The 144,179-nt window shown below is 33.8% G+C and overlaps 9 protein-coding genes across 24 annotated transcripts in view; 4 read left to right on the forward strand and 5 right to left on the reverse strand.

The window, feature by feature from the left end:
* Positions 1 to 5,027: 5,027 nt before the first annotated feature.
* LOC135128677 (beta-1,4-glucuronyltransferase 1-like) lies at positions 5,028 to 47,685 on the reverse strand. Of its 4 annotated transcripts, none has more exons than XM_064055697.1 (6): positions 47,626 to 47,685; positions 6,856 to 7,040; positions 6,344 to 6,798; positions 5,713 to 6,292; positions 5,539 to 5,664; positions 5,028 to 5,492 (listed from the first exon to the last, which is right to left on the reverse strand). In XM_064055697.1, the coding sequence occupies exons 3-6, from the start codon at positions 6,733 to 6,735 to the stop codon at positions 5,280 to 5,282; spliced, it is 1,311 nt and encodes a 436-aa protein (XP_063911767.1). In that variant the 5' UTR covers positions 6,736 to 6,798; positions 6,856 to 7,040; positions 47,626 to 47,685; the 3' UTR covers positions 5,028 to 5,279. The 4 variants fall into 4 exon arrangements, with proteins under 4 accessions (XP_063911767.1, XP_063911759.1, XP_063911775.1 ...); XM_064055689.1 differs by lacking the exon at positions 47,626 to 47,685 and adding an exon at positions 29,090 to 29,198; XM_064055705.1 differs by lacking the exon at positions 47,626 to 47,685 and adding an exon at positions 29,090 to 29,198 and having other exon boundaries at positions 6,344 to 6,810.
* LOC135128699 (uncharacterized) lies at positions 17,199 to 58,909 on the forward strand. Of its 2 annotated transcripts, XM_064055727.1 has the most exons (6): positions 17,199 to 17,685; positions 28,210 to 28,300; positions 28,352 to 28,531; positions 34,418 to 34,747; positions 44,441 to 44,689; positions 55,457 to 58,909. In XM_064055727.1, exons 3-6 carry the CDS (start codon positions 28,366 to 28,368, stop codon positions 55,924 to 55,926), a joined length of 1,215 nt encoding a protein of 404 aa, XP_063911797.1. In that variant the 5' UTR covers positions 17,199 to 17,685; positions 28,210 to 28,300; positions 28,352 to 28,365; the 3' UTR covers positions 55,927 to 58,909. The 2 variants fall into 2 exon arrangements, with proteins under 2 accessions (XP_063911797.1, XP_063911802.1); XM_064055732.1 differs by lacking the exons at positions 17,199 to 17,685; positions 28,210 to 28,300 and adding an exon at positions 34,120 to 34,331 and having other exon boundaries at positions 28,468 to 28,531.
* On the reverse strand, positions 58,521 to 60,884 carry LOC135128668 (protein tumorous imaginal discs, mitochondrial-like). Of its 3 annotated transcripts, none has more exons than XM_064055670.1 (7): positions 60,660 to 60,884; positions 60,290 to 60,495; positions 59,680 to 60,235; positions 59,437 to 59,630; positions 59,169 to 59,382; positions 58,731 to 58,796; positions 58,521 to 58,670 (listed from the first exon to the last, which is right to left on the reverse strand). In XM_064055670.1, the coding sequence occupies exons 1-7, from the start codon at positions 60,820 to 60,822 to the stop codon at positions 58,591 to 58,593; spliced, it is 1,479 nt and encodes a 492-aa protein (XP_063911740.1). In that variant the 5' UTR covers positions 60,823 to 60,884; the 3' UTR covers positions 58,521 to 58,590. The 3 variants fall into 3 exon arrangements, 2 of the variants coding, with proteins under 2 accessions (XP_063911740.1, XP_063911730.1); XR_010280453.1 differs by lacking the exon at positions 58,521 to 58,670 and adding an exon at positions 58,877 to 59,033 and having other exon boundaries at positions 58,727 to 58,796; XM_064055660.1 differs by having other exon boundaries at positions 58,521 to 58,796.
* Positions 60,885 to 61,142: 258 nt separating this feature from the next.
* On the forward strand, positions 61,143 to 61,790 carry LOC135128734 (H/ACA ribonucleoprotein complex subunit 3-like). The gene is made up of 3 exons (XM_064055789.1): positions 61,143 to 61,383; positions 61,442 to 61,484; positions 61,612 to 61,790. The coding sequence occupies exons 1-3, from the start codon at positions 61,330 to 61,332 to the stop codon at positions 61,707 to 61,709; spliced, it is 195 nt and encodes a 64-aa protein (XP_063911859.1). The 5' UTR covers positions 61,143 to 61,329; the 3' UTR covers positions 61,710 to 61,790.
* Positions 61,791 to 61,875: 85 nt separating this feature from the next.
* On the forward strand, positions 61,876 to 63,667 carry LOC135128709 (ubiquitin-fold modifier 1). Of its 2 annotated transcripts, none has more exons than XM_064055745.1 (3): positions 61,876 to 62,061; positions 62,119 to 62,175; positions 62,274 to 63,359. In XM_064055745.1, the coding sequence occupies exon 3, from the start codon at positions 62,313 to 62,315 to the stop codon at positions 63,318 to 63,320; it is 1,008 nt and encodes a 335-aa protein (XP_063911815.1). In that variant the 5' UTR covers positions 61,876 to 62,061; positions 62,119 to 62,175; positions 62,274 to 62,312; the 3' UTR covers positions 63,321 to 63,359. The 2 variants fall into 2 exon arrangements, with proteins under 2 accessions (XP_063911815.1, XP_063911824.1); XM_064055754.1 differs by lacking the exon at positions 62,274 to 63,359 and adding an exon at positions 63,366 to 63,667 and having other exon boundaries at positions 61,878 to 62,061.
* Positions 63,659 to 93,689, reverse strand: LOC135128658 (coronin-7). Of its 2 annotated transcripts, XM_064055638.1 has the most exons (11): positions 93,420 to 93,689; positions 92,469 to 93,363; positions 92,208 to 92,415; positions 91,843 to 91,987; positions 86,450 to 86,881; positions 85,590 to 86,268; positions 74,496 to 74,609; positions 73,509 to 74,446; positions 73,325 to 73,460; positions 64,406 to 64,545; positions 63,659 to 64,345 (listed from the first exon to the last, which is right to left on the reverse strand). In XM_064055638.1, exons 2-11 carry the CDS (start codon positions 93,316 to 93,318, stop codon positions 64,253 to 64,255), a joined length of 3,735 nt encoding a protein of 1,244 aa, XP_063911708.1. In that variant the 5' UTR covers positions 93,319 to 93,363; positions 93,420 to 93,689; the 3' UTR covers positions 63,659 to 64,252. The 2 variants fall into 2 exon arrangements, with proteins under 2 accessions (XP_063911708.1, XP_063911716.1); XM_064055646.1 differs by lacking the exon at positions 86,450 to 86,881 and having other exon boundaries at positions 93,420 to 93,680.
* Positions 93,690 to 98,090: 4,401 nt separating this feature from the next.
* On the reverse strand, positions 98,091 to 104,984 carry LOC135128722 (nuclear transcription factor Y subunit alpha-like). Of its 2 annotated transcripts, none has more exons than XM_064055777.1 (6): positions 104,648 to 104,984; positions 99,397 to 99,797; positions 99,176 to 99,348; positions 98,685 to 98,858; positions 98,432 to 98,635; positions 98,091 to 98,381 (listed from the first exon to the last, which is right to left on the reverse strand). In XM_064055777.1, exons 2-6 carry the CDS (start codon positions 99,755 to 99,757, stop codon positions 98,328 to 98,330), a joined length of 966 nt encoding a protein of 321 aa, XP_063911847.1. In that variant the 5' UTR covers positions 99,758 to 99,797; positions 104,648 to 104,984; the 3' UTR covers positions 98,091 to 98,327. The 2 variants fall into 2 exon arrangements, with proteins under 2 accessions (XP_063911847.1, XP_063911838.1); XM_064055768.1 differs by having other exon boundaries at positions 99,158 to 99,348; positions 104,648 to 104,981.
* Positions 104,985 to 108,571: 3,587 nt separating this feature from the next.
* On the forward strand, positions 108,572 to 109,293 carry LOC135126811 (uncharacterized). Its single transcript, XM_064053004.1, has 2 exons — positions 108,572 to 108,685; positions 108,733 to 109,293. Exons 1-2 carry the CDS (start codon positions 108,572 to 108,574, stop codon positions 109,291 to 109,293), a joined length of 675 nt encoding a protein of 224 aa, XP_063909074.1.
* A 23,181-nt stretch (positions 109,294 to 132,474) lies between these two features.
* LOC135128749 (homeodomain-interacting protein kinase 2) overlaps positions 132,475 to 144,179 on the reverse strand; it is a 23,007-nt gene continuing 11,302 nt past the window's right edge. For 2 of the 7 annotated variants that reach the window (XM_064055848.1, XM_064055814.1), the window contains exons 5-13: positions 143,660 to 143,890; positions 142,778 to 143,368; positions 142,361 to 142,663; positions 142,018 to 142,275; positions 141,404 to 141,895; positions 141,104 to 141,352; positions 138,217 to 138,773; positions 137,592 to 137,774; positions 132,475 to 137,094 (exon numbers count right to left, since the gene is read on the reverse strand). In XM_064055848.1, the coding sequence (XP_063911918.1) occupies positions 136,905 to 137,094; positions 137,592 to 137,774; positions 138,217 to 138,773; positions 141,104 to 141,352; positions 141,404 to 141,895; positions 142,018 to 142,275; positions 142,361 to 142,663; positions 142,778 to 143,368; positions 143,660 to 143,890 (3,054 nt within the window). In that variant the 3' untranslated portion in view covers positions 132,475 to 136,904. The remainder of the gene's footprint in view (positions 137,095 to 137,591; positions 137,775 to 138,216; positions 138,774 to 141,103; positions 141,353 to 141,403; positions 141,896 to 142,017; positions 142,276 to 142,360; positions 142,664 to 142,777; positions 143,369 to 143,659; positions 143,891 to 144,179) is intronic. The other 5 variants (XM_064055855.1, XM_064055852.1, XM_064055840.1 and 2 more) reach the window with 5 other exon arrangements.

A 144,179-nucleotide genomic window follows, 5' to 3' on the forward strand; every position in this document is an offset into this window, starting at 1 on the left:
GGAATTTCAAAAATTAACTGTGGTTATAAAGGTTACTGAGAGACTAATAAGAATATATACAAATATATAAGGTATTCTGTCTTAAATAAACTGAGTTGTATGGCTCGAGAACAAAACACTCTATATAGTCGAAGAGCCACACAACTTTAGCCTCTACCTTGTAAAGTTGTATTTAATTGCATGGAAATTTGATTATTCTTGCATGATATAGTGGAAGAAAAATACGCACTTTAGTAGAGTTTTCTTAATTACCTATTTGCTGATTACAAATGTAGCTTATTTTGAATTTTTATCGCAGAGATTTAGAAAATTCGGTCATCATATTTTGGGCAATAATAGATATTTGACCTGTTTCAATTAAAGGTATCATGTCATAATAAGGAATAGGCATCAGCTAGTAAAAATATTAAAGTATATAAGAAATGAAAACTGAAAGGGACGAAAATCAAAAAGATGAGGATTTTAATTTTCTGAGAAATATGAAAAATGCGATAATCAACAAAAAAGAAATTACAAAAAGTTGTACAGAAATTTCGATAAAAGAAAATACTTCGAATTTAAACTTTAAAAAACTGAACATTTTCGCCAAATCAGAAAATTATCTGAAAATTGAAAATTGAAACCGGAAATATAATGATATTTTAACAGAGTGATTATTTATACAACAAAATGAAAACATATGTCAAGAAATCCTTCTGATTGAAGAACTCGAAAAAATGGTTCAAAAAATACCTGAACCAAACTTTTGAAAATATTAAATTTCAAATTTGAAGAATTAACTTCGTAATTCGGATATGTTTTAATGCAAATTTAAGTCACATCTGACAGTAGCAAAAATGTATCCGTGCATGGTAATCCAGCAAATTATTATTAAATTATTAATAATAAATATTTATTTGTGTATTTAGACAGGCAGTACATTAAAACAAATAAGAATTACGAAGTTAATTCTTCAACTCTGAACTTTAATATTTTTGAATTCAGGGATTTTCTTACCAAATTTCTTTGAGTTGTCCAGTGGGTTCATATTGTAATCGAGTTTATCTGACAAATGACCACTGTTATGTTTTCTCGACGTTTCATATCCCCTACAGTAAAAAAAATGTAGTCTCCCGTTTCCGTCGCCTGTTTGTGTGTCTGTCTGTCTATATCCATTTTTATTATATACTATCCTCAAAGATATTTGGCGTTTATGGCTTTGACGTTTAAAGTACTTTACAGCCGACCCTTCATAAAACTTAGTAAATGTAAACCATGCCACGTGCCAGGGACGGTCGAGACGCGAAGGAACGGACTCAGAGTAATTTTGTTTGTTAAAATTTTTAAAAATTATTGTCTTACATTAAATAGTGACAAATAAATAAAAAAAAATAATAACAGGCCATTTAATTAGTATTTTTGTAACAATTTATTTTTAAATACTTTTCGAAATATTGTAGCAAAAAATTTTGCCGGTGATCCCAAAAACATATATTTGTAAGTAGAAATGCGGTTTGTAGCAGAAGCTACAAAACACAGTGCCTTCTTGAAGAATAAATTCAGGAAAAGATTTAATCTATAAATTAATTTGAGTTATCTTCGACATATTGACACACGTGTACTGTTTTAAATGCTTTCAAAGCAAACTCAAGTTGAAAAGTAACAGGATAACGTCTCAAACATACTTTTAATACACTTAAATAACGGAATTTACCGAAAATAATAAGGGACCGGATTTAAGTCGTTAACCACTTCCAAGAAATACTTCTCAAACAATATAATCCTTAATGCTTGTACCTACCTGGCTTCGGAGCGAATTTGACACAATTATTAGAAATGTTACACACTAGAAAATTTGAGAAACAATATAAAATAGATGCTATGGCGCGAGATCGTGGATTTAGGGTGATTAGACTTCCGCCGTACCATTGTATATTTAACCCCATCGAACTAATCTGGTCGCAAATGAAAAATAATATAAGAAGGAATAATACGGCACCAAAATTTAGTAGTGCAACAATTGACATTATTAGGGAAGAAGTTTCCAAAATAACTGCCGAAATGTGGGCCAATTGTGTACGACATTCCACAAAAGAAGAAGACCAGTACAGGGCACGGTTGATAACACCGTTAATTATTAATTTAGAAGAGTCGAGTGATGATGACAGTGACTATTTCGATCAATAAATAAGCAGTAGTAGTTAATAAGTAAATAGTTGTGATTGAGTACAAAGTTACTTTGTTTTTACTTAAAATAAAAAACTCGAAAGGCGCAGTTGTCGGTAAATGCAAAACTCAGTCCTGCCCTGTGCTTTTACCAGAAAAGGTCTTTTCAGGTAGGTATCAGTGAGCGGGTTTAAGACATCCGGTTGTGACGGCCTATTGAATTATAATGGGAGTCAAATTGGTGTGAAGTCATAAACGCCAAATACGTTTGAGGATAGTATACACGTAATCTCCGAAACTGCTGGAGCGATTGTTGTCAAATTTGGTATGTATATTATAAATATCATGTAGGTAGATGGTTAAATGCTTTAATGTATTTTAAAATGATTTGAATGTTACACCAAAATATACTCATATACTTGTAGTGTACGAATCGACTTTCAGTTTTTTCGCTAAACGTTCAAGTTTTCGCAAAAACATTTGCAAGGTATAATAACGTTTCATTCCCAACACAGTTTGAACGTCTCCGTGGCGCAGATATATACTTTTAACAGTCCAATACAAGTTATTTATGCCGCTGGTTTTTACTTTACAGCGGTTATCGTTATCACAAAACGAAAATCGTAAAATCAAATTTTGTATTTTTTTTAAGAGCTGGATTTGAGGAATTGTACTTGTAGCCTTCTACCAATTTTTTTAATGATCAAATTAAAATCTCAGTTTCTAGAAAATGTGAGAATACCCAGGTCTTTATTTAACCATGATCAAATAAGAATAATAACCATATCCAAACATTTTGTTCCATTATTTTGAGGAGACAACTCATTCAAATTAAACAAATTTCTACGAGACATTATTTCGATGTATAAACATAAACAATCGACGTTAAGCCTGTACACTGATAAAATAATAGACTCTTTTCCGTTGGTTATTTGCTTTGAATAAATTTCCTATTGTCTGAATGTCTGCAGCCGGCACCCCATTGGAATTTGCGCCCCTGCGGCGCAGGGGTTTCGAGATTTTTATATAAGCATAAAGGTTATCAGAAAACAAAAAGGTTTTATATTTTTCAAAGAAACGGAATGTGTTGGACTGTACTTCAAAAGCGAGGGAAGTTGTGTCGAAGTAACCTTGGACCATTTTTTTATGAAACCTTGCATTAGAGAAAATATTTAAAATTTGTAATTCAAATAACGTGACAACGCGTATCGGAATTTCAAAAATAAACTGTAATTATAAAGCTTAAGAAGAGACTAAAATATTAAATTAAATGAGTTGTATGGCTCGAAAACCAAACACTCTGTATAGTCGAAAATAATTTTAATGTATGGTACTCAAAGAGCCACACAACTTTAGCCTCTACCATTTTTTTTGCATATCTAATAATAATATCGAAAAAAGCACACTTAGTGACTCACCCTGTAAATTATGGCGGTCAGTTTAAAAATTGTGTTTAATTTAATCGAAATTTGATTATTCTTGCATTACATAGTGGAAGAAAAATACGCATTTTAGTAGGATTTTCTTAATTAATTTCTGAATACAAAAGAAGCTTATTTTCAATTTTTATTTCAGAGATTTAGAAAATTCTAGATTTAAAATATCACGTTATAATAAGGAATAAGCATCAGCTAGTAAAAATATAAAAGAAATTGGAAACTGAAAGCGGGAAAAAACAGGAACATAAGGATTTTAATTTTCTGAGAAATACGAAAAATGCGATAATCAACAAAAAAGAAAATACCAAGAGGTTGTACAGAAATTTCGATGAAAGAAAGAAGTTCGAATTTAAACTTTAAAGAACTGAACATTTTCCCCAAACCAGAAAATCATCTCAAAACTGAAGGTTGAAATCGGAAATATAATGATCTTTTTAACAGAGAGATTATTTACACAATAAAATGAAAATAATATTTCAAGAAATCCTTCATGTACGGGGTGATCGAAAAGTGACGAATAAGCTCGATGGTACATTGAAGAATTCGAAAAAAATCTGTGAACCAAACTTTTAAAAACATTAAATTTCAAATCTTCCTAATTCTGATGTGTTCTTCGAGGTCTTCAGTGGTTTCGCATTTTTTTATCATTTGTAAAGCCATTCAAAAACTATTTAAAGTTATATTTCATGAATTGTTAATATTTGTAACCCCAAAACAAAACTTCTCAAAAAAAAAACGAATATATAAAAAAAATCATCCAATTTTTTTAATGTTGTATGACCACTAAAGAAATTCGCATTTAATTATGGAAGATCTTTATACAATGTGTTTATGAGGGTAGATAGAAGGTTTCCTGCTCTACAAAATTTAATTTAAGTAGTAAAGTCATTAATCATAACGATACAATCAGATATAAAAGCAGGAGAAAAAATATGTCAAGATAAAATACATTACGTTTTTTAAGTTTATATTCTTTCAAACAATGAATTCACTTTTTCCTATAGTGCATAAAAAATTAATTTACCTCGAATCAATGAAATGATTGTCCCCAAAATTTCATTGTCTGGTCAACAATGCCCACGTAACGTAAAAACTCTCTGGAATGCAAATGCATAAGCATTTTCGGGTTTTCTCTTTTAATTTTAAGGAAGATTCACTCAAATTAGAGATATGTGTAGTTTTTTCAACTTTAAATTAGAGCCGTTGATTTTCATTTTAAACAAAATAGCTACCCAGAACTTAATTAAAAATAAAGTTTTGACACACTAACACTGAATCGTATTCATTTTGTACATGGAAAGTGGCATTACGCTACGGCAGTAGAAAACGTTGTACTATTAATTGAACACCAATGTTAAAATAGGTAGATTTCTCATTTTTTACAATATAGAGTCAATATAATAAAACACTGAAGAGCTTTGACGTATTAAATTTGACGTAAAATTGTTTAACTGAGTTAAATTTATTTGTCAAAGTAATAAGCAATCATCACAGGTTTGTTTCAATTTAACAAACGTTTCATAACCAACTTACAAGACTTACAATTGTCTGTAAGAGACATCTATTGTTTCAGTTGGAAAATTCCCCAACCGCCACATAACAACTTCTACAAATAACTAGACTAACTTAACTACGGTTTACTAAAAAAGTAACTTCAAGTAAGGAATCATCAAATTCAGTCTGATAACAATTTGATTACTGCAGTTTGCATTTAGGATTATCTTCATACTTGTTGCGTAACTCTTTCACAATTTTCGAATAGTGTTTGGAATTCTGCTGTTGAAAAGATGACCTCCACGTATCCTTTAAAAGAAACTTGTGCTTCTCTTTTTTTATTCCGGGCCAGTGAACGAGAAATGCACCATCCAAAATAATGAACTGGTATCCTATAAGGCACATCTCCAACATCTAAAAAACTGTAATATTATTATCGTATGAAAATTAAATGTCCAACCTGAGTCATCTTATCTTGCAACCCTTCCCACGATAGTGCCTCGCTATAAAGAGGATCATTTTTGCTACCTATATAAACGGGTTCCCATCTATGAAAGGGATATTCTCTTTTGACGGACACAAAAGGCTACGATCGATAGACTTTTAAAAGATAGTTTAACAGGGGTCGACTCACCTTAATATTGGCACTGCCAGTATCACGTTCTAACCAACTTTTAATGCCTGGGAACTTTTGGCAATGTGAGCAAATATGTCTATGAAAATAAACCGCTCTTTCTTCTTTCACCATCATCACCAATTCGTCTTTTGTTCTTGGAATAACATCGTAAGCTTCTACTTCAAAAACAGGCACTACAAAAACGCGGGACGGAGGATTTGGCTTCTTTATATGCAACGTTTGCGTCATTTTAATAAATCTAGAAGCTAATTCTTCGCTAGGAATCAACTGAATGTCAGACACCATAACAAAATCAGTTTGGGCGAAATTGCGTGCAATGTTTCGGCATATGTTTATGGGGTACATAATTTCGTTACTCATTCTGTAAGTGGACAGTTTTGACGAATCGGGGAGCTGACAGGTTAATTTTTCTAGATGGTTCTGCAAATAAGGAGGAGCACTGAGCGGAAAAACTAGATGGACTGACACTCGCCCCATCTCTGGAGCACAAAAACATAACTGTGTAAGCTGCCTTATGGTCAGATCAGCGTCTGAATCCGGGACGAAGGCAGCAATACTGATAGGACCTTCCCAAAATCTGTAAAAATTAATTTATAAATATAGAATGACATGAAATGGAATCACTCGCCTAATGATTTCAGCAATGTAGTTCATGAAATCGGCAGTAACGTGTGTTGCGTAAGTTACTTCAGGTACTGTTTTATCCCATTTGGCCTCTATAACATTCTTCATAATACGATAACGACTATCCAAGTTTTCTTCAAAAGGGAAGCTCAAATCGCTTTCTTCGTACAGAAGTTCTTCGGGTAAGCCATACCTGAAGTTACAAAAACTCTCATTTGGCGATCTCGTAGATAAATAATTGCCCGGTACACCATGAAAATTTATCTGATAGTTGTAAAAGACGTTGCGTAGTAGTGCCCCATTGTTATTGATTATGATAACAGTGAGCGTTATCAAAATGCCTATTAGGATAGGCGGAAGAAGTGCCCTCCTTACTCTGTATCTGATTCTGAACATGGCATTTTTTGTGAAGTAAGATGTTTTATTGTGAGATCACATCTCGACCTATTTCTTGAAAAGCTACAACATTTACTAACCTACATCAATATATACAGTGTGTGTAAATAATTTACTTACATGGTAAATGATACACCTATTGAAAGAAAGAAGTATTTCGTGTAATCCACATGGTGTGGATAAGAATACAACAATACGGTGGCACACCCTAGCGGTGGAAATGCGTAAGGAAAAGTTGCAGAATGCGGGAAAATGGCTGCAGTGACAAATCAATAATCGCGCGGAATTTTCCCTGTTTCCCCAACCTGTAAAGATTTAAAGGATTAGCCTTTGATTTTGAGTTATGAATGAAACATATCGCTCAGATTTCTTTCAGAAACTCATCTCCGATAAAACGTTATGTAATATTTAACAAACTGAACTAAAAAAATTACAATCAAAATAATGAACATTAAAAAAGAATTAAACTTTTTTTCAGTGTGTTTGTTTTAGTAAAGTGTGTTTTCTCTTCGGATTTTGTTAGTATTATGCACGCAAAAGATGAACGTACTATCGATTCTCAAAAATTAAGTTGAATGACTTAAAAGTCGCACTGACATACATTGTTACAATTGAAGCTATCGATCCAATCATAGAGAGAATTATACCTTTTTGCAAACTTATAACTAGATATAACGACTAGCTATAAGTTTAAAATATCAATATTTTATATTGTCACTAAAACAGAATTTTAACTAGTATAAAAGAGTTAAATTGATTACTTATCTATGATTATTCAAAGAATCTATTCTTCTATATATTTTATTGGCACAATGTATGTACTGTACAGCCTGTTTGCATATTATGGAACAAATTACATAAAACAATTGAAATCAATTTAACGGGCTTGAGGACTATGTTCTAAAATTAGTTTTAACTATACAGAGTGTTCCGTTTTTAACATGTAATACACAACTAAATTTTTTTAAATGAGACACCTTACATGTTTTACAAGTTGCAAAATTTTCAAATATGGATATTTCAGTTCACATCGACATATTGTTCTATTTGAATAAACTGAAGTATCGATATTTGAAAATTATACAGTTTTAGAATTTTTTAGAAACACTCTGTATAATAAAATTCTCTTTAATTGGTACTACACCAAAGCACGAAATATTGACAGATTTTTAAATTAACCCATTTAACGATTTTTTTTGTGAACACTTCCATTGCCAATTTGAAGAAAATTGGAATAACTTGGCAACATTCCACTGGAATTTCAAAAATAAATCGTGATTGTAAATCCCAAGGAAGCGGCTAATAAGAATATGTAAAAATATACCCTGTATATTCTATTAAAAAAAGTTTTGCCTCAAGAACAAAACATTCTGTATAGTTCAAAATAATTTTGTGTATGCTACTCTAAGAACCGTACAACTTTAATCGGTAATTTTGTTTTCCATTTCTAATAATTAAGAAGGTATCGAGAAAAATTCAGAACATTACAGTTTTCAAATATCGATAATTTAGTTTTTTTCAAATAGAGCACCCTATATTTTATTACTGCATCTTACTCCAAAGAATACAAAATAGAGCAAGAAACAGTAATAAAATAGAGGGTGTTCTATCTGAAAAAACTGAAATATCAATCTTGTAATGTTTTATATATATATATTTTTTTTATAGAAACACTTTATATATCAGTGTACTCAGTTTAATTTAGATCACAGCAAAGCCCATTTCCTTAGTTATCTCTCCATAAAACCTTATTTTATTATTATTTTATTTTTTATTTTTATATCTTTATTTTTCCATAGAATTAACAGTTATAGGACAAAATTATTAACGATATTAATAAGTGTGTTTAAATAAGAGAAAAATTAATATTAAAAAGTCAAAATATAACAAATTTATATAACTTGTGAGAAGACTTTAAAAATAACCCTATTGCTTTTTTTGTGAACTTTGCATTGAAAATTGAAATAACTTGGCAACATCGCATCATAATTTCAGAAATAAACTACTTTAATTAAAGTCTAGAAAAAAGCTAAAATGTTCTATTTACAAATATGTATTGATAAGTTGTGTGTGATGTTGCAAAAATCGGACACTCTGTATATTTGAAAATAATTGGCATGCATGCTACTCAAAAAACCCTACAACTTTAGTCCCTGACTATTTTAATTTTCAATAATTAATGAAATATTGAGAAACACGCGCTTAGTAAGTCACTCTGTATATAACACTTTACGAAATTTTGGATACTAACTTGTTAATGTCGACACAATTGGGAAAAAACTACTGGTGTTAATAATTATTAGAAAATTGATAAAAGGGAAATACCTTCTAAAACATCATAATTATGTAATAGTTAATGACGACAGTGATGGTGATGATGATAATGATGAAGAAGAAAAAGAAGAAGAAGAAGAAGAAAGTCAACATTTTTGCATAAAACTGATTATTATCAAGTCAATTTCTCAGATATTTTTCTTATCATTTAATTTAGTGACGTCAGAATTATAAAATGGTTGTTATTAAAAATACTCAAAACAATTGTGAACACACAGTTTTGCTAAATTTTTACTATACTTTTATATGATGTGTATATTTTAGTACTGTAATCGAGTCCGTCGGCCGACTCTCTACTTTTACGTTTTCTCGACCTTTCATGACCCCTACAGTACGAAGAAATAGGTCCGTTTGTCTGTCTGTTTGTCTGTCCCTCTGTCTGTTTGTCTCACGTCACGGATTTTTAATAGACAGACAATATCAAAAAGTACACAGTTCAAAATTGTAAAGTAAATGGGTTTTAAATTGTATAAAGTAACATCTACAAAACCGAATGGTTTGAAATCTTGCAAATGTTTTAAGATTATGATAGGCATGAATGTTTTTAATCAAAATATATTTACTTATCCCCCTTATACAAGGTGTCTTAAAAAAATAATGACTGAGTCAGTTTATTTTATTGTTTAAATCAAAAATTGCAAAACTGAATATTTTGAAATCTTGCAGACGTTTTGAAATTATTGTAAGCGTGGTAACTTTTTAAGTAAAATATGTCTGTTCATCAACCCCAAAAAATTAATTACGTCATCTCAAAATTTTGCCGAATAAATCCTATCTAAAAAATTTGCAAAATGATGAGTTTTTATTTGTGGTTCATATTTTTTATTGATCAAATTAAAAACGAGTCACCCCATTTTCCCGAAAATGTGAAAATACAAAGGTCCTTATTTAATAAGACTTATAATAATGATATTCAAAATTTTGTCGATTGTAGCTTACTACTTAATGTTTTGACGGGACGAACTCATTCAAATCAAACTGATTTCTACGTGACATTCTTCCGATGTATAAACTTAAACACTTTCAAGTTGTTTTTCTTATCGAGGATAACCAATGGATGTACTGTAATGGAGTCCGTCGGGCAATTTGATCCTTTCATATTTGTGTGGATGACATCAACAAAAAATTTTGTAATAGAAAAAACTCACTTGTAACAAACAGTTAGCACGTTCCTTTACCTTTATTCAAACATTAGATACATATTTTTATTTTATCTTATAATGGTTTCCATAAAAAACAATAAAATTGGGAAAATCAAATATTTTAATTTTTCGGAAAAGCTGAATTTATCAAGCTCAAAATTAATAGATTACCTATAAACAATTTCAAAAAAATCCGCTAGGTAATCTATAAGACAAAGGAAAATTGAATAATGCTATATTTATTTTTTTTAAAACAACAACATATTAAAAAGACTGTGAATCACAAAAACAAAAATTTTTAAGTAATCGGTTCGATAGTTGTGGAAGTTTTATGTCTGATGTAATTACCTACAAATTCCAAACACCAAACGATGAACGACAGTTAACAAAGAAACCAAAATGGAAAGCATAAAACAATCCATTATGAAACTTCTCTTTTACATTTAAGTACACTGTTAGTTCAAAATAAAAGATTCATTCATTTCGTATTTTCACTCTAGAAAAATAAATTTTCCTTGAATTCTTCACATTGCATTATATACATTTTCAAAATGAATAATATTTATTAAGCCAAAAAACCCATATTTATTACATACAAAAAGATATCTTCTACGATACGATCGAAAATGAATTAGAATCAGCGGTGCCTATCAACCTTTGGGTGGTACAACTGCTCTCAGTTTGACGTAACTCAATGTCAACATAACCCACCTGTAACCACTTTGTGTCACTGGGTGGTAACGTTATTTCCAATTACTCCAAAAATGGATGAGAAAATAGCATAATTAGTGATTGAAAATAAAATGTAACTAAAATTTGTATTCATGGAGAAATGTATCCAAAATTTTGTTTACAAAAAAACAACCATTTTTACTCATCTGATAAAGCAATTAATAAAAACTACTAAACTAAGAAAATGTGATATTTCATAATAATTAATAATTAAATATGCGATGGTCCCATTATCAAACACTTGAGAGAGGAACCTATTGTGATAGATAACAAACATAAAACTTTATTATTAATTATTATAAAAAACCCTTTCATTGTGTATAGCGAATGTGAACTTCTCAATCATTTAGATCCCACTTCGACCCCTACATTTTTTTTACAATGTGGTGTATTTGTTCACATTCAAAGAAGACATAAAAAAGTAATAACAAACTTTTGATTGCTTTATGAAACTTCTAAAATGTGTTTTCACATCTTCTAACATATATATCACTACAAATGTGCCACAAATTATAACAGTCATTTATCGTTTTCAAGAAGAAAATATCTAACTGTGCTATCAGATATTTGAAGTTGCAGATTAATAAAAAAAGTCATTTCTTTAAGTAATTATTATAACTTCAATGCAGAGTGAAAAATTGTTTCAAAAATTGAAATAAAAAATTAATGGTGTAGAATTTGTATTTTATTGATATTTAGGACAGCATTTAATTTCGTTGGTAGCCATTAGTAATAAATCTATAAAAACATGCAACCTTACTAATTCACTAAATGTAAACTTGTGTCCAGCAACCCACGCTTAGGTATCATTACAAACATTTTATGGACATAAATCAAAAACTCACGTGATAAAATATGAATGCAGAGAACAGAACATCATAAGGACTGTGTAAACAGATTTTTATCGGAAAATATTTTACACGTTTATTTGTAACATATGATTGCGATTTTATCGTGACAAAACCTTGCGATTATACAGAGCAGTAAATTACGAGTGATAGTTTCATCAGTTTATTAATGTTGTGGTTTACACCATTACACAGCGCAAGGAAATTCATTTAATGGTATTTTTACTATAGATTTTATTACATTTAGCTTTCTATTGAATACTCCACAATTCATTTTTCAAAAGCAGCATCTGATAGCATCATAAAAATTTTAGGCTGTTCAGGGTCTGTTCTTAAATTATATTGATTTGGAATGGCGTTTACGTACATACATACTAACATGACAAGAAATAATTTCGTAACATGTCGCGTGCATTTTCCTTTCCGTTGTCTATTAGAATCCTTTTAAACCTACAAATGTATTGATTTTCTGTATTTTTTGACATCTAATTTGTCATCTTAATAACGCAAACCTTCACAATATGTTGATCTAGTCATCGATAAACATAACATTTTTTATTGTTTCTCGGTATTCGTGTTCTTTTTTTTAATAACAAAAAAAATGTATTATGTACAATGCAACACTAAACATAACGCTAGTGTAATTTCAAACATTTATGGAGATTAAACGATAAAACAGAGAGAATTCTAATTGGGACGTATTTTATCATTTTTCGAGCTGACGTCGTCAACCTGATATCGGCAAACCTTTTGACTGTGATACGCATCATATAGCACTATAATCATATTTTCTGTTTTCCCAGAATTGCAGGAAAATTAGATAAGCCATTTCCTTGATAATCGATAAAATATATCCTGCCCAGAATTATCCTGGTGTGGTACATCCTGTCTAATCAATGGACCGAAAATAATTTCTGATACAGAAGCTTTATCCCTCCTAATGCACTAATAACTTTGCCATTTAAAGGCTCTATTTTTGTTACAGCAAATACATCAAACTGTTTGTTCTTCTCATTTGTCCCTTCCTTCCTGCTGAACTCCTTCCTGAATTAATTTGTTTTGTTTTCTATGTTGTATGCGGTTTTTTATCTCTCGTGACTGATAACTGGGGGAAGTGTTGCAACAGAAACATTTTTAAGGTGGGGTTTTATTATTTGTTGGCGAAAATATCGGTTTCCCATTTCCGACTGTCAGCCGTTAACAATATCCAAATAAATATTTTATCGTAAAAGTGCACATAGTGGTTTAACGAGCATGTTTGTTTTTAACTTATACTAATTCCTATAAACTAAGTTATTTCCACCATTAATGTTCAAGATGACAATAAACATTACAAAATATTAACTAATTTTTTTTTCATTCTCTGGGGAAAACTGGTGACGTCATCCGAAAAAATATAAAATAAACATATACTGAAAATGCGCCTGGAAATGCTATTTTGATTGTGCCTCAGTTAAATGTTTAAATATTTAACCTAAAAATTTCAGATGTAAGCCTTAAAATATATTGTTATTTTCCCAAATGGATTACCTTGTATGTTTTTTACCAATATCTACTGTACCTAGACAGATTTGTTATTTTCCAAGCGTAAGATAAGAAAGTATTTTAACAGGTTCTCTCCAGTGAATGGCTATTTTCATGTTTCCTCAACATTTCGTCTGTCTCGATTTTTGTCAAATTTTATAAGTATGTTAGAAATATCATATGGATGGTAAAAAAATAACCAAATTTGTCTAATTATCCCCACCAACAACTTAATGACATCACCTCACAATTTTGAATGGTAAATGGTATTTTGTTCTCATCTAATTTTGCAGCGCAGAATTCATTTCTACCATCATTAATTCGCTGTCAAGAAATCGTCTTTCAATCTGCATCTCAAACAATATATTTCAAGTTTACAAGCTGATCATTGCAAAACGATGGTAGATCTCGATTTGAGAATTGTACCATTCGTCAAAATCAGAAAACTTCAGGAAGGTAGGTCAATTCTGGACACGGATTTGTATTCAGGAGGTTCGAGTTACTAAGCAGACCGATTTTCAGAAAGCTGAGAGCTTAAATAACCGAGTAGTTTGAAATGCTCAAAATCCTAAATTTTTGAGATTGACTGGAAAATGGTTGGATTGATTGGAAAATAAGGTGAAAAAATAAAGTAAATTCACTGTACAGAATTCATTCCTACCGTCAGTTGTTAAAAATTAATCCTATTTCAACAAATCGCTTTTCAATCTACATCTCAAAAAATATTTTTTGGATACAAGTTCACCATTTCAACACGCTAGTACGTTTCGGTGTGGGGTTCGTACCGTCCGATTCCTTGGGGTTTTTCAGTAACAATGGATGGTTTTTGGCCCAGATAATTCAGCCATTCGGGTCTGAGAGATCGACAAAGCGAACGAAGTCATTTTTCCATGGGTAGAATCTTATAAAAATCTAAAAACTTCAGATAGCTCCATACGTCAATTTTGAACTTGGATTTGTGTTCAGAAGGTTCGAATTAGTAAGAACACTGATTTTTAGAAAGCTGGGACTCTAATTAACCGACATAGTTTGAAGTGATCAAAATCCAAAATTTTTGCGGTTGATGTATGGAAAAATAAGGTGAAAAATTTAAACCCTCCAGATCTACCTAAAATTGAATTTCTAAAATAATTTTACAGTGCAGAATTCATTTCTACCATCAGTTGTTAAAAATGAATTTGATTTCAACAAATCGCCTTTCAATCTGTATCTCAAAAAATATTGTTTAAGTTTTGAAAACGCTAATAGATTTCGAATTGGAGTTTATACTATTCGACTCCTTGGGGCCTTTCAGTAGCAGTGAATCATTTTTTAAGTCGGATAAGTCAACCCCTTAGGCCTGAGACAGCAATAAATCGAACGATGTCATTTTTGCCAAGGTAACATAAAAATCTCAAAAAACTTCAAAACGGTGCGTGCGTCAATTTTGAACCCGGATTTGAATTCAAGAAGTTCGAATTAGAAAGGAAACCAATTTTCAGAAAACTGAAAACCTAATTAACCGACATAGTTTGAAATGATCAAAATCCAAAATTTTTGCAACTGATGTATGGTGGAAAATAAAGCGAAAAAATTGAACCATTTCGATTTACCTGAAATTGAGTTTCTAAACTAATTTTACAGTGCAGAATTAATTTCTACCATCAGCTGTTAAAAATTCATTCTATTTCAACAAATTGTTTTTCAATCTGCATCTAAAAAATATTTTTCAGGTTTACAGGTTCACCATTTCAAAACGATTGTAGATTTCGATTTGGGGTTTACCATTCGATTCCTTGGGGTTTTTCAGTAGCAACAAATGGTTTTTTTTGGACCGGATAGTTCGGCCACTCGGGCCTGGGGGAACGACAAAACGTGCGATGTCATTTTTCCAAAGGTAGAATCTTATAAAAATGAAAAAATTTTTGGTCAATTTTGAATTCTCCTATCTACCTGAAATTGAGTTCCTAAAATAATTTTGCTGTGCAAAATTCGTTTCTATAATAAGTTGTTTAAAAATAATTCGATTCAACAAATCGCTTTTCAATCTACATCTCAAAAAATATTTTTCAAGTTTACAAGATCACGATTTCAAAAGGATAGTAGATATCGATTTGCGGTCTGTCCCATTAGGTTTCTTGGGGTTTTTCGGTAAAAAATAAAATCAGGAAGCTCTGTAAGTGAATTCTAAACCCGGATTTGAATTCAAGAGGTTCGAATTAGTAAAGAGACCAATTTTCAGAAAGCTGAGTACCTAATTAATCGAGATAGTTTGAATGGTCAAAATTCCAAATTTTTATGGTGGAAAATAAGGTGAAAAAAAGAAACCCTTCCGATTTACCTAAAATGGAGTTTCTAAAGTAATTGTCTAGTGCAGAATTCATTTTTACCATCAGCTATTAAAAATTAATTCGATTTTAACAAATCGCTTTTCAATCTATCTAAAAAAATATTTTTCAAGTTTCACCATTTCAAAACGGTTATAGATATCTAGATTTGGGGTTTGCACCATTCGATTCCTTGGGGTTTTTCCGTAGCAACGAATGGTTTTTTGGGCCGGAGAGTTTGGCAATTTGGGCCTGAGAGATCGACAAAGCGAACAATATCATTTTCCATAGGTAGAATCATATAAAAAGTCATGAAGCTCCGTTATAAAATTATATACACCTGTACATGAATCTGCCCTGATTGCCTTTTATTTTCTTACATTGTGACTAGTATTATATATATTTTTATTTAACTTGTGGGGTTATATTAAAATAAATACAATTTCGCAAAATTAAATTTTATAATTTTTCGAAGAATCTGGATTTGTTGGACTGTATTTCTGTCTAAGTTCTATCTAAATAGCTTTAGTTCAATTTTTTCATCGAGTGTAAGATTGTGTGTACCGATAACATTGAAAACTGGAAGTACAGCTTTGAAATTTAAAACTTGTGGAAGAGTAATCAATTGATGCTGATTGACATCAAAGCAACGTACTGTGGCCTTAAAATGTCAAAATTACAACATATACGTAAGCAGAAAATTATAAATGTCATTATTAAGAGTCGAGTGCTCTTTTGAAAGTTTACTTATTATACACATGATTCCAAAGTTTAAAAAAAAATCATCGATGCCCAAGAAAAGAAAACATATTTATTGATTACTGAAAAAATATCTATGTTATCTTAATAATAATAATATATTAAACATATTCACATATTATGTCAGAGTTTTGACATTGCAAGCTCACGGGACTTTATTATGACGTCAGTCGGCATCATTTCATTACTCCTCCATATGTTTTAAATTTCAAAGCTGTACACCAGCGGTTCCAAAATTGTAGGGGGGTTAGCTTTACAGCCGTATTCTATATTATTTCAGTTATTATAGAATGTGTAAAAAATCACAAAATACGTACAAAGTAACCGCTTAGCTTACTTTTACATTACCTTACTTCATGTAGATACTAACCTATTACGAAGCACTGCAAAAAGCAAGCACACTATTTTTGTATACTAATAAAATTGTATGACCCATTAGAGAGCAACCTCCTTTTCAAAGACCCTCATCACTTTGTTTCAGCTGCGACGTGCATCTTTGAAATTTACATAAATCTCAGGGTTGTATTCAGGACACTGTTGTACGCCAGTAAAAATCCGTCAAGCCCCAGATTACAACCTTAATACGCAAGCGCAGTAAAAGAATACTTTCTATATTTTTCAGTGTTTATATGGTGGTTCGTAAATTCTCATCAAAAATGGCATCATCTAAGTTTCCTAACATTAAAAAAACACACAATTAATGCTTTGTTTTGTGTGTACATAATTACATTAATAAGTTAATCCCCACCAAAACATTTATGACGTCAGTTCAAGTATTTAGCTCATAGTACAGTGTGCAGCACAACTGACGTCCCAAAGTGAAGTAACTTCGCTGTTTACAACTTTACAAGCTGTTGTCTGTAACTGTTAAACAATCTTCCAAATGTAATTTCTCGCTGGCTAACAAGCTCCGATCTCATTAATTACAGGCATGTCACCACACCGAAGGAAGGAGAACCACATACCATTGTAGGAACCATGCCACAAAGCATCGGTCCTGATAAGCCATGGGGGTGTCAGCGACGTCGACACGCTATGGCAAGGCGCGCCTGCCGCTCCCAGCCTTGGTGCGGCAGATTAAAACAGTGCAAAGAGAAGCGTCGCGGTGCCGACACGCTGTCTACGCGATGGTGCGCGACGTTACCACGAACGTGCTCATAAAAAGCTGCCGCAGCCACCAACGACCATGAAAGTTGGCTTGCTGTAAAATCCCCAAAGGCTCCGTGCAAGAATCAAATTTGTCACCACCGAAAAAAATGGAGTGACTTAAGTCAGAAAAGTAATTACATCTAAATTGTGTGACAGGTAATAAATTTCCTTCCCGGTTCACTCGTCTACTGACCAACAAAGAAATCAATTTCTAGGCAATGTTTTTCCTGTGACGTCATAAGCACGTTCATTCATGACTACCACGTTCTAATGATTTTACGTAATTATATCGATTCAATTATCAATAAATAGCATCAGTGGCGTAGCTTTTTATTTTAGGGTATAGTAGTATTTTTCATTCGGTAGAAATGCGAGGCTCTAAACATAAATTAATAATTAAATTATAAATTAAATTAATAAATCGTAGGTGGGATGTATATTCGTGAGATGAATTAACGTAGCTAAAATTATTTAATTTACGTGTGTATGTATTTGATTTCTGATATTGTTAAATCAAGTATGTAAACAGCCTGATAATCGAGTGCTTCAATGTTTGTTTGACGTCATCGGTGCATAATGCAGTTTTGGAATTAATGTTGTTGATTTACTTACAATACAGTAGTGCCTCTTTGTCTTTCTCTTTGTGTTTCTGTCTATCTCTTTATCTTCTTGTCTACACCTCGAGACTATATTGGTATTGATAGTCATATTTACAATTGCAAAAAAAGTCCGGAGACTTGCGGTTCAAAACCACAGACACCAATATTCCACTCTAATTAGTCTTGAATTCTTTCTCTTTCACAACGCCTCGAAACAGTTTTAGAGTTTTTATAAAATTATCTAGTACAAGCTAGCGTTAGACTGACGCAGCGTTTTTTCAACATTCACAAAATGGTCAAATTATCACTTAAACAACAACGATATAATGGCAAAAATGAATAACATGTCAAACTGGGGATGTATCAAGGTCGAAAATTGCAGGTACTGATCAGTGTAATTAGTTATATAAAGGTAGTCAACAAAAAGGATGTATCTGGACGTTTGTTTATTATAATCCAATCTGTAATTTGAAATCGTTTTTTATATGGAAATTCCACATATTCTTGTCTAGGAGTGTCATTTTCTGTTGTCAATCGCATTAGAGAAAAGGCTGAAGGTGAAATATATATTTACAGGTGTTCCAAATAAAACTCTCTGACCTTGAGAACGGATAGAAATTTTGAAATTCTGTAAACAACATTGCTTTTAGCTTGAAAGATGAAGCTTAATTTAGTACACTGTAAATATGATGCGTATATATTTTTAGCGGATTTTGGCAGTACCTTAAATTACGATTACAATGATACTTACAAAACACTCAGATAAAAAAATAAACGACTACCACTTTATTTTACAACGAATTCGTAAGATCTCTTTTATATTCGCAATGTCGTCCTTCACACTATGAACAAAACTTCTTATCAGTTCTCAACTTATTGCAGTTAATAAAAAATCACGCATATTCCTAATTCAATTTTTAAATCTTCTAAATCACGCAAGGGTCGAAACTTAACAAAAAATCCAAGGACATTAAATCTGGACTGTGAGCTTGTCCAGTTTTCATAATAAATGTTTTCCAGATTTCAAAAATCGAACCGTTTTCGGCACACAGCAAAAAAAAAAGTTGTAGTCCAAGGTTTCTGTAGTTAAAAGTTGCTAGTATTAGTGTAATTGTATTTTATCTATGACAATATGCCAACTAGATGTATCTTTTCATTTAGATTACTTATAGAGGGTGAGTCACTCAACGCGCGGTTTTCGTTATCTCATTAATTATTATAAATACAGGAAAAAGTTACCAAAGTTGAACGATTCTTTGAGGACTATACTTTAAAATTATTTTCAACTATGCAGACTCTTCTGTTTTTAAGGTACAACACAAAACTTGTTTTTTTTTAATGAATCACTCAATTTTTGTATATTTTGACTGTCCTCTTCTTAGGCTTTACAACCACAATTTACTTTTGAAATTCAGATGAAACGTTGCCACGTTATTCCAATTTTCTTCAAATTTTATGACAATGGAAAGGTGAACTAAAAAAATACCAACAAGATTAATTTTAATGCCTGTTTTACAATTAGAGAGCGGAAAATATGCAGCAAAATTTTGGGAAATATGATCATATGATATGCACCAAATTTATGCAAATATGCAGTAACTTTCTTAAGATATGCAGCTGCATATGCTCCAAAAACTAAAAAAAAGCGTAATAACCGAACCAAATTTATTTACAAATTACAAAATTAGTAGTAATCGACTATTTAATTACTATTTTGGTAACAATTTATTTTTAAATATTTTTCGAAATATTCTAACCAAAAGTTTTCCGATGATTCTAAAGTATATTTGGTATAGAAAAACTGTGTACTACGTCCACAGATATAAAAATCCCTACCGGTTTAGAGCAGACGCGACAAAACAGTTCCTTCTTGAAGAATAAGTTCAGGAAAAGGTTTAATCCATAAATTAATTTGAGTTATCTTCGACATATTAACACACATGTATCGCTTTAAATGCTTTCAGTGCAAACTCACGATGAAAAATAATAGGGTAACGTCCCTTCAACCACCATAACACATACCATTAATACACTTAAGTAACGAACAAAAATATTGGGAATGAACGGTATTTCCAAAAGTAATTAGGGCCCAAATTTACCTGGAAGAATGGCTTAACACCCAATGGATTCTCCAAACTACCACAAAACCCAAACCTTTACTAGTTATTTGAAGATCAGGACAATATTTGCAATATGATTAATGAAATTTCGTCTTTCTAGATACATGCCGATAGAATAACAATCATTTTTTTTTTTTCAAATTGGCACAAAAATTGATAAAAATGCAAAATATGCACCCGTTACGTGAAATATGCAGCAGAAGGCAAATATATGCAAATATACAATTTTTTTATAGCTGTATTCGTTTTTAATTAGCATGATTCGTTCACATATTAAATATCAAGACTTATATGCAAAAAAATACGGATATGCAAATTTCATAAAATCCGCTCTCTATTTACAATATTTTGTAAAAGCATAAATAAAGGTACGCGCTTTGTTGTGGTATCAACTAAATCCAATTTTGATATACAGAGAGTTTGCAAAAAATTCTAAAACTTTGTTAAATGTTATCAACTTTATATATAGAAAATACTCAGCAAATAAGAAATAAAACAAAAAATAGAATAAGATGCATTCATCCTCTACATATATTACTTACAGTTAAAACTAATACAGACATGTAAGTGTTGGATATCTTTGTAGTAATAATTTAATAGCCTATCAATCAATATCTGCTAAAAAGGTAGACGTTTCAGTGTAAAAAAATGTATTAAACAAAGCTTCCCCCTTCATGCTAAAAACAATGGCCTTTAGAGAATGTCAATCTTTTTATATGTTATTAACATATAAGATCACGGAATTTTATCCGTGTATATAGGGACACCTATACAATAGTGTTCTCTAATTAAACCTAACCAATTTTTATAATACAAAAAAAAATGTCGTTATAAATTTATGCTTTCAGAGTTAACACAAGCTGAAATTTGCGTATGCACACTGCGTAAAATGCTCGCCACCCAGAATAATCAGACACATGCGGTGAAAATGTCATCAGTTTTTTTTGTTTACTTGCTGAGCTATAGCGACGAGAAATGAAAAAATAGGACAGATTTGACTAACGCCCAATTATTCAAAACACGAGTGACACACTTGGCTCAGAGTCAAACTGCTATACCGTGGACCTGTGATTCGACCCTGGCACGGCGAAGCTTCTTTCCCCTGGGCGTTTGTACCTTTCCTGAGTGTTTGGGAAGGTAGTGGGTGTGCGGCCCTTAAGGACTAGCACACAATAGGCCTCCATATGCGTACACTTACACACTCCCCCCACAAAAACGAAAAAGTGTCTGTGTTGTTTTCTTGTCGTTATTCGGTTTGCGGAGCACAAAAGCACAGTTTCCCTTTTTAAACGTATGCTGAAAAATTTTTGAACGGGTAATTTAACCAAAAGTTAATTATTGTTTATACCTCTTAAACAAATAGTGACATTATTTTAATTTTGTAATTAAATATCTCTCATTAATTCGATGGAATGAAAGGTTACTTAAAATTTAGTTTAAACATTAATATCCCAGAAATACCTTGCCTAGAATGAAATTTACCGAAAAAGCTTAGACTTGTTAATTAAATCCAACGTCTCATGCTGAAGCTGCCAACGTTGTGGTTATTGATATTGCTGTATTTTTATAATAGTAAGAAAATAAAACTAAATATTTTAGCAAAAAATGTAATATTCTGAATGAGTATATGATGGAATAATTTTCCACATGCCTTAAATTATGGAAAAGCAGCTTACTCGTTTCATTCTATTTTCGTCCGTGATCGACGATATGGCATGTGTTGGAAATTTTGTTAGGCAAATAATCTCCAAAACTAACGAACCGGTTACTTTAAAAAAGGTAGAATACTGATCAGAATTTACCAGTTTAGTCTCAAAAAGTAAAATAACGCTCAGTCCAGCACTGTATTCTAATTTACCATCAATTTTTGTAGATTATTTTGGGGATTACGTAACAAACTGGTTCAATTTTTTGAACTCTGTTGAGCAGCCACCGAAATTAAATAACAATTTTTTTTTCGAGGGAGGTAATAACGTCATCTCAAAAAATTATTAAGTAAAACTTCGTTATGTACATTTAATGCTTTAAAAAAATTGTTGGTGAATTTGTACAACTAATCTTGAATCAAATTTCTGTTCAGTAATCAAACTGGGTTTTGGGAAATAAGGTTTTGGGATTGTGGGAAATTACATACCCCCTAAAAAATAGAGGGCAGGTGGGTGGAGCTAGTATTTGTTAAAATAAGATTGATTTTGGTCAATGACTGAACAATATTAAGACTAATCACTGAAATGAAGAGGGGGTGGGTGGGTGGGGCTATTGCTTGCTTAAAACGTTTCTCTAGGAAAAAGTTAAAAATAGCTTCGCCCACCCACCCGTATTATAACAAAAAAAAATACAATTAACGCTTTTTTTACTGCCTAAGTTCAATTAGTTCCCATTCTCACTTTACAAAAGAAAATATAATTCACAACGCTTCCATTTCAGTGATTCATTTTGTCTAGTCCGAATGAAAGGTGGATCTCTATTAAAGAGAAATAAAATCGTCGAATGAGATCAGCGTGTCTGGGCGGGGCTAGTATCCGCTAAGATAAGATTGATTTTGGTAAATGACATACCCTCTACGGAAATAAAGGATGAGGGGGAGGGGCTACTACTTGCTAACATAAGATTGATTGTGACAAAAGACATACCCTCTAAGAAAACGGAGGGCAGGTAGGCGAGGCTAGTACTTGTTAAGATAAGATTGAATTTGGTAAATGATATAACCTCTAAGAAAAAACGGGGGGTGGGCGGGGCTAAAACTTGATAAGATAGGACAGAACAATATTAAGAGTAGTCACTGGAACGAAGAAGTGGTGGGTGGGCGGGGTTACTGCTTGCTTATAAAACTAGAAAAATCTAAATTTAGCCCCACCCACATCCTTTCGCCATTTCACTGACTTATTTTATTTAGAGTGAAATGAAAATAGGAAAATAACAGCAAGTATTCCCAAAGTTTTTGGGGAAAATGGAGTGAGCCGTTCGTGATTTAATCAATAAAATAAATTGCACATTTTGGGTAGAATTTATTCGGCAAAATTTTGGGACGACTTCATCATTTTTTGGGAGTTGATAAACAGACATATTTTATCATATTTAATTTCTTCGTGCTCTAGGGGTCACGAAAAGTCGAGTAAACGTAAAAGTAAAGAGTCGGCCGATGGATTATTTAACACCAAACCAGAAAGTACGTCAAGTCACTTGCCTATACAAGGTCGCTAGAATGTATGGAAACTGTTAAATTGAGAACCAATTGTATAATTAAGTGAAACTAGGTTTAGTGATACAAGAAGTTGTGCTTTAACTATTCGTCAAAAATTTTTTTTTGATTCATTTGTTTTCGAGATGCAAGGCCAACTTGATTTTTCTTTAATGGGACTACCATATAATTAATGCATTTTTGAATAAAGCTGCTTTTTCTGAATTCATTGATGTAGCACAATCATACTTTCTTTCTGATTGAAATGGCAAAATAAATTATGAAACAATAATTAAATAAATTAACCAACAACAACCGAAACCAAAATTAAACTTCTGTTTTCTACAAAAGATGCTCAAAATGCTCTCCATTTACTTTCTGGCAGTAAAAAAGACCCTGAATAAAATTTCGTAGTGAGTTAATGAGAATTTCTGGACGAATGCTAGCAATTCGTTACGTATGCGTTCCTGAAAGTCTACAGTATAAATCGGTCGACTGATATAAACGCGATTCTTGAAATAGCCCCACAAAAAAAAGTCAAGTGGTGTCAAGTCCGGTGACCTAGCAGGACACTCAATTTTCGCCTTGTCCATCTGCCAGGAAGAGTTTCATTTAAGTACTGTCGCACTTGACGTTCAAAATGGGATAGAGCACCGTCTTGTTGAAACCAAATGTGTAGTTTCTGCTGGTAACTCCGGATTTTGGTAATTGAAAAAAAATTCTTTAAGTCTAGGCACTATACGTTCGCAACAACCTTAAGTACCTCTCAGAATTTAAATTTCCATTAATAAAAAAAAAACAATTACATGGTAATCAGTAATACTGCATCACACATTCAGTTTTTCTGGACGCTCCATCCACTATAGATTTGTGTCAAATTAGTACCTGCATGACCATTTAAACAAAACGTAGATTAATCAGAAAACAAAATCTTGTCGATAAAATTTCTGTTCAAAATAATTTCGGTAAATTCAACTCTACGATCAAAATCATTTTCCTTTAGCTCTTGTACCAAATGGATTTTGTATGGATGAAACTTTTCCTTTTTCATTAGTAGAGAGCGGATTTCTAGGTTTAATGCTTCTTGTGGAAAATGTAAGCACTTCAAAACTTTTTTATATCTGTAACTATGATACAATTTGGAGTCATTTGACACATTTTTTTATGCTTATTTGCTTTTTTTTCAATTTTATGCATAGTAAAACTTATATGCTTATTTAATGCTTTTTTCGACGAATATGAGTTTTAATGCATATTTTGTTCAAATGCCGGCCTTGTCGGGATGACAAATACTTGTTAGTTAGCCGTATCGTATCGTATGCATTTTACCTGGACTTGACCATTGAAGTACACTTACTCAAGACCCTTTCTGTGAATAGGTTCCGGTCGTTTGGGTAATAAAATTTTATTATAGGATTGGAAAAATACTCCATACATTTTATGACTTTAAATCCTTACTTCCGTTGATAATGAATTAAAGCTTCTAACCAGATGTTCTTTTTCGGCATTTTGCGGCAAGACCGTTGAAGATTTTCTAGAAAAAAGGATTATTGTACCCAACTACCTACTTTAAAATTTTTCTAATGGAAACTTTTAAGTAAATGAACCGTTTATTTCACAACCATCAGTCTATCGCATCTGTCGTAGTACAGTGTTATACGTGGTTCTCCCTTGTTACATGTTGAGTTCTTTTTGGTAATATTACTAATATTTTAAAAGAATGCCGAAAATAAAATCGACGCCGGATGAGTGGATACGGGATTTTCCAGAATTAACATTAGAAAACAACAAAATATTCTGCAGAGCTTGTGTGAAAACCATAAGCCCACTAATTTTTTTTTTATCTATTTTCCTTTGTTAATCCTGTATATGTACGTTGTTTTAGATTCAAAGTGATAAAAAATATAACGTGACGCAACATGTCAGAACGACTCTTCATGTAGAAAGGAAGAAAATGTTTGAAGTTTCTAAAATTAAACAGCAGACCATACATGAATCTGTTGCATCTACTTCCACAAACGATGAGCAGTTTCAGTTTAATTTCGATTTATGTAAAATGATGATCCAGTCCAATTTACCTTTAAAAAAATTGGAGAAAGGCCCTCTTCGAGAATTCCGTGAAAAACACTGAAAACGACATATTCCGGTTGAAAGTACTCTCCGAAAAAAATTATGTAGGCCCAGTGTTTCAGCAAGTTTACAACGAAATTAAACATCGCATTGGAGACAATTATTTATGGTTCAGTGTCGATAAAACAACCGATAGTTGTGGAAGATACGTGGCAAGTTTAATTGTTGGAATCTTAAATGAAAATTTCCCTAGTCGAGGGTATGTAGTAAGTTTGAAAATGTTAGATAAAACAAATGGCAATACGATTACCAGATTTGTAAATGACAGTCTTACGTCACTATTTTTGCCAAATGCCGTACCGGCGAATAAAATTTTATTGATGATCTCGGATGCAGCCCGTTATATGTTGAAAGCAGGGAATAATCTAAAAATATTGTACCCCAATTTAATTCACTCTACTTGCATTGCCGACGGTTTAAACAGAGTGGCTGAAGGAATACGTTTGCAGTTTCCTACTGTTAATAAATTAGTGGCAAATGGTAAAAAGATTTTTGTTAAAGCCCCATTAAGTGTGCAACATTTTAAGGAAAAATTTCTAAACATACCATTACCCCCAGAGCCGATTATAACGAGCTGGGGAACATGGTTACAGGCCACATTTTATTATGACAAATAAATATATCAAAGAATTTGAGGAAGTAGTTACGGAGTTTAGCGCAGATTCTTCTCAATCGATTAAAGATTGCATAAATATTTTGGAAAACAAAGATTTGCGACAAGATCTAGCTTTTCTAAGAAGCAATTATCAATTCGTATGGGAGGTAATAGAAAAGTTAGAAAAACCCAACATGTTGTTGGTAGATGCCATAAACTTAGTGAAAGAATTTAAACAACAAGCAAACGCAGTAAGGGGTGATATTGGTACTAGAGTATCTCAAAAACTTGACGAAGTGTTAAATAAAAATGCAGGTTTCGGTGTTCTTTCCGACGTTGCTCGTGTTTTACAAGGCCAGAAGGTGGAAAATTTGTAGTTAGATTCAACATTAGTTACAAAATTCAAATTTGCGCCAACAACGAGTGTGGATGTTGAACGCACATTCTTCAATTTTAAACACATTTTAAATGATCGGCGAAAAAATTTTACAGTGGACAACTTGGAACATATTACAATCATAAATTGCTTTAAAGAAAACTGAAATACGTGTGTAAAATATAAAGTCTAGGATAATATTTTATCCAAAGTTCTAAGAAGTGTTGATAACTTTGATTTGTAATATGATTATGTTTTTAATGCTTTTTTGCTTAAAATAAAACTTTTTTAATGAAAGTGTTATGCTTATTTAATGCTTTTTTGCTTAAAATAAAACTTTTTTATTGAAAATGTTGTGCTTATTTAAGCGCTTATTCTTAATTTTTTTGTGATTATAAATCCGCTCTCTATTCCTTAGTGTTTCAATTGATTTTCTACTAACATTGTGATTCAGCGCTAATTGTTGCACTGACGTTTTGGGTTTTTCTGTTGCATCTAAGACAACATTAAGGGCATTTTCATCATTTGTAGCAGTTTTTGGCCTGCCAGGTTTAGACATTCTTTCACATTTCCAGTTTCATTAAATCTTCGTAGGGTTTTTGAAACCGTCGACTTAGAAATGGGTTCTCGCTCAGGATGAATTTCATTAAAAAATGTTACTACTTGAGAAAAACTTCAAAATGTCAAATTGAAATTATTTTCAAAGACAACGATGACATACTTCTTTCTTATTACTTATTCTTATTTAAAATAATTTATTTTGCCATTTCAGTCAGAAAGAAAGTATGATTGTGCTACATCAATGAATTCAGAAAAAAAGCCGTATACAAAACTGTATTAATTATATAGTACTGCTATTTAAAAAAAAGTCAGTTTGGCCTTGCATCTCGAAAACAAATGAAGCAAAAAAAAATTTTTTTCAAGAATAATTAGAGCGCAACTTCTTGTACCCCTTGGCCTAATTTCAGTTGATTTGTACAATTGGTTCTCAAGATATTCTCTACCGTTTCCATACATTCTAGCGACCCTGCATGAATGCGATAAGGCAGGTTATCTAAAGTGTTAAAAACAACATCTACTTATGTTTAAAAAATAAGTAAAATTCATTAAAAATTCAAGTTAAATTTGCAAATGTCTTTGGCGCAATGTAGATTTTAAAAACATTTAGAATGGTTTATAGAAACAAGAAAGGTTACGTTACGTAATAATCAAGTACTGTTAACATCATAGTTAGTTGCCTACATTAACCGCATTTACTGGCAGGACTTACTCGATTTAAACCCTGTTCACTTGTTTGCGCCATTTTATTATACCATTTATTTCAATTAATTTAACAGTGACTGGAAATTTAGATAATTCTTTCTTTAAATTATTGTACAATCTGAAATAATAAAAAACATTTTGATAAAAAAAGTATTGGGCTGGGTTGTTGAAAAATATCAACTTGTCACACTTAATAAAGTATTAATTACTTTGAAACCGAAAATTAAAAAATAAAAAGAAAATACGTAGACGCCACTGACTAAGACCTAAAGCTCCCAAAGTTTGGCTATTACAACCTAAATGGAAACAATTATTAAAACTTTCCTCCGTGTTGTCTGAAAATTAAGATTTTCATTTGGCAAACTTCCAGATTCTCTTTAAAAGCTCCCTTTGTTTACGAAAATCTTCTTTTGCAGATCAATCCAATATAGCTGCTCCTCCATCGTCTCCTGTCACGTCTTTCACCTCCGCCCAAAATCCGCCTTTAATTACCGCAGTGCTCTCAAGGTTCGCAATTCAATTACATTTCTGTGCGCCACTTATAATGAGCCCTTTTAGGTAATTCGATCGAAATGTACGAGCCCGTGACTGACCGCTGTGTTACCACAATCATTAGTCCAAAATACGCAAACCACCACTCTTTCGATGAAGACTTCAAAAGCAATGACTTGGTGCCGCCGGAGAAACCACCGAGGAAAAATAAAATGAACAAGCAATGCAAGCAAGAGTCCAATGAGGGTGAGTTTTTTACATTGACCTTAAAACGCAGGTGCGTTACCATAAAAACGATGATGTTATAAATTTTTCGCCGGTCAATAATTTTTTTCGGTCATTGTTTTCTTCATGAATTATTCAGGAAGCACGATATCTTGTTATCTACTATTGTTTTTGTCGGTTCAGCTTTAGGACGCGTATTTTCGATCGGTTGTTTGGTTCCGGGGAACGGTATCTGTTTACTCAGAAAATTAATATTTATTTTTTGCATCGAGTTGTTCAGTCGTAAATCGTGTTTCTGCGCAAAATTTAAGTCAACATAACATTGCTCCAAAAGTTGAAAGTAAAAATATAAATTCTTTACGTAAAATATACGTCAAAATGAAACTAGTGTTTCTGAATGTTAATAAAAAATTTAGTTGTCAAGTATTTATATACAATTAGGAGTATTAAATATAAATCATTCGGATTTTACCTACTTTGTTACAAGTTTAATCCTATTTTTGACGTCTGTCGTACAAATCTTGCGATTAAAATTTGTTCGAATTACGCAAACCCATTTATTAGTGCCGTCTGACTTACCAGTTTTCCCCAAACAGTAACAGAGGACGAAACTTTATAAAATACGAGTCCCTGTTCACACTTCTAATTTATAATTAAACTTTAGTACTACAATTATATCAAGTCACGTCGTAAATATTTTTTTTGTGACCTAGTCGTCTGATACACTTAAAGCAGTATCTCTGCTTGCGACATTGTGATAAAGTTAACCCAAACATTAAAATACTTAATTATAATAAATGTGCCTAAGATGTTTTCATTATTATTGTAGACTGTAATCTATTATACTTCCTGGTTTCTGTAAGTTCTTTTTAATTTTTCACCACATACATAAATATATATTTTCAACAAATATGTTAAATAAATCGTTATTGAAGAATACACTCTAACATGCAAGAGGTATTGATTGTACTTTCGAAGTGAGGGCGTTTCTGTGTAGGTAACTGCATTTCTTTTAATCCACAAAATACTTTTTTAAACAACAAAACATTGGTCGAATCAAATAAATTCACTTTTTGTAAAAAAAAATTGAAATAAAGAGGGGATCGATGTAATTTTATAAAATTTAAACAGCATTTACAACACAAAATTTGGCGATAACGTCATCATCGTGGGAATGATTAGACAAATTCTGGTTAACGTTTTACCATCTACACGACCTACAAGATTTGCGAAAAATCAGTCTACTAATTTCGGAGATTATTTATTTAAGACACACAAATGGAAACAGAAGACCTATTGTTTCATTCTGTAGAGGTTATGAAACGTCAAGAAAACATGAAAATAGCTGTTCGAAGTGTAGACTTTATTACCCCATTTAGTTTGAATGTACTGAAAGAAGTCTTATCACTAACACGCAATTTTTAGTTTATAATTACCAATTAGCGGTCAGTAAGCGTCGGTTTTGTAATTTTAGTTATCATACAAAATGTTATACAAACGTTATTCATAATATTTTTGGAATTAATAACTTGTAATGTGCATTGATAAAATTAGTGAATTGTATTTCCACGAAAATAACTGTGTAGTAATAATCATTATTAAAAATTTATTATTATTATTTATTCAACGAATTTAGAATCTAGTTTGTTATCTAATATTTTACTAAAACAGTTGGTCTAAGGTGGTTGTTCAATTTGTATTTTTTGCTTGTTCTATGAAACTTAAATATCATTTACCATGCAAAATTTTGAAGCGACGTCGGCAAATTACTGATGGTGATGATCAGAAAAATGTTGATTAGGGTTTTGCCATCAACATGCCTATTCAAAAAATGCATGTGAAATTTTAGAACGATTAGTAGTAATTTTGAAGTATATTTGTATAATATTTAATATCGACACAGACCACAGGACAGACAGACAAAAACGGGATCTAGGAGCCGCGAAACGTTGAGAAATCCGGAATGTAGTTCGACGAACGAACCCTATTACAGCTTACGCTCGGAAGGAAAAATAATTTTATCTTTTCAGCTTCATACAACTGTATAAAAAACCTTGGCTACTGTTCACAGAAATTTGAGAATTCGAATTTAAGTTTTTGTCGACTAATATTCAATAAAAACCATTTCTGATTCGAGCAACATATATAGGAACATTTTGACAATTGAATAATTGAATTGAAATAATTTAGCTGACTTTTTTCGATTCGATTAACTTAATTTTTTTTTAACAAACAAAAAAGCAATCTCTTATTTTAGAAACTATTAGACATAAATTCCTTCGCCCCTGAAGCACAATCAAACAAATTTAATAATAAAAAAATAGAAAATAAGAAAAAAGTGTCCCATGAGAGAATCCAACCCACGACATTCCTCCTATATTACCATAAAACGTTATTACACAATTTTGATTTTTTTGCAAACATTTGCATCAATAAAATAAAATCTCAAAACGAATTCATAAACCACAAGTTCAAGAATATGATATTTTATAAAATTTAAATAGCCTTTACTATGCCAAATTTTGAGATGACGTCTTTAATTTTGGGGGGGGGGGGGATGATCAGACCAGTTTTGTTCGCGTTTTACCTTCAACAATCTTGTTTTATTATTCTTAAAATATGCATAAAAATTGACCTAACTCCAGTAGTTTTGGAGGTTCTTTGTCTCATAAATATCGACACAAACAACAGACCACATTGTCCAGGGGTTATGAAACGTTGAAAAAACCTGAAAGTAGACGTCCAACAAATGAACCCTATTCTATCTTACGCTGTGAAAGTAAAAATAATTTATCTTTTCAGCTTTATTCTTCAAAAGCTGAATGTAATTTTCATGAGAAAATATTTTATAACATAATTTTATGTATCTTGTAAGAGCACATTTTCAGACAAAAATTCTATAAAAAGAATATTTTTACAGAACATCAAAACCGACGGATCATGTGAACGGAATGCACACTTCAAATGGTTAAGATTTTCAACAACAAAAATAATATCATAACATGTCAGTATGTCGTAGAATAATTCTTTGTCAATAAATGTACCAGTGATTTGAAACCAAATCAGAGGCTTCTTCTTTTTTACATTTAAATGTAACACACGAATAACATAATTCGTGTTAGTAGTTATCTGTGTTTCAAAAACGTATGTCGGTACTTTTTGAATTCTTAATCTGTTTCTCTCTAACTGTCAAAAATTTGGGTTTAAACGTCAAGACATTTTATTGATTTTTCACAATCGTATCGATCAAGTGTAGACTCAAAATTTTGTTTTCAGAACCTTCTACGATCACCAGTTATGTTCCTCACCCTCTATACAGGGTTATTCACGAGAAATCTCACCTAAAAAATCCAAGACACAATCAACAATACAATTGCATAGCAGTTTTGGATATTTACTAAATTATATATTTTAAGTAAAACATAGGTAGGTCAAAAATGAAGCAAAGTTGTATTTTTCATCATATCAGTCTTTTCATCGTTTGAATACTTGTCGAAATGTCAATTTTACGATTGTAGTGTTACGCCAATGTTTTTACAACAAAACAGATCTTTTACTTTTTTTAAAATGGTATGAAATATCAAAGATAGTTTTGAAATTGTATTTCTGGTTGCATCTTGAATTTTGTAGGTGCGAAGCTTCTTGTGAATAACCTGTATAAGTATGATCATATGTTTACAGAGTGGGTTCTAAGCGCAAGGTCCTCGATATCTCATTATGTTATTATTATTTATTAGAGATGGAAAAAATCAGAGAGTGGAATTATACCGTTCTTTTAATAGCATACACTAAAATTATTTTCGACTATACAGAGTGTTTTGTTTTCAAGGCCTGGCACACAACTTAGTTGTTTTAAACAGAGTACACGTTTTATATAGTCTTATTAGCTTCTACAACCATAATTTATTAAAAAAAAAATAACTTTTCCATTTTCAAATTCAATACCCTGTATTTTATTACTGCATCTTACACTATGTTTTGTTGCCTTTCTTTCAATATGTCAATGTGTCTTACTTTAAATATAGAAAATAAACAGCACAAAGCTCAGAACAGAGGGTGTTCTATTTAAAAAAACTGAAATATCGATTGTTGAAAATTATTATAATAAATTAATATCATTAATTAATTTTTTATAAACAATCTGCATATTAATATTCAGTTTTATTTATACCACAATAAAGCGTATATCTTTAATTATATATCACAATATATTGAATTCCAAATTTTAGAAGTAACCTTATTGTCATTTTTTGGTGAACCCTAAGAAGACGTCAGCAGTCCATTTGAAAAAACTAAACTGTGTTGTGTCATAAAAACACATAAAAACAAACTACTCTGTATAGTTGAAAACAATTTTGGTGTATGGTACTCAAACAACTGTACAACTTTCATCTTAAACTCACCCTGTATATTACCGAAAGAGTAATAAAAAAACACGGTTAAAGATTTGTCTTTAATAGAATTTTCGTCTTGTCAGAATGGCGTCGATTTGAAACTTTGACATAAAAATGCAACAATCAAAGATAAATCTTCAAAAATCGGTAATAAGATATTGTCTAATTCATTTAGGCTAGAGAAATGCAATGGGTCCATTTAACAAGCGACAATTTATTTTTTTCTGAACATTTTCTAGCTCCTAGAATATAAAAAAGTAAGCCTCCCGTTTCCGTCTGTCTGTCGACCATCTGTCGTCTGATTGTTGTGAAATTTAAAAGGTATGGTAGTCCAGAAGCTATAAGGTTATATGGCCGTTATAAACTTATCCCATTGTGTGGAATTTAAGTTGTTTACAATAGAAAAGGTTTTGGGGTAGTAAATAACGTGTCCACTACAACTCGACCGGCTATTGGTGTTTCGTTCAGGGGCGGCTCTCACTAAATATCTAAATTACTATCTACTTTATTTTAGGAATATAGATATGCAGAAAGCAAAACGGCCACCAACATTTGTGTGTTCATCTCCACCAAAAATATGATGATGTCATCACAGAAATATTCAAAATAATATGTTTTATGTTTGTGGTTTATTAATCCAGAATTTCACATTTGTCTTAAAAACCACAAAAGCGATTGCTTTGAAATTTTGTGGCCACACAAGGTTATCGTGTTCATCCCTTCTAAAATCCTAATGACGTCATCACAAAATATTGTTAAAAAAAATCTCACTTGTAGGAATAGCTACAAAAACTGAAAGTATAAAACAGAATCAAATTTTATAGTAGTTTATCTAAGATTACCAATTTTACACTAATTTTATGAAGTATATCCCAACAATCTCTAATTAAATAAGCAATAAGAAGATAAACAGAATAAAAATAATTTCAAAGCAGGATTATTTGGACTACAAGGCTAGCTTCCACGGATATAAAATAGTGACGTTAAACTAAAAATTAATTTTTTGATATTTTTAAAAATCCATAAATTGTGAAATTTATATTACCGACAAAATTAAATCATTTTATGCGATGATGTAAACGCTATACAATACACAAACATAATCATATCGACACAAAAAAGAAATATCAGATGGTCAATTAAAACAACATTGTGACGCAAAATCATCAAAAGAATTATGATCGATAATAAACCAGTGTATTGTTTTCATTTTAGTTATATACCTCGGTATCACTAAACAAGTATCAAGTTAATTCACACAGTGTGTACTGTACGCAAGCGTGTTAAAATTAATTTATGGTCCGCTTTCGCAATAAGCTCACGTTAAAAATGATGATGGTTGGTGAAAATTCAGTGGACGCGAAAGAATCATTTCCCACGCACACGCAACCGAAACGATGCTCCTAGCAAAGTCAGTCCTAAAAAAGGTAACAATCGCGACAAAACGGTCACATTAGAGCCACAGAATTACAACCCTGACCTTCACCCAACCCACTAACGCATTCTGTTCCAGAAACAAAAAGTTGTAATAATAAGATGAAAACCGGAAATGGCGACACATGCATCGACATAGACCACGTCAATCTGGAAGCTAACAATTACAAGAACAAATATACCAACGCCTCCGTCCAGACTTCCCCCCTCATTCCGTATAGACTCAGGTTTTGGCCCAGGAGCACATGTGACCTCAAGTGTGACCCGAATGAAAGCAGTTGCTGCACGAAGGTGCGACTCACGTGCTGCTGCAGGATCCTCAGCCAGTGGGTTTTGTCCCAGGTTGGGCTCACCATGGTTGTGATCTCCTGGGCCTTATTGGGAGCCTACGCATTCTACAAAACCGAAGGTGAGTTTTCGCCAAATTATTTAAATTAGGTTATTGTTACTTTTTTTTTCGGTGCTTGTTGACAGTTATTACGGAACTGTCAACGTTTCGGCTATTTATTTCAGGCTTCATCAAGTCTGTATTTACGTTTTCCAAAGTACTTTTTTACTTCTGGGTAAAAACTATTTCGTAGAAAACGAAAATGTAAGGGTCCTGTTTCCGTCCGATCGTATTTGGTAATTTAATTAATGAGGTGTACACGGGAATTAACTTAAGTGTATTTTATGATTATCGTGAAAATGGTAATAACTTAACCAAAACTTATCTATTAGCTGTTAATTATATTTAACGTTCTTATTTGATGTCACTTGAAGTGTGAAAACTGACGTGCTCCTATATTTGTGGTTGAATAAATCTGTCCCTATCATATAATTTGCGAACACAGTTTATCCTAAAAAATGGATAGTGTTTTAATTATTAAGTAAGTATGCAAGATATTTTGAACTAAGTCTTGAAAATGAGACCAACTGAATCAAAAAGACTAAGAAGTTCGTTTATAAAAATAATAAAATACAACAGACCCAGAGTCGATCCTTGTAGGACCCAAACTTCCAATCTGAAAAGTTTATGACCGATTACTACGAGTTGTAATGTGCCAATTAATTTATTTTTAGGGAATTATTATCCCTTACTTTATTTCGTATATGCTCCAATTTTTCCTTTTTGCTTATAAGACACCACAAAAATGATAAAACCCTAGACGAAAATTTTTAATATTCAAATCAAAACTTAGACACAAAGGATCAGAACTTGTTGATTCATTTCTAGCAAAGCTGTGTTGTGATTGATATTTTAACGACGTAAAAGGTTTAATAATAGGTCGTACAAAAAATGGCTTCAAATTTATTTCAGTCTAACATTGAATCAGTATCGAGCTGTAATTATTACATTAATACTAATGTATTAATTACCAGGGTTTTGCTTTGAAACTTTGTGAGAGTCGACGGACTAGACTTCATTGGAACTTCTAGTTAACCGAGAATTATGTTTGTTCTATGTATTGTTTAGGATCGTGCTGTTAAAAAAGTGATTTGGAGAGACTATGATCACAGTTAAGTGGAATTTATAAACTTGCTGTTCCCGCTGACGTTGCTTTTAGAGCTGAAAATTGTCATTTATAAACTCCGTTGCCAAGTTGCCGTTGATAATAACTTTAATGTTCAACTTTGGCCGTATTTAAAGAGGTTGTAGAAGAAAAGTGGAGGATTTCAGTTGATTACTACAAAAATTTACCATTTTAGACATGTTTTAAGTTTCTTGTTGTCGAAATAAGTCCACACATATTAAAAAAAATAGGCAAAATGTAGCCCCGCCCACCCGCCCTATCTCAATTGTAATGATTTTTTTATTCATCGTGAGCCAAGAAGGCGGAGCTTAACTGCAAAATCCTTATTTCCCTACGAGAAATTAAAAACATGTTTTTGACTAACGTATTGTTCAAAGAATACTATGTATAATAAAAAATAAAGCCAAAGATTAAGCCCCACCCATACCCGCCCCGATCTCAATTGTGATAAATTTTTCAATTTTTCATTCGTTGTCAGATCGAGGGGCGGGGCTTAATTCCACGATCCATTTTTGTCTACAAGAATTTACCATTTTAAATATGTTTTAAGTTTCTTGTTCTGAAAAGACGACTACGTATAATAAGAAAACAAGCAAAATATAAGCCCCGCCCACCCACCCTATCTCAAATGTGATGATTTTTTTTAATCGTCGAGAGCCAAAGGAGCAGAATTTAACTGCAAAATCCTTATTATTTTTAACTACACGAAATTACCATACATATAAGACATGCTTTTGAGTATCGTGTTATTAAAAAAATACTAAATATGTTAAGAAAAAATTAAAGCCAAAGATTAAGCCCCAGCCATTTTGCCCTTGATCTAAATAGTAGGTAATGAAGTTTTTATTCCTTTGCAGACCTAGGGGCGGAGCCTAATTGCAAAATCCATATTTCCTTGCAAAAATTTACCACTCTTAACGTGTTTTGAGTTTCTGAGAATAAAAAAAATCATCACAATTGAGATAGGGTGGGTGGACGGGGTTAATATTTTGCCTTTTTTTCTTAATATACATAGTATTCTTTGAACAACACGATACTCAAAAACATGTTGTTCATTTCTTGTAAAGAAATAAGTGTTTTGCAGTTAAGCTCCGCCTCCTTGATTCACGGCGAATAAAAAAGACCATCACAATTAAGACAGGGCGGGTGGGCGGGCTTACATTTTGCCGTCATCTCGAACGTCATCCCAACGGCGTGCCAACTTCCAATGGCAACGTCAACGGCGAACAGCAACGTCAACGGCAAGTTGATAAATCGACCTTTATACTAACACTAACGTATATGTCATGTAGATATATCAAATTTCGCCAGTATGACATCAAAAAACCAGAAATACCAACTGAAATTTTCCAAATATAGCTATCTCAATATCTTTTTTTTTTACAGTTCCTGAAAAATTAAGAAATTCCGTTTAATGCTGATATAAAAAATTAGTTTTATGATCCCTTTGAACTTTATATAATATCTACCTATAAAATGTTAAATTTCTATGCATATGAAGGTATGTTGGCGAAGAATCAAATAAATACTCAGTAAAACCTTGAAACGAAACCTCTCGACCAAACTTATACATATTGTTGTATAAGATTCGTATTGATTCGTATCTCTTTGTAATTTTATTCCGTTTTATACCACAAGACTTCATGGACTTTTAGGTGTACTTTCAGATAAATGATGAAGTGTAGGCACGTGAGACCAAACATCGATTTAGCGGAATCGCCTGAAGTGCTGTAGTGCGGTTGGATTCTTGGCAGAATTTCTGCATTGCGAAATCGGAGATTAACCATTAAACCATGTCACTGCATTTCGTGAGAACCCGTAACATCCAACTCCGCCGAATATCCACCACTTCATATTTGACTAAAGCTTTTTTAGGCTCCAAATTTAAAATAGAACGTATCAAGAAACCAATCTGATCAAGAATTTACCGTGCTTCGACGAAATTGTAATCGATTTGTTATTCTAAATAGTTACGCAAACAGTGTGGTTTTATACCATATGTAAACCTATCGGGAATTCTGATTCGATAGGCTAAGTAAAACACTACCACTCGATCATTTTTAGCTCTGATAGTTATAATCGTATAGGTTCATTTTTGTCATAATTTATTCCGGTCTCGCACTGCATAACATACAAGGGTACAGGATTGTAATCAAAACACTGTAATTAAAATTATTAATGACTCGTAAAGTTCGATTCGTGTAATCACGCATATCTATTCTCAGCTCTGAGTCTTGCCTATATTTAACAATTTCCTTGCTAATATCCGACCCGGTGTGTAAGTACCTTCAAAATTAAAATATTTAACTCGTAACATTAACAACGGTTATTACACGAACTGAAATTTTCTGCTTCGCAGTTCATTATTACCGTGTGCTCCATGGTCTGTCTCCCTAAACCAACTAAAATAAAATTACTGACGTGACAACTTGCAAATATTCCCTCATTTTAATTAAAATAGTGATGACGGAGAGATATTTTGAAAATGAGGATATTCATTTAATGGTAAATAGAAAAGGAAGAACAAGAAGATAAGTGTATTCTGTTTGTTTTACGTATATCCTTAATCCCATAGTTGCTCTAAGTAGGTTGAAATAGTCCAGCATGTTCGTGTTACTCTCCATTGACCCCAGGATGAATGGATAATAATGGTAAATTGTAAACCCGGCAGGAATCACGTGTGTCATTTGTTAATTACTAACTGCAAACACCACAAATTATATTGCTGAAACTAGAATACAAAAGTCTGAAAACTTCTGTTCAAACGAAAAATTAACGACCTAAAATAGACGGGGTAAAATATTTAATACAAATTTTAATATACCTACTATGTAATGAATTTTAGTATCACGTTAATTATAATAAAAAGTAAACTAAAACTTTTTTAATTTTAATAATTCAGGATAAACTAATTCGAAACTTTGCAAGAGGAAAAGGCTGAGTATTATGGTTCGTTCCATCAACTTTTGCTCTCGTAACCATGGATCAAAACTGCGTAAACACATTATACATGTTATTAATCACATCTGTGTGGTCGCCTTTTCAATTTTCAGCGAAAACTTTCCAATTATACATTAAAACCGAAAATCGAGCGAATAAACTTTTTGTTCATTCAACAAACTTGGCTTATGAACACACAATTTAATTAAACATTTCGCTGGGAGCAAATTACGTATTTAGTTGCAGCTTCCATTAGCCTCTTTAAAGGAGATGGAGTCCTAATAGTAATACTTAGAAAATGTCGAACTATAAAAGTTTTGTTTTCACAATGAAGCCACACAGATGGGTTGGTTACATCTTAGGAACTAACGACATTCATCATTTATTGAAAACTCAACTCTGATTGGCCAATTAGGTGTTAGCCGCCATTTAAAAGTTGCAGCAATTAAATATCGGGCCAATAGCATAAATTAATTGTAATCGAGTCATCCTTGGAAAAGATTTAGCATATCAGTGATTAAACCACACTCACTATGTCAAAAATTGACAAACATAAAAGCAAAAATGTCGTACGAGATTATTAATAAAATTAGTGTGAACTTGCTAAGAAAAATGGCATAGGAGTGAGATCACTAGATCGCTTCTCGGCCTTATGGCTAAGATCAAAGTGTAGATCTCAAGGGCCAGATATTCTCTGTATTTCGACTAATAATCCGGTTGTTATGGATGTTATAGGGGTCTGCTCGATTATCTACCTAACATTTCCAATATTTTCTGAGATACTCTTAACATTCAACCTGCCACTTCCCTGTTGTCGTTGTAGAGACGAGGCAAAAATGAGTATTATGGACAATGTTGTAGGGAAATTCTTCTGGAATTCATCCCAAGCCGTTTGAATCAAATATTCCCACACACCGTTTACTTTCTGATGTAAAAATTATTTCTAGAGGAAACAACAACAACCAAAAAAAACAAGAAAGGTAGGCTTGGAAGAGACATTAGATGTGACAGTCACAGCCAAATTGGTTAATAAATTGCCATAAAATTAAAACAAAGTTAAAAATTGGTCGAAAATTATTTCGACAGAACTTCGCTAGCCCCCAAAATATAGTACAACAAATTCCGCTACTTTGAAAAATTATAAAATTCGATTTTATGAAATTTTACTTCTTGGTCGACGTTGCTGGTAAAAAGTTATTATCTTTGTAATTTTTTTGGGAAAATTCGAATGCCTAGGGGAAAAACTCAAAGTGGATACATATACCACAAGTGTACGGTATATTACTATATAATATTTAAACTATTTTAATGTAGACGCTTTTGAGATGGCATTATGAAATTATTGGTTGAAATAGTTAGCCAAATTTTGGTTAGAGATTTACCATCTACATTCCTAATATACCTACAAAATTTGATAACAATCAATCCAGTAGTTTCAGAAATTATTTGTTTACTAAACATCGCCACAGACCACAGACGAAAACCGGAAACCACTTTTTTGGAACTCTAGGATCATGAAAAATCAAGAAAACATTAAAGTAGCGAGTCGTACGATGGATCCTAATACAATACTTCAGATTAATTTAAAACGATGTTATAGTTTTTGCTTTTTTGGATGTTTAGATTAATTTTAATAAATAATAGTGTTAAAACGAAGTGTTATAACTTAAGACATAATCGAGAGAAAAACAAATTTCTAGATTTTTAATGTTATGACAATCCTTTAACTGATAAACTGGTGACTAGATTGTACAAGAAACAAAGAAAAATGTTCACACAACATTTTTTCTTCACAAAAAAAATACAGTATTATGGCTGTTGGAACTATTTGATGAAGCGCTGAATTACATATTTAGTTATAACTATACAGCGGACGAAAAATAACGAATATGCAAATGGAAAAATAGCTACAAGCAGTTATCAAAGTTAGTTTCAAGTAAAAGGAAACTTAATGATAAGTACTTAGTGGCCACAATATAGTTAATATTAGTTAAAACGAACACACACACCCTGTTTTGTCTAAAAACTGTTACATTTCTGGTTCTTTTCAGTGGTTTAATATAATTAGCAGTTATAGTTAACCGAAAATATGAAAATGTCAAATATAAGGAAATTATAGATGGTCGAATATTCAAAATATACTACATAATCTCCCATTCTCTTTAAATTATAATTAACATATTCAGTAATTTGACATTTTTGAGTTAACTATCAAATTCAGCTTAACTGTTTTTTAGCAGCTAAGTGTAACTGATACTTATACTTCCAGTCTTTAACTACCTACTAAATCAATAACTAAATGCTCGACGAGAAATTGAGTTCATACTATTCATACTATTATAATTTTGTTATTGATTTTATCATGCATTAATTTAAAGTTATAACTATAATTGATAAATGAGCCATTAAAATCTATACAGAAGTTTAAACACGTCGAAATTTCTAAATTTCTAAACAGTGTCAATGCAATTTAATGAGAATAAAAAAAACAAAAAAATAGGACTTCAGCTTTGCAAAAGTGACATTTTTGGTACAAAGAGAAAGAATATCGGACAATTTAACTGCATACGCAAAAGCTCCAAGCAAAGTAGAATGTTAACTAATATTATTATTAGCTATAATAATGTTCAGTGGTAGTTACAATCAACTAAAAATAATAATGTTGATCATAGAAATATTTCCGAGTTAACCATCTAATTTAACATAATCGTTTTTGGCTGTAACTGTAATTATTATCATTGTTAGTAAATATACTTCAAGTTTTTAGCTACCTACTAAAGCAAAGTTACTATAATTTTGATGTTGATTTTATCACGTATTAATTACGATTTAGATAACTATAATTGATAAATGAGCAATAATTAAAGTCAGCACAAAAAATAATAAACACTTCGATAGATAAACATTAACGGCGAATTCTTAGATTTCTAAACAACGCCAATTCAATTTTATGAGAATACTTTCAACGTTTAGCTATAACTGATAAATTGGTAACTAGATTATACAGGACACGACAAAATCGTAAATATAACAATAACCATCAGCGATTTTTACCCAACATGTTCACAATAAATCAGTTGCAAAGTTAGTTGTCATTACTATCATTTTCACATTTTTGTCCAAAAAACAGAAGAATATCGGACCATTTTACTCATGTAGGTACTAATACAGAACAGTTCTAAGCAAACTAGGTTGTTAACCATTAATTAACTTTATTATTAGCTATAATAATGTTCAGTGATAGTTACAATCAGCCAAAAATAAATTAAAAAAGTTTAATTAATTAATTGGTAATGTTAGGTTTGGGAATTTTTGCTCGAGATAGTTGGCGTTCTGTCATTTTGTCATTTGAGTTATTTGACGTTTAAAAAAAGTTCAGAAATTTTTTAAAAGAAACATTTATCACTGAAAAACTGATAGAAAAGGAAAGCCACTGATCACTTGAAATTCGAGAAATTTGTCTTAGGGCTATAGATAAGTTATTGCCCCCAAAGTCCAAAGATACCGGGTGACTAAATTGAAACAAATTTTTGTGTTGGCAATTCTGAATTATTGGCATTCTTGCTAATACGTCAGTTCGCAATTGTCAGTTTTGATATAAACGTGTTGATTGGTTGAGTCGATGGCAGCTGCCATAAATGTCACTTTGACAATCAGATATGCCATCATAAAAATCAAACATTTCATTTTACATGCCCGACGAGTGGCGGCAACCAACAACATAAAAAAATAGTTAGCAAAAACAGTTTAATAATCCGACTTTTAATGAAACTACCAGTGACTATTAATGATTGAAGCATTTTTTTTTTTTTTGTATTGGTAATTCTAAATTATTGACAGCAATGTTAACGTTTCGGTTCACAGTTTTCAACGTTGAGCGCGCTTAACAAACGTGATGAGAAGATAACTCCTTGAGATAAATCTCATTTTGACAATCAGGTATGCCATCATAAAATTTTAAATATGTTGCCAATCTGACAAAAAAATCACAATCATTAATATAATAAAAATGCTCACTTTTCGGATCAAATTTTGTATAAGTTTCAAGGAAAATTTGAAACAACGGAAAATAACTGAATTGTTAATTTAATTATTTGCCAGAAGAATATATCAAAGAAAGACATACCATGTTTTTTGTTTGTGAAGATGGTAATTGCCGCAGATTTTGTTGACTGTTTATAATAAAAGTAATATATTTGTTGTATCTCAAAACAAAATGTGTACCAATATTTGACATAGAACCAGAAATGTACATAAAATTTAACAAATACATCTGTGCTAAATGCAAGAGATATCAAAAACTTTTACTAGGTTTGGTGACGATGACGAAATCACAAAAAAATGTATATTTACACTCCCATTAAATTATGCTGAGCGTGTTAAGGTACGAACAAAAAAGTGTAATAAATTAACCACTTTCATGTTTCCAGTCATCATCGTTTTTATAATAGAGTAATGTATTTGTATACATATTCTTATCGCCATAGTGGGAAAATTCCCAACAATGGAAACATTATACTCATAAGTGCATACCAAAGTGTAGAGAAAAGTTGGTAATTACTGGGGAGACGTATATTTTGCACTTTTCAGCGTAGTGTTTATTATTAGTGTATGCACAATATAAATATAAATAAATTCTGGAAAAATTATAATTTAAGTTAAAAATTTGCGTTCAAATGGTTTGTCTAAACTTAATGCACATCTAAATTATATTACAAAAATATGATACGTAAATTTTTAATAATAATATGTAATCTGATAAACCAATACAACTCCAAAATTACTCAAAATTTTAATTATTTTTGACATGTTATTGTTGGTTTTCTAGAAATCCTTGCAGCCGAGGCAATCAACATGACAGTCATTCCTAGAAATCACATGTGAAATTGCGTGTCTACGTGCCAGGTTCATATAATTACAGGCGTATAAAAAATGTTCATATTTTTAAATGTCATTTGTGCTCACATAAAATGGTTTTTGTATCTGAAACTAGTATGACTTATTTATTTATCAACAGTCTTTAAAATTAGCAAAAAAGCGTGTACAGGTAAAAATGATAAATGTTCATGTTTCATGTCAAGCCAAAACGATCAATTTTTATTCGGTTTCTAGAAAATATGTTTATTTTTTTCAATAAAATGTTTTTATACAGTTAGTAATTTTTAAGTAATTTGCATTAATTTGAATTGAGTCTACCTTTATTAAATAAAATTGTTGTGTTTTACAATATCCTGAGATACAAGAATATTATTATAAGTGTTTCACAATGGATGAAATAACCAGTCTATAAGCTTCAAATCACGTTTTATAACCAATAGGAACGATAGGTTTTTATTACCAATTTCACGATAATTTCAAAGCTTGCAATTTCCGAATATTCGCTTCCACGGGTTCCAGCAATTATCTGTTTAATAAAATCCCCAAAAGATCACAGAGGGATTTTATTACACGGAAACTGTAGCGTCATTACGTGCTTCACCCATTCTGTATACTCATACGAGGAACACTAATTTCGCCAAATCGGTATAAAAATAAACAACAATAATCGCGTCAATTGTCCTATGAAACTCTCATCAGACTTTACAAATGACGTGAACAATCAAAGGGTAAATTCGCGACCCATAAATTTTCAACAATTTGTTTTTCAGGACCGAGAGAACTCGCACAATCGGAGAATCTAGCCAAATTACAAAATAATCTTTCCATAAGTTTAGCCAATGAGTTACGTCGCACGGAAGGAGAACAAGAGTGGAAAAGCACAATCGACAAGTATCTTGAGCAGCACGAAATTAATCTTCTGGATGCGGTGAGCGCGGGATTTGGGGAGGGTGGAGGCGGCAGCATCTGGACCTACCCAGGGTGCATCCTTTTTGCCGTTTCCCTGTTAACGACACTAGGTGAGTTCAATTATGTATATTACACTGATTTAGAACTAGTGAAACTGCGTCCACAGGTACTAAAATATGAACCAAGGTCTGAAATATGGCTATTGCACAATTTATCTTTATTAAACTTGAAAAACTAGCTTCAATAAATAGGAAATTACTGACGTACAAAGTTTTGCAAATTAATGCAGGCAAAATACATGCCGGTATTATTCATAACCTTCTTGGAATAATAAAGTTTTAGCGTGATAAGTACCACTATTTTTGAATTCTGATCAAAGAACGAACACTGTACAAGTTTGTTTCGAATTATGTAGATTCAACCTCAACACTAAATTGTAGTTGAAATAATGTGTTTTCCCTTGAAGTTATGAATTGTGTGTTATATTCCTGTAGGTACTGAAATAGTCGAACGATGTTAACAAGGCTTCTCAAGGCAAAATTAAGAAAAAGGGATCGATCAAATACAAATAATAACAAGGACGCAAAGAAATAACAAAATAAAATAAATGATGACGAAAATCTAAACGACTTTAAACTTTTAGATACATTTCCAACTAACTAGATTCCATAATTCGACAGTAGCTAGGGGTTACATCGATGCAACACAGTACAATGATCCCTCTCCTTCATAAAAAAGAAATGGAAAATTAATATTTTAGCAAGCGAGGTGTTGGGTGGAGTTTTAAAACCGTGTTTAGACTGTGTCAGTTTTAAAAGAATTATAAATTGCAGAAGTAAATATGAAAGATAAGATAAAAATTGCTCCACTTTCAGGCGCACTGATTTGGTTAACCATGTTTTTACTGTTTAAATGAGGTCTTGCCACGCCCTTGTTATTGGATTTCTTTGTCAACTGCCAATCATTAAAAATATTTAAGCGAAATTGAAAATCAGGCTAATGTTCTTTTGTTTTATTTGATACGACTGCACTTGATTGAGATAAGGACTGATAAAAACTGCCGTATGTTTGCTCTGAATTATTGCAAACAAATTTCTCAGGATCTTTTCCAGTTTTTCAGTTTTAACTTTTTGTGAGAAATGTCTTACAGAAAATCGTTGTTCCTTAAACACATAAACCAAAAGCTTGTGTTTAAGTAATAATTCCCGTTTCCTATAAAACATAGATACACACAACATAAGCAAAACTAGAAATAACAAGTTTCTAATTATATTCTTCAAAAAATATACCACAACGTTCTCTGTTTTAAAATTTTAACATTGCGTGCTGACATCAGTAGCCACTCAAGAAATAGAGGACAAATTGTGAACTGAAATATTTACTATTCCGCATTGGTATTGACCACTGTAAAGACATTGCCCTCGGTAAACAAGCAACTTCTTATTACTGAGTCAAAACATCTCTCGGGATCGTTGCATAAGTGCATAAAAATAGCTAAAAATACTAAAATAGATTTCTGCAACGTGTACTCACTGCATAAAGTGTAAAACTCAAACCAATCGACTGTGAATTATGAAATTCTACTTGATTATTATATCGTATTATTAAAAATTCAGCACAGGTTTAAAAAATGCACGCTTTTGCAGATAACATATCTACAGATAAAAACTTGCACGACAAAAGCTGCCAGCTGTTACGTACTTCAGACACGTTCTTCAACAAACTAACAAAAATTTCATTAATTATGTCAAAACAAAAATTGTACATTTTTAAAAACAGAGATAAAGTACAATCATGTTTGAAATACGCAGTTCTCGCTACACAATTATGTAAATTTTCTTTGTGTGGATAAGTGTGTGCTGTGGCTGATAAAATTAAGTTTCAAATGAGACTCCCACAATAAGGGTCACTCTGATCGCTCGAATGATTTCAAGTTTTAACTTTATTTATATTTCAAACTAAATGATATGAGTTCAACAGCACTTTTTTAAGTCATGACCTGCCAGATTTAAAGATTCGGCACCTTATAAAAAAAAATTAAACAAGCTTTCTATTTAATATTATTCCTGTTATACAATTGTTTTATGAAAATTTATCATAAACAAACCCACCACAATACAGATATAAACTGTTATCTGTTCTGATATTGTCTACCAACAAAAAATTCAATTACTTTTACTGCACTGACATTCTACATTCTTCATATTCTTATCATAAATCAAAATTGTATAACGTCAACAACACAATAATTTTCTATAGAAGTGAAACAACTACAAATAAATCAATTGTAAACGTTAATCAACCTAGTTAACAATTACTTTTCCACGATAATATTTTTTGTTATATATAATAAAAAATGTCCGGAACAAATACAGGCATGTAACAATAGGTTAAGCCATTGTTCTCACTAATGAACGAACACATTTTTAGTACACATACATTGTACTCGCAAGATTAACTGCACTGGTTAATTATTGTCGTCCTATACCAAAGTTCATAACAGAAACACGCTAACTCAGTATTATGCAAATTTAGTAACTGCGTCTACGATTAGAAAGTTGAATTTTCGCGTGTGAAACCAAAAAGATTGTTGTTTTAAAATCGTTTGACGTCAAAGCACCGTTCCAACAGTACGGGATAAAGAAATCGTGAATCTTATGGTCGTCATTTTTTAGTTGAGGACAAATTCTGCAGGCAAATCATTTATCTTCAAGCTATTGATTAAATGATAACCTAACCCAGGGAAAGGTGGAACCAAGTGGACTACAGAAAGCGATATATAATTTTTTGCCGTTTGATCGAAAAATTCCCAGAGCGAGAAGAAAACAACGGAAAACTCTCATTTACAGACGCTTGTAATTAGAAATAATAATAGTACGTTAGAATTCGATACATCCGGGAAAGACTTCGCTATATAACTGCGAGTTCCACCACTACTGAACAGAACACGAGGAACTGCCAAGGACTACGAGTATAAGAACGAAAAACAACAAGCCTGAAAACGTTACACCAAGATGTTACTACATAATTATATGTATGTACTTACGTGAATCGTTCAGTAATTAATAAACGAGGTGTTCATGTTATTGAATATGCTGTAAAAATACAAAATATGTTACTAAACTGTCACATTGCTTATTAATGTTACGATAGATAAGCAGATCCAGGATTACCTAAAAGACTCGACGTTTTTCACAGTCGCAGTTATACGAAAATTTACAACACAGCGTCACAGAGATGTTTATCGCAGATTCCCAAGAGGGTTTATCACAGCGCCTCCGAGGTGTTTATCACAGCGTCCTGGACGTGTTTACCGCAGTGTATCGGTAACCAGCCAGAGGTGTTCATAATCTTAAATCCCTAGGGATTTACCAGTTTGTTGATAATCAGAGCTCTCTGGGGACCTAACCTCTAATAAATTTAGATTATGGTCTGTTCACTCAGCAAAACGCACGGTTCTTGTTGCGTTAAGCAATAAAACGGTGAGATGTATTCTGGTGGATGAAACTACAAGTAAGAACACACAACGCAGTCAAAGTAATCCACAAATCTGTTAACAGGAGAATGTTCTATTTATTTATTAAAATTTTTGCAGCTACGTGATTACAGTTCTTATCTTTTTTATTGATCCAATTTCAATACGGGTTTTTTTTTGTTTGAAATCTGGTTTATTAATCGGGATTCGGGACAGTTGTTAGTAATATTTGATAATAATCACTTCAGCTATTTAAAGATGATTAGCTCATAACACAGTTATTTATTAATGAAGGAATCAGATAGGTAAGACAGCGCGCCGACCGTCGCAGCGAATCTTAACCAATTTCAGACTTTTTAAGGGTTATGTCGGGGGTTTTTAAGTACTAACACCTGTATTACAAGATCTCGTTGTAAAGACAGTTATTAGTTTATTAAGTATTTAGGTATTGTTAACCTGATCTATTATTAACACAGTCATTTACTGATATTAATTATCGCTTAGTTATTAATTAATATTGGTCAATTGTGTAAACAAATACTGCGCTTTCAAGGTTCCCAAACAAATATTCTTACTCGTTTGTTTTGCGTTTTCTGTGTACTTTTTCACATTACAGTGAAAATAAACATCTGACTCTTCTGCAAAAACGTCATTAATGTCCAGATAGTAATAATGAAAATGTAATTACTCATCTGCAAAAAACTTATTCCGAAATTTCGTACTTTAACTGGAAAATATACTGCATTCCACAACAGACAAGAACGAGAACTTCTGGAGGCAAGAGTCGCACTTGAAGATGCACCTCACGAAAGTGGGCGAAACGTCAAAACTCTTTTCAAATGTGGCACATGTGAGGTTAGCTGCAAAAACCATCTCCAGGTTCCAAAAATAAGATCAAATGTTACAAATCGATATAAATATTTGATTACCATAAATTTAAAAACACAAAAAAAGAAATCGTCCTTAAAGTAACTGGATACAAATACAGAAATTATTACGTGTCACAGTAAATTTAAATATGAACAAAACCAAAGACTGCCGGGAGTCCAAATCATAGATCATGGTTACGGGATCAATGGCTCTGGTCTAATTTTCAGCTTTGTGTTGCGAAATTTACAGGTATACATACTGATCCTCGTTGTGTAGGGTCTGTTACAAAATTTACTGCATCATTAGACAATCTGCGTTAAAATCCTCCCTTCTGACATTAACGCTTTTGACCAATGAAATTCAACTCGTTCATTTGTTATTGCTACTTTAATCTGAAACTGATACGCCCGAAGTTATACTGATGATTAAATAAATTACTGAACCTGCAAAGCTAACGAATTTCCGTTACGCCACCCTTTATTAACAATTTCAAACAACAAGAATTTACATGATAAAATCAAAATAATAATTCGAGAATAAATGTTCAAATTCAAGCTGTGAGAAAATAGTTCGGGTGTAAGAAAACATAAAATGCACCCATTTCGAGTCCTTGACGATATTAATTTTACTGATGATAATTTCTAGTGTCCTTTCTCTCAAAATGGATTAACGTTTAAGATTAGTTTAAATGTCAGAAATGAACTATAATCAATCTTTATTGAAAAGTTATGAAGTGTGAATAATGCTATAACTTTAAATAAAAACATCCAGAACGTTTAGATATAGTTAGTAAACTAAATTGAGCTTTAATAAGTGAATTTCCTGCCACGTGTTGTTAAATATATGAACATTTACATTGTTGTTAAATTGCATTGAACTAGGTATTTGCAAACAATAGACAAAAACTACACGTGTTTATGGAATATGTAGTCAAAATTTTACACATTTCAGATTAGAAAATCGTTAATTAACTGGTCCCGCACTAGTTACACTCGTTGGAAGGAGACTGGGGTCGAATGCGATTAATTTTTGTTTAAGTCACTGCCCTTTTATGAAATAACAAACAATAGTCTACATACCAAATTTTTAACACATGTTTCAACTAGCACAGCTACACAAGAAGTAACTCGGTCAAAAAATTATACAGGGTGACTGCGAAATATGTGCAAATATTTTAACCACGGCATCCCCCACCCTAGTAGAGCCGAAATATAGAAAAAATAAATTAAAAATCGAATGGGGCAAAACCCCCTTGAACCACCCTCGATACGAAGGCACTGAGCCACCTTGTAAACAGAGTTGGAAAAACGTTCGAATAAAAACGACCTAAACACTTTCAGTTTCGATTAAAAGTAAAACCGACTTTTTGCTGCTTATCATTCGTTCATTCATTTACTCATTCATCGTTAAAGGTCAGTGTGAAAGTTTTTTGGTAATTGTGATTCTGACGGATGTTTAGTCCCTGTCACAACGATTTTACATTGTTTATTGGAACAGAAATAAGAGCAACTTAGAATGCTACTACCTTTTTACAAGAAATGTTGAAAATGTTGTCCTTGACTAGCAATACAAGCGTCAGAGCGTCGCAAGAGGTTTGTTGATAGGTAAAAAAACACCGGAGTAGCGGCTGCCACTTTCACTTGTTGAAGCTCTTCGATAATTTCTGAACACTGTTGATTTCCACAAACGTATTGTTTCATCCAACCAATACACGTTTCTCGAAAACCGTCTCTTGAAATCGTACTTGTTGACGACTATGTGGAGTTCCATCGGACAAAAAGTGAGTTACACAACGTGGACAATCAGCGGGCTCCAAACCGTGCACTTTGTCAACATGGTATGGATGTGACCGTGTTTTTTTAATGTAGGATGCACTACAAGCTGCGAAAATCCAAATTCTCCTTTCTGCCCCATCACGACCACGATCGTGAGTTTGAGGTTGAAGGTACCATGATCTCGGAGATGCTGTACCACCATATCGACACACTCTGCATTGGAAAACTGGACCATACACCGATTTCAACGACCGCTCGATAATGACTGGCCCTTTTTGTGTTTTTCACGTTGCGATTAAAAAAGTGCCTGATAAAGTTACTTTTTTGGTTCTTACTCCGAGTCCCCTACCCATTCATTGCAGTAATTATGTAGGTCACGAAACATTACCAGCGGCGCGTATAACAATTTACATTTAATTTCAAATAATTTTTTCTAGACACTGCTACCACCTAGGACCGTGAATTTTTGCCAGTGACATAATCATATTGTGACCTATTCCCCATTTTTTTTTGCATGTATTTCGCAGTCAGCCTGTATTGTCGTGCTTACGTGTTTAGTTAATACGGAATTTTTTTTGGAAAAAATTAAATTTTAGAAACATTAAGCACGTCAAAAATGTGTAATTTTTCGAAGCCAGAAAGTCTAATTCGTATTTGATTAATTTTAATATCAAGAATTTCGGAAAAAAATTGCCTTAAATTCTGTTTATCATTCATTTCACTTCGTTTATAACATTTCAACGTTAAAATGTCAATATCAAGTTTTCCATAAATTTTGTTTGTGATTTACCTAAAGTGGTTTCCAACAAATTCCTGGCTCTGGGAATATCTGTGAACGAATTTACTTTGCAAAACATAAAAGACAGTATCAATATACTGAAAAATTAATGCGAAAGTTTTTAGAAAAAATACACTTTGTTACAGATTTTTTTCTATTCTTTCAAATTCTCTCAATGTCCCTCAAGATTCCTTCAGATTTCCTCAGAATTTTTCCGATCTTTATCAATCGTTTCAGATCCTCTCAAATTTTCCAAGATCGCTTGCAGACTATTCCAGATTGTTCCATTTTTCTAGATTCTCTCAAATTCCCTCAGATTCTTCCAGGTTTAGCTAGATTCGTCTAGATTCTTCCCGATTCCCCCTGATTCTTTCTAATGCTTTCCAATTCCTAGTTTCATATTCCCTCAGATTCTGCCAGCTTCTTTCAGATATTTTCAGATTCTCTCTTTTTTTTAAGATTCTTTCTTTTGGATTCTTTCAGATTATTCCGGATGCTTTTGGATGGTTCGGATTGTTTCACATTCGTTCGAATTTTCAAGATTCTTTCAAATTTTCCAAATCCTCTCAAATTTTTCAATATCCCTTGCAGACTGTTCCAGATTCTTCCAGTTTTTTCTACATTTTTTCTAGATTCTCTCAAATTCTCTCAGATTCTTCTAGGTTTAGCTCCATTTGTCTAGATTTCATGAGATTTTTTCCGATCCCTTCTGATTTTTTCTAATTCCTTCCGTTTCTTAGTTTAATATTCCCTGAGATTTTCTTCGATTCCGTCAGACTCTTCCAGATTCTTTAGGATATTTTCAGATTCTTTCTTTTTTTAAGATTCTCTCTTTTGGATTCTTTCGGATTATTCCGGATGCTTTTGCATCGTTTCGGATTGTTTTACATTCTTTCAAATTTTTTCAGATTCTTTCACAGACACTGTCAGGAATCCTCAAGATTCTTTCAAATTTTCCAGATCCTCTCAAATTTTTGCAAGATCCCTTGCAGACTGCTCCAGATCAGATGTTTCCAGTTTTTTCTACATTTTTCTAGATTCTCTCAAATTCTCTCAGATTTTTCTAAGTTCGACTAGATTCCATGACTTTCTTTTCCATCCCTTCTGATTCTTTCTAATTCTTTCCGATTCTTAGTTTAATATTTCCTCAGAATTTCTTCGATTCCCTCACATTCTTTCAGATTCTTTCAGATATTTTCAGATTCTTTCTTTTGGATTCGTTCGAATTATTCCAGATGCTTTTGGATGCTTTCGCATTGTTTCACATTCTTTCAAAGACACCATCAGGAATCCTCAAGATTCTTTCAAATTTTCCAGTTCTAGTCAGATCGTTTCAGAACCTTACAGATACTTTCAGATCCCTGCAGAATCTTCTAAATTCTTCCACATTTTTCTAGATTCTTTGAGATTCTCTCAGGTTTTCACAGGTTCTTCAGATTTCTTCAGATTCTTCCGAATTCTTTCCGAATCTCTCAGACTCTTCCCGAATTTCACAATTTCTCTCAGATTCCCTAAGATTCTCTCATATTCCTTTAGATTCCTTCAGATTCTTTTCGAATCTCCCAATTTCTCTCAGATTCCTTCACATTCCTCCAGATTCTTTCATTTTCGATTTTTTTTTTATTCTTTCGGATTATTCCGGTTAAGCTTCCAGATTATTTTAGATTCTTTCAAAGGCACCGGCAGGAATCTTCAAGATTGTTTCAAATTTTTTACTTCTATTCAGGTCATTTTACAACGGTACAGATACTTTCAGATTCCTGTGGACTTTTCCAAATTCTTCCAGATTTTTATAGATTCTTCGAAATTCTATCAGATTCCTTCAAATACTTGCCGAATCTCTCAGATTCTTTCCGATCTCGCAATTTCTCTCAGATTCCCTCAAATTCCTCCAGGTTCTTTCAAATGCTTTCAGATTCTTTCATTTTCTTTCTGATTCTCTCTTTGAGATTTTTTTCGATTTTTTTTTTTATTCTTTCTGATTATTCCGGATGCTTTCCAATGTTTCCGGATTGTTTCCGATTCTTTCAGATTTTTTTAAGATTCTTTAAAATTTTTCAGTTCTGTTCAGATCGTTTCAGATCCTTTCAGATTCCTGCAGATTCTTCCAAATTCGTCGAAATTCTTAAAAATTCTCTCAGATTGTCACGGTTCCCTCAGATTCTTTCAGATTCCTTCAAATTCCTTTCTTTATGAATCTCTCAAAAATCCTCCAGGGAATGTGATCTCTCACTCGAAGAGTCTCAGGAATCTGAATGGATTTGTAAAGATCTGAAACAATCTGAATAGAACTGAATTTTTTTTTTTTAATCTTGAGTATTTCTAATGGTGTCTTTGAAAGAATTTAAAAAGTTCGAAAGAATCCGAAAGATTCAAAAAAGAAAATCAGAAAGAATCCAAAGAATTCGAAAAGAAGAGTCGTAAAGAAAATGAAGGAATTTGAAAAAAGCTCAAATTCTCTCAGATTCTTTCAGATTTTTTCGATACTCTCAGATTCTCTTAGAATTTTTCACCTTTCATATCGTTTCACATTCTTTCAAATTTGTCGAGATCATTTCAGATCCCTGCAGACTCTTTCAGATTCTTCTAGTCTCTTCTAGATTCTTCTGAATTCTTCGAAACAGCTAAGATTCATCTACCAAGAGAAGAATAACAATCATTTTTCACGTTTATTTTTAAAATAATAGAAAAAAAAACATTTTGTTGGCCAGAAATGTATCCGTCAGAAATAGTAAAAATAATAATATGAGTTAAGCCACCTTCAAATTTTATCAACCCAAAGGGTAACGTCCAATAATTCCATAACGCTAAACATGGATGAATGCCTGCGTTACTTTTCAATATATTTTTTTCTTCTTATTTTTTAATTTTCAAATGGAGTTGTTTTTTTTTTCAACGCGAAATTTGAATTTCAAATTCAGAACACCACTACACTTCCGATAACCTTAAAACGATTGCCTCAGGGCATTCGGTTTTGCAATTTCATACTTAAATTTTAAATATCTTTATACAAGTTTGTGTTATTTTTAATCTGGATGCCTGGGATAAAACTCAACACGAATTCATAAACTACAAGTGGAGAAATTTACGATTAGACAAATTTTGGTCAGCGTTTTACCATCTACACGGTATTCCTAATATACCTTAGAAGATTATCCGCCTAATAAAAAATGACACAGACGCAGACAGACGGCAGACGGCAGACGACAGACAGACAGACGGAAAGGGGAGAACTATTTTTTCGTACTCTAGATGTCATGAAACGTCGAGAAAACGTGAAGGTAGCCAGTCGTCCGATGGACTCAATGACAATACCTCCTTAGCTAACGCTCGAAAAGTGAGATGGTATATTTCGTCCAAATTATTGATAATTTTGTTTATTTTTCATTTTTTGGTTAATACAGATACTTTCAAACTAAAAACTTAACATCACTCCTTTTATTTAAATAGCACTCCATAGAGTAGAACTGAAGCTACAATTCGTGTTGAACACGCGATTTTCGCGGGAGTAAAACCTATTTCGTTAGTACGGGTTTTTTTGTACCCTTTTTTTCCCGTACGGTGAAAGTAGCAGCTGATTATGGTTTCAAGTAATTTCTTTCACTCCCTGGAATCGAGTTTTAATACTTTTCTTGGGAGAAAAACGTAACTCACCAAATGCAACTTCTGAGAATATTGTATTAATTTGTTACTTAATTTATTCGTGTCGTCCGATAGCTACAGGCAACCTGGTTGGTGTTGCTATAATGTGAATAAATCAGTGTTCAGTTTACCTGACCCGATCGACATCAAAACAAGCAAAGACGTCGAATGAAAAAGTCTCCGGAACTTCAAATTCTAGCACGTAGTATCGTTGTAATTAGTGTTGTAGATATCAAAATCAATTTTTCACGCACAGATTTCTTTGACAGAAAATCTTTACAAAAAATACACCACTATATCTTAGCGATAAATATATCCCGGTTATTGTTTTTTTCAGGTTTCGGCGCTCCAGTCCCCAGAACCCCGCTCGGTCGCGGCGCAGCGGTCCTCTTCTCCGCCATCGGCATTCCGCTGCACTTCCTCCTCATCCTCAACATGGGCAATCTAGGCGCAGTCAGACTCCAACAACTCGCCTTCGGAAGTTCCTCCACAGACATACCTACCTCGCCGCGCCCCAAATGGCTAAAATGGTTTCCTTTCGCTTCGATCGCTTTTTATTACCTGATGGGTGTCATCCTATTCGGTTTCGTGAGGCAAAGGTGTGCCGTGGACAGTTTCATGTTTCCATTAGATTTCACCGCGGCCGGTGGCGTGGCCACCACCTACGGCCACGTTCGAATACTGTACGCTCTGTACCTAGAATGCGCCGTGACGCTGGCGGCGCTGGTACTCTCGTTAACACAGGCTTCCGCGACCAGGGGTATCGTAGACATAGGGCTGAGACTAGGCCTGCTGACGAACACTTGAGCTGTGTAGGAAGTGCCTTAGTTATTTGCGCTGCACATTTGGTTTGCTGAAGTCAATCGATTATACATATCACGGCGCCGTAATTCGACAGCTATTTGATTCCCCACCAAAGACAATAAAAAAAGAATTCGTTGGCCCAACCGGCCGAGGCTTTAACCATAACACACAAAGTTTATGGCGAGCATAAGAATTTATAAGGGTGCGTCAGAGCGATAGACATGAGGAAACGAATGGTATTCTGGGTTAATTGGCTATACATTTATTTGTTTTATTGGGGCATACTTCACAAAGATACCAACACATAGACGGTTCAATGCAATCAATTAAGTATCACATAATTTTAAAAAAATACAAGGTATATTGTTACCGGTATGGCTCGGCTAGCCTTAGGAGAAGCAACTAGGCAGAGTCTACCCAAGTGATTCTAGATACTTCACAAAGTCAATTAAGTATGTCCCATTTTATCACTAAAGTGCTTTTAAATGATCAAAAAATACACGCAATATCATTTATATAAGGGTAAAAAAGGTCTAAAATGAGATCCCTGGAAGTTCATCAACATCGCAAACGCTTTAATGGGTATACTAGCCGTGTTAAAATTATAACATTTAATAATAATAATAATAAAAAGAAGAACCTAAAATCACTTGCCTACCCCAAGACAAAACACGACCAATCGCCACTAACGAAACGGATCACCCAGCAATCGACTTTTACAAAAAAAATAATGTCGTTAATCATTTTACTTCAATTTATACGTATTTTTGAAAAACTTGGATTAAAAAATCCACTCTTTATTTCATTATATATACTTAACTGAAGTCTACTTGAAATGAAACAAAGATGCGTTTACAAAATAAATAAAAAACAATCATACACATGCGCAAATTTTGGAAACATTTTTAATGAAGACGATATACATCCACTATCACTTCCATCGACCCAATCATCTCCGAAAGAACACATCCTTGAGGAGAAGCTTTCTATACTAGAACTGCCGAACAGATGCGCTAACATAAAGAACGAACCTAGTATTGCTATTGGTTAGACGAAGCCTCATAGATTCAACTCGACGATTCTAGTATAGTAAACTAGTAGTGGTGGTATTAATAAATCTTTATACAATGTAAATATAAATGTATGTATGTACACAGGTTAATGCCTCTATCTTTTTTCACCACTATGCTCTATAGAAAACCATTAGTACAGAGAGTTTTAAAGTTACACATTGTGTAAAATTTTAGACCTAATTTTCGTGCATGTCATAATTAAGAGATATTACATAAGGGCCTACAAAACAATATTTCAAATACTACATGTAAAAATGTTTCCATGAAAACCTATTTGTAATCGACATGAGGTAACTGAATTAAATTTTGCTAATGTAGTATTACAAAAAAAAAAAATACTGATAAATTTTAGCGGCGTAAAACCGGCTTGAAACGGCTGATGCTAGATGCGCGCGCAGCCCACAATGCCGCGTAATTTTAAATATCTTGCTTAAATATTTTGCATTTCTAGAATAACAGTTGTGAATAAAGATAGTTGCATCATCCTGTACTACACTAAAAAATTATGATTAAGTACATGACAATGACTACCACTCCACTACGTAAGTTTTACAATAACAACGTGAATATATGTAATTTTCGAATGAGGAAAGAACTTTTAAGTCTCTCAGAACATGGATAAATGTTACATTTCAGTCATATTATCGTATTTCATTAATTTAAACATACATATGTACATACATATACCAGCTTTACTGCAATAACTTACCTTGAAAGCCTATTTAGTATCACATTTAGGCTCAAAATTAAGAGAAACAATAGTTTGAAGTTAAATTTAATAGCAATGTTGTGACACATTTCATTAAATCGAACAGAAAACTTACCAAGATAGCACTCAATCACTGTTAACGTGTGTTTACAAAAATAATTTTAAAATTCGCACGAATGAAATATTAAAAACTAGTAACGTGTTCATTGGCTTAAATCAAAAATGTCATTTGCAGAACAAAAACTATTTATTCTCCTTTAATTAGTAATGCCGTAAAGTGTATATTACAAGCTACACTTTGAACAATCAAGGTTCTTCTGGACCTCAGTAGCGTGAACGTTTTATTCACAAAATCAAAGATAATCGAAAAAATCGATACAAGATTTTATTCTAGACACTTGCAAGCGTTAATTTTACTATCGCATAGACTTCGTAATTACTGCCACAATGTGTCATCTACGTGCTGAGCACGTACTCGGTATCTTAAATATTTCAACTTCCACAGCGCATTGAATAGGTAGAAAGCCCTGTGCAGATTCCTTTAAAACACCGAATTTTTAGTCTTCCGAGTTATAATTCCAATAGAAAACAATGCAGTGTGCTCACCTTCCGTTTTTCCTAGTTTAGGGCTTGCGAGAAATCTTAGTTCACATTTCAGACAACTTAACACCGCTAATCCGAAAAACTACTTTATAATTTGGGGAATATTTAAAAAACCGCTGATAAAACCCAACTGTGATTCTCAGATAGCATCGCGCTGATGCAGCCTTAAAACGCAGGACTGCCTTATATGCGATAGTTACTGAAAAGCGAAATAGAATCTAGTCATTTTATTGTTTTTAAACAGTACATATTAACAACTTTAAAAAAACTAGTTCACAAAAATTACGGCATTTTATTTCGTTTCGCTTCTTCATTGTCACTATGATCTTCATTTTCATTTTTTACTTTAACGTTTCTATTATCTACAACTTCCCTAGTAGTATTTTGTGAGTCAGGTTCTGTGGCGGTTTCTACGTTCTTACCTTGTAGCACTAACCTAAGGGCTTCTAAAAGTTCTTGTTTGTCTTTGGACACGAAAATTTTGCTACCTATAAAGATAAAAGAAATTATTAATGTTAAATGAAAGATAAATTATTTATTGTATAGTCTATTTATTTAGTAACTTAACTGTTATATACATAAAATAAAAAATTCAACTATTTCTCCCTGTATTATTTAAAATCAACCAAATAACGCAGTTTTAATTTTTGAAAGCAGACTCGGCTTTTCTCCCTCTTGAGATTTAGCTTCAGAGCCTGCCAGAGGCATCTCGTCCTTGTCTTTGCCTGTTAAAAAAAATTCATAAGTAACTTTGCGGACAAAAACAAGGAACACGTTGCTAAATTTCAAGCCAAATTATACTCCCCCAATCCATTCCTTCTCATAATGCACTCAAAAATATAGTGTAAAAAAAGACTCACCGTCAGTTTTTAAAGTGACACCTAAAATCTGACCAGGGGTGTCAGTTTCAAGCTCAGCGTAAGCTTGCGCTACTGCCAACTGTTTTTCCGATAAATTCTTGGGGACCGCAACCTTAAAAACAACGTAATGATCACCGTGCCCATATCCATCCACTTTCTTCATTCCTTTCCCACTTAAACGTATTCGAGTATGTGACGACGTTCCCGGCAAAACCTATTTTTAGGACTGTATGTTAAGCAGTTTATGTGACTATCTATAATAAAATACCTGAATTGTGTGATCCTCATACAATCCTTCAATCCTAATTGTGCCCCCAAGTAGCGCCTGCGCTACAGAAATTTCTGCCTCAGTATGAACATCAGCGCCATCTCTTTTAAAATATCTAGACTTCTCAACTTGAAAAGTGATAAATAATTCCTTGTTTCCTACAGACATTCTCACTGTTTGTCCATCTTCAATACCTATAACCCCATTTTAAGCCCAAATAACACTAAAATAAAATCTATTCACCTGCTGGCACAGGAACAGTAACCTTTTTCCTCTGCACAGTAGAACCCTTTCCTTCACACTCTGAACATTTATGTTTAATAAACATCCTACTACCCTGACAATACCGACAAGTAGACCTCATAATGAAAGGCCCCCTGGTAACACTCTCCATCCCTGTACCATCACAATGGGTGCACCTAGTGGCTTTTGTGCCTGGTTCACAACGACTTCCTTGACACTTGGGACAAGTATCCACCACATTTACTGTGATATCTTTGTTAATTCCACGCGCTGCTTGTTGAAAAGTAAGTTTTACTACAACTTCTTGCGCTTGCCCAAAACCAAATGCCGATTCAGCGAAATCGTCAAAACTTGTACTTTTTCCAAAACCAGCTTGGCCAAAAATTTTCCTAAATAATTCTTCTGGATCTATAGTTGAACGATATTGCCACTGTTCCGCAAAACCTTGGTGGCCATGAGGTCCACTCTGCCCGCCCATACCACCCATGCCACCCATTTGTTCGGAAGTGGCCCCCCATGTGTCAAACTGTTTACGTTTTGTTTCATCACCCAAGATCTACGAAACCACGAATATTAAAACAATTTAGACAAAAAACGGAGATAAACGTACTTCATAAGCTTCTGATACTTCTTGGAACTTTTTAGCTGCATTTGGGTCATTCTTGTTAACATCAGGATGATACTTCTTGGCTAATTTATAGTAAGCTTTTTTAATTTCTGCCCCTGAAGAGTTTCTACTAACTCCCAATATTTGGTAATAGTCTTTGGCATTTAACACGGAATTTAAATGGATGTTTCTGGAACTTATCTGGAGGACTAAAAAGTAAGGTTATGTTACAAGGTAATCGATAAAATCACACGACAAGTCTTAATTTATGTTAAAATAACTACTTTTTGTACTTATAAACGCTACAGGTACAAAGTCAAGACTTTTTAGTTCATCAAATGATGTAATCAATAAATGCATGGTGTTAACTTACGGCTTTTGAAACTTTTAGAAAACGTTAAATTTATTACTCCGGTATTGTTAGAATGGAGACAGTGATGTAGAAATCTTGCTGAAATTTTGTTTACGGGAGGTGTCACAAGGGTATTTAACTGTTTTGTACACAAAATGCCAATAAGACCTCTAACATTCGCCATTTTTTGACAAAAAGGCACAACACCTGTGATGTGGATTGGCAGGACTGATAATATCCGGCAATGCGACGTTTATTTGATACCAACTGTGAAACATGACATTACTAAACTCATGCTAAACTCTAACACAATTTAAATTCATCTAAAACATTAATGGGGAGCAAAGATTTGTTCTTTCTCTAGTTAAATCTCTGAGTTATAGTTATAACATAACGTAATAACACTTATATGACAATTTGAGGATCTAAAATTATCAATAATACAAATGAAAGGTCTATCTTTTTGAATTACGCGCTAATTCAAGACGCATGAAATGTCACTAACAATGTCAAAATAACACAAATTGAACGACTCCTCTGACGACTCGTTCATTATATTTGCCAATTTAGGCACGTGTTGGTGTTGTTTTCATTCTCTCGTCTTTTTTCCATTGCTGCTCGAAAACTAGGTTTGGAAAAGGTGAAGAAATACTGTTTCTCAAAAATATTACAGCTTCTGTCCAAACACAAGATGTATTTAATGTATCACCTGGATCAGGACGGTAACAGAGTCTACACCTTAGATGTATGTCGTACTGCCTTACTTGAATTCATTAATCCCTTCACATGAACTTTATTTGCAGAAAAATGACCCCGCGGGAAAACCGACTGTTTCGGCTCACCCAGGTAACCTAATTTTTATATTTTTTCAGTTAGTACCGTAGTACTATTCACGTTAACTCATTATTTGTGAGACATAAATAATACGACTCTTTTTGAAATACTTCTCTAAAGTACTGTCATTTTGTTGCAGCACGTTTTTCGCCCGAGGACAAATATTCAAGACAGAGGATCACGATCAAAAAACGGTTTGGACTGTTACTAACGCAACAACCAGAGCCAGTTTATTAAATAAAGACGATATTACATATTTTAGCGTAATTAATGATTTAATTGTAAATATAGTGCATTAAAATACAATTGTTTGGTATATTTTGTAGTTGTGTTTTTCACATTAATTTGCTCTTTATAAGTCTAGTAACTTTCGTACTATAACTATAACGTTGGTGACATTTCGTCTCGCCCGACAAAAGTGACATTTGATCCTTTGACATTCCTACATTTGTTGGTGAGTGGCACAAGCAACTGTGATTGAGAATACTCGCCACATATTGTCAACTTCTAACTGCTTTAATTAGATTTTAAGACATTTATTATACCCAAGTTGTTGTCATCTAATTATTTTCCAGTTCCCAATGGCTGCGTAAGTTTATAGGTTAACAGCATATGTTTGCATAGTAAACTACTAATATTTTTACAGCTCCAAAGTTACCTTCAAGATCACTCTAACCTCGGACCCCAAATTACCCTTTAAAGTGTAAGTTTCCATAAAATGCTAATCAGATTTGGTAGTTACTGTTGTCCACTTTCACTTTCCGAACAGATCAAACCTAATTGTTGTCTTTTTGTTGACAGATAGAAGGCGAAAATGACAGTAGCTACCAAAATCATGCCATGAATGACGCGTCCACGGCAAACATAAAACAAATCATAACAGCATTCCATAACATCATTTCGATCTATGAAAATGACCAGTGGGTGAAAACTGTCACTTCTGAGGATATTAAAGTAGCCTTTAAATTGGGCGCTTTTGTTGAAAAAGCGATGTGTAAATTTAGGGAGCAAAATAGCGCATCTCACTTTCTCAAAGGGGTTAAAACATGGGAAAACTATAATACAAAAGTGGATTATGAAGAAGAATTTTATGCCAAAGTTTGTGATCATCTACTCCTGAAATTTTTTAAACACAAATTTGTGAATGAGAACGTTATAGATGTTGCTGTGAGAATGTACACATCATTGTTTCCAAAAGAGCGACTAGAAGTTGTATTAAAAGATCTTATAATGACTTCAGCTTGTTTTGAAGCAATTTTTGACTTTACAGTTGCAAATAAACCTATTGTTAATATTGGCAGTGTTAAATATGAACTTGTTTTACAACAGTGGTCTAAAGACTTTGAATGTGACAATAAGAAAATCGTGTCACTTGTTGCTGATTGGTTAACTAGTTATAAGGTTCAAACTTGTCTGCCCACTTTTATGGGGATTTTAGCTCTAAATGTGAAAAACTCTGTAACTAAAGTAATTTTAGATGGTATTCTGGAGAAAATGTGGGATAGAAGTATTTTAAGCAAAAACTTTTGGCTTGCTATGTTTAGAAATGTTGAAAGTTGTTGTCTATTACAAGTGTGTTGTAATTATAAAGAATTTTTTGAGCCGTTGTGTAATTTTTTAATTTATGTGGGTGGAATGATGGAACAAAATAATAAAAATCAGTGGATCAGTAATTCAAGTACTAGTATATGTCCAGAAATAAGTTACAACGAACTAGAAACAATTTTCAAATGTTTGTGTCAATCTGAAAATCTCGGTATGAAGGAATATGTAATAAGTAGACTGAGTGAAGCTCAAGAATGTACAGATTTATCAATTTGGGAACTCATCATGCATGCGTGTTTATAATTTTGTATTGTTTTATAATAAAAATGATAATCAATTTTGTTGTAGATTAAGTGTTCCAGAAGCTACACCCTTTACAGCTGTATTGAAGTTTGCTGCTGAAGAATTTAAAGTTCCACCAGCAACTTCAGCAATCATTACAGATGATGGGGTTGGAATTAACCCCCAACAAACCGCCGGCAATGTGTTTCTAAAACACGGTTCTGAACTCAGACTCATTCCAAGAGATAGAGTAGGTAGTTCATGATTTCTCAAAACAATTTAACATAAATTTAAAAAATCTATTTATCTGGAAAGTTGTGTATATTGTTTTTTTATGTGAAGAAATAAAAACGAAGAGGTATAAATAATTATTAATTACATTTAACCTTACATGGAAACTACATCCTACACTGTCACAACACTAATACAAATAAATACACAATACAAATAAATTAACAAAGTTATCAAAACTTATATAGCACTTAAATGACTAAAACATGAAGTTTTGAGCGATTGAATTTGGAAAAATGAGCACGAATTTGGTCATTTTTGCTTTCTCTGATTTGGCACGAACGCTTGACTGGTTTAAAATACAGATTCGGAATGTGTACCAAATATAATATTGTTGAGAGATCACATGTTAATTAAAGCACATTATAAAACTGACTAGATGTCATTAAATAACTGTAATAGAAAAATATTAAAGCGTACAAAACATCCTCTTTTAAAAAAATATCAAAATCACCTTTGTTATTAATGTTGCTGAGCCATCATTACAAATATACAAAAATAAAAAATTAAGCATTGATTATAATATCTTACGCGTTAATAAAAAAGGTTATGTTGCGGTCAAGTTTTAATAAGGCGGGCTAGGTATTATTTCATTAAATTAGATACGTAAAACTCCTTAAGAAGAGAGCAAACTAACTTTACACTAAAGTAATTTGAGAAAATTAATCATTCCATTCCTTCTCATCCACTCCCTCCATTTCGTCCTGCTCGAGCTTCAAGTTCACTTCCAGTTTGTTACTCACAGATTTTTGAATCTACAAAACAATTCATGTTACAAGTATGAAACTAAATTCATACAATTTTTGTCAACTCACCTCTTCTTGCTTCATCTTAGTTTGCCCTGTTAATTCTGCGTTCCATGCTAAGCGATTGTAAGGCTGAGAAGCACCAATGAATGGGGTTGAAGCTGACTTATTTATGGTTCTTTCTTGGTTATTCACTTGAGTCTCTGACACTTCAGAAAAAATAGAAATGACCACAATTAATACGGCGATCGACAATAAAATAAACTCGAGTTGGCGTTGCTTGTTAAATTTTGGGTGGCAAGCAACTCAATTTGACACAAATGGAGCAGGGAGGGGTTTTAAGCTCCTCCGCCTTCTCTCTGCGGGTTACCCTAATTCCCTAAACACTCAGGTAGAATAAAATTACAGAGATTGATTTCACAGTACCTTCTTCAGGTAGAAACTGTGTTGTAGTATCACACAATAAAATATGTTTAACTCAGACAGTACTTTTCTTAAATAAAAGTGAATTAAACAAATAATTGAGGAGACAATTTGCTGGGTGCTTAAATTGTCGCATTCTTTCGATGTATAAACATAAACAATTGAAGTTAAGCATGTACTGATAATATATTTTTACTTCAGAGGCGAGGGAAGATCTCTCTCAATAAACTTTAAACCAATTTTTTGCGTTTAAAAGAGAAAGTCTTGTAGGCGCTTAGTGTTATTTTAATATAAAAAAAATCTTCGGGGCCTCTTGTGTTTTGTTTTTAAAATACTTTTAAAAAATCTCGGGGATCCGTGGAGTTCTTTATTTGGAAAGAATTTTACAGAATCTTAGGGGCTCCTAGCGTCTTTTTTTTTTAAATATGTGATGTTTCGTTTTTGGAAGGAAAAACACAATATTGTCAAAACCAAAAAATTGAAAAATCAAGCATTTAAAAAATCCAAAAATCCAAAACTTAAAATATCGAATAGACGAAAATGTTTCAAAATGTAAGATTTAAAAACTCCCAAAATTGAAAAAAAAAGCCCAAAACTTAAACAGAGAAATTGAAAAATCGGAAAATTAAAAAATCGAATAATCGAGAAATTGCGAAATTGAAAAATCGAAAAATTTAGAAACGCCAAAAATTGAAAAACTGAGAAATCGAAAAATTTAAACACATAAATCCCAAAACTGAAACGTCGAAAAATTGGAAACTCGAAAAGACGAATAAGCGAAAAACTGAGAAATCGAGAAGTCGAAAAATCGAAAAATTGAGATATCGTAATCGGTAAAGATCAAAAAATGGGAAAATTCATAATTGGAAAATTTAAACTTAAAAAAACCCATAATTTTAAAAATCGAAATATCGAAAAACTGAAAAATTTATTCCGAAAAATTGAAAAATCGAAAATCGAAACCACAAAAAAGTGAAAAATCTAAAATATAAAAATTCGAAAAATTGAAAATTTACAAAATCGAGAAATCAAAACATCAACGAATCGAAAAATCAAAAAATTGAAAAATCAAAAAATGTAAGACTTACAAAATCACAAAATTTGGAAAAATCAAAAAACACAACGTCGGAAAATCTAAAAATTTAAAAATCGAAAAATTGAGGAATCGAGAAATCGGAAAGACGAAAAATTGAGAAGTCGAAAAATTAAAAAATCCAATAATCGAGAAATTGACAAATCGAAAAATCCAAAAATTTAGAAACGCCAAAAATTGAAAAATCAAAAAATTCAGTAATTGAAATGGCTAAAAATCGAAAAATAGGAAAATTAATTGAAAAATTTTAACTTAAAAAGCTCCATATATCGAAAAATTGAAAAATCTAAAATTTAAAAATTCGAAAAATTGAAAATTTACAAAATCGAGAACTCAAAACATCAACGAATCGAAAAATCAAGAAATTGAAAAATCGAAAAATGTAAGATTTTAAAAAATTGCAAAATTTTGAAAAATCGAATAAGTAAAAATCAAAAAAACAAAGTCGAAAAATCTAAACATTTAAAAATCGAAATACATATTGAAAAATCCCAAAACTTTTACAGCATTGAAAATTTGAAAATCGAGAAATTGAGAAGTCGGAAAGATGAGAAATAGAAAAATCGAAAAAAAAATTGAAAAATTGAAAAACCGAAAAATTTAAATACATAAATCCCAAAACTGAAGCGTTGAAAAATTGGAAGATCGAAAAATAGGAAAATTCAAAATTGAAAAATTTAAACTTAAAAAACCCGATAAATCGAAAAATTAAAAAATCGAAATTTCGAAAAACTATAAAATTAATTCCGAAGAATTGAAAAACCCGAAAATGTAAAACAAAAAATTGGTCTAAAGAGTTTAGACAGTACTTCCCTCGCTGTCGGAAACTTGACGACTGCATGGCTATTGTGTTTTTTTCTCATTACATTTTTGTAGTGGGAATTTAAAAAAAATTGCGATGACGTCATCAACATTTTTGCAAGGACACGTATATCAGTTGGGATAGATGTAGTGTAATACTAAGAATAAAATTATTGTACTCCCAAATTTTCGGGAAAATGAATTGGGTCGTTTTGAATATTGATTTGTAATAATCAATAAAATAACGAAACAATTTACTCACGTATACGTATCAGAGGCAACTGAAAATCGTGTATGTATAAACATTCTTAATTTAAGATGACAGGCGTAACAGCATACGTGAGAGTCAAACAGAGAAACTGTAAACAAAACGACCATCGGTTTTATTGCTTCGACTTCCGCTTATTATATAAAACATTGGGTTTTATTTTAATTCTTGACGGTGAAATTCACAATTGGTTGATTATAAACATGTCTATTTCACATTCGCGGAACCAAGTGAGCGCATAAAACAAATGCAGGTCTGTAATGTTAAAGTCGATGTAAATAAGCGTGCTACCCTTATGTTTCAACCGAGTTTTTCCTTTAACAAATTTTGTGTCTACCAAATTGGGTTGGTTGGGGTGTAATACTAATAATAAGTGTTGCCTTTAATTTAATCAATAAAATAAATTGACTTCATTAATTTTTTTGAACCACCTCTTAAGAAAATCTAAAAAATATGAATGGAATGATAAATCACAAGTACAAACTCATCATATTTTTTGCATTTTAGATAGGATTTATTCAGCAAAATTTAAGGGTGACGTCATCAATTTTTTTAGGAGCGATGAACAAATACATTTTGAACAAAAGTTTACCATGCTTATAATAACTTTAAAATATTCCCAAGATTTCAAAGCATTCGGTTTTGTAATTCCTGATTAAATCGATAAAATAAATTCACGCCTTCATTAATTTTTTTGAGTCACCCTGCATATGCAAATCCAAAAATATGAATGGAATGATAAATCACAAGTACAGACTCATCATATTTTGTACATTTTAGATACGATTTATTCGGCAAACTTTTGAGCCGACGTCATCAGTTTTTTGTAGAAGATAACCAAATATATTTTGACTAAAAATTTATTATGCTCTTTATAACCTTAAAACATCTGCAAGATTTCAAAGCATTCGGTTTTGTAGTTCCTGATTAAATCAATAAAATAAATTTACGCATTCATTAATTTTTTTGAGTCACCCTGTATACGCAAATCGAAAAAATTTGAATGGAATGATAAATCACAAGAAGAGACTCACCATATTTTGTACATTTTAGATAGGATTTATTCAGCAAAATTTTGTGGTGACGTCATAAATTTTTTAGAGGGGACGACCAAATACGTTTTGATCAAAAATTTACCATGCTTATGATAATTTTAAAATATCTTCAAGATTTCGAAGCATTCGGTTTTGTAGTTCCTGAGTAAATCAGTAAAATAAATTTACGCTTTCATTTATTTTCTTGATTCACCCTGTATATGCAAATCCAAAAAATATGAATGGAGTTGGAGTGATAGATCACAAGTACAGACTGATCATATTTTGTACATTTTAGATATGATTTATTCGGCAAATTTTCGAGCTGACATCAAGTTTTTGGAGGGGATAAGCAAATATACTTTGACTAAACATTTATTATGCTCTTTATAACCTTAAAACATGTGCAAGATGTCAGAGCATTCCGTTTTGTAGTTCCTGATTAAATCAATAAAATATATTTACGCATTCATTAATTTTTTTGAGTCACTCTGTATATGCAAATCCAAAAAATATGAATGGAGTGATAAATGACAAGTACAGGCTCATCATATTTTGTACATTTTAGATATGATTTATTCGGCAAACTTTCGAGCTGACGTCATCAAGTTTTTGGAGGGGATAAGCAAATATATTTTGACTAAACATTTATTATGCTCTTTATAACCTTAAAACATCTGCAAGATGTCAGAGCATTCCGTTTTGTAGTTCCTGATTAAATCAATAAAATATATTTACGCATTCATTAATTTTTTTGAGTCACTCTGTATATGCAAATCCAAAAAATATGAATGGAGTGATAAATGACAAGTACAGACTCATCATATTTTGTACATTTTAGATATGATTTATTCGGCAAACTTTCGAGCTGACGTCATCAAGTTTTTGGAGGAGATAAGCAAATATATTTTGACTAAACATTTATTATGCTCTTTATAACCTTAAAACATGTGCAAGATGTCAGAGCATTCCGTTTTGTAGTTCCTGATTAAATCAATAAAATATACAGGGTGTCTCAGAAATAAGTACATTAATTTTAACCAGTAACAGAACTCGTGAAACGGAATAACTTTTTTATCTAGCATTTTTTCGAAAAGTCAAGTCGAATTTCGAATTTTCCCACCCATATATTTACGAGCCGTCTATGTTCACCTTAAATAATAACTTAAATAATAGCAACACTACAACAATGAAGAAGGTACCGTAGCAACCGTTTTGACACTGACAATCATTTTTATGTCAATGTTTTTATTAAACGTTGTCACTTTAAAGTTTGTTTGGCACAGATTTCTAATTTATAGACGAAATGTGTTGAAATGGCTTTGTTTTCAAATCTGGAATGCACCGATATCGTTTTAACGTACGGTGAAGCTCGGGGAAACGGCACTCGCGCCCAACGAATTTTTTCAGAAAACCTCCCAAATCGTCGTGTGCCAAATGTGCGCACTTTTAAGAACGTTGCAGCATTTTCGAGAGTACGGATCTCTTAAACCTGCACCTCAGGATCGGGGTAAGTTATGTAGTAATAAAATTGCTAATATTGAAGAGGCTGTTTTAAAGAGTGTTGAAGCTCGACCGGGCACTAGCACGTATCACTGTCTAGTGTGATGTATCGGAGAGTAGTATTTGGAGGATACTCAGAGAACAAATGTACCCCTTTCAGGACCAGAAAGTTCAGTTATTGAAACTAACAGACTTACCACGTAGGCAAAACTTTTGTGAGTGGGTTAATAGAAAAATAAACGAACAAGCAAATTTTGTATCTCTTATACCACCAACTGATGAGGTCGGTTACACGAGGGAAGGTGTTCAACATCCACATTTGGGCCGATGAAATTCCGTACGCCATTAGGGAGCAGGATTTTCAATTTCTCTCTAAATGTTTGTCACATTGACAAAATTAGGAAAATACGTATCCTAGTAACTGTTTTTGACCATAAATTATTAATTATAATAATTATTAGTGCCCATGGGTGACTGAGGATCCATGGGCGGGTAACCTTAATTGAGGTATAACTTTAACAATTTTTAACTTGATAATTAAAAAGTTCTTGACAAAACTCTACTAAAAAAAGTTGTTGAGTTCAATGAGCTCTATAACTGATTAAAATTAATGTACTTATTTCTGAGACACCCTGTATTTACGCATTCATTAATTTTTTTGAGTCACTCTGTATATGCAAATCCAAAAAATATGAATGGAGTGATAAATGACAAGTACAGGCTCATCATATTTTGTACATTTTAGATATGATTTATTCGGCAAACTTTCGAGCTGACGTCATCAATTTTTTGGAGGGGATAAGCAAATATATTTTGACTAAACATTTATTATGCTCTTTATAACCTTAAAACATCTGCAAGATTTCAAAGCATTCGGTTTTGTAGTTTCTGAGTAAATCAGTAAAATAAATTTACGCATTCATTAATTTTTTTGAGTCACCCTGTATATGCAAATCCAAAAAATATGAATGGAGTGATAGATCACAAGTACAGACTCATCATATTTTGTATATTTTAGATATGATTTATTCCACAAACTTTTGAGCTGACGTCATCAAGTTTTTGGAGGGGATAAGCAAATATTTTTTGACTAAAGATTTATGATGTTCTTTATAGCCTTAAAACATTTACAACATTTCAAAGCATTCTGGTTAGCAGATTAAAAATTAAATTTCAAAATGTTGTTTTATAATTTTGATTTTTTTTCCAAAAATCTGGACGTTTCGGGTGAAAAGTCAATTCGGAGTTGTAAACTACATGTGTAGGACTATGTTATTTTATACAATTGAAAACCCATTTATTATGTACAATTTTGAAGTGACGTCATCGCATTAGTGGTGGGGATGATTAGACAAATTTTGGTTAGCGTTTTACCATCTACATGATATTCTTAATATAAGTACAAAATTTCACAACAATCGGTCGAGTACTTTCGGAGATTATCTGTCTAATAAAAATCCGGGACAACAGACGGACAGACGGACGGACAGACGGACAGACGGACAGACAGACGGAAATGGGAGACCTATTTCTTCGTCTTCTAGGGGTCATGAAAGATCGAGAAAACGTAAAAGTAGAGAGTCGGCCGACGGACTCGATTACAATACTTCCTTTGCTTACGCTCGGGAAGTAAAAACGAAAAATCGGAATATCGAAAAACTGAAAAATCAATTCCGAAAAATCGAAAAATCGAAAAATGAGAGGGCACAAACGAAACAACAAAAAAATGAAAAATCTAAAATTTAAAAATTCGAAAATTGGAAATTTACAAAATCGAGAAATCAAAATATCAACAAATAGAAAAATCAAAAAGTTTAAAAATCGAAAAAAGTAAGATTTAAAAAATCGTAAAATTTTGAAAAATCGAAATACATATTGAAAAATCCCAAAACTTATAACATTAAAAATTTGAAAATCGAAAAATTAAGAAATCGAGAAATCGGAAAGACGAAAAATCGAAATGTCGAAAAATGAAAAAATCCATGAATCGAGAAACTGAGAAATCGAAAAATCCAAAAATTTAGAAACGCCAAAAATTGAAAAACCGAAAGATTCGAATAGAAAAATTGAAAAATCGCGAAATCGAAACATCAAAAGATCGAGAAATCGAAAAGTCGAAAAATCTAAAAATTTGGAAATGGAAATGGCTAAAAATTGAAAAATAGGAAAATTCAAAATTGAAAAATTGTAACTTTAAAAACCGATAAACCAAAAAGTGAAAAATCGAAACTGCGAAAAACTGAAAAATTAATTCCGAAGAATTAAAAAACCGAGAAATCTAAAAACGAGAAGGCGAAAAATCGAAAGAACTCCGTTAAATCGAAAATTGAAAAATAGAAATATCGAAAAACTGGAAAATCCATTCCGAAAAATTGAAAAATCGAAAAATCTAAAAATGAGAGGGCAAAAAATCGAAACACTGAGAAATCGAACCAACAAAAAAGTGAAAAATCTAAAATATAAAAATTCGAAAATTTGAAAATTTACAAAATCGAGAAATCAAAACATCAACGAATCGAAAAATCAAAAAATCGCAAAATTTTGAAAAATCGAATAAGTAAAAATAAAAAAAAAACAAAGTCGAAAAATCTAAAAATTTAAAAATCGAAATACATCTTGAAAAATCCCAAAACTTGCAACACTGAAAATTTGAAAATCGAAAAATTGAGAAATCGAGAATTCGGAAGGGCGAAAAATCGAAAAATTAAAAAATCCATTAATCGAGAACCTAGAAAGAAAATATTGTCAAAACCGAAAAATTGAAAAATCAAGAATTTAAAAAATCCAAAAATCCAAAACTTAAAATATCGAATAGACGAAAATGTTTCAAAATGTAAGATTTAAAAACTCGCAAAATTGAAAAAAAAAGCCCAAAACTTCAACAAAGAAATTGAAAAATCGGAAAATTAAAAAATCGAATAATCGAGAAATTGCGAAATCGAAAAATCCAAAATTTTGAAACGCCAAAAATTGAAAAATTGAAAAATCGAAAAACTTAAATACATAAATCCCAAAACTGAAACGTTGAAAAATTGGAAAATCGAAAAATTGAAAAGATGAATTATCGAAAAACAGAAATCGAAGAGTTGAAAAATCGGAAAATCGAAAGATTGAGAAATCGACACTACAAAAATCTAAAATTTAAAAAATCGAGCAGTCAAAACATCAACACATCGAAAAATAAAAAAACTGAAGAATCGAAAAATGTAAGATTTAAAAAGTCACAATATTTAGAAAAATCGAATAAGTAAAAAATCAAAAACACGAAAAGTCGAAAAATCGAAACATTTAAAAGTCGAAGTATTTAAAAATCCCAAAATTGAAATAGTTAGAAGATAATTTTCATATACATATTTCATTCCGAGGTTTCGTCTTGTTTTATTTTAGAATTGTCAATATTCGTCAGTTTATTCGATATCTCACTAATAAGTCAGGTTGATAAAAAAACACCGCTTCCCATTTAAAATCTACCCACGATAAATGTAAATATGAATTTTTGTAAAAAATAATGGTTTGTACGGATGTGGCGGTTACTTGGTTAAATTTCATTAATTCATTTTTATCTTAAGAAAAGTACTTTCTGAGTTGAACATATTTTATTGTGTAGTGTGTAATCAATCTCTGTAATCAAGGAAGGAAACTTTAGTCCTTGTTCATTTTATTCTACCTAAGTGTTTAGGGAATTATGACAACCCGCAGAGAGAAGGCGGAGGAGCTTAATACCCCTCGCTGCTGGGTACCACCAATACAACTGGCCCCAGAGCCAACTCTAATTCTTTCAATTTTCGATCGCTACACAGGACCGTGATAGGCTCGGCCTCATTCTTTTCTTAGTAGTTATTTAAAAATTCTAAATGAAAACTTACGCAAATCCATGCCGTCAGGCTTCAAACTGATCCTTGGAGGCGCTTTATCCTTCCCATTAAACCATTCCGCGCTTGTTAAAGACGACTTCCACATAACTCGAGTAGGAGGAAAGAGATCGTCTTGGAACAATTCCGTCTAAAATAAATTTTAAATTTTACGCCGTCTTATGACACTTCAATTTACCTTTATCCTCGGAACGGTGAAAGATAGTGGTTCTATAGTATTATTAGTGAGTCTTAGTGCTTTAGCAAACTCAACATTAGATACATCACAAACATTTTTCGGCAAGAAGGAGAGTCCTTGATGTAAATTATTGCACCTGTGATGACTCAAAGGACAAATATACGGGGATTCTTCCGTAATTTCGAAAGCATAAATCGTTGAGTCACCCTTTCCTGTCAAAAACAACGTCGAACTATCTTCGTCGTAAAAAGGTATCAAAATAGCCGGTGACACATCGAGCCCGACCGTATTTAACGGATTGTTCAAATCCGTTGATTTAAAAACCATAATTTGTCGTTCCGAAACTTTATCGAAACCCATAACCACGATAAAATTACCGTCGAGAGCCCAAATAATCCTGGCTCCTCTACTCCCAACGGGTCCTTTTCCTTCTCTGGTGGGCGCATCGTTCGCCCTAGGCTTATAAATCCGGATCTTCCCGTCCTTGCTGACAGTAGAACAAAAAACTCCACATGGCGACCAAGCGAAACTGAACATCTGATCGGTGTGACCCTTCAGGACTATTTTTTCTGTGAGAGTCGCCAGATCCCAAATCTTGATTGTCATGTCGTAAGAACCTGAGGCTAAGACATCTTTGGCAGTGGGATGAAATTTAATGAAATAAATTTTGTCGGGGTGAGCGTTGAATTCGTTCTCTGCTTCGTTCGTGGGTTCGTTCAAGCCGCTCTCTGGAATTTTCCACAGTTTAATGATGCCGTCATCGCAGGCCACTGCGAGGCGATGGTTATCGAAGGGATCCCAGGCGAAGTCCATTATGTTGTTTCCGTGGACTAGGGCGGGAATGACTCCGTCGGGAAGTCGGCCTGTTTTGCTCAGTTCGAAAATTGCTATTTTGCCGCCTGGACCGCTAAGAGGCACAGCCACGCGTTCGGGGTTGGCTAAAACGGGAAATCGGATCATAATGAAAAATACTAGTAGGTTAAGTACCGTGAAAACCGTCACACTCTCCTGAAATTTGCCGGCTCAAATTCCTGATGTTCTCGATGTGGAAAGATTTATGCGCTGGAGTGCCTTTCAAGTGGCGAAATTTGGATACGCGCCCTAGAAGACAATAATCAGACTAAGACAATGTTACTTATATGTGAGACACAATGAGGAGTTTAATGAATCTTGTTATAACTCCTAGTTATATGATACAGTGGTGCAACTTTGCCAAGAAAAATAAAAACGTGTTCAAATTTTTTTTTGCCCACTAATATTAATGTGATTTTTTAAACACCTGTGGTATCATTTTTCCTAAAGAAAATGCAGTATTGTACGACATGTTTATTTCTAAGAAAAAAATGCATTGACTTCTTCCGAATTTTTCAGCGAAAATTCAAAATCCGAGGAGTCCGAAGAAGGGTTGGTGCCACGGAAAAAAAATGTGTATGAGGGCAGAGTTCAAAGCGACTCCACTACAGAAATATCGGTATTGTCTGTAAAAAAATGACGAATGGGAGTGATACCGATGCGATATAATAGGATTTATCACTCGTCACTGTTCAGTGTCAACGGGGTACTTCAGATAATAAATGACTAATCAGTGAACAAATATGGGAAATTAATCATCAACAGTAATAAAATATTTTTTGTGCTAAGTTAATAAGCAAATAAAATAACATGGGTTGTAGGAGTTGGGCCAACGAATTCCTATTTTTCCACTTAATCATCAAATATAAATATTTGCGATACAAGGAGGAAAACGTAATAAATATAAATAAATAAATATTTAATGCAAAAAGACTTAAAGTTTTTAATTAAATAAATAACAATTTCTTACTGTTTCGTAATTGCGAATTATCAAACGAAACAATGGAATTTAAAAGTTCTGTACAATGAGCTGTAAAGTTGCAATGTGTATTTTTAATAAAAGCAGAAAAAATAAATATAACAACAACTGATATTAAAGCATATTTTTTACTTTAGAAACTATCCTAAACTACCTTGTCACATAGCGAAAAATAAATGTTTTATTAATCCATCCTACTGTATATTGGATAAAGTAGTTGAAAAGCCTCAATTTTATTATACGAAAAAATTAGGTCAATTACATTTTATGTTTATTGTAGGCATCCTTCACAATGTTTACAAAAAATCAAGGCCACCTTGATATCATATACTGATGCATATTATATGTATTATCGTGCACATCCAGTTACGAGAAATATAAAAAATACTGTTGTACAGAATCTTCAGTTTAACGTACTGTGAAGATGAAAAAAAAGTAATTATTTTCTAGACTATATAAGAAAAAAATGTTACTACAAGTTATACTGATTAGATGGCACTTATAATATTTCCCAACTTTCATTTTATAGAAAATAAGAATTGTTACACACTTACATGGAAAAATAAAAAAAGTTTTACAAAATATTCAGATGAGACTCTTCTATTCTCTTTTTTTTGTATTCTCTCACTTTTGTCTGAAAGAAGGCAGACCTTATACAGAAAGAACAATAAAAAATGCAAGCAAAGACAGCCATAGATTTTGGAAGGTTTACCGCCAATTTCAAAGTCTGAGTCGAAAATGCAACGATCAAAGCCAAACTTCAAAAATCCATAGCCTTCTTTGATCGTACATTTTTTGCTCTCTCGGTACAAATTAACTTATTTACTTTACATAATTACGATTACCTTTCAAACGTCATCGTCTAAATTTATGATCTTCAATTTTCCTAAATCTAGGGTGCAATTATATAATTATCTTTGTATGATCAATTAATAATAATCAGTTTCCAACACGAATTACAATGGAAAACTTTGTTCCAGGATTTTCAGAAATACAAATTCTATTTATTTATGATGATGCCTACACGTTAAAATGTAAATAAATTCAACATTGAATTCTCAGAATTCTGGAAAACTTAAATAACACTCCGTATAAATAAAGCGCAATAGATGATGCATCTTACAATTTTGTCGAATAAATTTTATTTAAATATTAAAAAGTAAAGTGGTCCTGAACTTGTGGTTTATGAATCCGTGATGAATTTTTATCCTAGATTAAATTAAACCTTTGGAAAAAAATTGGTCTAAAGAGTTTAGACAGTACTTCCCTCGCTGTCGGAAACGTGACGACTGCATGCCTATTATGTTTTTTTTTTCGCAGTGGATTTCAAAGAATTCGGTTTTGTAGTTCCTGAGTAAATCAATAAAATAAATTTACGCATTCATTAATTTTTTTGAGTCACCCTGTATATGCAAATCCAAAAAAACATCAATGGAGTGATAAATCACAAGTACAGACTCATCATATTTTGTACAGTTTAGATAGGATTTATTCGGCAAACTTTCGAGCTGACGTCATCAATTTTTTGGAGGGGTAAGCAAATGTATTTTGACTAAACATTTATTATGCTCTTTATAACCTTAAAATTTCTGCAAGATTTCAAAGCATTCGGTTTTGCAGTTCATGATTATATAAAAAAAATAAATTTACGCATTCATTAATTTTTTTGAGCCACCCTGTATATGCAAATCCAAAAAATATGAATGGAGTGATAAATTACAAGTACAGACTCATCATATTTTGTACAGTTTAGATAGGATTTATTCGGCAAACTTTTGAGCTGACGTCATCAATTTTTTGGAGGGGATAAGCAAATGTATTTTGACTAAACATTTATTATGCTCTTTATAACCTTAAAACATCTTCAAGATTTCAAAGCATTCGCTTTAGTAGTTCCTGAGTAAATCAGTAAAATAAATTTACGCTTTCATTAATTTTTTTGAATCACCCTGTATATGCAAATCCAAAAAATATGAATGGAGTGATAGATCACAAGTACAGACTGATCATATTTTGTACATTTTAGATATGCTTTATTCGGCAAACTTTCGAGCTGACGTCATCAAGTTTTTGGAGGGGATAAGCAAATATATTTTGACTAAACATTTATTATGCTCTTTATGACCTTAAAACATCTGCAAGATTTCAGAGCATTCGGTTTTGTAGTTCCTGATTAAATCAATAAAATATATTTACGCATTCATTAATTTTTTTGAGTCACCCTGTATATGCAAATCCAAAAAATATGAATGGAGTGATAAATTACAAGTACAGACTCATCATATTTTTACAGTTTAGATAGGATTTATTAGGCAAACTTTCGAGCTGACGTCATCAATTTTTTGGAGGGGATAAGCAAATATATTTTGACTAAACATTTATTATGCTCTTTATAACCTTAAAACATCTGCAAGATTTCAAAGCATTCGGTTTTGTAGTTTCTGAGTAAATCAGTAAAATAAATTTACGCATTCATTAATTTTTTTGAGTCACCCTGTATATGCAAATCCAAAAAATATGAATGGAGTGATAGATCACAAGTACAGACTCATCATATTTTGTACATTTTAGATATGATTTATTCCACAAACTTTTGAGCTGACGTCATCAAGTTTTTGGAGGGGATAAGCAAATATTTTTTGACTAAAGATTTATGATGCTCTTTATAGCCTTAAAACATCTGCAACATTTCAAAGCATTCTGGTTAGCAGATTAAAAATTAAATTTCAAAATGTTGTTTTATAATTTTGATTTTTTTTCCAAAAATCTGGACGTTTCGGGTGAAAAGTCGATTCAGAGTTGTAAACTACATGTGTAGGACTATGTTATTTTATACAATTGAAAACCCATTTACTATGTACAATTTTGAAGTGACGTCATCGCATTAGTGGTGGGGATGATTAGACAAATTTTGGTTAGCGTTTTACCATCTACATGATATTCTTAATATAAGTACAAAATTTCACAACAATCGGTCGAGTACTTTCGGAGATTATCTGTCTAATAAAAATCCGGGACAACAGACGGACAGACGGACAGACGGACGGACAGACGGACAGACGGACGGACAGACGGACAGACGGACAGACGGACGGACAGACGGACAGACAGACGGAAATGGGAGACCTATTTCTTCGTCTTCTAGGGGTCATGAAAGATCGAGAAAACGTAAAAGTAGAGAGTCGGCCGACGGACTCGATTACAATACTTCCTTTGCTTACGCTCGGGAAGTAAAAATCAAAATGTTTCAGTTTTTTAATCTTTATTTTTCGAATTTTCAATTTTTCAATTTCTCGATTTTCAATCAGTATTGAGATTTTCCAATTTTTCGTTTCCTCATTTATTCGATTCGATTTCCCGATTTTTTCACTTTTCGATTTCTCAATTTTCGTTCATTTTGACGATTTTTCAATTTTCCTGTTTTCGCCGTTTCTAAATCTTCGATTTCTCAATTTCTCGATTAATCGATTTTTTGATTTTCCGACTTTTCGATTTCTCAAATTTTTGACGTTTCGACTTTGATTCTTCAATATTTCCATTTCCCAATTTCTCCGTGTTGAATTTTATCCAAGATGTCATGAGCTTTCGAAAAACAAAACAAAATGTTTCAGTTTTTTTATTCATTTTTCGATATTTCAATTATTCAGTTTCTCGATTTTCAGTGTTGATATTTTCCAATTTTTCGATTCATCAAATTTTCGATTTCCCGATTTTTTCATTTTTCAATTTCTCAATTTTCGTCTAGTTGACGAGATTTCAATTTTTCTATTTTTGACGTTTCTAAATTTTCGATTTCCCAATTTCTCCATTAATCGATTTTTTTATTTTCCTACTTTTCCATTCCTGCATTTTTTAACGTTTCGATTTTGATTTTTCAATTTTTCCATTTCCAATTACTCCGTGTTGAATTTTATCCTAGATATCAAGACCTTTCGAAAAATAAACTAAGAACAAAATTTTTCAGTTTTTTTCTTCATTTTTCGATTTTTCGATTCCTCAATTATTCGATTCATCAAATTTTCGATTTTTTCACTTTTCGATTTCTTAATTTTCGTTCAGTTTGACGATGTTTCAATTTTCCGATTTTTCAATTTTTCTGTTTGACGTTTCTAAATTTTTGGATTTTTCAATTTCTCGATTAATGATTTTTTGATTTTCCAACTTTTCGATTTCTCAATTTTTTGACGTTTCGATTTTGATTTTTCAATTTTTCCATTTCCAATTTCTCCGTGTTGAATTTTATCCTAGATATCAAGACCTTTCGAAAAATAAACTAAGAACAAAATTTTTCAATTTTTTTCTTCGTTTTTCGATTTTTCGATTCCTCAATTATTCGATTTTTTCACTTTTCGATTTCTTAATTTTCGTTCAGTTTGACGATGTTTCAATTTTCCGATTTTTCAATTTTTCTGTTTGACGTGTTTCTAAATTTTTGGATTTTTCAATTTCTCGATTAATCAATTGTTTGATTTTCCGACTTTTCGATTTCTCAATTTTTTGACGTTTCGATTTTGATTTTTCAATTTTTCCATTTCCAATTTCTCCGTGTTGAATTTTATCCTAGATATCAAGACCTTTCGAAAAATAAACTAAGAACAAAATTTTTCAGTTTTTTCTTCATTTTTAGATTTTTCGATTCCTCAATTATCTGATTCATCAAATTTTCGATTTTTTCACTTTTCGATTTCTTAATTTTCGTTCAGTTTGACGATGTTTCAATTTTTCTGTTTGACGTTTCTAAATTTTTGGATTTTTCAATTTCTCGATTAATGATTTTTTGATTTTCCAACTTTTCGATTTCTCAATTTTTTGACGTTTCGATTTTGATTTTTCAATTTTTCCATTTCCAATTTCTCCGTGTTGAATTTTATCCTAGATATCAAGACCTTTCGAAAAATAAACTAAGAACAAAATTTTTCAATTTTTTTCTTCGTTTTTCGATTTTTCGATTCCTCAATTATTCGATTTTTTCACTTTTCGATTTCTTAATTTTCGTTCAGTTTGACGATGTTTCAATTTTCCGATTTTTCAATTTTTCTGTTTGACGTGTTTCTAAATTTTTGGATTTTTCAATTTCTCGATTAATCAATTGTTTGATTTTCCGACTTTTCGATTTCTCAATTTTTTGACGTTTCGATTTTGATTTTTCAAATTTTCCATTTCCAATTTCTCCGTGTTGAATTTTATCCTAGATATCAAGACCTTTCGAAAAATAAACTAAGAACAAAATTTTTCAGTTTTTTCTTCATTTTTAGATTTTTCGATTCCTCAATTATTTGATTCATCAAATTTTCGATTTTTTCACTTTTCGATTTCTTAATTTTCGTTCAGTTTGACGATGTTTCAATTTTCTGATTTTTCAATTTTTCTGTTTGACGTTTCTAAATTTTTGGATTTTTCAATTTCTCGATTAATGATTTTTTGATTTTCCAACTTTTCGATTTCTCAATTTTTTGACGTTTCGATTTTGATTTTTCAATTTTTCCATTTCCAATTTCTCCGTGTTGAATTTTATCCTAGATATCAAGACCTTTCGAAAAATAAACTAAGAACAAAATTTTTCAGTTTTTTCTTCATTTTTCGATTTTTCGATTCCTCAATTATTTGATTCATCAAATTTTCGATTTTTTCACTTTTCGATTTCTTAATTTTCGTTCAGTTTGACGATGTTTCAATTTTCTGATTTTTCAATTTTTCTGTTTGACGTTTCTAAATTTTTGGATTTTTCAATTTCTCGATTAATGATTTTTTGATTTTCCAACTTTTCGATTTCTCAATTTTTTGACGTTTCGATTTTGATTTTTCAATTTTTCCATTTCCAATTTCTCCGTGTTGAATTTTATCCTAGATATCAAAACCTTTCGAAAAATAAACGAAGAACAAAGTTTTTCAGTTTTTTTCTTCATTTTTCGATTTTCAATTTCTCGATTTTTCGATTCATCAATTATTCGATTTTTTCACTTTTCGATTTCCTAATTTTCGTTCAGTTTGACGATGTTTCAATTTTCCGATTTTTCAATTTTTCTATGTTTGACGTTTCTAAATTTTTGGATTTTTCAATTTCCCGATTAATCGCTTTTTTGATTTATCGAATTTTCGATTTTTCAATTTTTTGACGTTTCGACTTTGATTTTTCAATTTTCACGCTTCTAATTTCTCCGTGTTGAATTTTATCCTTTCGAAAAAAAAAGAAAAACAAAATTTTTCAGTTTTTGTATTCTTCAATTGATTTTGTCAATTTCTCGATTTCTCAATTTCTCGATTAATCGATTTTTTGTCTTAGCGACTTCTCAAATTTTTTACGGTTCGACTTTGATTTCTCAATTTTCCCATTTCCCAATTTCTCCGTGGTAAATTTCATCCTAGATATCAAGACCTTTCGAAAGAAAAAAATAAATAAAATTTTTCACTTTTTTTATTCTTCATTTTTCGATTTCTCAATTTCACGATTTTTCAATTTTTCAATTTCTCGATTTTCAATCAGTGTTGAGATTTTCCGATTTTTCGATTTCTCAATTATTCGATTTACCGATTTTTTCACTTTTAGATTTCTGAATTTTTGGTCAGTTTGATGATTTTTCAATTTTTCTATTTTTGAAGTTTCTAAATCTTCGATTTTTCAATTTTCCAGTTTTTTTATTCTTCATTTTTCAATTTTTCAATTTCTCGATTTTTAATCAGTGTTGAGATTTTCTAATTTTTCTATTCCTCAAATTTTCGATTCCCCGATTTTTTCACTTTTAGATTTCTCAATTTTCGATTTCTCAATTTCTGGATTACTCGATTTTTTGATTTTCCGACATTTCGATTTTTCAGTTTTTTAACGTTTCGACTTTGATTTTTCCATTTTCCCATTTCCCAAATTCTCGACTTTTCAATGTTTTATTTACTCAATTTTTCAGTTTTTCAATTCAATATTTCGTTTTTTTCAATTTCGATTTTTCAAATTTTTGACTTTTCAATCTTTCGATTTTTCAAATTTTCGATATTTCAGTTTAGGGATTTTTCAATATTTCCATTCTTCAATTTCTCGACTTTTCGATTTCACCGATTTTTTCTTTTTATATATTTCAATTTTTCGAAGTTCCTATTTACAGATTTATCAGTTCTTCGATATTTCTGTTTTTCAATTTTTTCGATTTTTAAATTTTTCGATGTTTCGATTTCTCAATTTTTCGATTCTTTAATTTTTCTATATTTTAATTTTTAAATTTTATATTTTTTGATTTTTCGATTTATTGATTTTTGAGTTCCTCGATATATCTTTTTTTCAATTTTTCAAGTTAACGATTTTTTTATTCGATTCATCAAATTTTCGATTTCGCGAATTTTTCCGTCTTCGATTTCTCAATTCTCGTTGTTTTTTCAATTTTTCTATTTTTGACGTTTCTAAGTTTTCGATTACTCAAATTTTTGACATTTCATATTGATTTTTCAATTTTCTCATTTTCTAATTTCTTCGTGTTCAATTTTATCCTAGATATCAAGAAAATTTTTCAGTTTTTTATTCTCTAATTTTTCAATTTCTCGATTTTCAATCAGTGTTGAGATTTTCCAATTTTTCGATTCCTCAATTATTCGATTCATCAAATTTTCGATTTCCTGATTTTTTCACTTTTCGATTTCTGAATTTTTTGACTTTTCGACTTTGATTTTTCAATTTTTCGATTTCCCAATTTTTGGACTTTTCAACGTTTTAATTTCTGGATTTTTCAGTTTTTCAATTCAATTTTTCGTTTTTATCAATTATCAATTTTTTCGATTTTTCAGGTTTTTAACGTTTCGACTTTGATTTTTCCATTTTCCCATTTCCCAAATTCTCGACTTTTCAATGTTTTATTTACTCAATTTTTCAGTTTTTCAATTCAATATTTCGTTTTTTTCAATTTCGATTTTTCAAATTTTTGACTTTTCAATCTTTCGATTTTTCAAATTTTCGATATTTCAGTTTAGGGATTTTTCAATATTTCCATTCTTCAATTTCTCGACTTTTCGATTTCACCGATTTTTTCTTTTTATATATTTCAATTTTTCGAAGTTCCTATTTACAGATTTATCAGTTCTTCGATATTTCTGTTTTTCAATTTTTTCGATTTTTAAATTTTTCGATGTTTCGATTTCTCAATTTTTCGATTCTTTAATTTTTCTATATTTTAATTTTTAAATTTTATATTTTTTGATTTTTCGATTTATTGATTTTTGAGTTCCTCGATATATCTTTTTTTCAATTTTTCAAGTTAACGATTTTTTTATTCGATTCATCAAATTTTCGATTTCGCGAATTTTTCCGTCTTCGATTTCTCAATTCTCGTTGTTTTTTCAATTTTTCTATTTTTGACGTTTCTAAGTTTTCGATTACTCAAATTTTTGACATTTCATATTGATTTTTCAATTTTCTCATTTTCTAATTTCTTCGTGTTCAATTTTATCCTAGATATCAAGAAAATTTTTCAGTTTTTTATTCTCTAATTTTTCAATTTCTCGATTTTCAATCAGTGTTGAGATTTTCCAATTTTTCGATTCCTCAATTATTCGATTCATCAAATTTTCGATTTCCTGATTTTTTCACTTTTCGATTTCTGAATTTTTTGACTTTTCGACTTTGATTTTTCAATTTTTCGATTTCCCAATTTTTGGACTTTTCAACGTTTTAATTTCTGGATTTTTCAGTTTTTCAATTCAATTTTTCGTTTTTATCAATTATCAATTTTTTCGATTTTTCAGGTTTTTAACTTTTCAATCTTTCGATTTTTCCACTTCGATTTTTAAACTTGCCGATTTGTGCATTTTTCAATTTTTCTTCGATTTTTCAATTTTTCGATATGTCAGTTTTGGAAATTTTCAATATTTCGATTCTTCAACTCTTCGATTTGACCGATTTTTTCTTTTTCGATATTTCTCTTTTTCAATTTTTCGAGTTGATGATTTTTTTATTCGATAGTTTAATAACTCGGATTTTCGACTTTTAAAATTGTTTGACTTCTCGATTTCTCAATTTATCGATATTCCCGTGTTTCAATTTTCCTGGAGTGTTCGATTTCTCGATATTTCTCTCGATTTTTCGTAAAACATTATTTCCCGTTGGTCATCTGCTTTAAATACCTTTCAAATTGTCCGCACTTATACGGACCGCGTTCCCTTGGAATTTGCGCCCCCATGGCGCGGGGGCTGCTATAAAAACCCACTTAAAACATATACACAGCATACTTCTTGATCTGTAATTTAACAGTTCATACATATGTTTATCTCAACTTATAGGGGTTTAAAAAAAAAAAACCGTAAAATTGTACTTCAGGGACGAGGAAAGTTCTATCCAAGTAACCTTAGACTAATTCTTTATTTTTTCTCGGGTTATTTTTTTACTGAAAACAGAATATATGCAACATTTCTATCCTACTAAGGGCAAGACAATGGATTTTCATTTTATCTTGTAAACAGATCGATATCTCTATGACACAGCTATTTCATTAAAAGAACTTTAGTGTTTATCTCATAAACACTGTCGCCATCATAGCTCACGCAAGATTGTGTTTACTCTAAGTTAATCCTTATTTTGCTTGCGTTCACGAAAACAACAAAACAAAACCGTTTTTCGATTATCCAAAATAATAAGTTTTCATTCGCACCCAAAGTCAAACATTGAAATAAATTCAATGTGGTAGAAAAAATTTCGACGAGGATAGGGTTGGAACCAACGCAAGCAGAGGGCAGGTTTATTAGACCGCGGAAAAACCCGCACACAATAATTGTGATAAAAATCAAGGCGGATTCATAAACCACAAATATTTACAGGAGTATCTTATTTGATGCGATGTAAATAAAAGATAATATTATCAGATAATAAAATATTAACACCCAATATGAATCAATCAACCATAAAGAGTTCCACGAACAAATTAAATCAATTATTTTAAAAATTATGTACGTGTATTATTTATTAATCAAAAATAACGTACTTTTGGAACTGCTGAGAATAGCGTTTGTTTTATTATTGATCGCTCTCGCAAAGTTGGCCTTAGTTAGTTATAGTGTCTTCACGCTCAACTGAATCTCTTCCAGTTTGTTACACTTCAGCATATTTAACACAAAAAATGTTAACAGAAATAATGCGCTGCTAACTTTAAATGAGTCGACCAGTATCGAAACGAGAAAGCGCTTGGTTCCATCAATTCTTTCTACTTATAAATACTTCCTACTTTATAAATAAAAATCATTATTTTCTCGATAGTTACACTTTCTGGTGAACTTACCAAACACAGTCGAAGTCCTTTTTGGCGTTGGCGCCGCAAAATTTTCATTCTTCTTCCCAACCTGTTGCTCCAAAGACATCTGTTTCGAAACCTGTCCACTTTTTCGATTGTTGTCATCCTTCAACACATCCTCGGCATTTTTTCTATTCTTAAACGAGTCCTTCCGTCTCATCATAATAGGCGATCCCCCGGCCTTTTCAATGATAGTACTAGGCGCTTCCTGCACAGACTGTGATCGATTCTCGTACATTTTTCTCCTTTCCGCTATGCTACTCCTCTGAACGGAAGCCCTTTCAAAACTTCCACTCTGATCAACATTGTCGAAGTTCTCTTCCGGCTCGTTCTCCTTGGTATTGTTTTCAAACAATTTTCGCCGTTCAGCAGTGCTCGGGGTTTTAGGCGTGTACGCGGAATCACTGTCATTCTCTTCGACGGCCTCGTTTTTGGCGCTTTCGGCCTCGACTTGCGCCTCTTCTTCCACCTGCAGCGGCTCTTTTTCCTGGATTGTGGGCGTGGGGCTGGGGAGAGCCTCAGAAACGGGAGTTTTGGGTTCATGGACTCCGTTCGTCTGCTGTTGGGGCTGCTGCTGACCAGGAACAGCAGGCACCGAGAAAACTTTATCGAAACTTTCCGGCTCGTTGAGCTTCGGGGGTGTGAACGGCTTCGGACCTAGCCTCGGCTGCAAGCGCAACATCACTTAGAAACCCAACAAGACGAGATACGAAAACAAACAAAACGAAACAAAGAAAAAGCGGAAACTAATCCTAGCTAGCTAGCCGGCATCCAGTGAAACTAAAAAAAAAAATGTGCCATCCAAGAAACCAAAACAAAATAATCCTAAAAAACAACACAACATTAACCTTGTATCCTCCTGCAATGGGCACGTTCGGGTTAACCGATGTGACGACAGGTGTCGCACTGTTCGTCCTAGGTCTAGCGACAGGTTTTGGGGGATTATTTGGGTCCTCCAGAGGTTCACAAATCGAACCGGTTCTGGATGTACGCGGCAACGGTTTGGGGGGAATAACGTTTTGTTGTGTGCTCGTTTCTTCCAGGTTAATCTTGTTGTTTTCCGCAACTTTATTATCTTGGACGATTTCCGGCTTACTATCGGAAACGGGCGATTTATCTTTTTCGAGGTCTTTGATTATGTCCTTAACTGGGTGAAAGTCGTTTTTAGTTATTGTTGCCGTGATTTTAGGTTGAAAGGTTTTTTTGGGAACGGGTTTTGTTTCAATGACTTTGTCCGTTTCGTGCTCTTCTCGTAGCTTTGAAAGAGGTCCTCTATGTACCTAGTTTTGCAATGCAGCGATTTAAATTTGCAGAGCAGGTTAACATACATGGGTTTAATGAGGAATGGGTGACGATTGTCTCAGTTTTTGAACGCTTTAAACAAAAACACTGTATTTTTGCCATGGAAGTATATAGTTCTAAGTCAGTGTTCATACTTAAGTCACACCGAAAAACTCTTTCTAATGCTTGGTGTTCACTTAAAAATTACAGAAGTAGCTTCAGGAAAAGTAATAGCAAGTAACCTTATCATCATCATTTTTATCTCATTTCACACGTAACCTCCCTATCTTTTGAAGCACAACAATACAACACAAGTAAAGATAATAAAAATAATGTTATCGACTTTTTGCTGATTAAAATCAGTTTTAATACAAACCTGACGTTATCCTCTGTATAAAAATTACACAATTAAAATTGTTCTATTAATAATCGTTGAATGTAATCTCACCTACTATACGCTGACATAAACCGGAAAACGAAGTGGAGAAAGGGAGAAATGACGGTCAATCTGGAGTAATATAGGCGAAAAGAGAGCTTTAAAAACGGTTAAGTCGAAGTGTCCAATTTTGCGTGGACACGAACTCCGGTTCTCCGACCGCTGACGAACTTTTTACGATTTTTTTACTGCACCACGTTCGGCTTAGGTTTAGTGAAGCGCCTCCAATTTCCCTAATGGTCGCGATGATTTTGGAATTTCACTCGTTCCGAAAAGCGAAATTTTGAATTTTAAATATCTAGTGTTTTGAGATTCCTGGAGTGACATTTTCATGTAGGAGTATTTTAGGTGACCTCTTGGGATTACGGACTGTGAGTTGGGTGTGGAATTAAACACCCCGAAATAGAAACAAAGATCAATATTTATGTGTTTTAGTAATGAATTCGAATTAATTATTTCATGCGAAATATATTTCAATATGTTTGAATGTTTAAAATGAAATAGATCGAAAGAGATTAGGGACTATTTTAACCACATCATGGTTTTTTTTTTATTACTTGCGAGACGTCGTTATGCAAATGTGTGGTAAACTGTCATTTTTGTTTTTTGTAATTGGTTGTTCAAACTTAAAAATGTTAAGTATTTAAGTGGATCTCGCGAAAAGATCGTCGATATGAGCTGTACGTTTAATACTTCAGTTATTTGAAAAGACAAAAATACTGTTTAATATAAAGAAATCAATAAAATGAATTGACATTGACATATTGCCTTCGTTTTTTACGAAAATGACATCAACTTTTTCTTTTGAAATAGAATAATGTTTTTCAAGTGCGTTAAATAGAAAAATTAAATAATGGCATTTTTGTTGACCCCTCCCACTTTAATAACTCAGATATAAAATGACTATATCATTAACATCACATCGGTGCTCGTTTTTCCAAAAATTGGATCTCTTATTTAACACCTTTGTGAATTCGGATGTCATATTATACATCGCAAAGTTGATGTCATTTCTGGAAAAACTAAACGTGATATAACGTTAAAGCTACATTGATTTTAGACCGTTTTTTGTGTTAATTTACTATTCCAAATTTCAGATTTCTACCCTTCCAAAATACTTAAAATATTAGAGTGAAATACATAAACCGAGATCAAGGTGGGGAAAAAAATCGGATTCTTTTAATCAAAAATTTTGTAATAGGGTCCATGGGGGGACTGCCTACTTTCTTGTTTTCTAGACGTTTCATGACCCCAAGAGTATGGAAAAAGTAATGTCCCCTTTCGCGTCTGTGTCGATTTTTATTAGTCCGATAATCTCCGAAGCTACCGGATCGATTGTTGTCAAATTTTATATGCACTTTACCCCTAAAATGCATATAAAATTTGACAACTATCGATTAGATGGTAAAACACCAACCAAAATTTGTTGGTACAATTTCATGACATCCCTTCATCATTTTGAGTGGTTAAAATTATCTAAATATTATGAAATAACATACTCCTGTACTTGTGGTTTATGAATATACCTTGATTTGTTTATTATGGTTATACAGTGCATCTTTTTTTAAAGTAGCCATAGGGATTCCCATATTAAATTTTAGACGCCTGTTAACTTTTGGTAGGGTGAAAACCTAGAGATAATTTTTGTTGTGAAAGTAGCCTTAGGGTTCTATTTTAATTTTCACTACCACTTTTTCCAGTAAATTGTTAATTTGTGCTTTGAACAATAAAAATTATTTTTATTAAAAAATTTTAATACATCATAGAAAATTTTGACTCATCATTAAATATCTTTATTGCAGTTTTTAGAAAAGAAACAGAATGATAGAATACAAACATAAATGAAGACAATAAAAGATAATTTCACTGCGATCACGAAAACCTGTGTTTATAAATATGCCATAAAATTTTTATATCGTGTTCTCGCCGAATATCGGACAATGTGAGAATGCTGCAGCAAAATTTTGCGCAGTTTCTCTGTTGTCGATAAGGCTTTAATGCATTCATCAGTAACCATTTCCACTTTTTATTTAATTGTGTACTGCGGCATGTTGATGAATTTCGGTCACTAAAAACCAGTAATCGAACGAATAATTAAATTTTAGAAAAGTCAGGTGAATATCATGTAAATATCTGTTGTTACATGGCAAGAATATTACCGACAAACATATCAAAATATTTTATTTTTTTTTTAAATATCCTTTAATTATAAAACATTACCCAAATTACATCCAGTAAAAATTTCAACTCTGAATCTTTACTCAAACATGAGTTAACGTGGGGTATAAAATTTAAATGTATATTTTTTATTATTTAATCAATCTTGTTGTTTAGCTTCGCAGATGAGAGGTCTGTGGATCGTTGCCTGGTCCCAGTTTTTTTACAAATCAAATAAAAAAACCCAATTTTCCCAAAAATTTAATGTAGTACTGTTATTATCGGTATTCCACTGCACCTGTTCAAATTTATATAAGTGGCCTTGCTAAAATATTAATAACTCCATAACAAAATTATGTAATGGAAAACTCATTTGAAACAAACGTAACATATTTTTCCCCCTATAGTTTAATAGTTCACACACAGCTTTATTTTAACTTACTTTTAATAAAATTGGCAAAATTAAATTTTATAATTTTTTGAAAAAGTTGCATTTGTTCGACTGTATCTAAGAAGCGTGGGAAGTTCTATCTAAATAACCTTCGACCATTGTTTGGTTTTTTTTTTTTTGTTTGCCAATTTGGAAATAAAACTCAAAAAATAGCAAGAAAATAAAAAATTAGTAGTTTTAATTACGTTTATTCAGTTTTCGATGGCGTTTTTTATACTATTGAGATTTTAAATTTCATTTTGCACGTACATATTTTATCACAAGTATAAAGAGAATTTATTTTCATTTATGTTGCCAAATAGATATTTATGTTTAAAAAGTTTACTCGAATATTTGTAATTAATATTATGTTATATATACCTATTCTACAAATAAATAAATTGATCTAAGGAGTAGAGAGAATTGCCCTCGCCTCTGAAGTACAGTCCAACAAATCCAGTTTGTTCGAAAAATGATAAAATTTTTTCATGGTAAATTAAATACATCAAAGTGGATTCATAAACCACAAGTTTAGGACTATGTTATTTTATAAATTTAGATAGCTTTTACAATGCAAATTTTTTAAATGATGTCAGCAAATTATTAGTGGGGATAATCAGACAAATTTTGGTTATCATTTTACCATTTACATGATATTCCTAAAATACAAATAAATAGTTTCGGAGATTATCTGTCTAATAAAATCGACACAGACGCTCGGGAAATAAAAAAAAAGAACATTAGACTTTTATTTTGTTGGAAATATTTTATTCTAGTCAATGTTCAATTTATTTCGATTTAAACTGGATTTAAAAAGGCCGTTATATTTTCGAAATTTGAAATGAAAATTTAAAAAAGTTTGAAAAAATCACGTTATTTAAATCGGGTCAACCCCGACTGAGATGCCTCCAATTTGAATCTTTTATTGATAAAAAAAAACTATTTAACGCACTTCAAAACACCATCTATTTACAAAGAAAAGGTTGATATCATTTCTGCTAAAATTACAAGTAATATAATACTACTCGTACTCATTTTATAGATTCCCTTGTGTTAATTATCCATTGTAAATTTCAATACCAAAATTGTATTTTACAATCCGACACTGATTTAAATTAACATTTTTGACGTTTTCAAGATGTGAATTAAATTAAAAACTTTTCACGTTTTTTAGCTAGAAGGAACTTGTGAAGATCGATATACATCCTAGCGTTTGCCCGCAATTTGCGGGTCGAATCTACTAATTTATTTAAGAGTTTATGAGATAACGTCATCCACTTTCTAATGAAGAAAATTTAATTAATATTATGTAATCACTAAATTGTTTTAGCGTTTTACCAAAATATGTAAGAATTTAGTTACGTAATTTTTTACATGCATTGCAAAAAATGTTTGCTCGAAGACAGACGCAAACGAAAAACCTGATTTTTCGTATTCTGTGAGGTGTGAAGCGCAGAAAAAAAATTAAATTTAACAAGCATCAGAAACTTGTTACAATACTTAATTAAACCAGCGCTCAAAGCGTAAAGTCGTAATATAATTCAGTTTGTATGAACCATTTCTAACTCAGTTGGGTGAATGCATACCTACTGATTTTTTTCAAGAAATAAATTTCTTTGTGGCACTGGAAATGATTCATAATGCTTAATTGCTCTGGATTTATTATTTTAATCATGAAAATGTTGACAAAAATAATTTGTTTTTCATTACTTTCACTGACACATGTTTTTGTAAAGGTTAATACGATAATAATGACATTTTCATAAATATTTAAACAACAAATTCACTGCACCGTGAAATGAAATTTACGAAAAAGATATTAATTTTAAAACCATTATTGTTTTGCTCTGAGCACACTTTTATGGTTCTGAACCGACTGCGACGCATGCAAAAACTGAGCCAACCGTCGTATCCCTAGAATTTAGAGTAGAACTTACTATGATTGGTTCTTCTCCGTTTTCCCGCTTAGATGGGTCCAAACTAATTTTCGGAATCGGGACATTTTTGCCACTCAACCACTGTTCGGCAGTTAAATCAGTTTTATACCCTGGAGTGTCTGGATATAAATCTGCATGGAAATCCCTAAGAAAACAAAATTATTTGTGCGACTGAGCTCAAACCGCCCAAAATACAACCTTTTCGCTTTACAACAAAATACAATAACAAGTGCAGCAAAATTTCGTGCCACCTCGCTAATCATAATTTCGTTCGAGTGTCTCGAAATTAACGGTCCTTAATAAAAAATTAATGAGTATGTGCTCATAAAAGCATGCAGACACAACACATTTGGACAAGTTATTACCTGTAAGTTTTCCGAGGAACTTGATAAGTGACGGGAATAACGCAAGTGCTAGTTAGCTGTAAAATTCTATTAACTTCGCCCTGCATTACGTTTAAGGCTCTTTTCGGAACTAAGCAAGTTCCTTTAGTTTGTTCTCCTGAGTGTCGAATACCTTCCATCAAATAAGGCTCCTTATCCAACACTTCCATATACCCGATGGTTGTATCTCCTTGAAATTATAAAACAGATCCATCAAAGTTAAAAGTCCGTGTAATTAATTACCTTTCCCTGCCAGAAACAGCATACCGGTATCGGCGTCATACAGCGGAATCAAAATTCCAGTCGAACAATCAAGCTCCAAGGACTTTTCAGCCTCTCCAAAATTTCTCAAATCTCGAATGATAATTTGACGCAACCTTTGTGCATCAAAACCCGTCGTTAAAACTCTGTTGCTGTCTCCCAGAAATACCACCCGCGAATCTTTAATACTCTGATGGCTATTGGCAGTTTTAATACAGGACTCTTCAACTCGAGGATCCAAAACCCGGACCTGTTTATCTTTAGCCGACGTCGCAATCAGCGTCCCGTCGCGCTTCCAACTCACGGATTGAATCACGTCGGAAGTCTCGGCGTTCGAGAACACCTCCTGCCCTGATATCAAGTCCCACAAATTTAAAGTCGTGTACGACGTAGAATGTAAAAGAAAATCGGCGGTTGGGTGGAACCCCACAGTTTCGACTCGCCTCTGTTTATGCGAAAACGTGCATTCAGGATTACTTAAAGACTCTTGTAGGCCGCTCTCTGGAATGTGCCAGATCTTAACTAAACAGTCTTGCGAACCAGTCGCCAGCAGTCCATCGTGAAAAGGAGAAAACTCCATATCAGTCACAGTGTCGGAATGTGCATGTAAAAGGGGCATCAGCTTGCTTTTGCGTCCCGAGTCGTCGATGGGTAAAACCGCCAGGCTAGAGCCGGCGTGGTCCCAATTAAATGCCATGAATTTCGCAGAAGCGGCGATGTTGTTGCCGTAGGTTTGGTAGGACCCAACGCAGATGTCTCGGACATAGTTTTCTGGTTTTGGGACTATGGGTGCGGCGTTTTTATATTTAGAAGCCTTGAATCTCCAAGCCATGCCGGTGTTTACATATAATTTATTAAAGAATGCTGGGGGGGAAAACTACACAAACAAAATAGTTACACCCCTAATTTTTTGGAAAATTTTAGGAAACTTACTTGTGCGTTGACACGATCACAAAGACACTTATTTTGACGGGTTCTTGAAATTAAGCGTGCATTTAACTAAATCACAGATTATACACCCACTAAACTAAGCATTTACACCCAAAGCTTCCCCAAAACCCTACTATTGACAGATATATGACAACAGCCGCTGACACTACCGGCGAATCTGTGCGCTTGTTTACGTCAACAATTTGGAAGTTTTGTGAGTAGTCTGTCATCAATATTTAACAAAATTAGGCCCCACGTTCGACGATATTTTTTTTATCATAAGGCACATACAAAGATGCGTTCCAAAGGGTTATTTTTGCAACAAATGCTCGAAAAATGAGAATTTTATGGACAAAACAAAGGCGGTGTATTACTGGTTGCATAAATTCAATATTAATTAGATACAGTGGCGTAACAAGATAGAATAATTGGGGTTAACTCAACGCTCCCAAAGTTTATACAGATAATTTCATATGAACATGAATGACATTATACTCATTTCTTTAGAAAACATGTTCTATAAGAAAACTTTCTTTTAGTACCAATATTTTCCTACTGAAAAAGCTTTAGTATGATCATTTATTAAAGAATAAAAGTCTCCTTAGTTACTGTAGTGAAGTTTCCGGTTATTTTATGGCTTTTTATATTTTTAAATTTTCATGTTTTTCTTTATTAATTTCATATTAATAATATATGACACATTGGTTCTTTTCCACATAGGTATCTGACTGCAAACCTAATGCTCTGAATTCTTGAAAACGTTTTATTAAGGTTATTGTAAACATGGTAAAAGGTTAATCAAAATGTTTGTATGGGTTTATCCCCTCTCAAAAAATTAATGACCTTATCACAAAATTTTGCCTCATTATATGTATATTAAGAAAAAAATAACTCCAAAAATTAAGCCCCCCCCCCCCCATACCTGCCCTAATCTAAATAGTAATGAAGTTTTCATTCGTTGGCAGACCTAGAGACGAAGCCTAATTCCAAATTCCATATTTCCTTACAAAAATGTACCATATTAAACGTGTTTTAAGTTTCTAAGAATAAAAAAAATATCCCAATTGAGATGGGGTGGGTGGGCGGGGTTCATATTTTGCATTTTTCGGTTAATAAACATAGTATTCTTTGAACAACACGATACTCAAAAACATGCTTCTAATTTCTTGTAAAAAGATAAGTATTTTGCGGTTAAGCTCCGTCCCCTTGGTTCACGGCGAATAAAAAAAATCATCGCAATTGAGATAAGGCGGGTGGGCGGGCTTACAATGTGCATTTTTGTTTTAATATGTGTTTACTTCTTTTCACAACATGAAGTTTAAAATGGAAAATTTGTATAAGGAAATATTTTTTTGCAAAAACCATTTTGATCATGTTTTAAGTTTCTTATTATGAAAAGATGGCTATGTATATTAAGAAAAAAAAGGCAAAATAGAAGCCCCACCCACCCGCCCTATCTCGATTCTGATGATTTTTTTTATTCGTCGTAAGCCGAGGGGCGGAGCTTAATTGCAAAAACCTTATTTTTCGTCCATGTGAAATATGTTCTTAAGTAATAGTGTTATACAAAGAAAACTAAATGTATTAATGAAAAAAGAAAACCAAAAGAGAAGCCCCACCCATCCACCTCGATCTCAACCGTGATGAGTTTTTCATTCGTTGTCAGACCGAGGGGCGGAGCGTAATTGCAAAATCGATATTTCCTTAGACATATTTGCCATTTTAAACATGTTCTAACTTTATTGTTGTGAAAAGATGACTACACATGTTAAGAAAAAAGGGCAAAATGTATTATTTAAATTTTATAGAATAACATACACCTGCACTTATAGTTCATAAATCCATAGTAAATTCTAAATTTTTGTAAAAAAACTTAAAATTTTGTAACAATATTTGTACTCCTGCAGTTGTGGTTTATGAGTTTGTGTTCAGTTTTTATCCTTGACATCCAGATTTTTGGAAAAAATCAAAACTGTGTAGCAATATTTGACAATTTAACTTTGAAATTGCAAAACCGAATGCTTTGGAATCTTACAAGTGTTTTAAGGTAATCAGAAACATGGTAAATTGTTCGTCCAAATTTTAATAAAAAAAAAATACATATATCGGTAAAAAATGTACATACGTTTATCGTGACTGCGATTATGGTTTAAATATTTCAGATAATCCTGACATGGAAACTTGAAGTTACTGGAAATGTGGCTTTTATTAAACACTTCTTTTCTGGGATCAATGGTCATCTTGCTGCTGATACGCAGTGTCGGATTGAGGACATGGGGGTCCATCGGGAAATTTACAAAGGGGGGCTCTGTGGTATTGTAAACAGATGTTGTTTACAAAAACAAATAATATAAATTATTACTGCTATTATTTTCAGTTTTGCTGGCGACATTGACGTTTTGAAAAAATTATGTTAACTTCGACTGTTTATGTTTATACTTCGACCGAATTCGAAAACTAGCACAAACATCAGCGATTAAAAGAAAATGAAATTTGTGTCCTCGACGCAGAGGAAAGGACCAATTGATTAATTCATACCCAGTTTTTTTTTCTAAAAACACTCATAAATTTGAAGAAATTCGGCAAAAATGTAAGATGACGGACAAATAATGTTAAAATATTTACACGGCTACACAGCATTTGGTTTTTGCAATTTCAAAGTTACATTTGTAAAATATTGTTATACAATGTTGATTTTTTTCCAAAAAACTGGATGTCAAGGGTAAAAAATCAACACGGATTCATATATCACACATGGAGGAATATGATATTTTATAAAATTTAAAGAACATTATTTGTTCGGCAGAATTCTAATATGACGTCATCATTTTTTAGGAAGGCCTTAAACGAACAAATTTTGATTAACGATTTATCATCTTCCCTATAATCTTAAAACGTTTGCAATATTTCAGTTCATTTTCAGTGAATTTTCAAATTAAATTGTAATTTTGAATTCTTTCCCAAAAATCTCGATGTCTAAGAGTGAAAACTAGACACGAATTCATGCAGAAAAGGGGTGAAATGTTAAAAAAAAATGGATTAAAAAAAATACTTCACGACAAAAATTGAGTTTTTGTATTTTATTAACATTCAATCAAACACTTCAACGTCGAAATTGGCCAGTTTGCTTAAAAACATGGTAAAGTAGGTACCTTCAAATAGTTGAAAAAAACAGGTAAAAAAAAGCTTAAATAGATGAAAAAAAAATTCTGAGAATTAAAAAAATATCCCAATTGAGATGGGGTGGGTGGGCAAGGTTCATATTTTTCATTTTTCTCTTAATAAACATAGTATACTTTGAACAACACGATACTCAAAAACATGCTTCGAATTTTACTTTCTACTGATAGAAATTTCATCTAACATGTCCGATAATAATCCAATCCTTAAACCCGAGCCATTCACAACAATGCTTTTGGAGGGATAATTAACCAAATTTTGATCAGCTACACAATATTCTTAATACACATGTAAAATTTAACAACTGCTTCAGTAGTTTCGGAGATTATCTGTCTAATAGAAATCCGGAGAGGCGGCAGACAGACCGACAGACAGACAGACAGACGGAAACGGGGGACCTATTGTTTCGTACTGAATTTACGCTCTGAAAGTAAAAAAAAATGTTCCTATTTAATATTTATATATATCGTTTTTTTTTGTGTCTGTTATATTTTTAGGAATATTTATTGCATTTAATATTTAATTGTAATATCCTGCATATGTGAAAAACGTAAATAATTGTATAAAAAAAAAGAAATAGACTGTTTTGGAAATTTCCCGAGTCCCGGCGGGGCAGCCGACACAAAATGGCTATGTAGCTTTATTACTAACAACGCAAAATATACACTAAAAATATTACAATTAATTTGTGGTAATTGAAAAATGGTACGTATATTCTTAATCTACCATGGACTAGAAATATTAACAATTATATAACTCCAAATCTACCAGTTTCTAGTATAATAATCGGCACAATAGCATTTATTCTTTCTAACTTCTTCTATAAAATCGAATTCTTCGTCATAAATTAGAAAAATCAGCTGAGAACGCCAATAAAAAACTTTAGGATGAGCTGTTGGTCTTCTCAAAAAGGTTTATGCCTGGCTGTTCGGTACGCAACTTTAAAATCGTCGCGCTCCTAGCGGCAAGATCCTGAACTAACCACTCAAACTGTGTTGGATTCAAACCAAACCCCATTTTTCAATAATTATTCGTTGTTGTCAAAAATTCTGCTAAGAAATGTATCACTAATTTTCCACTAGGTAATACTCCTGTTAATGTCATTCGACAATCATTTGAATTAATTTGTAGTATATTTTGATTTTCATAAAGACATTATTATTATTATTTAAATAAATTGTACTATTAACAAGTAATCAATGTAACAGGGACATTTAAACTAGGTTACTTTGTTGGTGTGAGAATTTTCAAGCGATTCCACAAAAAAAAAGAGGAGAAACAGAAGACAATTATACTTTTTTTTACGATATTTTTCTGCCACATTTTTTTTTGGCTTAGTTTGATGTATAATGTAACTATATACATCATTTTATCATAGAAAAACAGAAAAAATTGTTATACCTACCTCCTCTGGTTAATGCGAACAGTTCGCTGTATGTTTCAATTTTTAAAAAAATTGTGAAAAACTTAGAAAATACACTTATAAAAACTTGGTTTGTGGTGAAATAATTTAATTTTAATAACAAAACTAATTACAAGATCAGTCAAAACTGTTAATACAAAATCTTTCAACTGCAAATACAGTATAAAACATAAAAATGACATGGATATGTAAAAATAGACACAAACGCCTATAATAATATGTACAAATAATAAGTCAACTTAAAAAACTATTTACAAGTCTCCTAACAAATTTACAATTTTAAACTTTCAAAAACTAATCAAAATACTCTAATTGCCCTCAATCGAGAGAGGATCCGTTTTGATTATATCTGGCATCACATTCTGAAACAAAACGTACAATATTGACACAACAACAAAATTCACACACTTACTTCTATAATAATGGGCGTCGCAAGCTCTATATTGTTATACGAAACCCCAATTGATCTCTGTTGCGTTTGTTGCTGTTGCTGTTGCTGCTGCTGCTGCCTCTGCATTTCTTCTTTCCGCTTCTTCACCGACCCTGAGTGGAATCGCCCACCTTCACCTCTTATTCTATTCATGGCGTGTCTGTGTCTGGATTCGTGCAGATATTTCTGAAACAAATTATGAGTATGCCTTATAATTTTAGCAACTTTGTATTACCGGTCGCTCTTTGGGTATTTTGCCTTCTGCTTCCAGCTTTGCTCGCGCCTGCCTCCTTTTCAAGATTCTCCTGTACTGTTTTGCGTTTACGTAGAGAGGTTCCTCTTCTAAAAATTCGGTCGTTCCTGGTATAGGCACTCTTTGGAATTGGGTTCCGCTGGTTCCAGGCACCATCTGTCAAAAATAACACTTTTATTGACACGAAGGGCGTACAATGCGGCTGCGACGTTACTACTAATTTCAACATATACAACAAATGGTAGTGTCATTAAACTTAGCTTTTAGGATATGTTAAAGCTTAATTAACAAAGGGCACAAAATCCCTAGGATAAAAACGTATTTATTATTATTAAAATACAGTCATTTGGTGGTATATGTGGTAACTTGTTATATATATAGATATGTGTGTGTGTATTATTTTTTATTAGCAACACGCGCACAAATTCGGAAAAAATGTTAATAATGTTACGTACGTCTGAGGCATTTCTCACCATGACTAAGTTTCCGTTAGCCATAGTCAGCTGGTTCGCGGATGCTGTGGCAATGGTTTGAGGCACCACAGTCTGAGTGGGTGAGGTGACGGCGGGCTGTGCCACAGCCGTGGTAGTTGTGGCAGTAGGCGGACTACTCGCGATTTGCACTAAACTTCCGTTTATATTCAGTACTAAAATTAACCAAGTTAAAAATATATTTATCACATCGAAATATTTACCTGTTGGTTGTGCTTGCTGTAACGTCGTGTTATCTATGGCTACTGGTTGGTAAATAAAAGTCTGGCCATCCAAAGACTGAACGATTTGTGCCTGTTGCGGTTGTTGTAAAAGAACTTGACCCTGAGCCGTCTGTAAACTCGATACTGGTAGTACTTGTATCTGCTGTATGCCCTGAGTTCCCGCTTGAGCAACCTGGATTTGACCACTCTGAGGTACGGCATGTACCATAATTTGCTGACCATTAGCACCTTGAATTACCTGACCAGTGTTCATCTGCATAACTTGTACTTGCTGAGGACTAACGCCCTGCACGGTCTGCATGACGACTTGGCCATCTGTGGCGGTGGCAATTTGCTCCATTGCTGGAGGCTTTTGTTGATCGTATCCAAAAATTTATACACTAGAAGGAAAAAATTGCATTAATTGAAATCTACTTTAATTACACTTTTCACTTTTTTTTAACGGTTTGAATTAATATACAAATTGCAAGTAGTCGAATAACATGTAAATTATAAAACCAAATATACAAAGCAGACACTTTTTTATAGGTAAATTTAATTAAAAAGGTGTCCTTCAAATACGTACATACCTTCGAAAAGTCAGAAATAAACAGGAAATTGAATCTACTTTTCTTTTAATCGTGTATGCAGTATAATTTTTATTAAATGCACCTGCTTTTCCGTTTTAAAACTGATAACTCAAATTGAAGGGTAGACGTAGAGTGAGACGTCAGACTATTTTCATAAATATTTCTAACATGAATAAATGATTAACCATTCAACATAATGAAAGCCATGAGTGGAATAGCTAATTATAATAAAATATAATCTAAATTAATTTTCGTGAACTAAAAAATTACATGCAACTATTTTTTACAACGCACAAACAATGATTTAATATTATTAAGATGACGTCATCAATTTTTCCATGGGAATACACAATTTGATTGTGGCTGAATCCGTCCGTAATTTTAGTATCCATTACTTAAAAAACTGTGTTTTTAATTATCCAGAATCACCTTTTTGATAAGTGAAGTACCTATGTCGTAATACAATTTCAACATTTTTGCTAAAAATTGTGTTGAAATGTCCAACGTTTCACAAAGCGGGGAAAGGGAGGAGAGGGGAAGCAGGGGAGCCGCCGGAGGTTCTGGGTGAAACAATAACTCGATATGTTTAATGTACTGGCAGATTAGATAATTTTTTTTCAGCATACTCGTAGTGTAATTTTTATCAACATGTTTTGAATTGTTTCTCTGTGTAGATTTAACTAATACATTAAATATTTATTGGTTCAGTGTTGCATTTATTGTAGTCACCATAGCCAACTCTCTACTGTCTCCCCCCCTCCCCAGTTTTTCTGGGTGCATCACTGGATTATAATTTTTTTTCTAAAATCAATATTTTAGGGGCATTAGTTGTATCTAATAGTTATTAGTTATATTTCCATTAACAGATTTATTGTTATGAAATTTTAAATATAATAATATAATACAATCTACAACTTTCACCAAAGCAGTTTTTTAAATAATTTATTGTTATATTTATATTTTCAATTCAAAATCAATATCTCAGTTGATTTATGGAAATTTCGGAACGCTATTTCCACCACTGTTTTCAACTTACAAAACTTTAGGCATCATGCTAGATACATTGTCAACTTTTTTTTAATTGGAGATGAGATCCAGTAAAAGAAACTAAAAAATAGCTACTAGAAGCTTTTTACTGCATCTCATTTCCAACAAAAAAAAGTAGACAACGTATCTGATACGATATTTCGAGTTTTGTAAGCTGAAAACGGTGTTGACAGCCGCGTTCCGAAATTTCCATAAATAAATAAGATGTAAGTTTTTAAAGGAATGTGATGCAAACATTTCACTAAAATTAATAAAAAAAGATTATTACAAAATGTTTTTAAGAAAACAGCTCTTAGGTTATATGTATTGAAAGTTTAACTGAATATTAACTAAAATAACGTTGTGCCTATAGCTAAAACTGTTAAATTTATCCGGCAACATTAATCACATGACGTTTTTTCATTTTTCTAAAAACTGCATTTATTTCAAAAAATATTCATATGCACCTGGTCAGTGAAATTCTTTTTGACCCAAGAAGATTTCATTTGATTTGAATTTGATAAAAGTATTAATCCGCTTTACAGGAGCTAGAATTACAAAATAATTTTTCGGTTTATCGATTTTTCGGCTTTGCACCAAGATTCTCACAAGATGCGTTAGAAAAAGTTTTTTCAGTCAAATAAGATTTAGACCAGAAATGCCAAATGTACTTCAGTTCACTTCTTAAAAATTGAAAAGAAGAAGAAGAAACTCAAAACATGTTTAAAATGGTAAATTTTTATAGGAAAATATGGATTTTGCAATTAAACTCCGCCCCTCTATCTGACAACGAATAAAAAATTCATCACAACTGAGATAGGGGAGGGTGGGTGGGGCTTAATTATTTATTGGCTTCTTTTTCTTAATGTATATCTATTTTCAACAACACGAAATTTAAAGCATAATTCTATCGTCAAATTTACCATTTGATATTTTAAATATTTTATTGTTGAAAGAAGACTATGTATATGTACTAAGAAAATCAAAGGATAAACCCCACCCACCCACCCCGTCTCAATTGTGATTAATCTTTTTATTCGTCGTGAGGCGAGGAGTGGATCTTAAATGCAAAATTAATATTTCTCTACAAGAAAATGCCATATGGAACATGTTCTAAGTATCGTGTTGAAAAAAAACGACACATGTTAAAAGAAAAGTCAAAAATCAATGTTGTTCAACAAATTTCATAAAAATAAACATGTAAATATTTATGTACCAAAGGTTCTGGAGGTTCATAATCGAAAAAGTATAAAGTTTGCCAAATTTTATTATCCTTGTCAAATTTCATTATTACATACATAACTTAAACAATTCAAAAGTTAATAATTTCAAAAAATATTCCAGTGGGTTTACTTTAAAGTACAATAGTTTTTTACTTCTTGAGTCGACGCTAGAGGGTATTGTAATACCCCTAACGTCCAAAAAAATGGGTTTTCCATTTCCGTCGACCGGCAGTTATTATCTGTGTCGCTGGTTATTGTCAAACTTTATAGGCATTTTAGGAATATCGTGTAGATGATTAAATACTATTTAAATTTTTTAAAATAAGGCTCCTGTATTTGTAATTTTTTATACATAGTGATTTTATACCAGAGACATTCAAATTTTCCAAAAAAATCAAAATTTTATAACAATGGGTCGTGGGTAACTTTGTTCTTTCTTACAATGGGAGTAAAAATGATGAAAGCACACGTTTATTAAAACTTTTGAAGTTTTTTCTGCTTAAACCTGTATAATCCAATTTATCCAAAAGAGACAGACTAATAAAAAACATTTATTCAATACTAGCATATCACTTTCCCTCCCCATAAACCGCAACTAATACCGATTTAATGGGAAGAAATATCCTACAATTTTGATATCTACATACAATGTAATGTAACACTGACTTGGTTTATAAACGTAACAAGTTTTCACGAAATTGTGTGTGCGATTAAACCGATAAAATTTAGAAATATCAGTGTCAAAAAATCGAAGATATTAAAATCAATGCAAAGCCACGATTCGAGCGGTTGGAACAGCGAATTTTAAACGAGCTTTTTGACCATACATTGAAACCATCCTTCGCACTTTTCACTCTCATTTACGAATCGGAACACAAACATAACCTTATATATGAAATTTAATTTGACAAATTGAATTTAAACGCGTAAGGTTTAATCAAATAAATAAAAATATTTTCATAGCCTACCCTAACCTGAAAACTTTTTATCACCCGTTATGATTTACATCGTAAACTTGCGGGGTATACGGCATAAGCAAATACAAGCTGACGTCTGACGTTAATCTCAAAGCACATCAGGCTAAAGTTCAGAACAACCGGTGCACTTAAATGTCTGAAGATAAAAATAAGGGCAGATTAATAAACCACAAGTATACAAGCAAGTTATTTTATAAAATTAACAGGGTTTACTACAAAGAAATTTTAGTCGACACGATAATTTCAAACTAAACCCAAAATTTCATAGTAATCAATAATAATTTCTAATATTACGGGTCGCCAACAGACAGATCATATTTTTAAATCATATATACACATTTCTTTTCTAATAATTATGAAATCCCTCCAGGTAGTAGAGCATTTTCATGAATAATTTGTAATCCCTAAACCAACGTTGACAAAAAGTTCCATTATTAAATCAAGAGGTGCGATAAAATTTTGGGACGTCATCAATTTTTAAAGGGCATGAATAAACAAACAATTTCGGTTTGCGTTTTACGATATTGACGTGATAATAATGTGAACGCACACTTCAATTTTAGATTAATCGTACGGTAGTTTCAGATACTATCTCTTCAACAATTTGCCCTCAGATATAAGACAGATGGTGAACGGAAGCTGCCATCCGCGCTGGTATAATTTTTTTAGATAAAGGAATTACCCACTTTCAAAGTGGAAATGCTTTGCAATTAGAGGACTCGATTCAAAATTGCATTGAAGTACTTTTTTAGCAAGCACCTGGACTTTTAATGAAGTACCTAGGTTTAAAAGGTTTTCAGTAAAAATAAAAAATACGACTTTATCTCATTTTGAAAATAATTAAAACAAAAATAGAATTTGGAAGTTTCACATATGCAAAAATATCGCACAGGAAAGAGGTGACTCATGTTTATAATCTGAAGGGTGTATGATGAAATAAAATCACAAGGAACTTGTAGGAGCAAAACAACACAAAATTATTACCCACATATTAACACTGGTCAGATTGTGGAATATTTTAATTCTACCTGCCAAACAACTTCGACGCAGTGAATAACTAATTTCAAAGTTAAAATCGAACATGACATTATAGGTTATGTATTCTAGGTGTGGAATCAACCGTAAAAATAAACCAAAACCCCATCAATCCCGCTTAGCAGTTTACAAAATCGCCAAATCGGCCAATTTAACCGTCAATCCAGCAGCCTCCAGCCCCCAAAGACACGAAACCACCTGAAAACCGCCTTTTCGATGTGCGCAAAATGTGAATCGTCCAGCCTTCGGACAACGAAAGCTCGGTCGCCATTACGTCGAGAACGCATCCTGACGTTGTAAAATATGAAAATTTTCGAATAAATATCGGATAAACAATTGTATTTTGCCGGTTCAACCCTCGAATCATGCACTGAATATGTTTGATAATTTGTGGACTTACATTGGATATTTTAGTCTGCACTTTCCCAATGATTGGTCGACAAATTGTAGACCAATGGTCGCGACGCACTACACACGATTCGTTGGAACCTGGTTGTGTATTGGTGGTGATGGCCCACTCCCTTGCGAGCTAACAGCGGTCGATGCCCCGTTAGCTTATCGACGGGCGCAAACTACGCTCGGCGGGAAACCCGTGGCCAATTACAAAAGTAGAAAAGGAAAAGTTCAGCAATACGCTCAAGACGGAATCACGATCGGAGATGAAGTTTTTTCACCAGCAGTAATTAAGAGGACTCGGCCGGGAACGGATTAGTCTATGCGATTAGATTTGCCACGTTGCTTGCTAAGCTATCTCCACAGATACGAGCTACGTTAATCGACGACCTTGTGGCGAGCCATGCTGTCGTTGATGCACGTAGAGATGTAGATTAAATTACGCTGCGTTACGTAACTACGTTTTTGAAAAGCGCGCCGTTTGATGGCGCCCTCTGGCGATTTATTCGACGATTACGGAGAACAGTGGCGTAACAAAAAAAATTCCTGTTCTTTAATTACGACTAGATCTGCATTGTTATTTGCAGCGTTATACCTTGAAAGGTAGATGTCCAACCCATTGATCTAATAAAGGAGTGGATGGAGCCTTGTGTACGTTTCCATACGCGAGCGAGTGTAATCAACACAAGAAAGAAATAGCAAGAGTTGTTATGCATCAGTGGGAAAAGGACGGCTGACCACGTAGCACGTGCTGGGTGGCAAAAAACGCTTCATTTGAACGGGAATTAATACGTTTTCTTACGAATTTGTTCAAACAATCAATTATAACAAACGCTTGTCAATAAAAACTATATTTTTACAGTTTACATTAAAATTATGTGTAATATGAAACAACAAAAATCATGTTAAGTGGTAGAGATAGTCTTTTAATAAAATGAAATGTATACAGAATCTACAATATATTACGAATTCAGTTAATACAATAATCTTCTACAAGTTAACTAATCTTGTAGTGTATGTTCATTGGTAAATCTGAAATTTTTAGGGTAAAATTAATTAACTTTCGATAAAAGTGACAGGGTGCCTAATTAAATTAAACATATTAAATTGTGTGGAATTTTCTAGTAGAATCTATTTTCTAAATCCACGTACAAATAACTAAAACAATAATAATCAATAGATATAAAATTCCCTTTTTTTGTAGCAACAATCCATTTTTTTCGTAACTCGGAATGTTTACGGAATCTAACAAAATTTTTAAATTATAGTTACGAAATCCTTCGTCTCTACATATATGTGATTATTACATATGAAATGACACAGGATTGCTTTCTTTGCACGTTCTTTGCAATTGTACGCACAACACGATTTCACGATGTTTAACATATAGTCCGATAAAATACAACTTAAGAAGACTGTAGTCATTTAAATAAGGTAACTTGAGCCTAAAAAACGTAAATTTGCAAAAAATACACCTTTAAAGACCATGCGACAGCACGAAACAAACCTCCAGAAACACAGTGCTCTGCAGTTTCGTGTCAATGTTTTGCCACCCAGAGAGCCCTATCTCTGTCCCACTGTGTTGGCAACGCGCGCCTCTCTCTAAGTTACTTCCATATAATATTATTTCTATGGTCCAACCCTTATGCTGTTCGCCCTATCGGAATTGCGATGCATTTCTAATGCCTGACCGAACTGCGGTAAAATCCTTAGTCTCGCTTTTTAATGGCACTTTAGTGTTGTACAAAGTTATTTAGTACTCACAATTCCAAATTAAGACGTTTTCGTCTCGTAATTTATTGCAATAATTCCGTAAGATGTGATTCCGACATTCAATTTTTTCTACAAAAATGTTTGGACCGTATGGTTTATTGTCTCGAATTTTTTTATAGACACTACTATCACCATCACCTACAACTTTTGCATAAATTAAACCATGCATTTCTATAGATTTTTGGAATCCCTCTAAGATAATACTACTTTCCATTGCTGTAGAGGCCTTGTTCCAATTTTTGAAACATTTATGAGGTTTATCTTTTTTTAAATTTTTATTACGTGTGCATGTGAGACAATATTTATTTTTTACTCCCACATATAAAATTTTCCTGGTCCTACCACCTATAATGCATGCTACTCCAGACAAAGTATTGTAATTATTTTTATATGATCGCTTGCTCCACGCTCCATCCACGATTACCGAAATGGCCGGAATACCATCGATGATATCATTAGCATCAACAGCTAACTGATATACTTCCTTGCCTGCAGCAATCATTGATTCTGATACAACATTTTTTACGACTTCAATTACTTTGTTCTCATGATGTAAATAAGTCTTATCACTCATAACCGGAATATCCAAAGCACTACAAAGAGCTGACAATTGGGAATGACCTGTTCCCGAAGCAAATGCACCACACACAATACCTTTATTTATATCCATACTTTTATGGGGCTTATTTGTTGAGAAATTACCCCGACAGCCGCACACCTTACACGTAAATGTAAAAATACTATATTGAAACCTTGGCGTTGTTCATGTATCATACTAATATCGGAAAAATTACAGTCGAATCCAGGAAAATGTTTAATATCTTTTAGTGATGACAACAAGTGACCAATATCAACAATTCTGCGCCCGTTTAAGAACAAATCATTTGTCACGGAATTGTATGTCTGCTCCTGTTATAGAGAAAAAACACTAGAAGAATCCGAATCCGTTTCATCGAAGCGTGAATTTTGAGCAACTTCAAAAGAATTATTATTTGTTAATGATGAATTTAATTTAATTTTTTTTTAAACGGTTCATCTGCTGCTTTTTACTTTTGGGCTTATGCGCAACTAAAAGATGTTTACCTGCCTTTTTAACCATCTTCAAACTAAACGTAAAATTAAAGATTATTGTATATTGAAAAGAATACAACTCTATACCTATTACTAAAAACTACACTTATTACTAAAACTTACCCTACAAAAATTAATAACTAAATGAAAAGAAAAAATATATATATATATATACAAATACTTATAAAAATTCGAAGATTCCACACTACAAATTTCTACACTTCTATCTCAATGAAATAGCTAACAAAGACTGAACGAATATTTCAAAGTAGAATCCATAAAATTACCTCGGTTTCAAAGAATTTTGTCATTAGCATGGGAAATCCCCTGAAATTAGGTATAGGGGTATAGTAGCTGTCACAATAAGCTGAACGCCTCAAGCGCTCAATAAACCGCGCCCCAGGTAGCATTCGGTCTAATTTGACAGCCACTTTACAATAAGTTGTGATCTATTCCTCAAAAATGTTTGCATTTTTTCTGAATTCATTGATGTAGCACTTTCTTTCTGATTGAAATGGCAAAATAAAAAAAAAGGAAGATGACATAGTTACCTTTGAAAATAATTTTAATTTGACATGTAAGGTATTTCTTGCAACAATGATCTATCTAAGTGAAACTGAGCGCATAGAATTATTATGAAATAGAAATGCATTAATTATATGGTAGTGTACCTCTATATCTAATTTCAGTTGATTTGTACAATTGGTTCAGAAGATATTTGTGGCCGCCTGGAAGTAGGCAACCAGTTATACATACATAATGCAGCCACCGGATTGGCAGTTACAACACGCAAGCCCAAAGAGGAAACGCCACGGTGGAAACGTAAAACAGACTTTCTTCTTCCTCTTCTTCTCCGACCACTCACCGGGTGCAGACGTCCTCTTCTTCTCCGACCACTCACCGTGTGCAGACGTCCTCTCCTCTTCAAGACCTCCACGTGGACATACACATACAACCTTGGGCCGTGTTATCATTTTTGTAGTTGGTATTGTAAATAAACCTGTACTAAAACCGTTTCCGTTAGTAATTCGACGACAACAATTACAATTGGTGACCCCGACGTGATCGAAGAACTACGGGTACGAACATGCCGACTGCCGAAGAACTGCAACAGCAACTCCAAAAACAGCAAGAAACCATCCGGAAGCTAGAGCACACTCCAGCCGGTCACAGACGTAGCGAACCCACCAGACAAAGAGAGGTACGACAATTAAGAAGAAACTGATAGCCGCCTACACCGACTCACAGGAGAAGCAGCTACGAAAGCTGATAAACGAGATGGAGCTAGGGGACCGACAACCATCCCAGTTATTCCGCGAAATGAAGGCACTCGCGGGGCAGCAGATGAATAGCGAAGTCGTAAAAACGCTCTGGCTACAGCGACTTCCACCACATGTCCAACTCGTGCTGTCTGCGAGCGAGGGAGTACCGCTGGAAAAGATGGCAGAAATCGCGGACAAATTGGCGGAAATACACAGAAGCAACGCTATGGCTTCCAGTATCAACGCGATAGGCGCCACCAGCGACACGACGCGGCAGAACACCATCGTACCAACGCAGGAAACTAACCTCATTACGGTAATTGCAGACCTCCAGAAACAGATGGCGGCCTTATCGGTAGCCGTAACTCATCTAACCAACACGAGAGGGCGCAGTCCACAAGCACGGCAAAATGACAGCCGAAATCGGTCAAGGACACACAGCAGGCAACGCACGGATCAAAATGGCGTTTGTTATTACCACGCCAAGTTCGGTGTAAACGCTCGAAAGTGTTTCAAACCCTGCACGTTTGTACAGACGGAAAACTAGAGGCGCCGTCGGGTATCGAGGCGGTACACGACGACGCGCGTCATCATCGTCTCTTCGTCACGGATCCCAAATCCGGTATCAGGTATCTAGTCGATACCGGAGCAGAGGTCTCAGTCCTGCCGAAAACGTTTTCAGGTAAGGCTCAGTCACAGACACAAGATACACCCGCCCTATTTGCAGCGAACAACACACCCATCCGCACGTTCGGCCAGAAATTCATGGTGGTTGACTTGAAGCTACGCAGAACTTTTAAATGGGTTTTCATCCTCGCGGACGTCGAGAAACCAATAATAGGGGCCGATTTTCTCGAGTACTACCACCTCCTACCGGACCTGAGAAACCGGAAGCTGGTAGACCCCTTGACACATCTCTCTTCCCCTGGTTTCGTATTGGCCTGCTCCGTACCACGCATTACGACGGTGGCAAAAACCTCCAGCTACCACAACCTGCTGGCGGAATACCCGGAATTGACGAAAGCACCACGTCCGGGAAGTCAAACATCCAGCTCCGTAGTGCATCACATATACACAACCGGCCCTCCTGTAGCTGAAACACCACGCAGACTACCACCGGAGAAACTCAAGGCCGCCAAAGCTGAGATCCAGTACATGTTGGAGCAAGGGTGGTGTCGCCCCTCCAGCAGTCCATGGGCCAGCCCACTGCACCTCGTACAGAAGAAGAATCCTGGGGAATGGCGTCCTTGTGGGGATTATCGGAGGCTGAACGGGGTAACAATCCCAGACAGATACCCCATACCACACATCCAGGACTTCTCGGCCAGACTAGAGGGAAAAACGGTGTTCTCCACGATAGATTTGGTACGTGCTTACCACCAAATTCGAGTGGCCGACGAGGACATCCCAAAAACTGCAGTGTGTACGCCATTCGGTTTATTTGAGTTCACAGTGATGACTTTTGGCCTACGCAATGCCGCGCAAACTTTTCAAAGACACCTCAATAATGTGCTCAACGATTTAGACTTTTGTTTCGCATATATAGACGATATTTTAGTTTTTTCCGCGAACCCAGAGGAGCACATGCGACATTTAAAAACGCTGTTTGAAAGACTGAAGCAACACCAAATCGTGGTTAATGCAGCAAAGTGCGTGTTCGGGGCAAGTGAAGTGGAGTACCTAGGACATAGCATTTCGACTCACGGGACCCGTCCAGCAACCGCGAAAGTGACGGCGATAAGTGATTTTCCTAAGCCGCAAACTGTGAAGGACTTACGAAAGTTTCTCGGCATGATCAACTTTTATCGTCGCTTCGTCAAAAATGCCGCATCTATCCAAGCACCTCTACATGTGTATCTGCGAAATTCGAAAAAAAATGACAAGACGCCAATCAGCTGGACCAACGAGGCGGAAGAAGCGTTCAGCCAGTGCAAGAGCGAGTTGTCCAGTGCTGCGCTGCTAGCACACCCTTCCGAGAACGCCTCATTAAGATTGACCACCGATGCTTCGGATACAGCCATGGGGGCTGTGTTGGAGCAGGAGGTTAAAGGCGACTGGCAACCCCTGGGATTTTTCTCAAAAAAGTTGACCAACACCCAACGAAGGTACAGCACGTACGACCGCGAACTGCTCGCGATATACGAAGCCATCAAATTCTTTCGCTACATGGTAGAAGCGAGAGTCTTCACGGTTAGAACGGACCACAAGCCTTTGATTTACGTGTTCAAACAGAACTCAGAGAAAGCTTCCCCGAGGCAGCTACGCCAACTCGACTTCATCAGCCAGTTCACTACGGAGATAGAACACATTCCGGGCGAAAACAACATGGTGGCGGACACATTATCCCGAATCAGCGAAGTTCACACGGCAGCAGTGATCGACCCGGACGAACTCGCCTCCGCCCAAGAACAAGACCTGGAGTTGAGAAACCTGCTGAATTCCAGTACCAGTTTGAAACTCCAGAATCTCACACCCATGAATTCGGATACGGCGATCTGGTGCGACACAGCCACGGGGAGAATTCGCCCCTACATACCCCTCCACTTACGAAAAAGGGTATTTGACATGGTACATTCTAAATCACACCCAGGCGGCAAAGCCACATTCAAGGCGGTACATAAAAGTTTCGTGTGGCCATACATGGAACGCAACATAAAAAAATGGGCGCGCGAATGCCTTCCTTGCCAGCGGTCAAAGGTGAGTAGGCACACTAGAACACCCCTAAAACATTTTGAACTTACAGAATGCCGATTCGAACATGTACACATGGACATCGTTGGGCCATTACCACCATCACATGGACACCGGTACTGCCTCACGATGACAGACAGGTTCACCCGATGGCCAGAAGTAATTCCCATGACGGACATGACGGCGGAGACGGTGGCGAAAACCTTTTACGCAACCTGGGTTGCGCGGTTCGGTTGCCCCCACCGTATTACAACTGACCAAGGCCGGCAGTTCGAGGCCACACTGATGTCCGCCCTCACAGACCTTTTGGGCACTAAACGTTGCCGAACCACGCCATACCGACCACAGTGCAACGGGATGATCGAGAGGTGGCACAGAACGATCAAAGCCGCCATCATGTGCCACGAGACCAGTGACTGGTACGACATCCTACCCACGGTGCTGTTAGGTTTAAGGACAACAATCAAGGACGACCTTAAATGTTCCCCAGCCGAGCTGACTTACGGCACGCAACTACGAATCCCGGGGGAATTTTTCTTCGCAAACGACGAGCCAGAAGTCGACCCCAGCAATTTCGTCGACAAGTTGAGGCTCCACATGCGCAACGTCCGACCAAGGCCAGCAACCCACCATGGCCACCACAAGACTTTTGTCCACCCAGAGCTGTCTGACTGTTCCCACATCTTCCTCAGAGATGACTCAGTCAGGAAGCCGTTACAACCACCATACACCGGACCACACCACGTATTACGACGTACAGACAAGGTGATAGTGATAAGCATGAATGGAAGAGAAACCACAGTGAGCCTGGACCGAGTAAAACCGGCTTTCATATCGGCAGAGTCCTGCACTCCGCCTCATGTGCAGCCCCCAACGCAACAGGTCCCGACAACACCTGCGTCGACGAGCACCACTACAAGGTCAGGAAGAACAGCCAGGCCACCAGTGAAATTCCGCGACTACGAAACGTAGTCACTGGGAGGGGACTACTGTGGCCGCCTGGAAGTAGGCAACCAGTTATACATACATAATGCAGCCACCGGATTGGCAGTTACAACACGCAAGCCCAAAGAGGAAACGCCACGGTGGAAACGTAAAACAGACTTTCTTCTTCCTCTTCTTCTCCGACCACTCACCGGGTGCAGACGTCCTCTTCTTCTCCGACCACTCACCGTGTGCAGACGTCCTCTCCTCTTCAAGACCTCCACGTGGACATACACATACAACCTTGGGCCGTGTTATCATTTTTGTAGTTGGTATTGTAAATAAACCTGTACTAAAACCGTTTCCGTTAGTAATTCGACGACAACAATTACATATTTAACTGCTTCCATACATTATAGCGACGCTGTATAATCATTAATAACTAATACTTGCTCTTGCCGCCTTTTTCTAATAAATTCATCATTCGTGGTACGTACTATGAGTAGAGATGGGATTTGACGCATTTTTCTTAAAATCTTGTCTCTAGTTGTGAGACTTTTATCTCTTTAATCTTTTCTCCTAAATAAACTTTTATGAAGGTCCCAAACGGTCGATCGGCTTACCTGCCCAATGATTGACAGCTGTCTAACTCTCTACATTGTGGGTTGCCTAATTTAGAAAACAGAAATACGAGCTCGGTCCGACGGACCCTTAAGGCTCCGCCACACAGTCATTAAAAGATGCCAAAATAAGGCAAAACGCCAATCCATTTTGCGCCTTTATTTTAAGAGTTGAAGAGCAGGGCGATACATGTGCGTGCTCATGACATAAAAATCTTTAAGGAAGAGTCTTGTATTTTTTAAAAAACGTAGCAGTTTTTAAAATAAAAAATAAAGTGCGTAAAACCCCAGCGGATTTTTAGCGAAAACTATAACTCGGTGTGCTTTTAAAAAATATCGAAGTGATAGAGAATTTTTTTCTACTTTAGGCGCCATTCTTCGTTTTCTGTTAAAATTTTACTTCTTTTAGTTATTGTAAAAAAACTGCAAAACAATTTGGGCAAATTTTGGTAAGTTAGGCAACCCAAAATATTAGCTGAGGCGATAAGCTGTAATTTATGGCCCACACAATAGAGCACCTTTTAAATACCTTAAGCTTATTTGACCACCCTTTGAAGTACCTGACAATAGCATTAAGAAGGATATGGGCGAGTAAAATTTTTACAGAAATATGATGACATTTCTACGTTGTTGTTTTGATTTGATTCCCCCTTTTAATTAAATGAATGATAAATGGAATTTTATTATTGGAATACATTCAAGCTATATTAGGGATGTAGTATATGTCTATGACAATATTCCATAATTAAGCATTCTGGATTCTGGATTCTTAATTTATGGGGGCTGACCGTAGCCAGCCGGCACTTAGGCCTCGCCTTTGGGCCCATTGTACCTTCCCCAAGTCCATATCAGGGTGTTTTCCCGCTCCTCTACTCGTCAAGCCACCCAACTGCTTGAATGTACTTGAGTAATGCAGAGGGTGGAAACTCCCTGATATTTGCCATACTAGGCCAGATGTCCCCTAGTATGGATTCCCTGTAGGAGGCTAGGGCTGGACACTCACGAAGAATGTGCTCAGCTGTTTCCTCTTCTTCATTGCATCCACGACAGATTGGGTCTGTTACCACCCCTATCGTGTATAGATGTTTGTTAAACTGGTAATGTCCCGTAAGGAATCCTACCAGTTTACGCAGTTTGTCCCTTGAAAGTGAGAGATAAAATTTCGTCAACTTACGGTCTGGTGTCGCCATACAAGCTCTACTATGCCGACAGCTGCTCAACTTCACCCATATCTGCTCATGGCGTCTCTGGGTATATTGCTTTACGAGTTCGTTCGAGAGGGCGACCGAAGGCGTGATTGCCGGTTCGGGTCCCCAGAAGGGCATGCGCGCGGCTCGCTTCGCCATCTCATCTGCCCTCTCGTTTCCTTCGTTGCCACTGTGTCCTTTGATCCAACAAAGTTCCACACTATTCCTCTGCGTTACATACTTTAGCGTTTGTCTGCACTCCCAAACCAGCCCGGATCGAACCATACAGCTGTCCAGGGCTAGTAGTGCAGACTTGCTGTCAGTAAGTATGCGTATTGATTTGTTGCCGATTTCACGTTCAGCAATGATTCTAGCTCCCAGTATTATTCCCATCAGTTCTGTTTGTAAGACAGACGTGTGGGTGCCGAGAGGTACACTGATTTGTGCGTTCAGTTGTTCGGAGTAGATGCCGGCTCCTGAACCACTATCTGTTTTGGCACCATCGACATAGATATCTATGTCGGCTCGTCCTTCTGAATTATCATTCATTGATATTCTATATGTCTTCTCATATATTAATTTTGTGCCCATTCGGTCACAACCCATCCTTAACAAGGGTATTCTGTTGAACGCCTCCGTTAAGATCCGAGTGTGCTTCGTTGTGCGGCCTTGTTTGTTCCATACTCCCAGAGAGTGAAGTCTTAGAGACGTCGTCATTGCCGCTTCCTCTATGTAAAGGTTAAGAGGTGCTAAGCAAAGAAGAGTCTCCAGAGCCGCTGTGGGAGTGGTCCTCATTGCTCCTGTAACACTGAGACACGCCATTCTCTGAACGTGTTCAAGTTGCAGGGCTGTTGTTTTTTGTCTGGCTCTGGGCCACCAAACTAAAGCTCCATAGCACAGCATCGGTCTGACTATTGCCGTGTAGATCCAGAGGGCGATCTTGGGATTTAAACCCCACGACCTTCCCACCACCCTACGACATTGCCAAAGAGCCGAGCGTGCCTTTTCTACTTTATCATCTACATGCTTCTTCCAATTCAGTCGCCAGTCCAATACAACTCCCAGGTATTTGACTTTGTCCGAAAGTTGAAGCGTTGTGTTAAATATTTTTGGCATCTGTAGTGTGCCAATTTTCCTTTTCCTGGTGAACAGGATTAGTTTCGTCTTTTCTCCATTAACGGAGAGGGTATGTCTGCTGCACCATTCCTCGACTATTTTTACTGCAGCTTGCATTATCTCACATAATGTATCTGCGTTTTTTCCTGTTAGCAGAATGACTAGATCGTCCGCGTATCCAATTGTGTGGTAGCCAAGATCATTGAGGCGTCGTATCAGGCTGTCAACGACAGTATCCCACAGTACAGGAGAGAGAACTCCTCCCTGAGGACATCCCCTGTCTACAACAGCCTCGATCTCAGTGCCACCTACATTAATCATTACTTCCCTGTTCCTCAGCATACCGGCCACCCACCTACTTAGGGTGGGGTCCACGTCGTGCTCTCGTAGGGCTAGCTCTATGCTTTTGAAAGTCGTTTTATCAAACGCTCCTTCAATATCCAAAAACATTCCTAAGGTGAAGAGTTTGTTCTCCATCGCCCACTCTATACGGTTTACAACTGTGTGTAGGGCCGTATCGGTGGATCTTCCTTGGATGTAGGCATGTTGGTTCGGATGTAGAGGTTGCTTGCTCAAAGCAGTCTCCCGAATCTCTTTTTCGCTTAGTCTTTCTAGCGTTTTCAGCAAGAATGATGTTAAGCTAATTGGTCTGTAGGATTTAGCCAAAGTGTAATCTTGTCGTCCTGGCTTAGGTATAAAGATAACCTTTACTTTTCGCCATGCATTCGGTATGTAGCTGAAAGCCAGACACGCCCGAAGCATTGGCAACAAAATAGGGCGTAGTCTGCTCATTCCCCTCTGCAGGAGGGCGGGATAAATACCGTCAACTCCTGGAGATTTGTATGGGGAAAAGCTGTCCACTGCCCACTCCAGTCTTGCCTCCGTGACTACCTTTGCAGCCAGCGCCCAGTCCTTCGGGGAAGGTTGAGTACCGACTACATCCCTTTTGGAATGGGAGGTAGTCCGTGTGCTGCCTGGAAACATGGTCTGCAGCAAAAGTTCTGCGGACTCTTCTAAGGTGGCTGTAAAGGTGCCATCTTCTTTCTTTAGGAAACCTAGTTGATGTGTGTGGTCCTTCGAGAGAACTCTCTTCAGCCTTGCGGCCGAAGCAGTCGACGTTATGTCGCTGCAGAAGGATCTCCACGTTTCCCGTTTCCTTTTTCTTAATTCTTTCTTAAACTCTTTCCGGTGCTCTTTATAGGCTTCCCAGTCTTCAGTTTTCTTAGTGTTTTTTGCTCTATTGAAAAGTTTTCTTAGCCCCGATTGAAGTAGGCTGAGCCTTCGGTTCCACCATGGTGTACCTTTGCCCAGACCTTCCTTCTTTAGGGGGCAACTTTTCTCATACGCTGACATTAGAGAGTCGTTGATAATGGTCAAGGTTTTCTCTATGTCTTCTGTCGAACTGTATTCTGTTGGTATAGACTGCACGGAGGTCCCCAGTCTGTCGTCCAGTTCTTCGTTGTATAAAGCCCAGTTCGTCAGCCTAGGGTTCCTGTACGTCTTTATCTCCATGTCTATACATTTTGATGTATACATGATCCATCTATGGTCTGACACTGACGCCTCTTTAGAGACGTGCCATCCCATTATATATTGTGAGATATCCCATGTAGCCAGTGTAATATCTATTACTGACTGACTACGTGATGTTACGAAAGTTGGTTCGCAGCCTCGGTTGAGAATCTCTAGATTTGTTGATAAAAGATATTCAGCTAGTGTTCTTCCTCTATCATTAGTGTCTTTGCAAGATGCAGAACACTATAGCAATAATCCAAGAACCATGGATTGTAAAATCCAGGATCGCAGGGTTGAGCAATTTAAATGGCACTGTTGTTTCAGGTACCACAATAGAATCTCCAAGGACATGCGTCTACATTCCGAGGAAAATTAAAGCCGTCCTCCTACCTCAGGTCAGCTCCAGGGATGTGACTGCGGTAAATGTTAAGTGTAACATAGGAAGAGGCGAAGAGCAACTGGTAATAGCATCCGTGTACTTACCACAGGGAGCACAGGAACCATGTCCAACATGGGAAATGGCGAACTTGGTGGAACACTGTGATACCGGAAATATAAACCTCATCATCCATAATTAAGCAATATGACAATATGTGCAGTAAAGCAAATAAAACTGCAGCTATAAATTACTACAATTCCTAAGAGAGGAGTACTTATATTGCACAAATGGAAACGGGTATATACAAACTGGCTGACGCGGTCGGTTTTTTAATCCGGCCCCGTCAGCCCGAATATTGAATATAGGTACGTTAGCTCCGACAGAACGAAAGGGAGAGATAGATTTTATGATACCAAAGAATTTTCAAGCACAAATTTATAGATAGCAAAAAGGTGTAATCGCATTGCGTTTTGTGAGTTTGGTAAACAGAGTGCTGACATCCCTGCCTCTATACACTGCATTTAAATATTAAACAATCACAGGAAACTATCATCATCAATAAAATCATATTAATAAAATGAAAATAATAACAAAAAAGCAAAGACCCCTTCAAAGCATAAAATTCAACATTTTACACTTATTGCCAAAAAAAACTTAACATTTGTCTATAAATCTTTTTTCAATATATATATTTCGGAGTTGCTGATTTCGACTCCACCACGAGTCAACAATTTCTGGTAGCATGGCATTTAAATAAAAAATTTCTAATGCATTTACCATATGTTTATTCCAGAAGTCATCATCTCTTTCAATCAAAAAATATTCTAAATCTACGTTAGTGTAGATGATAAAATAACACCATTTTCTTTTAGTTATATGCACTGGACCCTGTTATACCTGATATATACATACCTATAGTTGTGGTTCGGGTTCAAACTAGGTAATTGTAATAACTGCATTTATTGAACAATAAATTAATGATTTATTTTTAATAGCTCTTTAATATTTTTACTGCAAGCCGCATATGAACATTTAATCTCTGCAATTGAATTAGAATTTATTAACCCATCTGGAGAAGCTCCTAAAAATTTTTTTCAAATTTGTTAGAGCTTCAAATTTTTCTTTGGCTTTTTCTTCATTGTCAATAGCATTGCGATGTTAATTCCGTCTCTCATTTTGTCCTTTCTTTACTCCATTCCCTACACATTCGCTGACCACAAGTACCTTTTTCAATCGCATTTACGTTACTCTGTGACAGCTTTATTAATAAATCCGATTTTTTTTCTTTCATACACTTCGTTTTCGTTTGTTCATCGTTGACGATATTATTTTTACCGGAATCCAGACTTCGGATACGCAATTTTTTAATAGAGGTTTTAGTTTTATTAATCGTTTTTGTTTTTTTCAATTTTTGTTCCACAAACGCCTTCGTATACTAACATTGGCCTCCCCAATTTTTTTTTTTTTTTTTGAATAACGGAATTAGGAAAGTACCCTTATTATTATAACTTATTGCCGCAGCAAAGCATCACCCTTGATACGATCCTCGTGCAGAAAAACTTAAAAACTTATTCTTTTTCCTCCCACAAATTTATTAACAACAGAATTGTAGCATTCCACAGCATTGTTCTCAATATCAAAAAGTAAACTAGACGACAAAGTTGCAATTCTATTTAAAACTTGTTTGTAAGGTTCGTATAAAACACCATTTGCGAAAGTAGAAAATAAAATATCATTTGACTGTCCACTTTTATAACAAAAATAACTTGCACATTGTTCGTGATTGCCAAATATATGCTGGAAAAGAAGGAAGAGGCTCATTTTTGCTAAATTTAATAGCACTTATAATAGCTGTTCTAAATTTTAGAATACTATTTTTAAAAACATTTTTAATAGTGATATCTGCTTTCGTTGTTTTAACTATTTCTCTAATTTTTGAACAATAATTACGAAGTATGTGATTTCTACATTCAATTTTTTCTATAAAATAATATGCATCATTTGGTTTTGTAGCCCGAACTTTTTTTAATACGCTACTATCCTCGTCGCCTATAATTCTCCTATAAAGTATCTAAAGTAAATCCCTCTGAAACTTCCATGGACATAGATGTTTGCTCCTAGTTTTTAAAACAGGTATGTGTTGGAATTTCTTTTTCTGTTTCATATAGATTTTACAGAAACTACAAACTTTGTTTTTGACTCCTACATAAAGTGTTTTTTTAGTTCTGGCACCAATTTTTCATCCTACCCCAGACAGTGCATTGTAACGGTAGTATATGGGACGCAATCATTATCTACCTCCCTCGCCTTCACAGCTAATCGGTACTCTTCTTTACCTGCGTTTTGGTTTGCTCTTCGAAAAGTGCTTCGATGCTTTTTAGAACTCTAGCCTCGACTTTACGATATGTCGCCTGGGGTTTTTGAGGGATATCTAAAGCTGAACAAAATTCTGAAATTTGAGAATAACCTACGACCGTTGATCTAGCTCCACAAATAGCTGCATAATTGACTTTGTATATATGTTACAGCTAATATCCGAAATCCGTTATTATGCATAATAACTAGACATTTTAGGAATTATGCGTAATAACTAAACTTGTCAGTTATTATGCGTAATAACTGAAATTTTCAGTTATTGTGCATAATAACGGAAACGTTTAGGTAATATTGATAATAACTAACAGGGGAACAGGAATTATGCATAATAGCTGATTTCACAAAAAACGGGACAAGATGAGCAATTCAGGTTCTCATAGATCAATGAAAAGCAATGGGAATATGAAGTTTCTGTTACTGTAATTTGTCCCGTTTTTTTTAAATCAACTGTACATGTGATATGTAGGGGAAAGGGAGGCAGGGTGGGTAGCTTTTTTGAAAATATTGTGCATAATTCCTGTTCCTCTGTTAGTTATTATCAATATTACCCAAACGTTTCCGTTATTATGCATAATAACTGAAAATTTCAGTTATTACGCATAATAAATGACAAGTTTAGTTATTACGCATAATTCCTAAAATGTCTAGTTATTATGCATAATAACGGATTTCGGATATTAGCTGTAACATATATGATTTTCAGGTTCAGTACAAAGATTACCGAATATTCCGTACATATGAAATTTGTAGTAGAAAACAGTTTTTAAACGATAACAATTTTCATGAGTTATTTCAATATTATCTAAAGTACTGATTGATTTCAGTGTTGTTAATAAGTGGCCTATGTCAATAATTCTACGTCCAGTACTAATTTCTCGACGTGTCATGACCTCTAGAGTACGAAAAAAGTGGTCTCCCGTTTTCGTATGTCCGTCTGTCTGTCTGTCTGTCTGTCTGTCTGTCTGGTGTCTGTATCCATTTTTTATTAGACAAGTGTTCTCCGAAACTACTGGATCGATTATTGCCATATTTTGTATGTATATTAGAAATATCATGTAGATGGTTAAACGCTAACTAAAATTTGGCAAATCATCTCCACCACCAATGGGATGACGTCATCTCCAAAATTTATAATACAAAGTTTTTTAAATTTGATAAAATTAGATACTCCTGTACTTGTGGTGTGTAAATCCGTGTAGAATTTTCACCCTAGACATCTAGAATTTTTGGATAAAATTTTAACATATCCGGGTTCTCATAAAAAAAAATAAAATTCGCATAATCAAATTTTATAATTTTTCGAAAAAGCTGAGTTTGTTTTATTGTATTTCAGAGGCGAGAGAAGTTCTGTTGAAATAACCTTCCACCAATTTGCTTCATTCAAAATACATTCCGAGAGGTAACTAGGTATGTACCTACTAGACGTCAGGCATTGAATTATGCGCCATTTGTTGCCCTAAATGCAACCAGCAATTCTTCCTAAAATCTACCTAAACTGAAATGAGTAAAAGGGAAACCGTCGTTGATAAGCAGTAAGAACAGTATTGATAATTTATAAGAATAGATTTAGCCTTCATTTCTATTAATAATTGTAGATATTTTGAAATTTTGGTGTGGTATGTTTATATTATGTAAATATGCTAGGAACCGCAATGTCAATGAGAATGTCTTGCAATCAAGGCATTCTCATTGTCATATAAAGGAAAACACCAATGTGCAGTATTGGGGACAGATACTTTTAAAATTATCTAGATACAGATTGTTTTCATTTTTTTCGAAATGTATTTAGATAATAAATACAAAAAAACAGATACTTTTTGGAACTTTGGCCAAAATAAAACTACTGATAACAAGTTTTAACTTATTTTTAAATACATTTTTTTCGGTGTAAGAAGTTGTCTTCCGCTGTTAAACACCTACTGTAAAGGTGCAGAAGAAGAAACTATTTTGTTAAGTTTAAAAATTAGCATTTTACAGCAAAATTGATTTACATTCTATTACAAAATTAATTTGTACTAATTGAAAAAATTAATCATTACGTAATACGCAATAATTTTTTTTTTAGAAAATATATAATACACTTACCGGCAAAAAAACCGCCCCCCCCGAAAAATTTCGCAAAACCAAACTTTAAAAAATTATTAATTTAATTAGTGATCGTTATTTTATTAAAGAACCATTCACTATGGTGTATATAATAAGTTAGCTAAAAAAAGAAGACAAAGGCAGAATTAAATTTAATTTTACAAAATAACAGAAAGAGAGCGATAAATTGAGAAACGTCTGTAAGAGTTAATGGCATTGTTTTCGCGTGAAAACGTTTATTAACTGCCAAACTTATAATAAAATGATGAAAAACACTGTTTATAACAACAGCCTCCTGTATTGTTTTAATTAAGAAAATATCGTACTTGGTCTGTTTCTGTTATTTTGTTAAATTAAATTTAATTCTGCATCTTCTTTTTTTGCTCATTTGTACAACATGTGTCAATAGAGAATGGTTCTTTAATAAAATAACTATCACTAGTAAAATTAATAACCTTTAAAATGGTTTTGCGAAATTTTTTCAGGGTGGCCGGTTTTTTTGTTGATCAGTGTAAAGTACGACGAAAGATTGCAAAGTCCGTCAATTACTTTATGAGGGGTCTTTAATATTTTGGACCGCAACCTGCAATAAAACCATTACGAACCCTTCGCAACGGAGGTATGTACGACTTCAGCCAGAGCCGGGCTTCAAATTTTGGAACGTTCATATATGAATCATGGTAGAGTTAAGTAATTCTTATTGGGATTTTTCTAGGAAATATGTATTTGCAAAGATTTAAAAAGTTTTAAGAACCACACTTTCATGTGTCCTTAAATTTTAAGATTAAATTCCTTGAAAGCGGTCCGTTTAGGTAACAATCTACCTGTTCACGTATTGAAACAAATACGGTCCTGAAAGGTAAGGGTGGCGAGTAATATTGATTGACAGTTTTATGCTAGATGCACTTTCCGAAGTGATGAATTTTACAGCTGCAATTCCCATAATTGGAATCATTTGCAAATATCTTTCGTCGTACAATACCTTTAAAGAAATTTTTTACAATAAAACATTACTCCTATTTAATAATAATATGTACAAATAACGGGTGTTCAATTGAAAAATCACTCACAATAGGCGTTGGAATATCATTTGACACAAACGGCATGTTCTTATAACATATAATAGGGGTTTCTACCAAGTGGATGTTATAAGAACAGACATGCCGTTTGTGTTAAATGAAATTTCAACGTTTTCTCTAAGTGATTTTTCAATTGAACACCCGTTACAACCAACTTCCTGCCTAAGCAGGTAAAATGTGTCCCTACAAGGGTTTATTGTAAAATTCAGTGAATTATGGTTTATGGCATTTAAAATACCTAAGATCTTAGAATTACGAGACCTCACATTTTAGGATTATATTTAAAACGGCTATGGTATAGAAAATGGCTAAAACGATTAAAACACGTTGACTGCCACCTTATATAAAATTAAATCAGGTCCCACACGTCACATCAATTTTTTTACTTCAAATATAAAGAATCAATGAACAAACATATTTTCATTGCATTGCGAAATTTACCTTTGCTTGTTTTTCGTAAAATATAGTAATGTTTTTGATGTGGTGACACATTGATTTCACGCGGCACCTTAGCAACCGTCAAAGCCAATTTTGCCTTGTGAGACCAATTAGATCTATCTAGATACAAATATCTAGATAACGCCCAACACTGCCAATGTGTGTTTCTTTATAAGTATGATATCACTGGTCTGTTGGTTGTAGTGTTTCTGTCTGTAAGTATTGTGTGATCCCAATTAGCTTGTATTCGGTGTTTTCAAGGAATGAAGGTGGAATGTAAGTATAGTGTCTTGGATTAAGTTTAGATTTGTTGCCAAGTCTTTGTGAATGATTTTGGCTGCATTGTCGTGTCTAGCTTTGTAGTCAGTTTGTGCCAGGGTGCTACAGGATGAAGTTATGTGCTGAATCGTTCGGTATATAAACTTAATTTTTCTAGCCAAATCAGTGACATCTTCTTGTTGATGTGTCGTCTAGCTCTTTGAAGAATTTTCCATGCACTTGTTTTTGTTGCACCCCACTTATTATGTTGTCTAGATTCTGGGGTGTGGAGATTTTTTCGGTATTGGGTAGATTTAAGGGTGTGTGGTTCAAGTCCGCCCTTTCTATGGAGTGAAATAGTTCGTTTCTTTCTGCTCACCTCAGGAAATATTTCTTCAATTCCGAAACTTGTCTTTTTTATGAATTTTCTAAGTTCCGGAATTTCCTTCCTCAGTACTGTCTTGGTAATAAAAATCTCTCAACTGATGACTTCGGATGATCTCTTCTATAGTGTGTGAATGATTTTCTTGTTGAGATGTTTAAATTTTCCAATTCAGTTTTTGACCATTTAATTATTCCAAAAGAATATGTTAGCAGTGGAACACAGAATGCATTTACTGCTTTCACTAAATTCTTTCCGTTTAACTGTGACTTCAAAATTCATTTTAATCCTGCCAGATATTATTCTTTGAGCTTTGTTTTAGTTTTGGTATGATCAATATGGGAAGACTGATAAAAGCCCAGATATTTGTATATTTCGTTTCGTTATTGGGTTTCGATTATTTCATTATTATGGGTTATAAGGTACCTATATATGGCATCTGTTGTTGAACCCCTTTTCTGATTGCTTGAGTCTTATATTTTTCAACACCGAAGTTCATCCCATTGTCGCGGGAAAACTGTTCTGTTAGATTCATTAAATTTGTTAATTGATTTTTCGTACTTGCATATATTTTCATATCATAATATAGCAAGTGACTTAATCTACTTTCTGTTTTGGTGTTAGTTCTCATAATTGCAGCTGTTCAAGATGACGGAAAGAGGATTTATTGCCAAACAGAGCCATAGCGGACGGAAGGAATCGCCTTGAAACATTTCTCTTCTGATCATTATTGGATTTGATTGAAGTGTTTGATCATTTTTAAATAAACAATAACAGACCACATTTAATGAAAATAATTCCGCGTTACAAAGGGCCTTATCTGGAAATACAAAAAGTAATGGATAACTAAATGTATAAACGTAACAGAAATTAGAACTATTGATCTAACTTCTATAAGTTAGATCATCTCAGAGTGCGTAGAAGGTTGCTTCGATAGATCGGTTCCTTTCTCTCGAATAAAACTTTCCGGGTACATGTCGGGGATGCACTTAGCAAATCAGTTCAGGTTATTAGTGGAGTCCCTCAGGGATCTGTCCTGGGTCAGCTGTTCTTTATGGCCGACACGGCAGGTATCAAATAAAGGATAATATCACCATTAGCTATGTTTGCGTACGACATAAAGCTTTATAATACCTGCAGCAATTACAATATTTTAGTACAGAATGTTGAAAAGTGTGTCACCTTACACGTTGTCTCGGTTACTAAAATGGCAAATCGCATGTTGTATATTTTGAGTAAAGTTTTCTCCAAAACCAATCATCTGGTTTTTGCCAAGCTGTTTAAAACCTTTGTGCGCCGATCCTGGAATTTGCCAATAGGGTTTGGACGCCTGTGCTTCAGAAAAATATCCTACTTCTGGAAACTGTCCAGCGGAAAGCTACAAGAATTCCCTTTGGTAAGCGCCGTCCTTCTTATCAGGAACGTCTGGCACTAATGAACCTTTGCAGTTTGTCTCATAGGCGTAAACGTGGAGACTTAATAATAGTTTATCAGGCCCTGAGTGACGATCGTTCTTCGGTCAAGCTTTTGTTCTCGCTCGACCCGAATAAATGCACCAGAGGTCACTCTTAAATTGTTTCCGTACCCATTGGAATGCTCTGCCTAGAGAAATTGTGCAGGCTCCGTCTACTAATGTGTTTAAATCAAGGTATGATGCTTTCCAAAAAAATTAGGGCATCTTAGGGTTAGCCTTAGTATCACAAACGGAATACCCACCACTCTAGGTAGCGCGGGCATAACAGGCGTGCTTCTGCCCGATCGCGTCTTTATTACTAAGAGATCCATTAATACTAAACCAAAGAATATTAAGAAGAATCATTTTTGTTAATATTGTTTGACTAAGCCATGTATTGACTTAGCGCGCTCTTGAAACAAATCCAGCACAAAAAGAAACTGGCTGAAATTTAGAAAATCTCGTAGAACCGAACATTATCATGTACATCGATCATTTTCCAATTCCCTATCGATAAAAATTTATCTATTATTAAATAATAAGGCTAGGCCTTCCTATAAAAATTAATAGTCTCCACAAATCGCATCCTTCTTAAAGTTGAGCACCTTGGCATTCGAGGAAAACTATTACGATGGTTTGAAAATTATCTAACCAATACATACTTTTGCGTAAGGGTAGGCGAAAGTTTGTCTGGGAATGTCCTTAGTGGGATTCTGCAGGGTTCAGTATTAGGGCCCCTCTTGTTTTTGTTGTACGTCACTGATTTACCAACCCACTTGTCGTCTACCGTTTCAATGCTTGCTGACGATACTAAATTATATGCCAACCCGCTTACTAATTATGAGCAGCTTACAAAAGATCTAGAGGCTCTCAATGCATGGTGTTCCGATTAGCTGCTACCCTAAATTCTGACAAATGTACCGTTCTCCACCTGGGTAAGAATAACTCCATGCTTAGTTACAACATTGCGGGGATACCTGTAACTGTAGTGAATTATCAAAATAATTTAGGTATTATTATTTCTTCCGACCTCAAAAGGGAACGACATATAGTCTCGATAACAAAAAAAGCTAATTCTATGCTGTTCCTAATTAGTTGCTCCTTTTATAATCTCACACCCTCCACCGCTGCTAAATTGTTTCGGATGTACCTACGTTAGGCCAATATTAGAGTTTGCCGCTCCAGCCTGGTCGCCGTATTTTGCTAAGAACATTAGCACTTTGGAGCGAGTCCAGCGAAGGGCCACTAAGCTGGCTCCTGTTATTAGGCACAGACCGTATGAGGAACGGTTATCTATTGTAGGTAAACTTGCCGATGTTGTACAGAAGGCGAATACGTAGAGACCTTATTCAGGGATCTGCCGATTATCAACTTCTTCACACTGACTAATGACGCAAGACTTCGAGGGCATCCACAAGGAACAATATCGTATTCTTTCTCGACAACACTTTTGGTCTTGTCGGGTTTGTTACCACTGGAACGTCTTACCGCGGAACGACGTGGAGTCGCCTAGCGTCAATTCGTTTAAGTTTGTTGACTAAAACCCTCATAATTTAATTACTATCATTTTGTACATAGTACATCTTCAGTACTTACACATATTGTTGAAAGCATTTACAAAAGCGTGGAAGACGCTCCCGGAAAAGTAAAAATTCCTTTCAGTAAGATGAAAGCACCGCTGCTAAAGAATAATGGATTTCAACATTTGAAAAGTATTAATGCTGCCTTGATAAGGGACACTAATTCTGAATATTTGAATTTACCACCAAATGTCATATGCAATTCCAGATACTCTCCATAGCTTTGGTTGTTTGATCTTTCATCTTTTCTCTTATATTTCTGTTGCTTGTGATGTCTGCTCCAAGATATTTGACTTTTATTACTTGATTTACTGTCTTGCTGTAGATACCCAGCTTATACTTAGCGTTGGAATTATTTGGAGATGAGAGTTTCTATCATCAGCATAGCAAACAATTTTGACTCCTCCTGACCCCATTCGGTATTTACCTCTCTGACTGTCAATGCTTTTTTGCGATCAGTTCTTTATGTAGTAGATTTTAAAATTTCTATACTGATCCTTTCCAAAAACTAGTGAGGACGTTTCAACCCCATTATAGTCTAATGCTACGGCAGATATCAAATATGTTTATTGACGCCCACAAACTACGCTCGGAGGGAAACCCATAGCCAATTACAAACGTAGAAAAGGCGTAATCACGATCATGGTGTTTTTTGACCAACAGTAATAAAAAGGACTTGGATGGGAACCAACTGGAGTATGGGATTGGCGATTAGATTTGCCGCGTTGCTTGTTAAGCTATGTCCACCGATATTATACGAGCTAGGTACGTTAATCGAGAACCTTGTAGCGATGCCATGCTGTCGTTGATGCACGTATAAGATGTAGATTAAATTACGCTGCATTACGTAATTATTACGTTTTTGGAAAACGCGCCTTCGACGTGGCGCTCTCTAGTGATTTAATTGACATTTTCGGAGAACAGTGGCGTAACACGAAAAATGAGGCAATGCGTTAAAACAAAAATAAAATGGCGTAGACATCATAGTTCCCCACAAATGTAAACCATTATTTGAACACCAATTCATAACGTTTGCTATGTTTTGCTGTAAAATTTCACAATCGTTGTTAAGAGTCAATTTTTAGAAATAATTTGATGTCATCAGCGAAGAGAAGTTTTTCACATGATGCATTTGTTATATCATCTATGAAGAATAGAAAAAACAACGGTCCTAAATTGGACCTTTGCGGGATTCCAGAAGTAGGCTTAGTGATATCGGATTGATAGTTATGATATGATATTTGAGATATTGCTCACGGTTGAAAAAGTACGAACGAAATAGCTGTATAAGAGCATCTGAGAAACCAAATCGTCTGAGTTTATCAACCAATATGAAATGATCGATTTGATCAAAGGCTTTCTTGAAGTCGAGATAAATGACGTTAATTTGTTTTAGATCATCTGTCGCCACGGAAACATATTGCGTAAAGCAGGCAAATTTGAAATTGTAGAGCGTTTCTCCATAAAGCCATGTTGGTACAGTGATAACACGTTTCTTATAGAGGCATATATGTATTTATATATAACTGACTCAAAAACTTTCGCGAAATTACATAAGAGAGATATAGGTCGATAGTTAGTGATGTCAGTTATGTCGCGTTTTTTTGAACACTAGGCAAATGGTTGCTTTTTTCCAGATTTGACAAAGATACAGGCACAATCTCTTAAGAGAAAACTTGGTTTTCCATCATGACCCATAGTAAATCATAGTTAGGGAATTTGTGCAATTTTTTAAAGCGAGAAATATGTCATTTTCGGACATATTGATAATGTTTACGAAGACCGACGAGTTATTATTGACGTTAGTTAAAGTTGAGTTTGAATTGGAGATCTTATAGACATCATTAAAATATTTAGCGAAGCCTTCAATAATAGAATCTGGGGTATTTAGTTCAACATCATTATATTTCATTAAACCAGGAATTCTTGAGTGAATGTTCAAATTTTTTTTGGGTCAGTATTTAATTGGTTTTCGATGTGTAGCATGTAATTTTTATTATAAGCAGTACTCATTAAATTTTTTAGGAGTGATATATAATTTTTGAATACTTATATTGTAATCAGGCACGTAACCAGCCTTTTATTTTGGAGGGGCCCAGCCCGGGCACTAATTTCAAATAAGGGGGCCTTTAAAAAAAGTGTTCATTTGTATAAATCAACATTTTACTTGAATCACAACCAGTATATAAATTTAATGGGGTGCAAATAGTTGAAATTGACCAACACCATGAGAATGCATTTAAAGTCTGCGTACTAATACTGCATAGTGTGTAAAAGGCATATCAGTTGTACCGGCTAATTGCTTAAAAAAGTTATCGACAAAACTGTTCACAGCAGTATCGCATTACTCAGAGAGTTATATTACAAGATAAGAACATAAGACTACTCACAGATAAAATTTACTTTTGACCTGAAATTTCGAATTTTCTTTACTTTTAAAATTTAAAATTAATTTAAGGGGACACCAGGGTGGCACAGGGTTTTGCAGGGGTGGCCTGTGCCCCCCCAGGTCCCCCCTTGGTTACGTGTCTGATTGTAATAATGATCTGTTCAATAATTTTTGAATCTACGGTGAGCGAAAGATTTATTGTCTTGAATATATTTTTTTATTTCGGAGTCAAACCATGGAGGGTAGCGTTTACGAGTGCCAAATGTAAAGCGGTATCAAGTATCCTGTTCAAAGTGTCATTAAACTGGCAGTGTTCTACAACCTGAATTTTTAACACTTATTTTTGAAATATGACTCTCACAGCGGAATGTGTACCAAAACCACTTTATTTTTATTTCGACTGTATTTAACATGTGTCTGTTGTGTTTATTTCAATGTACTTTGTTTTTATATGATTTGGGGGTCCTGTCCGCGATGTAAACCTGATATAATTAGTAACCTGAGCTGACTCATATTTTGACTTCGTTGTTTTAAAATCTTATTACAGTGTCAAGGAAAGCTTACCTGTTCCTTTCTCCGCAGTTTCAGTTCAAGCATTTCTTCGTCATCGTATAACTTCGGAAGTACATATTCCAAATTAATACAAACAGAAGTATGAATGCATGTCGACGTACATAGTTTTTGTAACTGGTTCTCAACTTTGCACGTTTCAGAATGTTTATCAACAATAATTTACTAAATACTTTTAAGTTTAGTTTAGGGGAGGGAAGTTGTGGGGAGCAGTAACAAGTATGGCGTAATTAAATTTTGTTGCTTTTTTGGTATTTATTGTGTACCAATCAGTCTAGATTCTCCAGAATATCAGAATTGAACTTTAATAAGGATAAATGCACAGAATGGGGTATCGGAAGCGGAATCCAAGTTGTTAATTTTCATCTCATTGTCATTGTTAATGTAAATATTTATTTGCCATACTGCCACCGTGAAGCAGACACCTTCTACGTCTCCTTATGGGTAATGGAGTCTAGCCTTACAAAGCTTGTTTCGCGGCTTTTGCCCTCCCTTAAAAGAGAAACTACTAAATATTTCAGTTCTACTCACCTTACCAAAATTCAGTAAAAGATGTTGCCTTTCTACACTCTTCATGCTCCGCAGAGGGTTAATAAACATGGCAGAACGCATTCCGCCATTTCGAAACATAGCGTGGGTCCCATGTTCTTGATGATCACAGCTCATGGCCAACTTTAAACTTTTCGCGGGTTTTTCAAAATTTTGTGCGCATGTCGCAATTTTGGCGGAATGTTTGGGTAATCATAAGTTTATATATATATACATAATGCACAAAACTTCGTAAGGAATTAGCTATTACCATATTCTTATATATCTATATGGAAGTATTTTCGCAGGTAACAGTTTGAGGAAATCTTTCCAAGTATAACTTGGGAGGTCTTTTGACGTCATTAGTAAAATTTCTGAGGGTGCTCTTTTGTTTGTCGGCTCAAATTTAGTAGAGGATTATGGAACAAGATCGTTATCTAAAACACCCCTAAAGGTTATAATAGAGTTATTTTTGAGTTTCATTACCAGCAGCAATTTCGAGCTCTATATAAGGATAGAAAGCTTAATTTTATACGAAAAAAGTACAATGTACTTTTTAAGTTTTCCAAGCGCTAAGACCCTTTGGGATCACACAAAACATCCACTTGACGGTGCATTATCCAAATTGAATCTGTTTGAAGGGGAACAAACGGTGTTAAGCTTTGTTGAGCGAAAAGGAGGGTGATTTTTTACGGTGTTGTAGAATAAAACCCTACAGAAAGGGGTGAACCGAATTTGAAGCCCATAGAAACAATGCATTAACAATACTGAAGAAAATGCGAATAGGTATACAAAAAACTAACTAAATAGATAATTAATTAGTAATAATGTTAATGAACTACTATTCTGAATATTGTTTTATTCATTACTAAGTTAGGTATATTTTTTAACGTCTGTGTGTCTAGGGATCAACGCTAATATAATTACTTAGTTGTAGCAAATAGTTACCTTTATACTTTCTATTAAAATATTATTGTAATTAGATTTGTGTGTCAAGAATCTGTCTGGTGAGCGTAAACCTGAAGTTCTGATCAACTGAAAAGAGGGTACAGCGTAGAGAAGTTTCAGTCTAAAATGACTGGAAATTCCAGTGTGAATCATGTGATTTGCGCACTTTGTTTAATTAGTTTTTTAACGTGTATTTTGCTTATTTATGTCAATTTTACTTTATTGACTTGATATTATTTCCTATAGATGGTAAAACGCCAACTACAACTGACGGTCTATTAATCTCCTCAAAAAATCTAACACTGTGTCATGCCCATGGATTTTTCTTTTTGGTTTAACAAACACCAATTTTTAACGGAATTGAAAAAAAAATTCGTACACGTTTTACGACTTTTCTTTCAAACTTCCACATTATTTCACAGAAAACCAATACTGATTTGGGAATTACCACAAAAACTATCCTTTGGAAGGGACAGGGGTCACAAGTTCTCCCACAAATTATATATAATTAAATATTTTTTAATTCGGAACGTAATACATCGTGTTAAAACGTATGCCGCCTTTGTATTTGGTCATTTGTTAAATGATTATTGCAGTGGTAAACTGTTTACTTAAAAATATACCGTAGCAATGTCCAGTCCATTCTTCTCAGTTTTTTTTGCATCTTTTAACACATCAATTTATCAAAAATAATTACAATTTGATTTTTGTTACTCTTTTCTTACCAGATATTTTGAAGGACTGTTTTTGGAACTCTTACACTAAAGCATTGGTAACCAATAAGTCTTAAATGCAAATATGGGCGAAGATATCTCCATGAACAGTTCACTTTATATGCTGGCGACAGATTAAATGCACATTTAAACATCGTAAAAGAATCATTACGAAAAGTATTGAAAGCTATACTAGTGATGGGTCAAATGCTTCAGAATGAGAATAAACCATGACAAGGTAATTTTCTTTCTGGAGAAAAAATGTTCAGCGCAATGTAATAAGAACACATGTAGCATCATATTGATGAAAAAAAGTATAGTATTCAAGACTAAACACCAATTTTAAATAGTTATGACCTTACTCTTTTTTCTTGAAAGTTAAATAGCAACGAATCACCCTTGTTAAAGACCCATAATTTTGTAATAATGTTGTACAATTTATAAATGCATAATTTAAGGATTCTCTTGCTTTTAGGTGAAAAGACCAAGGAAGCGCGTTCAAGCCTTGGATAGACTGTTTATTAATGCCAAATACACCTATTCGACATTGAGTCGTCGGTGTGCTTCTACATCAGCATAGATGTACATTCTCTGACAAAAAAGGCAACATTTAGTCATATAATAGAGAAAACATACTAAAATATTTAATAAATCCTATGCAAGCTTTACAGTTATAAATCTATGTTACATGCAGATATCTCTATGTTACATTAAGTTTACAAATGGTTCAGGCCCAAATCACATTAATAACTATTATCGTAAGAACATTGATAACTTGTACGAACATGAAAATGTGGTTTAAATATTTATATCTTGGTCCAACTAACACGGTTGTGGCAGGTTACTTAATGCAGTCAGTATGTGCAGTCAGAATTTAGTAACATATAGTTCTGAATTACCCCATTATTGAAAAGTTAAACTAAATCGGGAATTCAGAAAATATGGACGTCACAAATAATCACAAAAGTCATGTACCCTGCTAATGTTTCCAATTACCACAGTTTAAACCCAACTATACCAAAAAGTAGAAATACACCATTTCATCTCAACCAATTCCCGTGATACGGCGCAAACAACTCGAATTTACAAAAATCAAACAAAAGGAATTGTTTGCGTAATTCGTTAAAAACTGGATATCATCATCGAAATAAACTTATGAAATGATATGTCGGTTACTACGCTAAGAAATCATCCCATTAGCAGTATACAACTGATCTTTAATTTCGTAGGACCAATTTTCCTAAATTTTAATACATTTTCTAATTTTGCCTACATATTATAGTACTTTAAAAGTTGCATTATAAGCTTATAAATTTCATAGTATTAAAGTCTCAAAAAAATAATCTTACAAGTACACTCTTGCAACGTGCGGTTACAAGTGCGTACGCTCTTAAAAATTATAATGTTCAACTCCTTACAGGATTGTCTAAGAATTACGGGAATCATTAAGTGCAAATAGTTTGATGAAGGATATCTTTCAACATTACAATTATTTTTATTGAAAACAGCTAATAGTAGTAGGTATTATGACTGACATACACTACATGATCAATTCTAATTTTGTTTAAGATAAAAAACAGCAGTGTTAAATTTTTAGTAGTTTTCTTTTAGTAAAATTGTAACCATCTTATACAATTTTTTTGTACTTAAATAAATATAAATCACCCATGCTTAAATAGTAACTGAAATATAATTTCATTAACGAATTTTATCAGCATCAATTACGATAAATAATTTCGAATCACAGAAGATTTAATTATTACGAAATATTCCAAATGATCAAAATAGTTTTTTTTTTTAAATTTCAACCTATATACATACACATCATAAATATACATTTACATATTTAAACAATGTAACATGTTTGTACTATTCATCATTTTGTATTTGTTGAACAAAGGGCTAAAATCCGTTAGCGAAATTATATATATAGTCTTAAAAAAATAAAACACCAAAAAAAATCCGACAATCCATATATAAATGGTTACGTTAGGTAGTTAATTAACAATATACATTAAGATTAACTCACTACTACAGCCTATCACCATATAAATTTAGGTGCGTACACCTCTAATTTCGCTATATATTGACATCAAACTACACCAGTCTTGTGTAACACTAATAATATATTAAATCTACAAAAGACGAATCTAGTAATTGCCACTTAACCGTTCACAAACTTTGGGATACGGTAGAACGGTCGAAATGGCAACAACTGCGACTCCATCAAGAATCTATTCTGTAGTGCAGCCTTTAGATCATTAGTAAAAATCTTAAATATTTATTACATATCATATCAGATCGGAAGTGATTACATTTTTTTTTTTGATATTTAGAAAATTTGATCTAATCGCAGAACAGAATTAGAAAAAACTACAACCATTAGAAGCGCTTTTATATTACAAATAATATATATGTGGTAACTAATAGTAATAAAAAAACAATAAACCAACCCAATTATAAGCCGAATATAATGAGTAATAATAACACAATTCAATGTATTTTAATCAATTCTACGATAGAGAGATCGGCTAATTTACTTATATGAGGTACTTTTTAATTATTGTGCTTTTTATTTTGATATTACACAGAACGATCCAACAATACATTAAATCGCATTATCTAATTGTTGTCGTAATTTTACAATTATAACATACAAGTATATTATGTTAGAAGGGAGCAAATACAAAATAGTCAAAGTTTTAAAATTAAAGTTGTACCAATTATATAGGATAAAATGCATTACTTGCATATTATAAGCACATTATATACAACTAAAGCTGATGAAAGATTATAATACTGCAGATATATGCAAACTAACATATCATTTTATAACAATAATAATTACAGGTAGGCCAGTCTTAATAAAATAACCAAAGCATAATATGAAGCAAAGAAATTCGATGATTATTATACACCCAATGGAAATTTTGGCAATGCTACGAGACTACACTAATTCGCTGTGTTCATTTTTTTTCTTTTGTATAAACATTTCACCCTGTGCATTATTAAAAATGAGAATGAAAGCGAGATTTTGTTAACTCAGATCAAAACAAGTGGACTGAATGCCGTTCTTTTTAGATTTCGCTAAACACAGAAAAATTTTTATTGGTTATCACATAATATCTAGTATTAATATTTACAGCTACATAGAACATAAACGTGTCCACTCTACTTTGTCTGAGGTCATAATTAATTTAATAAATCGTGAGTTACTATCAATACAATATTGTTCTGAGAATAAGGCATTATAAAGTCTCAAAACCAACATTTGGCCAACTTATTTATTATTGCAATTAACTGTTAATACTAACTGGAATAATTTTTTTGAAAACTCAAGAAAATAATGAAGGTGACTCCTACACAAGATGAGAAATTCTATGATCACAGTATCAATAAACACATCTATATACACATAATTTGTCAAAAAAAAGGTGAGGAGTGACGAATTTAAAGGAACTAAAGACAAAAAATCTACATCAACATGCATCAACGTGAACATTATGAAGAAAATCTACGCGAAAAACACCTGATTATTATCAATATTAATATACCCAAATCTAATTCTACACAATCCAAAAATATTATTTATTTGTACAACTACCATTAATACTCTACATCTAGAGTTATAGGTATAGTACCGACTACTTCTAAATAAAATATTTTGCCGAAACCCGTAAAAACTACTTACTACCCTAACCAGAAAGTAAAGACATTTTTACGAATTTCCACCCTACATTTAGGCAATTATACGTTATATACAATTAAAATGATTTATTAAATATCACAACTATATATGCCGCAACTCTATTGACGTCAATCCCTGTTGAAAAAACATTTAAGACAGCTAGTGCACACTGTTTTTGTTTTAAACGTCAAACATAGAGTGTACGTCCAAGAGGGTCATACATAATATTATAACAGGCACATCAATTTTTTTTTAACATACCATATGTTAAGTCCTATGGACGTCACACGAATCCCCGTTATAATGGAGACACACAAAAAATATAATACACCATGACTAGTAACTTTTTAGTAGTGATTTCTGGGAATTTATGTGGCGTCCACAAGACCACTTGACACATTTCAAGCTTAAACAAGCTTTCCCACACCTAAAATAGCAAACAAAGCGTATCGAATAATCCAGATGTAGCACAGCCGCTCACTGGAGAACAGAACCTTACAGGGTAAGCGTTAAATTAAAATATAATAAATATACGATAATAAAATGCACATCAACTTAACAACAACTATATACTTTAAGTAATTCCATAAAATACCTAATTTAAATTAGATTGCCTCGGCCTCGGTTCTATTTCATGGAATTAAATAAAATGGAAACAATATATACAACTGATTAACAAGAAAAGTCAAAAGCTTCTTACGTCTAATTGACTAAAATGCTTTAAAGATCAATCATATGAAATATTTTGATATGAAGGCAGTTTTAACGTTTGCAATAAATTAAGGTCGGACACTACCTTTGCATGAAACACTATGCTAAGATACTTTGTTATAATGTAGTTATACCAACTGTTTCTTTATCTGTACATATTTTGAAAGATCACTTTCGTGCAATAAAAAATTAAAGCTAATATATGCCCTTAAAACATTAAAGTATACCTTTCATATAATACTACAAATAAATGAGTGAAAACAGTAAAACTAAAACGTGTAACTCAACTACGGCTGAATATTGTAACTTAACGATTAGTGTACCTGAATATGACAGAATAAAAGCATTGCACATAACATTTAAAATTAAGATAACATTGCATATCAGAACCACCTAAAACTACTTAAATTCATATAAGACACATTTTAAAAGTTACACATAAAATAAAATAAATATTATGCAATATTACCTCGAACCGAACTGTCAACTTTAACGAAAAATTAATAGTAACGCTGAGCTTTGTGGAGATTATTCGGCAAACCACAAGCTTGGAGGTTGGTACTGATGACTTTTGGCGGGACTCAAGGGGGCGAATCCGTACGACGCGGCCGCAACTTGGGATGGAAATTGAAGATGAGCAGGTAGAGGATGACTTGTGTGACTTGCTAATACAGGACGAGCGCTTGAATGGTGGGCTGGCGGAGGCGGCAGGGCGCGACTACAACAAACAAACATAAATAAAGAAAAAAATTCCACTTCTACCAACATAAACGTGAAATTACTTAAAGAAAAAAACGAAACAAAAAGTGTTTAGTTGATAATTTTTGCCTGTTTGTAAAAACTGCAAAACACGAGCCAATCGAACAGGAGGTTTATTATGCAAAAATCAAAAGCATTGTGTTACTGAAATTTTGACAGCAAATTAATCCTTTACAAAAGAAAAAATACTACATAACGTATGCACGACATACATTTTCAATATAACAAAAAGTATCAACTTAACTCCTACTTCTATGAAAATAAACGATACCAACTTAACTCTACTTCTATAAAAATAAACAAGTTACTTAATCTACACTAATATTAAAAAAAAAAAAAATTAGAAAAAGCTCCAATTTGGATTTAACTTTCTTTTCTTAGCGGGAACCTCACTGAAAAGAGAAGGAAGGAAAACTAAACTAATCGAATTCTACAAAGTTAATTTAAATTACTTACCCTGCGGGTGCCACTTGATGGGTGGCCGGTAAATAAGCTGGTTGTGCTGTGGTCACGTAAACGGGACGACGATATAGTTCGGTCTGGTGGTAAAGGGGCTGACCAGCAGCGGCTAGAGGATGTTGGGGCGATAACCTGGGGGCACCAGCCAGCGGCTGGGGCGACAGGTGAGCATTGCTGTGTCTACAACCACACCCAAGCATCAAAATCGATGTTCACTATGTTACTTTGACTAGTTATTTTGAGTTAATACATTTTTTGTAGTCAAGTAACCATTTAAATCAGTAAGATGATGAATTTCAAGTTGATCTGATACTGTCGTGCTGTGGTAAAACAGCGGCGTCTTTTGGATCATAATAATAAAAAAAATAGCATTAAAGACACAGTATCATGATAACTCCTTTTTATATTTACAGTTTTATTCTACATCTCTTTATAAAAAATTTCTCATTTCCACTTCATCAGAATTTTCTTTAAAGTTGGTTCATGAATTGTATGACAAGTTGAAATCATATATTCTTACCCCACTATACTTGAAGCTACTTACGCATCCCACTTAATAATAATAGCGCATGTACTAATTAGTTAATTAATTCGTTTCGCTGAACAAAACCATCGCACTCACCTATAACTTTGATGTATGGCCTGCGGCGGTCCCCAACTCTTCCCTGGAGCTAAAAGGTGTTGTTCCCTTGCCACAGCCAGGTTATCTCTCGTCGTATGCGCCGCTGGAGGCTGTATATACTCCTTATGAGTCTGAGTAGGTATATTATACTCCCTCAAACTCACAACTGGAACAGCTGAGTGTCTCCGATGCCCTCCGTGTGAACTCGGATTGTGTGCGACTGGAGGTGCCCAAGATACCCTTTTGTCGCTCGACGTGTACACGACGGGCTGTTGATCTTGGACGCTGCCGTGACCAGATGAACCACCATTACCGTAATGATAACCTTGGATGGGTTCTTTGCAAGCTGAACTACAATGGGACTGCTGGGGGATGTTGTAGTCGTTCGATCGATGGTACTCGATTCCCGGCTCTTGCTTGGTTGGTACGTTCAACATACACTCTGACTGTGCCTTGGCTAGAAGGCGCTTTTTCTGCGAAACGGACGCGTAGTTCGTGGTAGTGGGCGTTGGTTCGTTCTTTATCACTTGCTGTTGGTAAGCCTGAGACGACTGATGCTGTAATTATTTTCATAGTATACAAACAATACTTAACCTAGGTATGGTTAGTGTGAGATTTTTTATCGGGACGTTTTGATTACGAATTTTGTGTATTTTCGTAATTGTTGTGTTATTTTGATTTAAAATTGCAGATACGTAGAGATGAATTATTTTAAGTTCAGCATGGTGAATCATCAGAATCTAACAACGGACTGTCAGTCAGTTGCGTAACATGCGCACTTCAGAAGGGGGTGTTTTTTTAAATTTATTGTTTAAATCGCAAACAACACAGGGAAATACTAATCTAAATAGGCACCCTTATGCAGGTAAAAAAGTTCACGATGACGGACGCCTCTAAGGGTGCGCCCACCCCTTAAATTTGAAAGTGGACTTTTCCCAAGACAAATACGCATCGCATGCGGCCATTGTTATGGCCGCTGAATTCTAACCTATAACATTTCAAAACGGTCCCAGACAAATGTTTCTGTGAAAAATATACAGCGTATGTGACACATTTTTTTCATACTTGTAAGGTAACAGTCATTTACACTCTTCCAGACTTTTTGCCTTAAAATTCAAAACTACTACTTCATTGGCGTTACAGATATTTGTGTTTATTTTTAAGCACACGGACAGTCTGCACGCGCATCGGGGATTAGCTTTTGGGAATAATTAACTTTTTGGGGTTGGCGGTGTCATTATTGTCGTGTCATATTTAGTGTCTACTTATCATAATTTTTCGTTATTATTAGTTCAAGTCGTTTAGCGCGTTTGTTTAATTCATCGTTATTTGTTTACAACACGGTTGTTTTCAGAAGAAATAAATACAAACAGTGTTTCAGTAAATTTAATTGTTAGCAGGTACATAATAAATAACAAATACATATTTCCAAAAACAAAATTTGGAATCGATCGTTATTGTACACATTGTATAGTTTTGACAAAAACTTAACGAAAGTAATTTTTGTAAATCTTTGGGTATGTGGGTTTTGTTTGTTCTTCTATGTATTTTGATTCCAAATCGTTTAACTTAATATCACAAACATTTCACTTTGACAAGAGGTTTAACTTCGGTTTCTCTCTCTTCACTGAACTTTTCGTTGCCTCGTCTTCCACTTGATGCCTCTTCCAAAAGTGGGAGAAACGTCGAAACCTTTCTTAAATTTCAAACGGTTGAAATCCGAAAAACGCCGTGAAAACCCCTAATCCATTTCAAAAACCTCTACAGGGAAGGTATCTCTCAAAAATCCCTTCAATTTCCAAAATCCTCTCTCGAGAACCAAACTTTGTCGCCCAAGATCTTCGCTCGCTTCATTTAGAACTTTTAAACACCCTGAGCCCAAGTGACTGATCCCTCTTTGACACAATCACTACTCCCACGTATTATGTATAGACTCTCTATACCACACATAGAATTCGAAAACAAAATTTCTCGTCACATCACTTATCTCAATTTCAAACTAACCCCCTTTCCGAAGGTCTTAACTTCTCATTCGCCCCCAGTAACATCAGTACGATACAGGTCAGGTCAGGTCATAGAAGTCATCGAATCCTTCGACAACCAAAAAATTCTAGCTAAAATGCCGCATTACCATAATAGGAAAATTCGACACACAAACACCCCAACAACATAACTTTATATTAGTTTCCTTCTCCTCTATTTGTAAACACTGCACACGATTCAAACCCGACAAACGTCTTTATATCTACTAACTCGACATCTTATGTGCAACACAGTGCGCAAGCGTAGAACAACACCAAATCATTGGTATTTGAAAGGGTAAAGTGTAACACCAAATGTTATATACAACTGATGCTACAGCTTTTGTTCACTCTTTAGTTGCCACTTTTTGAATTCAATATTTGGGTGCGACCAATAAAAAACATTCTTTTTTCTTAACCACACCTTATAGCATATAAAATGAAATTGATTTACCACACAAGATATAACACAAAATGAGTGGGTTTTATAAACAAATATTTATTTCACATAATACCTAACACTACCATTTTCAAACAATTTAAAAAAATAATTATATATCAACAAAAAACGAAAAAAAAAAATTCATTGTTAAGTACGGTGGTTCGTGTTCAACGCAAAATAACACGACAATTACAACTTAGTAAAAACATCATTATCTAGTAGCAAAGATAATTTAATAATATCCACAATACGAAATGGTTCCTTCAAACCTTTTCACGTGTAAAGAAATTTGTTTCTTACTTAGCCAAAACATAACACATAAAACAACTTAACCATACAAGGCCGCTTCCAATTCCAAACAACTTTCATCTACCGCTTCCAATTCTACACAACTATCATCTATGTTGCCCCAATGGAAACTCACCTTTGAAGAACTTCTGTCTTCATTATCACTATCTGGTACAGATACGCAACTTATCACATTCTTTCTATTACTAACAGTTGGCTGAACTGCATTGTTTTGGACGACCCTTGTGGACTTCTTACCGGGTGTCCCTTCATCTTCGCTATCTGATATGGTGATAACAGATACCGCTGGCGACGGAGTATCGTTGATAGTAATCGTATGTTGTCTACCGTGCGGCTGTATATGGTGGTGGTCATGCGTATTAACCTACAACAATCACATTAAAATCCATACAACATTTCCCACACAAAAAACTACCTGCGAATGTGATGCGTGCTGCCAGTGATGTCCGTTGGTATTCGGACTGTGGTTCCTCCTGTTGCTTCCCGAATAACTGACTTGCTCAGACGGAGGCGTGCTCTCTTTAACCCGCTTCTTGACTGGACTCAACTGGGTTTGTTCTTTCTTATCATGCTGTGATCTGTGGTGCGTGGGAACCATTAAGTGGTGGTGACTATGATGCGAATTCGTTTGCTGCATGTGATGGTTCTTCGAACTCCTTTTGCTGGTTCCCCAAGTGCTGCCAGTGTGATCCACGATGGCCGAATTGTAAACTTCGGTAGCGACGTCGACCGGAAATACTGGTCTCTGCTCTTGTAAAATCGCAGACGAATCTACGAGGAGAGGTCTGCCCCATTCTGCTTCAGACAACAGAGGTTGTTGAATGGCAGCGTGCTGTGGGATTTGTTGCCACGATGGGACGATGGCCATTTGCTGACGGTTGGTAGGCCATGATGTTTGTACGGCGTTCTGGAAAGATAGTACATGGTAATCAAGTTTCAGTGATAACTATAGACTTATTAAAGATCCACCAATACTGAAAAATCACCCCAAAAGTGTCAAGTGAATTAGTGAAGAAATTGGAAATTTACCGTGAGCAGCATTTGTCTTCCGGTTGGTTCAACCACGCTGACTGGTACATATTGTTGTTGTCCCGGTTGACTCAAAATGGGTTGCTGGATCTGTAAAGGTGGTTGTTGGACTACAGTCACGTGTTTGGCTGGTGAACCACCCATGCCTTGATAACCAGCTGGACAGAGTATGCTTGATACGAGTTGGTGTTGGAATGGATCCGCCCTACTACTTGTTGCATATTGGCGGCCGACTGCTCGTCCGTTGTAGATTTGATACTATAAAAAATCCACAAGTTAGTTTCAAGAGAACGACATAATTGTTGTATATATATTATATAAAAATAAATAAATAATTACATACTTGACTTACAAGGTTGTCGTATCCCGATCGATCTCGTACAAGTCTTTGCACTTGGTTTGTAAGCTGATTGTTGATAGTAAACGTTACATTACCATTTGAACCTGGTACAAAATTGACAAGAGATGTTGCTTGTTGAGCAGGTTGATGATGTGAGCCAGAAGTTGTGCTGTTATAGTCATTTCGGCGACAAACTTCCATCATCTGTACACTAGCCTTCACATTATTGCAATGTGCATAATCCACTAAATGTGCTAATCTAACGAATGGGTGATTTAGTGCCTCACCCGGTGTAGTCCGTCTTTCCTGTAAAAAAATCATTCATTGCAAAACGTTTATGGAAAATATTTTTCATATTTAACTACTGTTTTGTTGAATGAAGAGAAGAAATAACTTAGTTATGAAATAATTAAATATTGCTACCTGGTCCATTGTCAACATCCTCTTGAGGAGATCTATAAACTCCTTCCTGTCAACCTTTTCGGCCAACAGCTGTCCGCCTTCCAGGTCGGTGGGCACATTTACTTGCCCAATATCGTCTAAACAATTGAAAATGTACTTCCTCGCCTCCTTCGACTTGATCCCCGTCTCAGCCTCGTGTTCTTCCGGAGTTTTCAACCTCCAGAACGGATAAGTGCTGTCCATATCCCTGTAGAAAAACTTGGTGGTTTTCGACGCGTTATTCAGCATGTGCTCTGTCGGCAGTCCTTGAGTCTGGCTGATATATCTAATTTGGTCATATTCCGACGATCCGGGATACAGTGGCCAGCCGAGGAATAATTCCGCGACAACGCAACCCAAAGACCACATGTCGATGGCTTCGCAGAAGGGTAAGCCGAGGATGATTTCGGGTGCGCGGTAATATCGCGATTGCAAGTAGGTGTTACACACTGCTTTGCTAACGTGACTTGCACTTCCAAAATCGATGACTTTCACTCTGTACGGCTGCCTTACGGGATCCACCAACATAATGTTTTCTGGCTTGAGATCGGCGTGGATCAACCCCAGTTGCTGAAAGTACCAAACAGTTTAGTCTCCCCTTTTACCGAGGAATTCAAATAGCCAAAGTTAAAATTGATTCTGATCACAACAAAACCGAACCGTAAACAAGTCGTTGAAAGACAATTTATCGGCGTCGTTGGATAAAGACATCAAAACAGTGCTAAAGTTCCGTAAATATTTACTCCATAAATTCGAACAGAACACAAGACGTTTCCGCTCCGAACCGCAGCGCTGTCGATGATCAATTTTAACTGCAAGCTTTCGACGTTGACGAAAGTGGAAACCTTTTTACGGACTTACCTTCAATTTTAGCAACGCCGTCAGCACTTGTTGTAAAATAGGCCGGATGTATTTTAGCGGCAAGGGGCTGAACTTGTTTTGTTTCAGAAAGTCGTAGAGGTTCTGCTCCAGCATTTCGAACACAAGACAAGTGTGGTTCTTGTGTTGGAAGCACTCGTATGCTCTGACAAAATTGAATTCGTCGGCATTTTCCTGACTTAATCTGGATAGAATGCTGACTTCTATTTGGCCCTGTTACGACAAACAATTTTATTATAATTATGTACATATTATCACAGTGATACAATTTCTAAATTAATTTGTAAATTATTGACAAATACATTTTGAAGAATACACGATGCATCCTGTCGGGTTTGAAAAGCAAAGTACACACAGTGAATAATATTGCACAATAACGAAAGTGTATTTGTGAATCCCGATCAACATTGGAAAGAAAAATAAATTAAAAATGATTACTAAACCTAAAACATTGTTTGAGTTGTTTTTAAAAACTTAGGCTTAAAATGTTTGCAAAATGTTG

This window comes from Zophobas morio, unplaced genomic scaffold (assembly GCF_036711695.1).
Source record: "Zophobas morio isolate AGI-343-1 ecotype UQ-CSIRO unplaced genomic scaffold, CSIRO_AGI_Zmor_V1 ptg000002l, whole genome shotgun sequence".
Taxonomy (NCBI): Eukaryota; Metazoa; Arthropoda; class Insecta; order Coleoptera; family Tenebrionidae; genus Zophobas; species Zophobas morio.

Coding starts and splice junctions, on each gene's coding strand:
- LOC135128677 (XM_064055697.1), bottom strand. CDS start 6,735: ATGTTCAGAATCAGATACAGAGTAAGGAGGGCACTTCTTCCGCCTATC. Junction 5,665..5,712: donor CTGGCAGTGCCAATATTAAG/GTGAGTCGACCC, acceptor TATCGATCGTAG/CCTTTTGTGTCCGTCAAAAG. Junction 5,493..5,538: donor TGCAAGATAAGATGACTCAG/GTTGGACATTTA, acceptor ACAGTTTTTTAG/ATGTTGGAGATGTGCCTTAT.
- LOC135128699 (XM_064055727.1), top strand. CDS start 28,366: ATGTACGAGCCCGTGACTGACCGCTGTGTTACCACAATCATTAGTCCA. Junction 28,532..34,417: donor CAAGCAAGAGTCCAATGAGG/GTGAGTTTTTTA, acceptor ATTCTGTTCCAG/AAACAAAAAGTTGTAATAAT. Junction 34,748..44,440: donor CGCATTCTACAAAACCGAAG/GTGAGTTTTCGC, acceptor TTTGTTTTTCAG/GACCGAGAGAACTCGCACAA.
- LOC135128668 (XM_064055660.1), bottom strand. CDS start 60,822: ATGGCGAATGTTAGAGGTCTTATTGGCATTTTGTGTACAAAACAGTTA. Junction 60,236..60,289: donor AAGTATCAGAAGCTTATGAA/GTACGTTTATCT, acceptor GTGGTTTCGTAG/ATCTTGGGTGATGAAACAAA. Junction 58,797..59,168: donor TGTCACTTTAAAAACTGACG/GTGAGTCTTTTT, acceptor TTATCTTTATAG/GTAGCAAAATTTTCGTGTCC.
- LOC135128734 (XM_064055789.1), top strand. CDS start 61,330: ATGTATTTAATGTATCACCTGGATCAGGACGGTAACAGAGTCTACACC. Junction 61,384..61,441: donor ACAGAGTCTACACCTTAGAT/GTATGTCGTACT, acceptor CTTTATTTGCAG/AAAAATGACCCCGCGGGAAA. Junction 61,485..61,611: donor GACTGTTTCGGCTCACCCAG/GTAACCTAATTT, acceptor ATTTTGTTGCAG/CACGTTTTTCGCCCGAGGAC.
- LOC135128709 (XM_064055745.1), top strand. CDS start 62,313: ATGAATGACGCGTCCACGGCAAACATAAAACAAATCATAACAGCATTC.
- LOC135128658 (XM_064055638.1), bottom strand. CDS start 93,318: ATGGCTTGGAGATTCAAGGCTTCTAAATATAAAAACGCCGCACCCATA. Junction 86,882..91,842: donor ACGGAGAAGAACCAATCATA/GTAAGTTCTACT, acceptor TTGCAAAACTAG/GTACATAGAGGACCTCTTTC. Junction 73,461..73,508: donor TCACCGTTCCGAGGATAAAG/GTAAATTGAAGT, acceptor AATTTATTTTAG/ACGGAATTGTTCCAAGACGA.
- LOC135128722 (XM_064055768.1), bottom strand. CDS start 99,757: ATGGAGCAAATTGCCACCGCCACAGATGGCCAAGTCGTCATGCAGACC. Junction 98,859..99,157: donor TGGTGAGAAATGCCTCAGAC/GTACGTAACATT, acceptor TATTTTTGACAG/ATGGTGCCTGGAACCAGCGG. Junction 98,636..98,684: donor AAATACCCAAAGAGCGACCG/GTAATACAAAGT, acceptor AATTTGTTTCAG/AAATATCTGCACGAATCCAG.
- LOC135126811 (XM_064053004.1), top strand. CDS start 108,572: ATGCCGACTGCCGAAGAACTGCAACAGCAACTCCAAAAACAGCAAGAA. Junction 108,686..108,732: donor AACCCACCAGACAAAGAGAG/GTACGACAATTA, acceptor ACCGACTCACAG/GAGAAGCAGCTACGAAAGCT.